At 46.4% G+C, this 143,455-nt stretch overlaps 5 protein-coding genes across 12 annotated transcripts in view; 2 read left to right on the top strand and 3 right to left on the bottom strand.

Moving 5' to 3' along the window:
* rdgA (retinal degeneration A) overlaps nucleotides 1-11,281 on the top strand; it is a 499,400-nt gene extending 488,119 nt beyond the window's left edge. For 7 of the 8 annotated variants that reach the window (XM_077637013.1, XM_077637009.1, XM_077637008.1 and 4 more), the window contains exons 26-30: nucleotides 1,876-1,996; nucleotides 3,809-3,845; nucleotides 6,602-6,701; nucleotides 7,495-7,558; nucleotides 10,455-11,281. In XM_077637013.1, coding sequence (XP_077493139.1) covers nucleotides 1,876-1,996; nucleotides 3,809-3,845; nucleotides 6,602-6,701; nucleotides 7,495-7,558; nucleotides 10,455-10,504 — 372 coding nt within the window. In that variant the 3' untranslated portion in view covers nucleotides 10,505-11,281. Of the gene's footprint in view, nucleotides 1-1,875; nucleotides 1,997-3,808; nucleotides 3,846-6,601; nucleotides 6,702-7,494; nucleotides 7,559-10,454 lie in introns of those variants that run through there. The other variant, XR_013308444.1, reaches the window with a different exon arrangement.
* Nucleotides 11,282-25,926: 14,645 nt separating this feature from the next.
* On the bottom strand, nucleotides 25,927-61,549 carry LOC144103608 (prestin-like). The gene is made up of 18 exons (XM_077636280.1): nucleotides 61,264-61,549; nucleotides 53,660-53,770; nucleotides 52,942-53,054; nucleotides 50,568-50,732; nucleotides 48,464-48,619; nucleotides 45,881-45,960; nucleotides 44,086-44,239; nucleotides 42,254-42,367; nucleotides 40,619-40,696; nucleotides 39,840-39,935; nucleotides 38,131-38,237; nucleotides 34,544-34,613; nucleotides 34,307-34,416; nucleotides 32,552-32,612; nucleotides 32,165-32,365; nucleotides 30,271-30,325; nucleotides 29,199-29,375; nucleotides 25,927-26,087 (listed from the first exon to the last, which is right to left on the bottom strand). The coding sequence occupies exons 1-18, from the start codon at nucleotides 61,547-61,549 to the stop codon at nucleotides 25,927-25,929; spliced, it is 2,295 nt and encodes a 764-aa protein (XP_077492406.1).
* Nucleotides 61,550-62,531: 982 nt separating this feature from the next.
* On the bottom strand, nucleotides 62,532-90,003 carry LOC144103607 (venom metalloproteinase BumaMPs1-like). The gene is made up of 14 exons (XM_077636279.1): nucleotides 89,894-90,003; nucleotides 85,021-85,193; nucleotides 82,858-82,950; nucleotides 81,779-81,917; nucleotides 80,865-81,034; nucleotides 76,859-76,930; nucleotides 76,602-76,738; nucleotides 76,455-76,504; nucleotides 74,928-75,036; nucleotides 70,262-70,423; nucleotides 68,696-68,834; nucleotides 65,945-66,076; nucleotides 63,547-63,787; nucleotides 62,532-62,557 (listed from the first exon to the last, which is right to left on the bottom strand). The coding sequence occupies exons 1-14, from the start codon at nucleotides 89,937-89,939 to the stop codon at nucleotides 62,532-62,534; spliced, it is 1,689 nt and encodes a 562-aa protein (XP_077492405.1). The 5' UTR covers nucleotides 89,940-90,003.
* A 21,782-nt stretch (nucleotides 90,004-111,785) lies between these two features.
* Tmem63 (transmembrane protein 63) lies at nucleotides 111,786-134,380 on the top strand. Its single transcript, XM_077638517.1, has 21 exons — nucleotides 111,786-111,944; nucleotides 114,330-114,412; nucleotides 114,928-115,015; nucleotides 115,450-115,487; nucleotides 116,365-116,504; nucleotides 116,857-116,908; nucleotides 117,270-117,381; nucleotides 118,141-118,214; nucleotides 118,709-118,789; nucleotides 120,951-121,077; nucleotides 122,552-122,685; nucleotides 125,527-125,652; nucleotides 126,406-126,550; nucleotides 127,224-127,330; nucleotides 127,411-127,497; nucleotides 127,591-127,647; nucleotides 128,110-128,272; nucleotides 129,378-129,483; nucleotides 131,177-131,344; nucleotides 132,458-132,570; nucleotides 133,596-134,380. The coding sequence occupies exons 1-21, from the start codon at nucleotides 111,786-111,788 to the stop codon at nucleotides 133,854-133,856; spliced, it is 2,421 nt and encodes an 806-aa protein (XP_077494643.1). The 3' UTR covers nucleotides 133,857-134,380.
* A 2,252-nt stretch (nucleotides 134,381-136,632) lies between these two features.
* LOC144103606 (uncharacterized) lies at nucleotides 136,633-137,097 on the bottom strand. The gene has a single exon (XM_077636278.1). It carries the CDS (start codon nucleotides 137,095-137,097, stop codon nucleotides 136,633-136,635), a length of 465 nt encoding a protein of 154 aa, XP_077492404.1.
* Between the last annotated feature and the right edge of the window lie 6,358 nt (nucleotides 137,098-143,455).

The raw sequence follows: 143,455 nt of genomic DNA, 5'->3' as shown, positions 1-143,455 counted from the left end.
GAGAACAAACGCGGGTTAATGACATCCTAGTCAAAATCAAGAGGATAAAATGGGCTTGGGCAGGGCATGTAATGCGAAGGCAAGATAACCGCTGGTCCTTAAGGGTAACGGAGTGGATTCCAACAGAAGGCAAGCTTACGAGGGGGCGGCAGGAAGTTAGGAGGATGGTTGAGATTAAGAAGTTTGTGGGGATAGGGTGAGCACAGCTGGCAAAGGACAGGGTTAAAACGAGAGACATTGGAGAGGCCTTTGCCCTGCAGTTGGGCATAGTCAGGCTGATGATGATGATGACCTATTTGTCAAATCAGAGTGCTTGTTTTTTTTTTAAAGAAAGGTACATTTTTACAGCACTGATAATTAACTCCTGCATTGTAGTCTCTGTTCAGTTTTTTTTTTATGAATTTTGTGCCAAGTGCTGAGCCTTCCATGTTAAAATTCATTTTTGCCATGTGAGACTCGATAATTTATGGCTGCTCTGCTTTGCTCTTGGCTGCCAAGTATCTTTTTTTTTTTACTTTTCGCTTAACATACAGTAGTGTTGAACTCTGTTAAGGAAGTATGGAATGTATATACTAAATTTAGTGTTTTGTAATGTTTTGTGAATCTTTGCTCATTTTTTTCACTCACATTGGACTACCTCTCTGCTTCCTAGTTCCCATTCTCTAGTGTATATTCAACGGCACACAACTTGAAGTTTGCATCCTGGCTTTTTCGCCTTGCAGGCGGCGTCATGTTGAGCTAGAACAACACACGTCACGCACAGAGCACGCCGCAATGAGTGCGGTAAAGACAATTTGACAATTGGAAGTAACGCCAGTGAAACTCTTTGCCGAAATAAATACTTTTGAGAACATGCCTGGACTGGGTGCAGTTGCGGCTCAGGGCGCCCCATTGCTGCATTTATTTCGGCCGTGGCGTGATTATACGATTGCACCCATAACTCAACGTTTTAAAAAAATGTATTTTTTTTCTGTCTTTTGCACATTGATTTTCTTTACAAGTGCAGTTACTGGGCATAGCAACGGATGACGTATGGGGGCACGTTATTTTTCGCTGTATATAAAACAAACCAACGAAAAGTTCAGAAAAAAATACAGAACTTATATGCCAGAAGACACAATAGACCATCAATCAAATGTAGCGACTTTGAATTAATGGGATTCCAGTGTGTTAGCATTGAAGTTCAGTACTACTTATAGAGTATTAATCCACTCACCACTCACTTTAGTAAACGAAATCAACTTCTTAATGTTTGACTACATCACACAAGCTCGAGGAATCAAAATTATTTAGCTTAAAATTTTGTTTGATAATTAGCATCATGTTTAGGCAACAACATTAGCATCATGTTTAGGCAACAAGAAAAGCTGTAACAGCTGACTACTTTTTTGCCGTGGAAGAATTCTGTGTGGTAGTCCTGAGTGTGGCCGGAGCTTCACTGTAGACTTATGTTGTATCCAACTAGACTTGAACCTTAACAACGTATATGAGGGGTCAGTTCATCAGACGTGCTGTTTGAACGAAAAACGTAGTGTTGAGATAGTGCACAGAAAAGGCGAAGACAGGACATCTCGTTCTTCGGTCAGACAGTAAATCCGACTAGAGTACCACTGATCTTTGCCATTGAACTCTCTAAAGCAATGCTTGTCTTGTCTTCATAGAGGTGTAACTTACGCCTGGCACCTTTTGAGGTGTCTGCTGATTCGGTTCCAACCGTTGTGCTCTCTGAACAGTGTACTTGTCTCACTACCATAAAAGCGTGTTGCCCGACTCTTTTTTTATAGCACTTTTCTGAACTTTGCCGTTACCTCTTTGAGTGTTTGTTAATAGTTTGCATTCTCTTTTCTTCACTTTGCACACTTCCCTGTGCTGCAGCTAAAGCAGCTTTGTGACAATGGTCACAGCCTGCTGTCGGCGGACGACAGCGGGATGACAGCACTGCACCATGCCTCGCGCTATGGACACAAGGACGTTGTTCGCTACATTGTTGCCAGTGGTGAGTACGAGGAATTGCTGCCTATGACATAGGGGTAGGCTGCTGCAGCTGTTTCGTTAGAGGTTAGGCTACAGTGTCATTTACGGTGGCAACTCGCCATTTTCGGTAAAGACATTATGAGTTCTAATCAACTGGTGGGAAACTTTTTAAGTCCAATTTTATTGGCAATGAATTCACTGTTGCTGCCTCACGAATGTCAACAGAGGCAGTAAGAGCCACAGGGTCAGTTTTTACTGAGAACAACCGTTGAGTGAAGTTGTCCTGGTGTCCTTTAAAGGACAATTCTGGGTTGTTTTTTTTACATTCAGGCATTTTACTGGTACTTTATTCTAGGCTCTTCCCTGTCTCCTGATATTTTGTTCCATATTTTGCAATAAGTACTTTTGGTTCATTTGGCGAGTTGGTTCGTTTTGCATTAAAGGAATAAACTTGCGCAAAAGAAAGGGAAGAAGAAAAGAGACGTTGCAACAGGATAGAGTGCGAACTTCCAGCTACTTTTATTTTTGAGACAGCAGCCGCATTTTTACCCGAGCGAAATCACAGTCGTTGATGGTATCCGGAATACATATGCGCGCGCTCAGGCAGCAAAACCACCGCCTGGAAAGATATGAAAGGGCCATTTTTCAACATGTCTAAGAAGAGCAGACCAAAAGTAGAACTACACTCTCAAGCACATAAACACAACTACATACATGCACGACTGCCCTCTCGGAGACATCCAGTCACACCTATGCACACCCTCATGCACACATGCAGAATTAAAGGGACAGTGAGGAGAACTCTATGAATTTTTTTTGTTAGCAAAATCTGATAGTTCGGCATTTCATGGTTTCGTTGCCGCTTGTCCGGGCGCGAAAGATGCATTTATTTCAAAGAAATTTGGATTCGAAGTTGAAAAAGTTTTTCCCGCCCCTCAGATTCAAACTCAGGGAACTCTTATGACGCCACGGCAACTCTTATGACGTCACAGAACGGAGTGACGTGAATCGTGACGTAACGCGGACTCCGTGATTTCTGCCTGCTAGCGGTGCGATGTGCAACCTTCCTTTGCAAGCCTCAGAGATTCGTGACTTCCATGAAGTAAAGAAAATTCCTCCAAGGTGGCGCCTCTTGTCCTAGGAAGTCATCACGCTTGTACTTGCAAGATTGGCCTGTGGCGGCGATACCTGTATTTTGGTTCTTGCTAATTTCTACACTACAAGAGCTTTGTTTTCAGGAAGAGTGGCGTTTTTGTGATCAGGAGCTGCTATTCTATGGATACAAGCCAACTTCAATTTCTCCTCAGTGTCCCTTTAACAATGCGTCTTCATACCAAGTCCGAGTCACATATATAGAAAAATAGGAAAATAGTAGCTGCTTTTGAGTGCAAGAGTAGAACAAAAACACGAATTAAATGTTGTTACCTTACCAAATAAAGCCAAATTAGAAATCATCTACATTATGTACTATCGCGAACAGAAGTTTACGGGATGCGAGTCTGCGGAAAAAATTTTATTTCAGTGCGGTCATGTAATCCAATCACCTGATATGTGTCAAGATATGAGGGGATGTGCATGCTCTATTCGCTGGTGACCATACCACATGACTGGGTAGCAAGGTAGAACTTCAGTAAACTTTTTCCAGAAAACACGCGTCCCGTAATGTTTTTATTGTGATAGTACTTTGTTCTTTATTCATTTGCTTCTTTTAATTCGTTGTTTCCTAGCCTAGTCTTGCAGCAGCCTTTAATGTCAGTAAATTCTAATGGTAGGTTTCGTTCTGGTAAGCTTTGATGAATACTATGTTTGGCTAAAAACAGCATTGTATGCGCAGCACCACCGGCAATCTTGGACATTGCAGACAAGGACAGGTAAGTTTTCCAAGGATAGTACTAATTTTTGTGTGTCAGGTAGTTTTGTATTATAGAAGCGTATATTGTACAGTTGAACTTTGATATGACTGTCATACTTGTGGCTGAAAGCTTCGTTAAATCAGTAATTTTGTTTGGATCATGTTCCCACCCTTTGGCAGTCTGAATGGCCCGAAGTCTCCTAAAACATTCTTAGGGGAACACTATCTGGTCCTTAAGCCTTTACAAAGGAAATACAGTAATCCCTCGTTATAACGAAGTCAGCAGGACAGCGAAAAAATTCGTTATAAGCGGTAATTTTATATAAGCTACCACCCGAGAAAAGCTAAAGCAGTCGAGCTTTAATTGCGCCACAACTGCAAGGATGTCAAAATACAATGTATTCAGTGAAGCAAAACTTTATTCAGGCGCAAAAAAGGCAGTGGGCTATGGCTGCTTCAAGTTCTTACCGGGCGCTTGCAACCCCTGCTCTAATCTGATCAAGCATTCCACGAATCCATGGTCGCCGCCCATGCATCCTCGGGGTATTTCGAAGCGTGAAAGCAGTGGCCACTTTTTGGGGGGGGTGGGGGGGTATGAGGTTGTGTCTGTTATGCTCAAAAACTATTAGCCGCTCATTGTGGGCACGCAGCGCGATCGTGAAAACCGAACGGTTTGGCATAGGGGCTTTGCATGATTACTGTTTAATTTTTTCCCGAGGTGTGCAGCCGTGAAGTTTGCAAAGCGAGAGTTTTTCAGCGCACCGATGTCGACGACACTGTAAATTCTGTGCTTCGGGTGTCGATGTTCATGCAGCTTCGCCTCCGCGCCTTTGACAAATGTCAAGGAACAAAATTCAGTGACCCTACCACGCATTTAGACCGTTTGTCTAGTCATATCGTGCAAATCGGCATGACTGGCTCAAGAAAATCGCTGGGGAAACACCATGGTTGCACTGACCCGCCATGTTGACAGCCTGAGCCGTCGCTGGCGACGCTCGGATTTTTCGAGTTTTCGGCAAGTTTTCGGTTGATTTGCATCGTCAAAAGTGCAACAAAGCTAGGGGCGGTGTTTTATTGCGATGCAGGCCGATTATGGCGACCGGCGAGAAAATTTCTAGGCTGTCTTTCCAAGTCGTCTTCCCAATTCGTTAACGTCACTCCTCGCGTCGAACACTGCATAGGGCATGCTACCAGGCAGCAGCTCAACAAACACCATTGATCATACTTGCAAGCGCAACCTGCGGGTCACCTTCTCGTCTGATGTGAAAACTCTCGGAATTGACGTTGTGCGCGTGCTTTCAAGTGTTTCGTCTGCTTTGGCCGATGTGAAACGGTTAGGCTTAGCGACGATTATGGCAGCCAGGGAGCAGCTCAGTTCCTTGCCCGGTGCATCCGCAGTCGACGTCGTTGCCGAAAGCTCGGCTCGCTCGCTGATTGGTTCAGTGGTTTGCGGCTTGCTGTCGCAATGCTGGAAAATCGAGCAGTGAGCGACTGGCCTGCGACTGTCACTTTTCGACCAATGCAACAGTTTGCGACGGTCGCTTTTCGACCAAAACAGTCGCACAACCTCTGCGACTCGCAAGTTTGAATGAGCCCATATTTGGAGGTACACTTCTTTTGTGCTTTTTGGCACGTTTCAGCACCAGAAGTGCTCTTTAGAGTGGTAAAACTTTGCTCATCGAGCGCCCCCCATGCAACGCTACAGCGCAATTCTGCCCGCAGTCTTTTGGCCACTTTTCGGCATCCAAGAGACCACGATTTTCTGGCATCGCAAATCGTCAGGAAAACTTCATTTTCATTTGGTTTCTATCACGGGGGACACCAGCAATGTGATTGTTACCGAGATTAACGGTCCGGGTGCACTGCACCATGGAATTTGACAGCTTCTGCTCGCTTTTCTGTAAACAGCTGGGGGCACTCGGTACTCGCTTGGTACTCGTTACTAGGCAGGTCATCGGTCGTAGGCTTGGTACTTTTGTGGCCTGTTCTGTGTCTGTATGAGACTAATTCGTCGGCAGTATTAATTTGACACTGCATGCGCAAAAGGGCCACCGCCCCGCCTATGCTCGCCACTTCGCTCTAAGCGGGTCAAGCCCTTCGTGCACTTCAAGTAATGCAGCTTAAAATGCATGCATTTGGGTCGGGACCCGAAGAAATTTCGAATAAAGCGATATTTTGAGTAAAGCGATTTCATTATAATGAGGGATTACTATATTCCCGTTGCAGTAATTTTTTAATCAAGGGCATTGGTAGTCATTTCGTATATCGTGACCCCTATGCCTATTAGTACAAAGTTCATAGTGCCACTATCAGCTAGCACTGTGCGTAATGCTATAGCCCTTTGACTCGGGGCTTTCATTTTATTTATCACTTTTTTTTTATTTGTATTCTAGCAAAAAAAAATGGCAAAGTGGCTGCTGAGTCTTTAGTTTCATAGTGATGGCTTGGAGAGGGGCTTGTGGCATGTTAACTTTTTTTTTTTTAGAAAGTACATTCGGTGTTGAATGTGAGGATTAACTGTTATACAGAGAACATTGAAGTTAGAAACTTCCATTTTATATGTTCCAAATTTTCATCACCTAGCTCATGGTTAGTGATTGTTTCTGTGTGATGTTGCAGTTGGAAAGGAAAGTTTATGCAGTTATTGTCCTTTTGATGGCACCTGTGTGTTTACCATACCCATGGTTCTTTTCATTCCCATCAAAAGTAGGGTTTTGTTTACAGTGTACTAAATTTCCTTCGATTTCTTCTTCTCGCAAAAACAAATCTGACCAGAGGACAGACGGCTCTCCACAAGGCGGCAGCTTACAAGAGGAGAACCATCTGTTGCATGCTTGTGGCTGCAGGAGCATCGCTGTCAAAGGCAGACTGCCAGGTATGTTCTCATAGCCTCATCAGGGGCACAGGAGGGGTGTATACGTAGGGTTGCCATCAGCGGCTATGATAGATCTGCCGTTGCTCTTTACAGTGATAGGTGTCTGGGGCACTTTCTTGGAGGTAAATGATGTAGCTAGTGTAGTATGTCATTGCCGAAAAATTTTCACATTAACCTGCTTGCCAGTGAGTGTTACCCCAGTAACCAGGAACTGGGCACTCTAGAGCATGTGCCATGTGTGGTCACGTCTGTTTGGTCATGGCCAAGGCAGTGAGGATGGGAACCTGTGTAGTCATGTGATCCCATTTGGTTGTGACCCTGTGTAGTCATGTGATCCCATTTGTTCGAGGCCCTGTGTAGTCATTTGATCCCATTTGGTCATGACCCTGTGTAGTTGTGTGATCCCATTTGTTCGAGGCCCTGTGTAGTCGTGCGATCCCGTTTGGTCGGGACCGTGTGTAGTCTTGTTATTCTGTGTGTTTACTCATGTGATATAATGCAGTCGTGTAGTCAGTTACCCTGTGTGTTCATGTGACCCTGTATAGTCACGTGAGCCTTTTTGTTTTGGTAATTTTATGACAACCAATTGGTCTGTCAGGGCATACCAAACAGTGCAGCTTTTACTCTTTTCACCGCAGGGGAGAACAGAAACTGGGGAGTTTTTTTTTTTTTTACTCTCTAATTACTGTTCTCAGTATCTCTGTTGGTAATACAGCACTCTGCTGCTACCATGCTCAAGTTGTGCAGCTCGCAATTTTGACTAAGGGTTATGTTGTCATTGCTTCTTATTCAGGGACAGACAGCGAAGCAGCTGGCTGCCAAAGCAGGAGATGAGGACTTGGCGGCATACCTGGAGAGTAAGTGTCCTGCATACTCTGCTTGCTTCAAATTCATTGCCGACTAGGTGTCAGGCTTTCTTTAGTGTCGTGCTTTTTTACAGTGCTTGGGGCTAGTATCTTTATCAGAATTTAGTGCTTAAACTTAAGGGGGGACACTGGTCGTAGACCTATTTTCCTTATTTTTAGTCCAATCCTAATGAAACTATGTCACATTGCACAGTTTTTTATACTTGTTTCAAATATGAAATTGCTTTTTAATTAATTCATTAGTTCCTAAGATAATCAATTTTAATCAGTCATTTATTACTACCTCGGTACAAAAAAAATGGCTCAATAAAAACAGTTTTAACCCATGGCCACGTAGTATGGTGAGTAAAGAGTGCAATAATCAAAGCAGTTTTTTCATTTTGCCCTCATTAATAATTTTACAGCACTTAGAAAAGCAGCATTCAAAGTGTGAATAGCATACATAGGTAAACTTTGCAAAATTATAAATTCTTGAAGCGTGATTGAATAATTGTGCTTCGATTATTGCATACATTGTGCCTTCAGCTTCCCTTAGCAAACAGTATGACATGTCTATCTGTCCTAGACGTTGAGATATTGACGCACTAAGACAGCCAGGTGTCCAAAATTTTCACGGTGTTAAATCGCCTCCTCCTGAACAAATTGAGCCCACACAGTGATCTAAATTTAATATTCTGGTCAAAATACCGATTTCCTGGAGGAGAAAAATGGTAGAGTTGAAGAATAATAGCTATAGGCTCCAAAAATGTCATTTCTAAAAAATTGATTTTTGGGTCGTTTTTTGGTCCCGAAGACCGGTGTCCCCCCTTATTCCAGTCATTGTCCAGACCTCTTTCTACGCCCCGTCTCTTCATGCGCAGTTTGCTTTCAGGGCAGTGTTAGCTCTGCTCCTGTAGAAAAATAATGCCAAGAATTGCACTAATCCAGTGAAGGAGTAGTGAGAAGCAGTGGAGCAGATTGGGCCATTGTGCACCACTGATTGCCCTTACTCCTTCAGTTAAATTTTATCTGCTTACCGTTTTTATGACTTTGCAAAAATACGGCCAGCCTTGATTTAAGGACTCGGGCAGGAGTGCACTATACAGAAAGATGCAGACAGGACAGAGTGTATAAAAAAAACCATTACAAAGTATTTTCAGCGCAAATGGTGATGCATGCAAACATAAAGAAAAACTCCAATGCTGTGTGCACACTTCCACTGTAATATGGAGTGAGAAAAACTAATATCGAAATTAAAAAAATTACAAATGTGTTGTTCACCCACTAAGGGGGACGCAGCTTTGAGATCCTAAAAAATGATTTTTTGAAAATTGTAACCACTGGTACGCCGCGTTTTTCGTGCTGACGTTTCATTGCTGAAATCGGCCGGGAAGTACTCTAAAAAAATTGTTTTGTGAACCATGGCAGCTCTTTATTGTCGGGAACTGGGAGTTTTCCTCTCTTACGGTTTCTCCCTTAAGCCCGGGATACATGGAGCGTTTTTTCCGACGATGTTCGCGCGGCAGAAAACGTCGCGGCGGCGCGACGCCCGGTCGGAGATACATGGAGCGAAAAAGCGGCAGCCCGCCGCCGCGTATCTCTCAGCGCGAAAGCAATGTGATCAACAAGTGGCAAATACCATTGAGCGGGGAGCTCTTTGAGAGCAGCGACGCTGACTCCTTATTCAGAATAACGAAATTGTTCATTTAGACACCACTGTACTGATTGCAGCACGTGTGCATAGATATCTACAAGGTTTTGCGCGCTCGAATGCATGCGGTCGCGTATCTTTCGATGCCCGCTCAGCCGTGGCTACCATCGGCTGCAGTTTTCTTCGGCACCTTTGCTTCAGGGAGGAAAAGTGGGCATTTCGATCCAAGATTCGGTCCTGTTCTCCAAAAAAAGTGACATTTCATGTCTCGTGAAGCGTTTATTTTCACGATAACAACATTTTCGTGCAATAAACACAGCAGAGCTCGTCGGCCATGGCGGCCATGTTGGCGGCGGCGGCGGCGGAGGCGGCCAAACCGGAAGAGCGGGCTTTCTGAGCTGCTATTGGCTTCCTTCGGCTGCCGCTTCCGGTCTCGCCGGACGCCGCGCGTCAATATCTGGCGGGGCCAGATCGGCGGCGGCGGGCGTTTTTTTCGAGACCGGGCGTCAAATGCGCGCCGTCGGGCGAAAATCGCCCAAAAAACGCTCCATGTATCCCGGGCTTTACAGTTTGCATCAAGTTCTTCACTTTTGGCAGGCTGATGATTTGAACAGACATTAGCCAACCTGCATCGCTCAGCCAACCTTTTAGCTTAAATATTGTATTTTATGAATGTATGCTGGACTGATTATTGGCAGCTTTCACATATCCGATCTCTTTTTTTGGGTAAGTTACAAGCAACCGACCGCAATGGCTCGGAGATCATGTGCGCAACTGCCGAGTCAAAGGCTGCGGGATCAAATCACAGCCACTTGTTTCAGTGAAGTGAAACGCAAAAAATTGCCCGTGTACTTTGTGATGTCACTGCTTCTTTCGAATATACTAATCTGGAGCCCTCCACTGTGGTATCCTGCATAGCACATATCCCATTTCAAGGTGGTGAACTCCACATACAGTGGTAATCTCCATTACTGGGAACGTGTGAGCGCTTTCTTTTTGGCTCTACCATGATGTTATGCGGCAAGGTTCAGGAGACATTTACTAGTGTCGAGAAAATACATCTAGCATATTATGCTGTACTGCAGCGGTGGTGGTGATCACCGCTGTACTATTCCATATCATTCATGTTGCAAGCTTTTCCTTATCCAGGTCAAGCTTGATGGTGGACAGCTTTAAAATGTAGCTTTTTAGCATGGCCTGACAAATGTGTACTGAATCGATTGACCATAGCTTTGCTCTTTTTGTCTGCCATTGCAGGTCAGGAGCACTTTGAGAGGCTCGTGCAGGATCGAGAGACGGCTGTCTGACGACAGCTGAACGCTGGCGCCCTGCTCCGCAACCATAAGGGCTTCAGCTTTCTTCTCCAGTCGTTCCAGTGGAACCAAGCCACAAGACTGCGTTGAAGGCCAAGCCAGAGAAAAGGTCATTGGCCGCGGCATCGTGTTTACGCACAGTGCGGCTACGGCCAAAGCGGCAACGCCGAGATTCATCGTTGGCATTGCCCGCCGCTGTCCCAGCTGCGGAATGAGATGGACGGAGTCGAAACCGAGGCTTGAAATTACCGGTCCGATGGCGCAGAAGGAGCTGAAACGGGAGCAGTGCTTAAACCTTGAAAAACCGAAAAAAAGTATGCTGAGAAGCAAATGTTGCATGACGCGTCGTGCTCGTTTCGCCGGGTGTCATGGATTGCTGTTTGAACTGTACCAACTGGGAAAACGCCAAGTATGACCCAATTTATACTCACTGTGTTGAAAATTCTGGGACTGTTTTCTCAGTTTCACTAGGAATGCTCATTTGGTCGCACTCATGAGGCTTGTCTGGGCGCCGCGCACTTCAGAGGATGGTATTTGATTGTGTTGCCTTCTCCCAAGGACATTGACAGTTTGTTTCGTTCTCATTCTTGCTATGCGTAATTGTTACCTGCGAAAAAAAGGACTGGGCAGAAACTTTTTCTTTTTTTTTTACTGGCAACTAAGCATTGTGATCGCATATTTATTTTTCTTTTCACATTAGCCGCATGCTTAGATTTGATGCCTCTTGATAGTGTGCTTACTCGTACGAGAAAAATGCAGTTTGGTGTCATCTTTGGTGTCATCTTTTTGGTAGCTAAATACGTCAACACTAAATTATTTTTTTTTAATGGGGCTTTTTTTGACATAGTGAAATTATCTGTCTCATAGGACACGTGAATTGCAGCCCACTGATGTGACCAAATCATGCTCTGTCATGCACTGCACATGACATGCTGTGCATGACGTGTCATACATGCTCTGGTGACTGCAACGCTGCACCATTGCCTATGCAGCTCTTTCTGCTGTGTGTAATAGTCTGCAAAAGCCTTCTCACCTTGCACACCGTGCACACCTTTTGGATTCGTACATTGTTATTCCGTTGTTGATCACTCATGCTACTCTGCCTTACACAAGTTTAACAAGACCTTTTACGCTACACCTTTCTACAGTGGCTCCTGCACTTTTAGATTTTTCGATTTCTTCATGGTCTCTCGGACCGCTCGGCGGATTTTAAACTGGGTCTTCACCATTCATCTCAAGTCTACGGGTGTGTGTGGTATGTGCGTTCGTTACTCAGAATGGAACATCCTTCCCAGGAAAACTCGCAAGACGACTGAACCATTTATCTTGGCACTCTAAGTCGAGCAGTTACAGCAAACGCTGTACACATCTTGCATATCTAATTCTTGCACCATCCCGTTTTAACTCGCTGGCTTCGCTCCACCAGCCCGCCCCGATGAAGTGGCCCGGAACGGTACTTCATGCCTAACAGCACCGTCAAAAGACTGAAACCCGTCAAGTGGTCCCTTGTGGAACAAGCCTCTCGGTCGCAAGAAGAGGCAGTAGTTTCTTTGAAACAAGCTAAGCTATACTATACAGCAGTCTCGCACTATTACGTTGTACATTTTTGTATCTAGACCTTCCCTTCCACCACCCCCTGTACCATAGTGGCGCGTTGTAGAGATAGCTTGTTTGGGACCGCCTCTTTAGATTTTAGGAGAATGCATTTCTAACTCCAGATGTGTTCGGTTCTCGAGAGCTGGCGTGCATGCTGTTTTTCTCTTCCTTTTCCCGCACCGCAACGCTGTCAATAACTGAGGCATTTCCGGTTTGTTGCGGGGCCAAAGTTTCATCACGCGTTGTTCGGGCTCTTCCCGTACAGTCTGCTCAGGATCACAGGGCTGCTTCCCATTGCTGGCAACTGTCGAGAGATTAGATTTGGTGATCTGATGAAAATCCAAAGATTTGGTGCGTCCGTTCACTGCTTTTGTCGGAGCAGGGATGTCGAGCACAGACTTTGGGAGCAGCTTTTAAACGGCAGCACAGTCGGTTTTCCCAAGTTCGCAGCTATTCTTAGTGGCTGCTTTTGTTGTTTTGATTGTTTTTTGTTTGTTTGTTAGCTGCACCTGTGTGCTAGTTGTTTTGGGTTGCCTGGTAAGGCTCTGCACTCGGCATCTTATCAACGCTTCGAGTTCTCTCACTCTGTTCTGTGTGCTATTTATGGCTTTCTTTCTCACGCTTGATGACTGTCCCTTTCCTCAGCCCCAGTGACTTTTTATTGTGACGAGGTAATGGGCAGTGGTTGAGTTTTGTAAGCTTGAAAGTTAGTATGGCTTTGGTTTATTTAGCGATTCTGTCATTTTTCTTGTGTGATAAGTCTGTGGTTGAAAGCTGGCTGCCAGAGAAGGCATCGGTTACACATTTCACTGTTCTGTTAAGATCATGTGCCTATTCATGCAGCAAAATTTTTTCTCACATGCATCTTTCAAATTTGGCAGTCTCGTCTTTTGCTCATTAATGCATTGAAAATTAGCGCTAACAGGGCAAGTACCCTTGTGTAGTTTAAATCTTGGCACGGTGACGGTAAAGTGTTAACACACTGCCATGGTGCTAACTATTCATTGCACCACAGTACCGACCATGAGCACCGTGGTAATCGGGTTTAATCACTTCATTGGTGTGGCAGTCTGTACCATGAAGGTAACTGCATATAAACTCCGAACATTGAGCCATGTTACAGCTTGCAGTAACTGATTAGTATCACAGATTTGAACTGTCTTAAATGCTCAATTGCACTGTCTTTATTTCTGTCTCGAACATTTTTAGGCCATTGTGGCCACATTTTACACGTCAAAATAGACTCTTTGTTCACAAAACAATCAGTTGCAGTCAGATCCAATTCACCAAATCGTGCCTGCCATCAAGGGCATTTTATTGGTATAGTAAAACTTCGTTAATTCGACCCCAGCTAATTTGGGGAAATCCAGATAATTGAGATTGCCAACAAGGCCCCTGCCAGCACCTGTGCAGTTTTTTTTTGATAAGTTGTAGGTGCTGAAAATTGTACAAAAAAAAAAAAAACTAACCATCAGCGTCTCCTTCAAATTTCCTATACTAGGTCTGTTTTCGAATGATAAGTTTCAGTCCACAGGCTGTTACGCTATAGCTCCTGCAGGCAGTTCAGGTGGCACAGTTTCCTGAACCAGAAAAGTTGTAATACAGGCCCCATGGGACTACATGATGCTCTGCGAAATTTAACACAAATGTACACGCGCATGCTTCTTGACGAGGCACAAATCACTATGTCCAGTCTGGCCTGCAACGGACCTTTAGATCTTATTGGCAGTGTTGTAAATTTGGTGCGGTCGGGCCATAGTTTCTGTATGGGACGTCAGTTTTATTCGGCTATAAAACCCCTAAATATTTCAAGAATAACCTTTTTAACCTTTTAAATGCGTTAAAGTTAACCGTTTAAGCCTTTTTTTGATCTCTCCTGATTCTTGAACCTGTACTCATAGCTTACCGCCAAAAGCTGCAATGCAGTACTTGTCTTCACTTGTTTCATGGAAGTTTTGAGTGCAAGATATAGGTAGTTTCAGTGATAGACTGTGGGCTCTTGTTGAAAGAACTTGCGCTGAGTTATGTACCATATTCAAGGTGAAAATGAAGTCAGCCATGGCTTCAGGTTGGAGGATAACTCTTGGACACCGCTTGATATCTGACTAGGCCTTGCCTTTGGCACTTGCTTTAGCCTCCTGATAATTTCATTCATGCGGTTGCTTTAATTGAAGTTGTTAGAACAACTTGATTACTGGTTAGCAAAAAAAAAAAGAGATGCCTTCTCTTGTGTCCTTTATATTTCTCAGTTTTTGCACATTGACTTGTCTACATAGGATGCCTCACTCGACAGTGTCAGCGTGGGCTGCTGTATCAGAACTTTACTGTTTTCAGTCAGTGTATAAAAGACAAGCTTCATCTAATCTGTTATCATTATCCTCAAGTCAGTGCCGATCATGCTGCCGTGTGTGGTCTGAGCCATCTAGCACGGGATTGGAGGGATGGTTTACATGGGACCAAAGACATGCAGTCAGGCTGTCAGATCACCTTCTTATGCGCAGTGGCAACTGCTTGTTAGGGTTTGGGTAACGGCAAAGGCAAGAAGGGTCCGTGGAATCTCGCGTAGGCAGTTTCGGGTCTCAGTGTAGGGGTCAACTCTGTCTGGAAGGTCGTGCAGAGCGCCGTACAAAGCTGGGCTTGATATAGGCATTTGTACACATTAGGCACAGGTTCTCCAGAAGGGGTGGCGATGCCCGCAATGGTGCCGTTACATGTGGCACAGTGAGCTTCTGGCAGTTTGGTCGTGTGTGGTTTGCTGCAGGCGTAGGGATTTGTACATGCTCTCTCAGTGAAAATTGCTCGTTCGGTTGGGAGGACACTGACAGATTATTGGAAATGGCATTACCATTCTACTGTACCTCTGTAATGCGAATAGTAACCACACACAATGAACTTGCTGTAATACCCAGTCTAAACATGCACCGTATCTAAAACGCAAAAAGGGCCTAATAATAACGGTTTGCACACTTTCCATTCCATATGAAATTGTTATATGATGTGGAGTTGTCTCGAGGGTGGTAAGAGTCCGGACTTGTATTTTTTTATTTGTGCTGGAACGACAAAAAATTTTAATTTGATCTGAATGTAGTTGGGCCTAACATCTCCAACAAGACGCCAACTGCCAGCGTAAAAATGCTTAACCACCTTTGTATGATTGCAACGAGCGTGGTTTCAGTTTCGTATTTGAATGTAATCTGCAGACCATTTTGAGGCAAAATTTCTGTAAAATAAGGTCCACGTTAGAATGAGGTATATGGTAGGTACCTGTAAAGAAGAAAAGGAAGGTTGTTTGTAGCTGACTGTATCCTGTTTCTGTGCGTGCAGCTAGGGATGCTAAGAGTTGTACAGAATGGTATGCTAAAAGTTTTGCAGATTGGTCGAGAAGGTCAACCTGTGACCGCGGCTACAAGTGTTCCTGGAGTCTTTGTACGATGGGGAAAAGATGGAAGCAGTTTCGAGGAAGTGAAAATTGCTTTCCACCCAAAAAGCATTCCCGTGAGGGTTAACTCACAGCAGCACCAAACGTTCTCCTTATGTACGGTGATGACGTGTCCAATTGTGGACTTCAGCCAAAGAAGCCAATGCAGCTCTCTAGGGCACCGCTAATAACGCTGGCCATCTCTTGAGAAAGCACAGGCACCTATAATGAAGGCACGTATTGCTAGCTTTCACCAGTCGCAAGGATCTACATTGTGAAGTCCGTAGACTGGTGCTATGTTCTTGGGTTGGAATTCAGAGGCCTCTGGTCGAAGCGTGCTTTTGCCAAAAGATTTCAGTCATGATTGAGGACTGCCATATCATGACTCGTGCTAACAAAGCACAGCTTCAGAATGGCTTGGGCACCCTTTAGTGAAGGAGTGTCGGGCTGTGTCTACTTTTCAAAGAAAAGGGGAACTCAACTGCAATAATCTCGCACATCAGCTGAGCGGTAGCCCATGGCGAAGCATGGAAGCACACCAGCTTAGAGTTGCGAGACTTGGTCCACACGAGAATACGCACATAGAATGTTCGGAACACATGTTCTGGAGCCTCCCCATCTCATTCCCCCTGTCCTTTCCCCTTGTAGATCATTTCTCTATCCTGCAAGCGCACGATCTTTCGGTAGGCCAACCAGCGCGTCCACTTTGGATGCAGTTTTTTGGCGGCGTATAAATACATATAAATATATATATACATATAACTACGGATGTAGCATACGAGTTACCCACCTAGGAGGCCTACTCTGAACCAAAGTGTATAAAAGCCACTGGACCACTTGTTCGACTGTAGCGGTGCCCCTAGGGCCGACTGTATACATAAGCTTGTTACTCCGCCTCATCGCTCGTATCTTGTTCTTCGAAGACCACAGGAATGTAGGCTTAGCTGGTGTTTTGTGAAAGCAAGCGTGGACTCCCGGTGTCGAGGGGCACCTGTTGCTTTTCGGAAGCGACGGGGAAGTTTGGGAGCTTGGGTTCTAAGGGCATTCTTGGTTCCTTCGTGCATATAATCTTGAGCTACTGACTGCTTGAAGAAAGGCAGCAATTTCTTCTGTGTTTTTTGCACTCTACGAGTTCTCTAAAGGGTAATGAAAGGGATGTACAAATGCTTTAACGCTTCTGATAAAAGCGTTTGTGGTGGCACTTTGTGGCGATCGTCGCGGCCGAATATTACTGCCGCTTAAAGCTACATGGGAGACGTGGTGGAGGCCATAATTGGGTTGGGCACTGTTCTTGATACACTGAACTGCTTCTAGTGCAGTGCTTGATGCGTGCAGCGTTTTCACTTCTCCCTGATCTTACAAATCACAGGAAAATTTTAATTTACACTCAGGATTTCATCGTATACAAAATAACTTCGGCGATTTTACACGATGCATCATTATTCGGAAGAGCGAATGGTCGCCACTAGGACTACCGTAGCTAGCGCTCATATTTTGTCGTGTTCTTCGGCGTTTTCAGGTTCATTGAGAAAGCTTTACGCTGATGAGAATTTCAAGTTTCTGGCTAGTTGAAAAGTAGGCTTTTTTTCTTCTTGCACTGTTTTATCCCTTTCTCTTAAGTATGCCTTCTTTGGTAATGGAGTTGTTGATCTGGTCATGCAATGGAACTTTGCAGTGTCTGTTTCACTAGGGTGCTGTTGTAAAACAAAAAAAAAAAAATCTGTATCGCCCTGAAGCCCTCGTGTACAACACCGTGCCCAACAGTGTCGCAGGCGAATGTTTTTGTACACGCGCGGTCCGAGTATGCGCGTTCCGTTCTTGGCGAAGTAAAGACGCACCTTTTCCCCCTCTACGTGCGCGTCACTTCAAAGTTTCCGGTCCCGTGCTTTTCTCGTCTGGAATTGCCTGTGATCAATAACGAGAGTTTGGCTGCTGGATGGATAAGAAATGGTACGAGAGCTCTTGCACCCTTATGCATCTGCTGACCTGTGTAGTGCATAGCGAGTTGTAGAATAGGCGGACCCCACCAGTTCGGGATAGGGAAATAGTGGAGCGCCTCTGCAATTGCGCAGAACAATAACATGCACATGCACTGAATAACGCCCCGCTATTCCACTATCCCTCTAACCGATATGCTCTAATCAGAAGGGGGTAAATAAGGAGTAGGCTGTCCTTAGCACTCTCCCTTTTATGTAAAAGGGTGTGTGCTAGAGGAAGGTTTACTCCCTTCTTACTCCTATATAAGCTAATTCCTGTCTATAGTGTGGGGTCCCCCTTTTTTTGAAACTCCCTGAAGTTGCCGCTGCAGTTATAGGTCAGGGAATGTCTTTAAGCATTGAAATGTGAAGCCACTCTGCACACATACCATTAGCCTGCATGCAGTGATTTACAATGTGCGATTTTGCTTGGAAGCTTTTGATTATCCTTGTATTCCTGATATTCTGGTGTGATTAGTAGTCTAATAAGAAATGGTTTTGTCCGAACCTATAACAGCCTAAGTCAAAAGTAAAAGAGTCCAAAGGATTTGCTTCTAAACCGTGTAGTGCCGCTCCTGCAGCATTCGTGGAAGTCCTAAGTTGCTGAGGAGTGAGGTCGAGAGTTCCTCCCGTCTTCAAAAGGTGTGAAAGGGTGGCGATGCATACCGAGCCACACAGCATGCCCGCAGGCGAACTCCTTGGCCTCTATACTTTTGACAAAGGCTGTAAATGTTCTTTTACGGTACTGCCGGAGATAGTCATTCGAGCGCGCAGCTTTGCACTGCGTTCATGGTTTGCTGCATGGCGGCTGTGATGACATCAGTGCAAGCTGTGTTTCGGCACTACAAGTCTTGCCAGTTCTGGCAGCTTTGGGCTGGGTTCAAATACTTCAGGGCAACGATTTGAGCAGGGGCAGCATTGACAAACTCATGCGGCAGCTATGGTTATAACTGCGGAGATGTTTATGCAGGGGCTTCGGATGTGCAGAGCCTTTTGCTTGCTAGCAAAGGCAACCACGAGCTTGCCACAGGCGATTCCAGACCTTTTCTCGAATTGTTCTGCTGCATATGATGCACCGCGGTTTTTCACTGGCCGCCATTTTATCGCTGACCTGGTGATCACCCCGAGACATTGCTGTTCCCCACAGAGCCAACGGAGTTTTGTTTTTTTCTCTCTCTTTCTCTGGAAACATACGTTTGTCGTTGTTGTCAGGAGCGGGACTGCATGTGTGTGTCTGTCTCTTTCTCTCTTTATGCCGGGGCCGTCTTGTCCACCTTCTCTCGTTCTCAGAAAAAAAAAAAAGAAGATACTGTCGAAACTGCCCACAAGATCTATTTTTCCTTACCCGTGCAAAGAGTTTGCCACTAAACCGGCGAGTGCGCTGACGTTGTTGCGAATGGATATGCAACGGCGAGAAAAAGACACAACAAACTGGCGTTTCTCAATGGCCTACAGTAGCTGACTGACGTCATTTGAGCGCGGGTGTGGTCCCCGCGCGTCTAGTTGACCGTTACTCCATACTGTGCACGCTGTTCCTTACTGTGGATGATCGAACGCTTGACTGCGGTGCTATTGGTTGTTCGTAGTGTGTGCCAGACGTGTCCTTCGACGTGGTACTTGCAGCGCTGATGACTGCTGTTTTGCCTTCGTGTTTTTCTTTTCTTTCACGATGTGAAAGCAGTTGACGACGCGGTCTTTGAATGTAGTGACTCCTGGTGAAAATCTGGGTATTGTGTGCACTAATGGCACCGCTGGGCGAAATAACTGCGAGGCTAATTTTTCTTGCCGTTCCTTCGAAATCATTTCTAGTATCCCCCTTACATTTTGTGTAATCAAGTGCACGGTCTTTTCTCATTGCACACACAAGTCCATCGTCAAAGAAACGAGTGACGCTTTCGACGGGATGACTTCCACCGATGATAGCGTCTTTCCTTTCACATTGGGAAATTTTGTGATTCGTTCGATATCCATCTCTGAGCTTATGAGCCTTTAAGTTCTCATCAGGAAAGATTCTTTTTTTTTTTTCAGGCCCCAACTGTGTTTTAACTGCCTCAGTATTGAGAGGCCAGAAAAGCCAGTCGAGAACGAGCTCGCTCGTTTGCCACGCTTTGTTTCTTCTATTGCTGGTTATTAGACTTCTCGGTCATCCTACCTGAGAAATAAAAGATTTATAAAAATGTACGTGTTCTGTGTTTGGAACAAAAAGAGCCGCTGTCGCAATGAACTAGTATAATTCCCTCACCTATGATAGTGTGACTTGAATATGAGAAGGGTTCAGTTTAATTCATATCGCTTTCCATACTAAAGCTTTAATGAACGCCAAAAAAAGTTGGATCAAAGCATATGTCACTTTTACCGTTCGACAGTCTCTAAATCAGTATTTGAATACGTGTCAATGGGTTTGCATTTGGAAATGGTTTACTCCTGTCGGGCCCCAGTGCTTCCGTATATTTTGAGACATATTTATGGCTGATTTTTATCCAGCTCTTTCAAGCAGTAGCAGCTCGCTGCATTAAAGTGGTTATTGGCTGGCTGGCAAATATTTATTCTACGATCCATTATATCTGAAGCGAGTATGTGTGTTCTGTCACACAGTGGCAATTGCCATAACTCGGGCTTTTTCTTTCATCAGCATTGCATGCAAGTTCATTTGCCTGCTGTATTGCCATCTGTGTTTGTCAATATTTACTGGAGAGAAGCCCAAGCCTGTTAATATGGAAAGGAGATGACCTGAAAACGATATTATTCGGTCGTTCAAACTGCTACACGAAAAGTGAAATCTTTTCCGGCAACATTGTCATTGCCATCACCCCGAAGTGTATCTCCTGCCGCTACAGGTTGCTTTCGTATTCATGTCCAGATTTCCTGGACATCGGCTACTAGCACCATCTGTTGGCTACCAGTAACGCTCATGCGCGTAACTCGATAGGGATATTTTAAGCTTCTATTTTTGGGAATGCTATGGAGGGCCGAGATATTCTATGCGAACATGGTGATTATCATGACTAACCCTACCTCCTCGCTACAAAATCTGACATAAAATACTTATGCCTTCACGCCAACTGCTTCCGACAGCCATAGAAAATCGGAGATTTACCGAAGATTCGAAATTCCTGCAGTGATTTTGAGTGTTCGTGCCACACGAAAGTGGTGAATGGCAGCAGTCTGGCAAACTAGGTGTGTGTCTAGATTTCTTGAGCTTCAGTAACACGGTGCAGACGCGCATATTATCCATGGGTTTCACTCCCAAGAAGGATCAAAATTATTGCGGTAGTATCGTAACGAACCTCTGCGTGTCGGGAATGACCTTTAAATATGCACCTGCTATCTTAGTGGCGGTGTTTTCATTGTCGCACGAGAAATAGCCGGGTTATTGCACGCAAGCTGCTGTGCCAGTCACGCATTGCAAGTCCTGCGTCGAACATGCGCTGGGCACACGTTGACTTAGAGCTGAGTTTTTTTAGCGTAACACAAACACAGAACGTGTTGGTATTGTTCCTTTGCTGCTATGGCAGATTTGTTTTTTCGTATGTGCATAAATGCTACCAGTGTTAGTCCTGTGTATGAGGCGACAGCGCCATCAACTCTCGTGCAGAATTTATGTTTGGTTTTATTTTATATCCTTTTTTTGCACAGTTCTTTTTCCCATCTTGACTGTGTTGGCTTTTCTCAGTGTTTTGTTGTGTTATCCTTTTTTTTTTTTGCAAAAGTGTTGAGAAATAAATTTTGAAATACAGAAGGGACCAAAATGTTGTTCGTCTCGTGATTCACTGCTTGCGAAACACGTGCAACTGCTGTCTTGCTCACCTCACCTGGAGACTTTGTGAAAACGCCACCAAAGCACTACGGTTTGCTTCAGAGCCAAGGTAAGCGAAGTTCAGCTGAGGACAGAAGTCTGTTGACCTTGCGCTTCGTAAACAAAGTCAATAGTTCTGTTAGCCATCGGCTGGAGGCCACACTTGCGGAAGTGAAAAAAACAAAAAGGATTTCGACTTTCACCTCCACAAGTGAGGTCTCCAGCCGGCAGCTGATAATAGATCTATTGGCTTCATTTACAGAGCACGTGGTCCAGACACTCTTTTGCCCAACTACACTTGTTCCACAAGCAATGGGATGTCGTTGACTGAGGTGTATGGTGGCTAGGACTCTCTAAAACGGCTGCACTTCAAGCATGTGAGTATCTTCACATCTGAAAGGGCACTAAAGACGACCCCGTCAGGTTTGCTTTATTTTTTTTTAAATCTGATACCTAGGCCTTCCGATTAAGACTCTATAGTAACATGTGTTTGACAGTACAGTGCGCTTTCAGTGCCGAGTTCAGTATTAGTCTGTTCTCTGGTTCAAACTTGTGGCGTTGGTGGTGATGCTGAGTGCGGTGGATGATTTCGTTTTCATCTTCCTAGTCCACTACTGGTAGCCATGCAAATGTTATCCTATTGGAGACGGAGGAAAAATTTAAGATTTTTAGGTGTATGTTTTCTTTGTAATTGTGCGTCGGGTATTAGTATACGTAGATTACTGCACGGTTTTAGCCTACGAGCGCTAAAATACATTACAATCAAATTTCTCATGCCGTTTCGGTTTCAACTGCCGAACGATGGGTGTGACGGCAAAGGCACTGACGCCATAGGGGTGGCCATTTTGTGACGCATGTAGCGCGGCGAAATGCTGAAGGCCACATGCATGGAGGACCATGCTGAAGCCGCTGAAGTAATGCCTATAATCGGCTTATCGCTACCTACTCCGCTTTGCACTGCTGAAGCTGTGTGCTGTACCACAAAATGGAGCCTATGACGTCACATGAATACTTCGGATAAGTCGCACGAGGCATGAAGAAACAGGCGAAGCAGGCATGCTGCTTCGTCGTTGTTATTTACTATAACACTAAAGACAGCCTGCCTCAAGTGCCGGAATGACAACGAATGAAGAAGCGCCGATTATATTGCAATTTTTCCGGTCCTCACGTGACAACTTTGACGTGGCACAGCTGTTGAACCCGAAACAGCATGAGAGAAAAATTCTATTACAAATGTGCGGTCGTAGACGGTTGGCACATGGTGATTCACGTACGTCTTACGAATCATTGCAAAGAAGAAAACATGCCACCAAATTTATGTCTATACTTTTTAAGGTTGGCCTGAATTAAAGATTACGGTGTTCAAATGGCAAATGCGTTGGCAGCACCTATCACCTCAGGGAAGTGGCCTGTCGCTTAACCGCTGCGCCGCAAGGAGTACTATGAGGGTTCCCAGGAATGTAAAGTGGAGAATGACCAATTCAGCACATATAGCGGCATTAACCCATTAACGCTTTCGCGTCTTAGAGTAGAGCTGTGCCCCTTCCAACTTTTGTTTTCTTTTTCAGGGCTTCCGGAAAGTTGACTGGGGCCTAACAAGGCAGGGAAACAGCCTGAAATCGCCCCGAAAGCCAGCGAAAAGAAATTCCGACAGTGTTACTGGGGCGATGGAAGCGCCGTTGGGAAGCTTCGCGCAAATGGAGTACGTGCCTACGGAAGAAAGCACCGAAATCGCAGGCCACCGCGTAGCAACCGCGGCGCTGCTGCGCCATTCAGTTGATTCACTTTAGTGTTCCTATATACGATACAGGATATACGATGTAGGATATATAAGATACAGGAACGCTTATTCATTTTAAGTCGCTTTAATTCGCTTGGCGGCCCCCTAAACCTCTTATAAGCGCGCTGCGATGGGCGAGAGCTCTCAGCTTTTAAGTGCATTTTCAATGTGTCCAATACGCGAATCTCGAAACGAGAATACCCGCCGCGGCGGCTCAGAGGTTAGAGCGCTCGGCTACTGATCCGGAGTTCCCGGGTTCGAACCCGACCGCGGCGGATGCGTTTTTATGGAGGAAAAACGCTAATGCGCCCGTGTGCTGTGCGATGTCAGCGCACGTTAAAGATCCCCAGGTGGTCGAAATTATTCCGGAGCCCTCCACTACGGCACCTCTCTCTTCCTTTCTTCTTTCACTCCCTCCTTTATCCCTTCCCTTACGGCGTGGTTCAGGTGTCCAACGATATATGAGACAGATACTGCGTCAATTCCTTTCCCAAAAAACCAATTATTATTATTATTAATTGTCGCGGCGGAGGCTCAGTGGTTAGGGCGCTCGGCTACTGACCCGGATTCGAACCTGACTGCGGCGGCTGCGTTTCGATGGAGGCGAAACGCAAAAGCGCCGGTGTGCTGTGCGATGTCTGTGCACGTTAGATCCCCAGGTGGTCGCAATTATTCCGGAGCCCTCCACTAAGGCACCTACTTCTCCCTTTCTTCTCTCAGTCTCTCCTTTATCCCTTCTCTTTATTACGGCGCGGTTCAGGTGTCCACTGATATATGTGAGACAGATGCTGCGCCACTATCTTTCCCCAAAAACCATTTTTCTTTTCGCCCACGGATTTAAGACTAAGCAGAGGAGGGGAGAAAATACGTCACCTTCAAAGCGTCATGGCGTGACGTCATGGAGATGCGGCGGCGCTGGCGTCAGCAGTGACTTTTGTTGTTTAGGAAAGGCAGGACCGCGTCGGCATGCGGTGTGCCTCGCTTGAGTGTTTTTGAACATGATTGGCGACATGCCGACAAACTGGCCCATTTTGTTGAATCGCAATGCAAAAGAATGGAAGCAGATCAAGGTTGTCACGTGCAGATTGTGCTCGAGCGATGGGCAGCGGCCGCCGATTGGGACAAGTTCGGCTACATCGAAATCTGATAGTTAATTGTTTCTCTTAATCCGCATGGTTGCTTTTCAGTCACGTGGCTTACAGTGCAAGGACTAACGCCTGGAACTCTTTCACGTTATGTCGGGCTCATTATTAGAAGTTAGACGCGAGATTTCGTGCGCGCGTGATGGTAATTAAGTTGGACACACCTGGAGTACCTTTTCAGATGGCAATCTTCCGAACAGCGTGCCGGGCATCTCTTCACACACAAAAAAGACAAAACAGCTGCTGCCAGCCGCTTTCAGCGCACATTGCGAGCCACTATGCGCGACGTTTGAAGCAGCGCTGGACTCGGGTAGTACAGTACTGTTACGTACGGAGCGTATTTTTTTCTCTGCTTTAACTTTCGTGAGCTTGAACAAGTGTGTCTTTTCAATGCCGGTTTTAGAAAGTGATTAAACGCCGCTAGGAACAGCAAATTCACGCAGTGTTATTTTTCAGATCACCGGAATTCTCCCGTTGCAGGTCGATCAGAACCTCGTGAAAGCAGCAAATACCACACGAAAAGCCACTCTGATCAAGCATAGTAAGGCGCGCATTTGAATGCAAATTTATGAATAAGAAGCATAATGACTTCCCTTTGCATAGCGACCTTGAAATTCTTTGTCTATTGTTCCTTGAAAGGACATAGTTGTGGAAGTAATCCGAACACCTATACCGAATGTCGCTGCCCCAGCCAGGACTAAACATTCCTTTTCTTCGTAAACTCACCTCGTTCAAGCGGTGAATACAGAACCTTACTCGCAAAGCCATCAAAACGTATGAAGATTTTTGGCCTAGAAAATGGGTTCCAGGTATAATTTAGGAAGAACTGAGATAATGAAACGACGCTCGGGCGATGGGTCAGAAAGATTACCCTTTCAAAACATCTCTCTGCAGATAACAACAGCGTACCTATCTTGGGGAGGATTTTTTTACGAATTATAAATGTTATGCCGAAACTATTCGCGGGACTTATTTTTCGCGAGGTCTGTGCGATTCGCGAAAAAAAAACAAAAAATTAAGTCTTCGCAAAACCAGTCGCTTACAGAATCCATGAATCCCGCTGCGCTATACGATTCCTGATTTATCACCAATACATGACTTGTCACTGTCTTTTCTCAACTTATCTGAGGCACCAACACACTGTAACAGCTTCGTTTCAGGTTTTGTCAACACGTGCACCGCCGTTGGTTTGGGTGAGGTTCATGCATCGGCGCACTTGCACAGTTACGTGACATCTTTCCCCGCAGACACATCCACGGAGCGTCTTGCAGTCACAGTGGTAGCTGGTCCCCCACTGGGCACCAAAATGACGTCGTGTGATGTGTAATGCAGACGAGGGTTTTGTACAATGATCAACGTTCCGTCATGGTTCCGTTCTGGCTTACACATGCAGGAAGGAAAGCATTCACAAGAGGCCATTACGTCACATTTTTTGAAGCCGGATGTGACGGCCCTGCCCCACCATATTTGGCCGGCGTCTCAGCGCGCATGCGCCGCAGATGACGCCGCTGGGCCAAGCGTTACTATTGGCTGCGCCGTCGGCCAAAGACTCCCAGAAGCCCTTGTGAAAGCGCGTGACTTCCGGCACACTTTTTGGCGCGCAGTTCGGATAGCGAGGGCCTCTCCTTAGCTTCCCTTACTCCATGGCCGTTCATAACCCATGTTTCGCCATGGTTCACAGTTCTTTTTGCACACGACTTGGCGAGCGTCAGGATGCACGAGTGTCTCTGGCGGAACAACACAGGGAATTGGTGGAGGGTTGTCGCGAGCCAACGCCGTCGATCCCGTAAGTCAGAATGGCGTTGCCATTGTGGTCACCAGAAGAGTCTTTCAAGTGGCCACGCTTGGCACTGTCGCTTTGTGGGAAGCCTGTAAGAGAAAGGCGACAACGTAACCGACCAATTAGGAGGTAATTTTCGAGCCAACGAAAATTATTCATACTTTTGCCTTTTCCTTTGATCAGTGCCGCCCGAGTTTCAATTCGCCATGCCAGTACATCGTTGCCGTGGACTTGCTTTGCAAAGAAAATGTAAGTTATGGTTCAGAATGTCCAGATATTCCGGATGCAAGGAGTTAAAGCTAGCGTTACATAGATTGCGAAATGTTTGGTTTGAAAACATTACCATGTGTTTGGGCAAACGAATTCGCTCACGGTGCTTTTCTTTGTTGGTGCGCCTATGCTTTTACGTCGCAGTATGAAAAATGGGGGGCACTTAACATGGTTCACGCAAAAAGCGTACAGGCGCTAAAAAGACGGAGACAGCCAACGCTTTTTGCGTAAGCCATGTAATGCTACAACCAACTAGCTCAAAACAAACTCTTGGGGTACTTAAGTTCCGCCTTTAAGGATATGACGCGACAGCGGTTCCTCTTGCCCATGCAGACACGGACAGTGTTCCCTCTTTCACAGTCACAATCATTATGTGAAATATCACACGACGTACATATGAAGCCCCGCTTTAACCAAGGCGTACGAATATGTCTTCCAGGCTGTCTGATTCGCAACCCAAGGGTTCGAGGGTCAGCGGTTTCCGATGCTCCGCTATTGTGGCTGGCGCCATCTATGGGAGCCACCTGTAATAGAATAGCACTAATTTTTCCACTACGCCGCAGGCAACGCTGATGGCGCGTTCACACTTGGACATTCGGCGGCGAGAGCAAGCGGAATCCGCGGCCGCCGAAATGCTGCCTCGTTCACACTTCCCGGCATCCGTGTCTCTGATCATTGTCTGTGTGTCGTCTGCTCACGGCGTACACAAATATGGCAAGAGGTAATCGATGTTATCTATGTACCATAACCCTATGCACGCTCACGCACGCTAAATTCAGCTATTTTGCCGGACGTTACGCCATTTCTAACATTCTCGCTTTTAAAACGATAAGAGTAGCCTAGTGGCGCCCTCTGGTGGTTATGAGGGGAATCATTGTCAACAAACCGACGCCCCTCTTAAGCCTAAATGTGGAAGAGTCGTCACCCGAAATAAAAAAAAATAGAGCAAATTTATCGCTCAAACGTTTTCTTGTGGACGAGATAAGACAAAGAGAAAGACCGCTGGCTCTTTTATGGCCAGTGAACGCGCTGAAAAAGGCAGTAACAGCGACGAATTCAGTCCGAAGCGAGGCGTCCTGCATCGAAGGGCGCCGCCTTGTTTGTTGGCGGGTACTCGCCTTCCTATTGGCTGACGAGATTCGGCGGATTTTTTTCCGGCGGCAGAATTCGGTCCCGGACCGATCGGTCTTTCCGCTGGGTATTTCGGTGAAATCTCTGCCGCGGCAGCAGATTCCGCTCGCTCTCGCCGCCGAATGTCCAAGTGTGAACGCGCAATGACACCGGCTTTTCTGCGACTCAGGCCCTTTACGCTTTTGCGTAAGAAACTGGAGGAACTCTATGGCTTTCTTTTTATTCAATCAACCCTCCGTGGCAGAAGCACCACTTTAGAGCAGTAGGCTTAATTTGGCTCAGTCTGGCGTTTTTTGTGAAGCAACTAGATAATGTTTAATCACGCGCGAAAATTTTGAAAATCACAACTAATTTCATCTGTTACAAACTGGGCACGAAAACTCGTTTCCTGTTTAGGCATAACGTTGCTGTGCACTCCAACCTGAACTCAGATCATTTGGGTGAGCAGTGTACGCTCAGAGAATGGCTGGGCAGATATATGACGGGGCGTATGACGTAAGAAATGACATAAGCATTGCTACACACACAACACCTGCCGCAGTTGTCCCGCCTACTGCCAAGCACAACACTTCACATCGTGGCTTGAAAGAAAGCGTTCCAAAGTAGTACGTTTTGCTGTGTCTGTCACAGGCGACTATAGTAAAAATCGTTTATTCGGTATGAAATAAGTCAACGGTCTTCCGTTGGCTGTTGCTACCTTTGCGCTTTGAACCAGCTAGCTCAGAGAATGGTTGTTTACAAAACCCGTTTGGGTAGGCCAGGCCTGGAGCGGCCGAGTGAGACACTGCAGGACACGCAACGGCTAGACGGATGAAACCGATAAGTTGAGTTTAGCTAAGGTTAACGCGAGATGAAGTTACCCAGAGATTACAGACACCTAATTTTAGTTGCGCGTTCTTTTTCTTTGGAGTGATGTGTCAGACATTAGAACCTACGCACCAACACATGGTATTTGCATACGACCGCTAAATAACTTATTAATGAATTTCTTCTCTCATGCTGTTTCGGACGCTGACACCTATAGTTTTAATTCACTACACAACTCAAACCAGCCTGATTCAAGAGCTGAAATAACAGCAAACGACGTATCAGCAGTTATATTTCCGTTTTTTTTTCCTGCCTCACGTGACCTAAAGACCAACTAACGTCACAGCCATCGTTTCGTTGATAAAACCGAACCGGTGTGAAAAAGAAATTCAATTATAAACTATTTACCGGTCTTAGCTGAATATAACGAGGTGATTCATGTACTGTCAAGAGCAAGAGTGGTATACTCCACGCGGCGGGCGCCGGAGCAACGCAGACCTGCATAGCAACACTATGCAACACCATCTACGGGCGGCATCTGGGATCGAGACAGCCAATGGGAGCCCTTTATTATCTGCAGGCATGTCACTTGGCTCGTTTCAATGCAACGTGCTTCAGCTCGCCAAAATGCCGAGCGGTGCCGCAGCAGTAGCGATCCGGTGGCCCTCTTTTGATCTTCTTTCTTCTTTTTTTTCTATGCGCGTACGAGATACGGCCTGAGAGCCGGTGCACACGTGTACATACTATACAGCAACACTAGTTTTGCTCTGCTCCGGTGCCCGCAGTGTGGAGTGTACCACTTTTGCTCTCGACAATACAATTAATGGCTAACGCATCATTTTAACTAAGGAAACGCGCAAGCAAAAATTTGATGTCCATATTATTTTACCGACTACTGAAGCTCGGATGTGGCTTAGACAGGTTGGAACGGGACTTACTGATGCGAAAAAAAAAGAGCTGTTGCGAAAGAGTAAATATTGCGACCCGCACACCAGCCCGTGGACTGGTCGGCGCGCACTTGCCGTTTGCCTTCGGAAGGACATAGGTAAAGCTCGGAACCTTTTTATCGTGCCGTGTGTGCAGCACAGCGTCGTGCACGCTGGGGAAGAACTTGGCCGTGGGCAGAACGTCGAGCACGCCACCCTTTTTGAGCATCCTGAACACAGACACTGCGAGAGAGACGACGCCAGAGCCATGAGGCTTAAGACAGCGGAAACAACAATCTGCTATTGCAATCACAACACTGCGTTTGGAAGAATGGAGAAAAGAGGATTACAGTTTTAACGCGGTTCAAGAGACATTTCGATGCGCATATTCCAGTTCAACAGATCTGTAGAGGTGGTCTTTGCGGGCATCCGTGTCAGGCTTGAAAGCTCTGCGTGGACCTTATAATTTAGAAATAATTTTTAAAATCACTGCTCGCAATAGCTCGCAGCCGATAAGGGCGACACCTCAGCGGGCCGCGTCCCACATGCCAATGACGTCATTGGGCGGACCGGCCAGCTTGAAGGCGCGCCCACATTGCCCACTGACGTGATCCACCACCACCACCACCAAGATTCCATCAGGACCGCACAGAGCTCATTCCCGAGACCACACCCACTCCTACGACCCACGTGGATGTCATTCTCATTGGCTTGCAGGGTCACGTGACAGTTTTTGGCGACACCTCCGCCAATCATGAAGCATTGCAAATGTGCCGCTAGCTGCCTTCGCTGGTTGTTGTTATAAATACATGGCAGGGTTGAGAAGCACGTACGTTTCGAGACCTCATTAGCGAAGAGACACCTGGAGCACGTGGGCAATGGAGTAAGAAACTGCATACTAAAGCCGTGCTTTCGTAGTTTTTTTTATATTCGTTACCCTCCAACACAAAACTTTGTCAGCATTTGTGCCTATGGTCTTGAAATCGCGGAACGCTGGTCTCCCAACAACAGAACTACTTTCCTCCAATCATGCATAATTATGTCTCATTCAAACAGTTTTCGCAGACCGACTTTTGAAGCCGCCTAGAGACACAGTGTTTGTGGAGCTCTAAACAAGACACGTGTGAAGCGTACTTGCCTGAGCATGCTGCGAGGAAAATGGAGATCCCCATATCCCTATATTCCTTGCAAACCTGTATGTGAGGGAAGAAGAAAAAAAAATTAGTGGAGCGGGAAAACGAGAAACTTCACGATGCACCAAAAACACAATTTGAACCCCTGACACGCTACTCTTTATAAACCATCGATGCATGTTGGTGCAGATTATGGCAACAAAAGCGAACAGTCACATACGTTTTAGAAACGAGTGGCATGCTCATAGCAGAAGACCGTCGCGGTGGATCGGTGGCTATGGTCCTCGGTTGCTCATCCGAAACACGTGGGTTCGATCCCAGCCGAGGCCGTCGCATTTCGGTGGAGGCGAAACAAATTATTGGGGCCCGAGCACTTTGCAATGCGAGTACACGTTAAAGAACCCCAGGTGATCGAAATTCAGTTCAGTTATCCGGAACCCTCAGATACGGCGTCCCTCATAACCTGAATCACGTGGGGACGTTAAGCCCCACAAAAGCCATAAAACCAGTCATCGCAAAACTTTTACTTTGGCCTCGCTCCGCGGTGATAACATTAGATCTGGAACGATTGCGTGTTCCTTTAGTGACGTCATGATTTAATGCCTGATGCTTTGCTCATGCGATCGATGGACGTGAAAGGAAAACGGTCTTTCTTGCGCGTGCAGACCACCGGCTGAGAAGACGTCAGGGCCCGCGTTGCCCTTACAAAAACTTCTTTAGACAGACTACAGACTGTCCATAGACTTCTGTATATAAAGTCTATGGACTCTGTATAGACGAAGCCTATAGAACAGTCTATATGCAGTACAAATCCTATATAGACAGTCTATAGACGATCTACAGATTTATGGCCATACACTTTTAGTAGACTTTTGTCTATATACAGTCTATAGACTATGAATAGACAAAAAGAAATATCTATAGGAAGGCAATAGAGTCTATAAGAAGTCTATAGACTTCTGTAGATCGTTTTTGTAAGGGTGCGGCGCCATTTAGTTATGGTGTCGTTCTGCAAGCGACTAAATAAAGTTGTTTCTCTCTTTCTCAAGACAAGTCTTCATCGCTCGAGACAGATCTTCACCGCTCGGTGGTGGAAGGTCGTTCTAATGAAAGAACTAACGCCTTTTACCGCAAATAATGAATAAGTAGGAGAACCTCACAGCTTTCGTGTAAAGGGATATACTGCGGCTTGAGGCTTGTTCAGGTTAGTCCGCTATAATCATTGAGAAACGAATTTGTTCAACAGTAAGTACTGACCATTTTAATTTCTAGGTGTGGGAGCCGCCTCATGGCGCTGGGCTTTTAATTTTTTCAGCGCTGAGATTTTCTTTGCAAAAGTAGCGCATTTATTTACGTTTATTTCGGTAAAATAAGTCCAAAGCACTTCTGAGCTTTTGGACCATAAGCGAGATCGAAAAAACAACAGCACACAGTTTCTTCGTCGGGCTCGTTCAAATATTCAAGCACACCCTCTTAAAACACTTCAACCAACCAGCTAAGACTCAAGACATTCTTAAGGAAGTCTACAGTTTTGCCTGCTTACAGATTGGCCACAAATTTGCGAAGTTTGGCATTTTTGCAAACAATTGAAACAGTGTCTATAGTCGGATACAACTCAAGGTTTTCCCCGTCAAGGGACCACCTTCCAGCCAATGGCGTCGGCCGATTCTCATGACCCTGCTGGCGTGATAATGCAGGTAGTGTCAGATAAAAAGGATCACTCCGCTCCTTCCATGGTCAGGGAGTCTCCTCCCTCATTGTGACGTTAGCAGAGTCATGAGAACCAGCCGACGCCATTGGCTGGAAGGGGGGGGGGTACTTTGACGGGGAAAAGCCGCTCTGTTCTTGAGTTGTGTCCGACTATAGTAGAAAGGTCAACGGTCATCCTTTTGTTCTCACCTCCATCATGGTGTTTATGCTGGTGCCATCCACGAAGCTGACACGAGAGAAGTCGAATATGATGTACGAAGGGCGACCAACTCCGGCGATTGGCTCGCCAGTCATGTACACCGGTTCGGTAGGTCTCGTTTCGAACGCCGGCACGGCAGCGTTGGCCGAGAAACTGCAGGACGGCTCGCGAATCCTGATCACATTTCGAGCCTGTCGGGAAGGATTGAGGAGACCTGAGATATCAAGACAGTCTGGAACAGCTCAAAGCTGTAGGCCTCGGTGCAGGCAGCATGATGTAGCCTGCCATTACAAGCAATGAAATTGCGTACATTTTTGCCTCACACTTGAAAAGCCCCGGATGCATATTTCAGCAGTGTGCAGTGAAGAGTAGCTTACCTTTGCACTGCTGGCAACTGGTGGTTTCCTCGGCGTCTTCCACGTGGGTTTATCCTGTGTGCTGCTCAGCAAAAAGAAGGAAAAAGAAAAGAAAAACACTAAATTTATGGATTATTTCACTTCGAAATAAGGATCTCCCTTCAGTTCATCGGTCATTTTCAGTCTGGTTTTTATTGAGGCCGCCAACCGTTTGGGGGCTCGTACAGTTCTTTCTTACCGACACAAAAAGGATAGTTGTAGGCACATTTTACAACATCAGCTCTCGAAGGCCTCCTGTGCGCAGATCGCTTCGTTCGCACAAAATGAAACCGGCATCATACGACCACCGTGTTGTTGGTATCGGTCATGCCCAATTATGGGTCCCTTGAACTAGTGTCATAGACCACAAACTGCTTGGTCGCATTAATGGGCCGTATGACTCGTTGTCATGTGACCTAGAAAGGAAAATGTCGACAGCTGTGTAGCGTCCCACAGCCTGGGCATCCTCATGAGTCTGAAGCATGTGACCTATGTCACGCGACTGCGCACGTCACGTCTGCGAAAGCGCCCAATCGTGGGACCATGTGTCCGTCACTTATCAGGCCCCGCCTGGCCAACAATGTGTAGGCAACAATGTGTAGGCAACATGTGAGCGACGCAGTTCTCGCTTTCTACGTGCTATGACGCCGACTATCTTTGCCACGTAGAAAGCCCCTCGCACAGCTGTCGTTGCACAAGAGTTAAAAAAGAATAGTTGGAGTAAATCTCAGCACGCTATTCGAGAAGGGCGCACAGGAAGCTACAAAAAGACCTCCGAGCATTGGCTCTTGAACATATGTGACTCTACTGACGTCGACCAGCAGCAAATTTAACTTCTAAGGGCTGCATGGGGGGGTGGACAACAGTTACATTTAGATTTCTTCTCAAGCTTCCGAATGTTCAAGTGCATTTATAGTTTAGATGTTTCAGGACTAAAAACAAGTGTTTAACTGATTTTTTTTTTCAAGTTGTGAGGATAAGCAACTGCATGAATGCCAATCACGTCTTCTGTCCTACATGCATTTCTTTGTGCGCTAGCACGCATAGTGGCCATTCCTCGCATTTAGCCGTTGTGTGTTTGTCTGTATGTTTGTCCGAAGCCCGTTCTATGGCACGCTGCTCACCAGCCGATCGGCTGCTGGGCAGCCTGCCCAGGTTGGCCCACTTGGGTAGGGCAACCTGGGCAGTGCAGCCTACTCATCTGCCCACCGTGTCAGTCGGCAGCTCAATTAATTGTGAGAGGCTGCTCATGAACAGCAAACTGGATGTCAGCCGAACCAAAGCAACCCAAGTCCCACCCATGGCAGCACCTGCCGGTGAAGGGCAGTGGCGCATCATTTGACCGCTGCGCAAGTACTGGTAGGAAGACTCTCATGTGTCTATGAACGGAGAGAATGACTAATTACGCATAAAGAAACATTAACACATTATCGCTATCCGAGCAACTGCCATCGATGAACACCGGATCTGAACACCAGAACCGAAGGGAAAACGGAACCGCTAGCGCACCTAATTAATTCATAGTTCACCTAACTACGCAAATCCACCAACTTTCTTTTTGTCGTTCATTGTTAGCCTAGACGGATTTCACCTGCACAAGAAGCTCGGCCCCTGCCAAAAATACATTGCACTGTTTCAGGATATGTACATTTCTTTAAGCTTAACTGCCATGCTGAATCCCAACTCATGGCCGTTACAAAACGTTAAGCCTCCACACGATAATGAAACATATCTTACTTGACGTTGAAATTCAGCTTCCTCAACACTTCTGAGCGGAAGTAATCGGCATTTGCGAAGTGTATTGGTCCTCCGAAGTGGAAAACTTTCACGCCAGGAACTTCAGCCGCCTGTAAAAAACAAGCAAAAACCGGGCAGGCGACAACGAAAGTTGGTTTTCAAACCGCGCGGCGCGATGAACGAATCTAGTTCCGAGGAAGACGCGGGACAACGCCTTAAATAATGAAGACCACTCACAACGCCGTAGTCTTTCACAGGAACGTAGAAGTCTGTGTTTGGGATGCTGCCCAACAGGCAAGCCTTTGGTCTGAAATAACACACACAAAAAAACAGTGCTCACAATGCGAACCTTAATTCGTCGATGTACATTCGTTATGTTTTATCATGCGTTTACGAGGTTCCTTAGCAGAATGTAAGATCCATATTGAAAGCGTACGCAAGCTATCGGCGCCTACAGAGCGGAAAAAAAGAATAAATTACAGACGCTCAATCCTATTGATACGAAGAGCTTGCGACCGCATTAGTGTTCCCCTGGACGAAGCAGGTGGTGGCGCTGACGGGCTCAGATCGTGCAAGTACATTGACGGTGTGATTCAGTCTGCCAATCACCGTGTGACACGCCGTGCCTCCTCTCCACTTCCCCGATCCAATTGAGCAATCACAGTGGTGTGACACGGCGTCTCTCTCTCCACTGTTCCCCACCATTTCTTTCTCCTTCTTCTCCCTTTAAATGAAGAGTGATTTCCGCTCTCCACTTTGAAATCTGTCAACCGAGGCCTGCATGATCCTCGAACAAGGAGATCGAGGATCATGCAGCTAAACTTACTCAACAAAACTGGGATGACATATGCAACCAAATGGATCGCAATATGGGAGAGTCTAGGACTTGGCACTTGCTCCGTCATCTACTTGACCCTACAGGTAGCAGAACCACCCAGAGGCAGAACCTGCAGAAGCTTGTGCATGAGTATGCAGGCCCACCAGAGGACCTTTTCCTTGAACTTAAAGATAGATATATTGGCAATGCTCCTATCCAAGTCTTCCCAGATTATGCTGGTCCGGAAAACACGCAGCTCGACTCCCCCATTACTGTGGATGAGGTTAGGGCAGAGATTGCCAGGCTAAACTGCAAATCCGCCACTGGCCCAGATGCAGTATCGAACAAGATCCTCCGCAACCTGGATGAAGTGTCGCTACAATTACTAACTGAGTATATGCAGAAATGCTGGTCGGAGGGCTCCATCCCACAAATATGGAAAACGGCAGAGATCATTCTCATCCCAACGCCATGGAAGGCACTCAGCCTTGAGAACCTCAGGCCGATTTCGCTCACGTCTTGTGTAGGTAAGCTCATGGAGCACGTAGTTCATACCCGCCTCAACCGGTTTATGGAGGAGACCGAGCTGTACCCTCCAACCATGATTGGATTTCGACCAAAACTTTCTACGCAGGATGTAATGCTTCAGCTCAAACATCAGATTATTGAGGCAAAAACGCGGGACACCAGAATAATTCTTGGACTTGACCTGGAAAAGGCCTTTGACAATGTCAGACATGATGCGATCTTGGAGAACCTGCATGAACTCGGGGTGGGAGCCCGCACCTTCAACTATATCCGCGACTTTCTCTCAGGTAGAAAGGCGCATTTTCAAGTAGGAGGTCACCACTCGCATGACTTCCCCCTCGGCAACAAGGGCACCCCGCAGGGATCGGTCCTAACACCATTTCTCTTCAACGTTGCAATGTTGAAACTTCCACACCAATTAGCGCAGGTTCCGCAACTCCACCACAGCCTCTATGCTGACGATATCACCTTGTGGACCGCCGAGGGCAATGATGCCGAAATCGAGGAGAGACTACAGCATGCAATAGATATCGTGGGAAACTATGTAGACCCTAGGGGGCTGCGGTGCTCTCCAGCCAAATCTGAATTTCTCATATTCCGCAACATCAGATCCCTTGCGCAAACCCCACCGGCCATCGAACTCAGTATTCGCGGAGTCCCCATTCCTCGAGTGCCCAAAATTAAAATCTTGGGCCTAATTCTACAAGAACACGGCTTCAATGGTGACGTAATTCGGAAGCTTCAGGGAACCTCGCAGCAAATTATGCGACTCATTCGCCGCATTAGTAACCGCCACTCGGGCTTGAAGGAAAGCAATACTCTCCGTTTAGTACAAGCCTTTGTGATAAGCCGCATAGCTTACGTATGCCCTTACCTACATCTCAAGTCAGCTGAAAAAGAAAAAGTGGAGGCCATAATCAGAAAATGCGTCAAACAGGCAGTTGGGCTACCCATGCACACAGCGACTGAGAAAGTGTTAGGTCTCGGTCTTCATAACACCCTAAGCGAGATTATTGAAGCGGTAACCGTCTCGCAGTACGAACGACTATCGGCCACACCAACTGGCAGACACATTCTGTCCACACTAGGCATAACATACGAACGACAAGGCGGACCCACAACTGACCTTCCCAAACATATACGCCAGCTTCTGGTCATTCCTCCACTACCTCGGAACATGCACCCAGATTTCCACGCTGAACGTCGTACAGAGAGAGCCAAATCATTAGGCAAACGCTTTATTAATGATACCTCTGTGGTATATGTAGATGCGGCAGATTCTTCGGCTGACAAGATGGTAGCTGTGGTCACCACGGAACGTGGTACACTCATAACTGAGGGCACTATACGCACTCAGCACACACATGTTGGAGAAGAAACAGCCATCTCTCTAGCCATTGTGGGATCCTCGGCAGAAACCATTGTCAGCGACTCAAAATTGGCTATACGTAACTACACGTTTGGAAGAATCTCCCCACAAGCAGCACGGATTCTGCTAAAGTATCAGCCCACGCGGCGCATTCGCCTAATCTGGACGCCTGCTCATGCTTCCCTTGCTGGTAATAAGGCGGCTCATAACCTAGCTCGAGAACTGTCCCGCCGAGCTGGGTCGTGCAGCCCACCCGCCCTATACTCTGGCAAGGACAGGTTGTTTTCTTACAGAGAAATCCTGCAGCACTACAGGCTTGCAAGACTCAGATTCCCCCCAGCAGATAAAACGCTCTCCAAGCAACAGGCCAAAGCCTGGCGTAAACTTCAAACTAACACCTATCCAAATCCCCAATTGTGTAGCTTCTATTCGGAAGGACACTACTCAAACAAATGCAAAAATTGTGATGCGAAAGCCGATCTAAATCATATGATCTGGAACTGCCCGCAGTCCCTACCCGCGAGTCACTTCATTACCGACTCTGCTCATTGGGAGGCTCTATTGCTCAGCCCCGACCCGGGGATACAGATCAAGCTCCTCCAGCTGGCTGAAGACGCCGCCGCTGCCCAAGGGATAGCGGCCGCCGTTTAAGCGGGGGGCGACTTCGTGTCGCTCCTCTATATCCGCTGGAAATAAAGTTTCGCAACCAACCAACCAACCGAGGCCTCAGACGTACGAACGGACAGATTTTTCCGACAAGTGGGTTCTAATGCTAACGCATTAATTACGTATTCAGAAATGCTGTAAACTGTCCCTGTCGGAATATACGACAAAGCCGGTCCCAAAACAAAACAATTTTTTTCGTCCTGTCGTTAAAACAGGCTTTTATGCCTCTTGTCGCGACAGAACTGGCCCTGTCGTTGCGACAGAAGACTGCTCAATACTACAGAATATCCTGTTGTTACTACAAGAATTTTTGTTGTCAGCAAACGTCACATTCGATAGCATCATACCAGCATGTCATTGCTGTAACGTGGTGCTTCAGTACGAGTGGCATTCAAACGAAAAGGGCTCGATGAGTGATTGCATGCATAGACGGCAGTCTCGCACCTTTTGATCTGGTAGATGAGAGTGAGTAATGAGAAGATGATTCCGATGACGAGCCCGAACTGTACATCCACCAGCACGGTGGCTAGAAATGACACCATCCATATGTTCTGCAAGAAAGCAAAGTGCACTGTCATCCGATGAGTGGCAGATATGAAACTGATGATCTCTTTTTGAGAACATATTCATTTGTCAGTACGCAAAGCTAAATGCGCTCAAAATCTGGGATAACGGCTAACGTTCGGATCTTCAATGCACGCGTGGCCACTGAAACGACGTCGCTACGTATATGCTCAAATCCGTCGAGCACCGCTAAACATGTGGAGTTCGTGGCTTCGGTGCCTTCTGTAAGTTTTGGGGAAAAAGCACTACTTCACGGGGTCAAACCGGCTCAACGGTTTGTGTGATGCTTGACCTTGGGGGCAACCTTGGGCAAACCATCAGTAAACATTTCCGCGACAGGTTTTCGGACCCGCGAGAGCGCGAACAGATCAGCTTCGCCGGCCACTGCACGAGAGCATTAAGCTATTGCCGCAGGCGATCACGCCTCGTGTTGAACTGCAACACACTCTCGCTTTGTGCATTGCACTTTGTCTCCTTCATCAACTAACGCTGCTATAAAACTAATATTCCATCTCTGAGCTATGTAGCGGCAATGACAGGGGATGTGCGCTGTAGGCGTTGCCGTGGACAACGGTGCGGCAGAAACACGGCACTGGTGCGATACGCGTTGGCGTTGATAACACTGCTACAGAAACGCGGCAGTGGAAAATTATTCCGGAGCCCTCCACTACGGCACCTCTCCTTCCTTTCTTCTTTGACTCCCTCCTTTATCCCTTCCCTTACGGCGCGGTTCAGGTGTCCAACATGTGAGACAGATACTGCGCCATTTCCTTTCCCCAAAAACCAATTATTATTATTATTATTAGCATAGGCCGCCGGCCTAGATTAAATTGGCATTGACAATGAAAAAGTTGAAGACGCGCATGACTGGCTCCCTGGGACAGTGGACACATAATAATAATAATAATAATAATAATAATAATAATAATAATAATAATAATAATAATAATTGGTTTTGGGGGAAGGAAATGGCGCAATATCTGTCTCATATATCGTTGGACACCTGAACCGCGCCGCAGGGGAAGGGATAAAGGAGAGAGTGAAAGAAGAAAGGAAAGAGGTGCCGTGGTGGAGGGCTCCGGTATAATTTCGACCACCTGGGGATCTTTAACGTGCACTGACATCGCACAGCACACGGGCGCCTTAGCGTTTTGCCTCCATAAAAACGCAGCCGCCGCGGTCGGGTTCGAACCCGGGAACTCCGGATCAGAAGCCGAGCGCCCTAACCACTGAGCCACCGCGGCGAGTGAGTGGACACCTAAATCGCGCTTTCAGGTTCGTGGCGGTGGTGTCCACCTACAAAAAATTGCTTTCGCACAATATTTCGTGCTTAGCAATGTAAACCGCCAGCCAACTTTTTTTTAGTTATTTCTGCGAAAATAGGGTCAACAACCTAGCACTTCAATTTCAATTTTGCGCTCAGATAAAGCTCTCCTACAGCGTCACTGAAGATTATTCAGTGCCGTATCTGGCATAATAACAGCGCGGATGACATTTCTTTTCAACCTTTGATGTTTTTATCGGTATATGCACGGTGTAATTGACTATAAAACTAGTTAAACACTATTAGAGCCGTAAGGTCAACCTACGCCGTCAATCTTCGAAATATTCCAGAAGCGCTGGAAGTCCTTGACTTGCAGAAACACTTTCTTGAGTGAAACGAATATGATCGTGCAAAGAATGGCCTGTAAAGAAAGAAGAGAAAACAGCATTACTCGTACAAGTATAAGTTGTGAAGCAGTCGTTCTCTTAATTCGCTCTTATAGATTTGCCTGCATTTACAAGTCGCCTAATTAAAACAAAAAATTTGATATATAATTTTTGAAAAGATTGCGAAACAGCAAACATTAGGCCGTCCAAATCATACTCCACAATTCTGGACAAAAACATCTTTGAACAGGAAAGAGTTGATGAACGCAATTTTTTTAAGTATTGTAAGATCTCAACATAACACGCTATATATCCCCAGATCTCCTGTTGACATGCTTGCATTTTTTTTTGTGCTATTCACGCTTTTGCTATAATGAAAAGCGTTCCCCATTGGTTTTCTATGGCAATCATAACTGCTCGATGCGAGCTATAGAAAACTTTAAAAGAAACATTTCGCTACATATCGGAATAATGGAACATTACTTCATATTTCCATCATAGTATATTACATTTTTCCAATATTCAAAATTTTTGTCCAAGAATGTTGGACGTGATTGTTCTGGGTTAATGTTTTACCTAAATACATTTGTTAAGGCTAACGTATCGTTTTAAAGTTTATTTGAATAATGATTTGTAAGTGCTAGGATCCTTTGCTATGATTTTGTGCGAACTATAAACCAGGATTTGCTAAATTTTTGTCAAGCCAAAGGTGTCTTACCACGGGAAGCTTTTCGAAGTAGGAACTGAGGCATGTGATGACGATGAATATTATGACAGAGTTGACGAAGCTGACGACCTGGCAGAAAATATAACTATTAGATAAGATGACACGCCAACATAATATACTTGGTCCATATTTATACTGTTCTCGATTAAGCGTGCTGTCTTAGGCGATTTTAAAGGTAATGAATTAGGTTAAAAAAGCAAGCACAATTATAATGACTTAGCAAAGCTGTTTTTTTATTGATAAAACGAAATCAGATTGATATAGCTCACCGTTTAGTTCCTTTGTCCTACACAGTTCCATTTTTGTTTAGTTTTGGTAAGGAAATCACTGTCCCATTAGAAAAAAATGCACGTTGGTTTGGTTCGGTTGATAGGCGATCTCTTCAGATCATTTTCACTTCGTTCGAAGGTGTGCAGGGACAAACGCTTGTTTTCAGTTCATAGAATTTGAGAAGTAAAGCGTTTACAAAATTAAGTCTGAGAAATCAGCAAGCATCATCATCAGTGAGTCTGGTCGCTGCCATCAGCCATTTTTTGACACTCGTAGAAACAGCGCTGGTTAAAGCGGCGTTGGTGACACCTACGCTCTCTATAGCTGTGGTGCGTGGGTGGAAGTGATGGCAAATAAGAATTTAACTGTGCTCGAGGTAGTTCACTATCTGCATTATTACACCTTGAAAAACAAGCAAAAAATACAATGAAAGCTGTCTTCGAAACTCTGGACGTGAGCTGTCCTTTCTTTACACTTCAAAAAAGAATGACAAAAAAATGTTAGATCCACTTTAGGTCCGGTAATGAACTCACATTCAAAAGCCCGCATCAAAATTTTGTTAGAGCCGCTAAAATTTGAAAAATCGGTACTTCGCTGATTAGCGTTTGGTCCGTTTCCTTCAGCTATGCCTAGTTGTGTTAAAGACGAAATCGAAGACCTTGAACCAACTGGAAGGTCATGGCCAGAAAGTGTAAACAATTTTTTACCCAACAAATGCCTTCCTGTTTTCCACGCAACACTTGCCATGAAATGAAAGACGAGGAATTGTTGGACGCTAGCTTGAGGTGGCACATTCACGGCCCCTTTTTGTTCACACAGCTTGCGCACAATGACGCAAAACAATTGGCCCTAAAAGCGCTGGCTGCTGAGAACATGTTGACCCCGAAATTTGTATGCAGGCTTCGTGTGGTAAGGCGTACACGACGCGCAAAAGGTATGTAGCGATTTCGAGACAGTGGGCAATACGGGGTTAAGGCGTGTGGGCCCTTATTCTTTTTCTATTGTGATAGCATTATCTAGCCCCTTGGGGCCAGAATGCCTCGTTGTTCATAAAATTCGCCTATTGGATGAAGGGAAATGATGTTACCAGACCGGACCATTTCATTGGCTAGAGGAGAGTGACGCCACGAGAAAAGAGCATTCCCACTGGCTGTATGCAAGTGAGAGCATTCGCGGTGAAGGCATCAACAGGTACTAATGCTATCGCATTGCCATTACAACAGAATTAGGTGTCCCAACGAACTTTTTTTTTCTATTCATGCTGCCACTTTTGCATGCAGCGTTCAAAACCTGCTTCAGAACCCTTATAAACCTTAGTGTGCAAAAATGTCTTAAAAGAAATACCGCTGAACTTACCTGCGTCTTGCCTCCGGCGCCTTCTTGTATGGAACTACGCGGCACCGACGCCCCGACTGGGAAACAGGCGAAGAAAGCGCCGAACATGTTGCAGGCGCCCAGTGCGAGAAATTCCTGTGAGGATCGACAGCAGTTCTATATGTGTTTCCCATCCGTGGTATTAGTTGTAATCAAGGCCTTAAAGCACTGCAGGTTAATAATAATAATAATTGGTTTTTGGGGGAAAGGAAATGGCGCAGTATCTGTCTCATATATCGTTGGACACCTGAACCGCGCCGTAAGGGAAGGGATAAAGGAGGGAGTGAAAGAAGAAAGGAAGAAGAGGTGCCGTAGTGGAGGGCTCCGGAATAATTTCGACCACCTGGGGATCTTTAACGTGCACTGACATCGCACAGCACACGGGCGCGCGCCTTAGCGTTTTTCCTCCATAAAAACGCAGCCGCCGCGGTCGGGTTCGAACCCGGGAACTCCGGATCAGTAGTCGAGCGCCCTAACCACTGAGCCCCCACTGCAGGTTCCCGTCTTCGTTTCTGTGCCGGGTTGCTTCGACCAATTTGCGTGTCAGTGTCTGTGTGTACATGTCTGGAGAGAGGCACGAACAACGCATCGCTAGCCTTAAATTCTTGCCACAATGGGGTACAATTCAAGAAAGCAGCGGCAGACGCCCCTCAGAGCCGGCCCTCCAGCCAATACGGTCAATGAATTATCATAACACCGCGGTTAACCCGATTAAGCTGGGGTTTATTCGCATTCATCTGCCACCGCCTATGATGCCACACTAGCAATCCCAAGGGGATAAGAAAACTGCGGGATCTCAAGGGGATAAGGTCCAAGGGGATAAGTAAACAATGCGGGATCTCAAATTGCTGCGGAGAATAACAAGATATTGTCAATGCCTATTCCTGGGCTATCTTTTCATCCAATTAGCATTTTCATATCGTCATCATCATCAGCCTGACTACACCCACTGCAGGGCAAAAGCCTCTCCCCTATCTCTCCAATTAACCCTGTCCGTTGCCAGCTGCGGCCACCATATGCCCGCAAACTCCTAAATCTCATCCGCCCGCCTAACCTTCTGCCGCCCCCTGCTACGCTTGCCTTCTCTTGGAATCCACTCCGTTACCCTTAAGGATCATCTGTGGTTATCTTGTCTTAGCATTACATGCCCTGCCTAAGGCCATTTATTCCTATTGATTTCGACTAGGATATCCTTAACCCGCCTGTGTTCCTTCACCCGTTCTTCCCGCGTATGTGTCGATGTATTGAAGTCATTGCAGGTGTCGTTACGTCTCTGTGCGTCTGTAAAATGTTTGCTGAGATGTATCGCTCCTATTTATGTCTCTCTGTACGGGCATTCCTGTGCCTTCGTCTACGCCTGCGTGTTGGCCTATCGTATCGCACGCTTGTAGTGGCGTGCGCGTCCGCTATCACTCTGAACACGAATACGCCCATACGGGTGTAAAAAGGGTGTAATCTGTCCTCTAGCGCACTCCCTTCTATAAAAGGGAGTGCGATAGGGGACACATTACATCCTTTTGACTCCTTTCGCTTAGAGTATAGGAAAGGTGCCCTAGAGGACAGGTTACACCCCTTACACGGACGCAGAAAGGGTGTGATCTGTCCTCTAGCGAACTCCTTTCCATAAAAAGGAGTGCCCTAGAGGACAGAACACCCTTTTGACTCCTTTCCATTTAGAGTCTATAGGTAAGGTGCAATCTGTAATACGCCTATACGGGTGTAAAAAGGGTGTAACCTGCCCTCTAGCGCAAAAGAGTGCCCTAAAGAACAGATTACACCCTTTTTACTCCTTTCTGGTTAGAGTTTATTGGTACCTGGTTGGGGTCGATGGCGTACTTGTGCTTCCTGGCGAAGATGCGTCCCAGCGAGATGGTGATGGCGTAGCTGACTATGGACACGGCCAGCGCAGGAGCCGCCAAGTGCGAGATCAGCTGCCCCGAGAACACCGGCGCGTGTGGTCGGGGCATCCTGGGCACGCGCGAAATGGGTGTACTTTTTGCAAGGACTCCCTTTGAGCTCGTTAACTCTCTTGAATAGTATATGGACGGTTCACTTGTGCTTACTATAACAGAAATCCCTGAGGGACTATACTGAATGTCCTTGATACTGTACTGTCTATAATTCTCACTATAGCAGACAACACTGACTCATAATTACGGCCATTAAGACTGTAAACCGTCTACGATGCTGACTGCATTATACTATGCTGATTGAATTACTTAGTCGTAGTTAGTCTGTAAGAATTCTATTCTTGCAGTCTATACACATGAGCTAAATGACGCTTGTTTGACTGGAAACTTGTTTAAGACTTTGCAGTAAGCTTTGGGATTTGAATATTTGTGTCCTGCAGGTACAACACGAGCAGTCAGTGCATTTCATGACTAATTTCGTTTAATTTTTGAATTATTTGTGATTTGTACTGTATTTTTTGGCATGAAACAACCAGCTCAAAAATGTCTATGCTTTTCAAGCAAGTGAGGGCACCAATTAAAAGACGGTCACAAAAAGTAAGTTAAATTGTAAATTGTGAGTTTTAACATCATGAAGCGATACACGGCCCATGAGGGAGGCTGTGGTGGAGAGCTACGGATAAATTTCGACTACCTGGAGTTTTTAACGTGCGCTGACATCGCACAGAAGCATTGGCTTGTTTCCTAAACGCAAAAAAAAACGTTCTAGTCGTGAATGTGCGGAGCCTTCTGAATTAAATAATTCTCGATTTTCATTGCCACGTTCATACTATGCAAAACAGACTATTGTGAGCATTTGCAACCTAAACGTAAACCACTCGTTCTTTACAAAGGGTCCGTTTGACGGCTTCTATGTGGTGGACAGTTCACTATAAAGGCAGGCATTTGTGTTCATTATTACAGGCAGAATAAATTGCCGAGAGTGTGTCAAGATCACAGTTATCGGTGGTCCTCTGCAACTCAGGAGAGGTCTGTTTGAGAGAAGAGTGTGTAGTAGTAGTAGTAGTAGTAAGTAGTAGTAGTAGTAGTAGTAGTAGTAGTAGTAGTAGTAGTAGTAGTAGTAGTAGTAGTAGTAGTAGTAGTGGTGGTGGTTTATAAAATAATAATAAAGAGCAAGGATAAGATTTTTGCTAGCCCCAGCATCTGCCGTCGATGCTGAAGCACCTGAGGTGGGGCAGCGGAAATAAAGGACAGCAGGCAGACTGGAGAAATGAAATGAAAGAGGTGAAGGGACAGTAAGAGAGGATAGGGGGAGAGGTAATATACACAAACTATTTACACAGTAAGAAATGTATACAGTTTGCGCTCGTGATTAGCTCCGTTCCTAAGTATAAACATGGAGCGGCAGAATATTGCTGCGCTTGCATTTTGTTTACCGTTAAGATAGCTGACGCGCTTTGGCCGCAATAACCAGTTCAAGAACCACAGGTGCGACGACGTACTGTAAGGTGCTAGTGCACGTGAAACCACGCCAAGAGGTCAAAATTTATCTCAAGCCTTTGCACCTTCCGGATGTTAAACGTAATATACCATACCACAAGAGCATATTTTACGCAGTGAAATGCACTAAGAAGCCACAAATTCACGAACTTCGTCACACCAACGGGCTTTCGTATCTCTGGCACGAAGATTTACTTACTCAGGAGCGATGTGATCAATGACGCTCATGTTGTAGCCTTCCAAGTTTAGATGATGCGACAGCAGGGTCCCGAAAATTACCTGCAATGTTTATGTGCCGTTATATATTTCGCATTCACATGCGGCTGACTAACCAGATTTCGATACCGACCAAACGTGCAACAGTCCTCAGCATTGCTCCATAACCGACTTCATTCAAGCATCTTAATCTTCCCGTCATCATTCAGAACACGCAAAAGAGCACTGGGCTTGCGCAGCACTGTTTTAAAAAGTATAGTGATAATTAGAAAAAAAAAATGTCTAGCTTGGTGAAAGAAAAATTCATTTTTTTTTGTCCTATGACATTCTTAATCTAACTTTAAGCTGGAGCAATTCAAGTAGTAGTTTTCACAAGAATGAAGTCAACGCGGCGGTAGGTTTGAAGTGTTTAGAAAATTGAAATTGGTATTGGGGGGAAAGGAAATGGCGCAGTAATTAGCTCACATATCTCGGCCGACACCTGAACCGCACCGTTAGGCAAGGAATAAAGGAGGGACTAAAGGAAGAAAGAGGTTCCGTAGTGGAGGGCTCCTGAATAATTTCGACCCCCTGGGTTTCATTAACGTGCACTGACATCGCACAGCACACGGGCGCCTTTGCGTTTCGATGGAGGCAAAACGCGGCCGCTGAGGTCGGGTTAATAATAATAATAGTTGTTTTTTGGCGAAAGGAAATGGCGCAGTATGTCTCATATATCGTTGGACACCTGAACCGCGTCGTAAGGGAAGGGATAAAGGAGGGGGTGAAAGAAGAAAGGAAGAAGGAGGTGCCGTAGTGGAGGGCTCCTGAATAATTTCGACCCCCTGGGTTTCATTAACGTGCACTGACATCGCACAGCACACGGGCGCCTTTGCGTTTCGATGGAGGCAAAACGCGGCCGCTGAGGTCGGGTTAATAATAATAATAGTTGTTTTTTGGTGAAAGGAAATGGCGCAGTATGTCTCATATATCGTTGGACACCTGAACCGCGTCGTAAGGGAAGGGATAAAGGAGGGAGTGAAAGAAGAAAGGAAGAAGGAGGTGCCGCAGTGGAGGGCTCCGGAATAATTTCGACCACCTAGGGATCTTTAACGTGCACTGACAGCGCACAGCACACGGGTGCCTTAGCGTTTTGCCTCCATAAAAACTCAGCCGCTGTGGTCGGGTTCGAACCCGGGAACTCCGGATCAGTAGCCGAGCGCCGTAACCACTGAGTCACCGCGGCGGGTCTGCGGTCGGGTTCGAACCCTGGTTTTTGAGGGAAGGAAAGGCGTAGTAACTGTCCCACTCTCAGCGTACACCTCAGCTGCACCATGAGGGAAAATTGAAAATTGGTTTTCGAGGAAAGCAAATTGTCCAGTAACTGTCTCACATATCTCGGTGGACACCCGAACCGCGCCGTAAGGGAAGGGATAAAGGAGGGAGTGGAATAATAATAATAATAATTGGTTTTTGGGGAAAGGAAATGGCGCAGTATCTGTCTCATATATCGTTGGACACCTGAACCGCGCCGTAAGGGAAGGGATAAAGGAGGGAGTGAAAGAAGAAAGGAAGAAAGACGTACCGTAGTGGAGGGCTCCGGAATAATTTCGACCACCTGGGGATCTTTAACGTGCACTGACATCGCACAGCACACGAACGCCTTAGCGTTTTTCCTCCATAAAAACGCAGCCGCCGCAGTCGGGTTCGAACCCGGGAACTCCGGATCAGTAGCCGAGCGCGCTAACCACTGAGCCACCGCGGCGGGTATGTGGAAGAAAGGAAGAAAGATGTTCCGTAGTGGAGGACTCCGGAATAATTTCGACCACCTGGGATCTTTAACGACCCACCGCGGTGGCTCAGTGGTTAACGCGCTCGGCTACTGATCCGGAGTTCCCGGTCTCGAACCCGAACGCGGCGGCTGCGTTTTTAAGGAGGCAAAACGCTAAGGCGCCCTTGTGCTATGCGATGCCAGTGCACGTTAAAGATCCCCAGGTGGTCGAAATTATTCCGGAATGCACCACTACGGGCACCACTTTCTTCCTTTCTTCTTTCACTCCCTCCTTTATCCCTTCCCTTACGGCGTGGTTCAGGTGTTCAACGATATATGAGGCATACTGTGCCATTTTCCTTCCCCAAAAAACAATTATTATTATTATTATTATTATTATTATTATTATTATTATTATTATTATTATTATTATTATTATTATTATTATTATTATTATTATTATTATTATTATTATTATTATCTTTAACGTGCACTGAACACAGCACACGGGCGCCTTCGCGTCTCGCCTCCATCGATACTCGTCTAAACCCGCCCTTGAACCGTGTGTTGACGAAAAAGATGAAGGGCGTGTAAGACGGGAGGGGGTAAGGGGAGCGTCAACTACAGGTTGAGGCTCTGCACAAGTTCTACAAGGTCGAAACTGCGCATTAGGTTGCGCTGAGAACCGTGGTGTCACATGTCATCATACTTCTGCACAATGCAGACGCACAAGCCGCGGGAAGTTGAGGATCACGTGATGCAAACCGATTGCCCAGAGTGAGTTAAGAATATATATCATCCGTATTGAATACTTACCACGACCATTTCGATGGGGAAGGGAATTCCGACCTTCTTGAGTATCAATGGATCAACGAATATCTTGATTAAAAGCATGATGACGAAACTAGTTACGGACAGCGCGAGAGTGGGGAGGTGAGTCTCGGCTATCCGGTGGAAGAACTCGATGTAGCCCTGGAAAGAAAGAAATGTGAGTAGTCGGCAGTGGACAGGCATGGAAAGTCGTTTGGTTGTCTCCACATTTCGTTACTCGCAGTGAAGTGATGCACCCAGAGACACAAGCCCTCACTTAACGGCTTTCTTCACCGTACTCTTGTCTTGCTTTGCATTTTGCACGCCTCTTCCAGACAGAGACCTGCAAACTCTGCCGCCTCTGGATATGTATTTCTTATTTTTAGTTCACTCTGTTACGCGAGCAATCTGTCGGTTATCTGCTAGCCACATTAGACGCTCCGGCTGGGCTCACTTTAAGGCGAAAGCCTGTAATGGCTCATACTCGCGGTGTCCGTCCGTCCGTGACACTCTCCAACTTGCCAAGAAAAATCTTTGTGTACGATGGGATTCGAACCAGCATCCTTCTGTTCTGCATCTGAGCGTGCTAACGACTGCGCTACTTCCTGCCGACACGTATGTAGTTCTCCTTGTCTAGGACGCTGGAGAGAGTTTGCAGAAAGGCATCGAATCAGATGGATGCCTCCCAAATACCCTTCAGTGTCTCCAGCATTTAAGATTCACAAACAGTTGTGTACGTAACAAACATCTTAACCACTCATCAGTGACACAAGCAGCAACACTGCGCTAAAGGCTTTCGCCTCACCGCACCTTAGGTCAACGAAGTGCCCCCTGAATTTTTCTTCTTGATTTTGGTTATTTTTTTTCAACGCTGCTTGATATCTTTTTGTAACCAAGGGTAACCCCCTTATTTCCCCTTGTGTGGCCCGCTGTGCTGCCCTGAATTTCTGTTCAACTCTTTCCTACTGGCGATAAACCATCGGACACATCATGGTAGACCGCGCCTCTTCTGTACAGTCCGAAGTAGAGCCACTAGAGGTTATCCATAGACTCTAAAGTGAAGGTAAGGTTTCCTATAGGAGGTGACTGATGTGGTTTCAACTCAATTAGAAAAGTAACCCTATGGGAGAAGCTGTGTTCGTGTCCTCAGCCTCTGCTAGCTGCATGTTGTCCAATTTTAGAGCGAGAGCTTTACTCCCCGTGGTACATCTTCCGATTTCGATGTGGATTACACACAATGACCTTCAATGCCTCACAAGGTCAAACCGAACTTAACTGTGTGGTGGTATGACCCAAGCTATGGTAATATGACCACGTGATCATATGACTATGACCGTTCGGTACCTGACCATTGACCTTGACATTTGATTTGAGACAGTGGAGACCATGCTTAACAGAGCTTTCGCTCGTATAACTGGATTCAAGCCACGTTGAACCTCAGCAATTTTTTTTTCAGTTGATCTGTTAACGAATTAATTACCACAAAACATTCTGTGCATATGATTATGTAAAATGAAAAATTTTTCCTGCTATGCTTCCTTAGTAAGGGAAATCTTGAAATCAGGTTTTGGACACTGCAGCGAGCTATAGAAAGAGAATGGAATGAAGTAGCTTTAAGAGACCGAGAGAAAAATAAAGCGTGCGTTATAGAACAAATTCAATTCAGTGATATGTAAGCGAAAATCAGAGGGAGTTAATAGACATGCTGAGGACGAGTAATGCGGAGAGCCGATAAGGAATAGTCTGTGACGGCACGGGAAGAAAATAGACTGCAAGAGAATCCAGCCTAGCTGTTACCCTACCAGGGGGCGGAAACGAGTCAGGTAGGAACATCATAATATTTAGTGAGCTGGCGCAGGCCAGTGTTAACTGGATGTCATTGTGGGTGGTACAGCGCGAAAAGCAGACGAAACAACAAAGAAATAAACACCACAGACGAGCGCTGTACCCCCCGCAATGAACTTTTACCAACTCGCCCAGCTATCCATCCTTCTTCAGTTCATTTGGAGGTCCATGGGAAAGGCCTTTGTCTGGCTGCTAATGGTGATGATAATGGCAGCGGTTTCTTTGTTTTCGAACACTGCTGACAACATCACATTGTGACGAGCACCTTGATGAGGTGGAAGGGCCCCGAGTAGACCGTGACGTCGATGCCGAACAGGCCCGGAAGCTGGCTGGAGCCGATGTGCACCGACACGCCCGCCGTGAATCCGCTCACCAGCTGCTCGGAAAGGAAGACGCTCAGGCTGCCCAGCCGCAGAAGGCCGAAGAGTAGCTGCGCATGGACAAGGGCATGGACAACTTCGTGACGCCACAACCTCACGATTTTATGCAAGGCTTGACAGTTCCTCGGGAAAAGACCTGCAGCACAGCTGACAGTCAAGGTCACTCCGGACGGGATTTGATTACGCGAACTAGAGCTGCCGTTGTGACGAGTTAAAGGAATGAGAATCCCTGCTGTTCCACTGCAGTCAGAAAGCAGGGCAGAGACGAACTTCTCCTCGATACAAATTTGTAGACGGCGTGGAAGTAAAGCCTCAATCCGCTCCCCGAGGTTTCCACAAGAGGACCTGTCTTTTAGTCTCGAAAGTGAACAAAGCCTCTTGTCTTCACGCACAAAGCTCACGTGAAAGCAAGTCTTATAGTCCGTTCACCGACGCTTCTACAAGAGGTCCTATCTTCTTTTTAAAAAAGAGGACAAAGCCTCTTGTCTACGGACGAAGCCCAGATGAAGACAAATATTATTGTGAGCACGTTTATCAGCAGCATGAGACTTTCATCCCTCCCATTGCTAAGGTTGGGTGTCCTGCTGCTCATTCCACATGTCATTTTGTAAATCCCCTCTTAATCGTATATTCCCCAATAAGAGAGTAATTCTTTCTGGCCATCTGAGATCTCCCGGCAAGAGTGTTTTAAATAACTTCATTTTGTATTACACGGAGGAAAACCACGGATTTTCGACCTTGTTAAATAGAGGGTGATGGGGGAGCTTGCCATCTATTCCATTGTCCGTTGCCATTTTTCTGTTTACGGTTTGCTGTGCTAAACGTCTTATGGGAGGGTGGCTGAAGCTGCCAACCAAACCATAGCCCGGGGAATATCAGTGGACAATAACAAATTTCTGGGGTCAGAGTAGCATTAAACTCGAAAGGTAATTTTGGAATAGGAGGTTTGTGGTTCATTTCGCCGCCATGTGGAGTACTGCGTTCCTATCTGCCTTAACTTTTATACTTTTCACTCTAATCACAGCCTTATTCTGCATTACTTACATTATTTCTCTAGCACAACCTTCGCTTAAGTTAGCGCGTGAAGCACATTGCTTTCTTGAACACGGCGCCAAAAAATAAGTACTCGAAAATATCATACTTTCCTTGGTGTGAGCTACTCTTGCACTTTACAGTTAATAGATCACATTAAATTCAACGAAATAAATGATATTTTGTGCGCCAAACCGACTATGATGCCCGGCGTGGTGTGGGGCTGCGGATTATTTTTGTTTTCAGAGAAACAATGCGTGAGTTAAGACTACAGAGACAACAGCACACGAGACCATCGTTCCGTCTTGTCCGTGTTCATTTGGCGCCGCATTATTTTCTGCCGCAGTGTGATTAACCAACTCACTTCACAAAGCGCCACCATGGGCTCCAAATTAATTCCAATCACCGATGTTCATGGACATATCAGCACGCGGGTGCTTTTATTCTGTTCAATCGTAATGCTTACTCTCCGTTGTGATTTAGTGGCTATGACGTTACTCGATGTCACTGCATGACATCTCGGACGTGACGGTTTTGTTTATATCAAAACGAAATGCAGAAGACGCATTTTTGCTTTGATATGTTAATGCTCTTAAAAGATCTGGTTGAAATTAATCTTAAAGCCTCCACTGCGGCGTCTTTTTTTCTGTCTAGTTCGCTGACTTCATGATCATTTCCCTAATGGCGTGGTAGTGGTGTCCACAGCACCTAGAGAGCGAAACAGGTACTGCGCATATTCTTTCATCATAAAATCCTCGCACTTATTTCCGTCGAAATGCTGTCGCTGCGCCCAAAACTAAACACGCCAGGGTGCTATAGCGTAACGTCATGCACTACGACCTCCCACGGGCTGCTTCTACGACGCAGCTTCTGCAGCGGTTGACTCTTCCCTTACAAATATGGCCTATAGACTTTTCATAGGCTTCTTATAAACTCTATTGCCTTCCTCCAGATATTTTTTATCTAGTCATAGTTTACACACTATCTATAGACAAAAGTTTGCAAAAGGTGCATTGCTATAAGTACATAGATTGTCCATAGGTTGTTCATAAACTTTATTGAAAAGTCTATCGACAGTCCATGGACAGTCTAAACAAATTTTTGCCAGGACTTCCGGAAGCTTAACCGGCAGCGCATCGGGCTATGCTAAAGCTCTCCATCAATTAAGAGACGCTGCATTTCTCAACTGTTACGCGGTCATGGTTGCATATGATATATATACCGCACCTGGTAAAGGCCCACCAGAAAAGACAGCGTCGTGGCCACCTCAGCGGCTGTGTACTCGTGCTTGTTCTCTTCGACAAGGTTGCCGGTCATGATGGAGACAACAGCGAATGCTCCTGGATTTGGGGTAAATAGAAACATAGTGAGGAGAAGACCCTGGAATCTGTCCAATTTATTCCCCGTGCTTTCGACGCCCGAAAGTCCAGTTTTTTTTTGTTTTTTTTCCGACAGATTTTCAACAAAACTAACCAATCTGTATTTGATGCCATAGTTTTCGACTCTTCTCGTCACTCGTTACGTCACAGAATCGAACACCAGGTCATCTGGAAAACAAAGAGGGCGGCGGCCTCCTTTGCGTTGATTGTTTTTTAGTACTTCAATCTGTTGTTATACACCAATCTAACAAAACTGCTCCTACCCGAAAGTATCTCTGTTATAAAGCTCTGAACGCTGTTATTCCCTAACAATTTTCGAGGCAGGCGCAATGAAGCTGCTACTCTGAAAAACGTCATCACTTGCAGTGCACTGAATCGCACAATGAGCACTTTCCGGTACTTTACATCTACACTGATATGTCCGTGAAAATCACTCATTCGTCGGTGAAATCTGCCCCTACCGCAATCTTTCAAGGTCATCTATCAATCTAGATTCACCTTGTCTTCTAATCTATGATTGTTTTAAGCATTCAGCTATGAGACAAATGTATAACTGGAACTCTCACCTATGGATGCATGTCTTGATGTGCCGAACACAGCGTACATGAGCATGGGAAAAAGTGATGTGTAGAGGCCATAGATAGGTGATACCCCTGCCAGCAGGGAGTAACCGAAACCTGCAAAATAATGAATAATGTGAGGGTAGCCCGAAGCAAACAGCTCCCACCGGAACCATGAGCACATGCCTGGTTTGCCGGTTCTAAAGTTCCAAATTTAAAGCTATCAGGCGTAAACGACGTCTTCACGCGTTCAAGGAGCAGAGCGTGTCAGCCTAAAGATTTCCAGCCAAAAGATACCGGCTTAATGATAAAGTTGCGCGTTCCTTGTTGACAAACGGAGCGCAAAGGGCTAACTTTGTTATGGCTGCTCTATCACAGTGTCATGACGTCATAGAATAGTCTAAGCATGGCAGGACAGGGTGTCAGCGCTTGCACTAACCAGGGCCGCTACGTAGACGTACTGACATAGACGTATACCGATCCATTTTGTAACCTGTAAGATGTGACATGTTGTTACATGTTGCTGATAGGTTATTACATTAAAGGTAAATTTACCTTTAATGCCACATGTTGGTGCGTTAAAAATAAACATATATGTTATGTTGCCCGCGCCCCAAGGCATTAGCGGGTTACCCAATTAAAAAGAAAGGAAAGGGGAATGCATCAGAGATTCTACAGTGCAGAAAAATGATCAGAAAAACCCGCCGCGGTGGCTCAGTGGTTAGGGCGCTCGGCTACTGATCCGGAGTTCCCGGGTTCGAGCCCGACCGCGGCGGCTGCGTTTTTATAGAGGCAAAACGCTAAGGCGCCCGTGTGCTGCGCGATGTGAGTGCACGTTAAAGATCTTCAGGTTGTCGAAATTATTCCGGAGCCCTCCACTACGGCACCTCTTTCTTTTTTCACTCCTTCCTTTATCCCTTCCTTTGCGGCGTGGTTCAGATGTCCGCCGATATATGAGACAGATACTGCGCCATTTCCTTTCCCCAAAAAACAATTATTATTATTATTATTATTATTATTATTATTATTATTATTATTATTATTATTATTATTATTATTATTATTATTATTATTATTATTATTATTATTATTATTATTATTATAGGTCAAGGAAATGAACGATAAACCAGATGGTCTAACGAAGAAAGCTTGGAACTTGACAGGTGACACGGTTCTTCTCGGGACAGCCACCTTCCGGTCCCTGCCTCCTCTCCTCTAGTAAAAGAGAGGGGGATTTTCCTTTCTTCATTTTGCCCCCTGTGCCAACGGTGCCAAGTCGCAGCTGGCTCTTACGTATTTCCGTGTACCTTGCCACCTGCCATGGTGCCACTTGCCACTTCGCAGATAGCAAAGTGTGACACCGGTGGTAAGCGCGTGTACAATGGGCTCTAATTACATTGCATAAAACCTTTAGAGCGAGAAACTCTACTCCTCCCATGCTGAGCCTGAAGGTCAACTGGCTCTTAGATTTGACCTCTAACAGGAGACACGCCGCATGTACAAAATCGCGCTTGGCAGGTGCCTCAATCTGCGTCTTCACCTTGGTCGCCACAGCTGCGCGCTCGGAACTCACATCCACCGCTGCACTGGCTGCTGCTGGGCCGCTCCTCCTCGCCATTTGTGGCACGTGATGTGTCATGTGATACTCTTGCACTTACTTGGCAGTCAAGTCACGTGCGCCGCTCTGGACGCTCGCTCTTGCACTTGCGGCACGTGATGCATCATGAGATTTGCTCTTGCTGAAACACTTTACTGTCGCTGAAGTCTTGAAAGAACACAGATGAACCAAAGCTAAACCGTGTATAACCATGCCTAACAGACCTTTCGATCTGTACATCCTGGCTAGCTCAGTTGACCCATAGCAACTTTTTGTTTACTCTAGGTCTGGAGCCTTTACGGCGGCGCTGCTGTCACGTGCTATAACATCGGACATTAAACTGAGAGAACCGTTAGAGTGGGCTATACGCTGAAATTGGGTTATAACGAGGAAAATCTGGATCCGACATGCGTACAGGTCCACAGACATGAGAATGAAAGCGTTGTTAGTGATGTGCGTTGATTAGGAAGGAAGTCCAGTCTGCTACTTAGAAAGCCATTACAGGAGCCTCAACAGGTATTTTCAATGTCGTCAGCACGTGCCGCCATATATAATATAACTGGTTTTTAGGGAAAGGAAATGGCGCAGTATCTGTCTCATATATCGTTGGACACCTGAACCACGCTGTAAGGGAAGGGATAAAGGAGGGAGTGAAAGAAGAAAGGGAGAGGTGCCGTAGTGGAGGGCTCCGGAATAATTTCGACCACCTGGGGATCTTTAACGTCCACTGACATCGCACAGCACACGGGCGCCTTAGCGTTTTTCCTCCATAAAAACGCAGCCGCCGCGGTCGGGTTCGAACTCGGGAACTCCGGATCAGTAGTCGAGCGCCCTAACCACTGAGCCACCGCGGCGGGTTTGCCGCCACTGCCAAGAGCCAAATATAAGCTCGTTGCCTATTTATTCCATGCTAATCGCGATCGCACTGTCACCAGTGTTTTAAAAGGGGCTAGTTGGTCGTTCAGAACAGACAAAACGGACGATGCAACGCGAGACGCCCAGCGCATATTATCAACTGAGTTTATTTTCGAAGGTGATGATATGTATACACTCCTAATCATGGGGATAAAAGAAAACAGACAAAAAGCAAAAGCCAGCAAAAAAAAAAAACCAGCTAGCATGATTTTTATACGGCTTCAGGCAAAAACGTCGGGGGGATACGTAAGCGACCCGTCTGTGGCTTTGTCCAAAAAAGAAAAACTGCTTTTTTCGCCGCGGTGGCTCAGTGGTGAGGGCGCTCGGCTACTGATCCGGAGTTCCCGGGTTCGAACCCGACCGCGGCGGCTGCGTTTTTATGGAGGAAAAACGCTAAGGCGCCTGTGTGCTGTGCGATGTCAGTGCACGTTAAAGATTCCCGGGTGGTCGAAATTATTCCGGAGCCCTCCACTACGGCATCTCTTTCTTCCTTTCTTCTTTCACTGTCTCCTTTATCCTTTCCCTTACAGCGCGGTTCAGGTGTCCAACGATATATGGGACAGATACTGCGCCATTTTCCTTTCCCCAAAAACCAATTATTATTATTATTATTATTATTATTATTATTATTATTATTATTATTATTATTATTATTATTATTATTATTATTATTATTTGGCAGCTTGAGATCGTTAAGCATGACTTGTGCGAAAAGGTCGAGCCACTTCCGGGCGGTATCATGCTGCTGGGCTTTACTGCTGTTTTTTTTTGTATTTTCTTTTCCTCCATGATTAGATGGGATTATAAACATGAGCCCCCTTCTAAAATAAACTCAGTTGATGGTATGCGCCCGGTGTCTCGCGTTGTATCGTTCGTTTTGTCCGTTCTGAAGGTAAGCGCTCCCGTATAATAATGACCACACTGTAATTGTATGTGTTCGGATTATGTTTCGAATTAAACATACATTCGGAACGAATTATAGGAAGTTCCAATGTTGTGTAGCTCCAAGTGGTATGCAGGCACAAAACAATGAACGGAATAAGTAGCTAGAGAGGCGCGGAAGTGGTCCTTGCGACCTTGTTCCAGCGCACACAAAGATTGACGAACGCGGGGAATAGAAGCATTTCGGGGGGGGGAATGTGCCTCCATTCCTGGAAGGGAGCCCCATCCGCGCCACGTGCCAGCGGAGAGTGGCGTCGTTTTGTTGACGTTGCATACGCAACTACGGATATTTCCTGTCACGTTCATTGTGCCGATTCACCCGTCCTTTGTGTTGTGGCACGCCCCAACTGCCTGCCCTGTTGGCTTCGAGTTTGTGGTGTGTGTATGCGTGCAACAAATCGAAGGACTCTGAGTGGGAGAGAGGGAAAGCGCCTCGTAGCGAACCGTGATAAAGAACACATGATTTTCATGATGTTCACGTGACGCGGCCGGGCACTAATGAGCGCGTGCTTTTCTTTACCAACTGGAGAAGGGGCGCTTTGACGCCTTGTGCGCATTGGACATGCACTAGTGATTAATCGAGTGACCGACCGCGACACTGTTCCTCTTTTTAAGCTGTTCTTTAGACAGAGTCGACTGACTGACTGACTGACTGACTGACTGACTGACTGACTGACTGACTGACTGACTGACTGACTGACTGACTGACTGACTGACTGACTGACTGACTGACTGACTGACTGACTGACTGACTGGCTGGCTGGCTGGCTGGCTGGCTGGCTGGCTGGCTGGCTGGCTGACTGGCTGGCTGACTGACTGACTGACTGACTGACTGACTGACTGACTGACTGACTGACTGACTGACTGACTGACTGACTGACTGACTGACTGACTGACTGACCTATCGATCGACGTGCGCCGAAGCATCGTGAGGGTGGGGATAAATTCAGAAAAAAATGTGCAGGCTGGGTTCTCACTCTATGCAATGAACTAAGGGTCTTTTTCGCCACTCTAAGCCATGCCGACGGTGTACATTTCCTAGCTTACGCCGTATTTGCAGAGAATGCGCGACTCAAATCGCTATTGTTCTGAAGCCGCTTCAAACGGGACTCGGTTGTGGGCCAGTACTCCCCTCGATGTGCTTGAAAAAGCATGTGCGGTGCGCTCCTGACAAATGCATTATCTGCGTGTGCTTACGTAAGCGATTTCTATGAAGAAAAACAAATGAGGCCGGCTACATTCGCTGTTTTCGCTATCTTGAAGTTGCACCAAGAGTATATAGTTCTGTTCTTCTCAAGAGCTCGCAGCAGTTAGCTGCTTGCCCGGGTAGGAGAGCTCTAGTCGTGTCTACAACGTTTCCCTGCTGAACATCCTGTGCCCCTATGCCTGTGCCCTGTGCCTGTGCATGTGTCCCCTTGTGTGAGTGTATTTCGCTTAATCTTTATTCCCGCCTAGCAGCCTGCCAGGTAGGCTATTAGACTACCATCGACAGTTTTAATTGCAGAGCGACTCTTTGTCATTTTTGCATTTCAAAGATTCGAATCGGTCAGAGGAAAATTTCTCATACTTGGATACATCAGAGCGGCGGAGATGCTATGACAACCCGCCGCGTTGGGTGTGTGGTTAGCGATTCCGGTATAAGAGCCCGAAGACGGGGAAGTTCAACACGGTTCAGAAATTGTATGAATTCTTTATTCAAAGTTCTTATGATTCCTCTCAAAGTGTTTCAACGCTTGAAGGAAGCCGCCGTGGTGGCTCAGTGGTTATGGTGTTCGGCTGCTGACCTGAAAGACGCGGGTTCGATCCCGGCCGCGACGGCTGCGTTTCGATGGAGGCGAAATACGAAACGTCTGCGTGCGCTTTGCGATGGCAGTGCATATTAAAGAACCCCAGGTGGTCAAAATTATTTCCGCAGCTCACCACTATGGCGTCATTTTCTCTGTGAAGGAACGACAAGCTGGACGAGTTGATACCGTGCGTCTCCCTCCATCATTCTTCCTCTCTCTCCTGTCAGCACGTGGCAGTGATTGTGACTCAGCTCTGGTGTGACGTCATCACTTTCACACGTGACTTTCATTTTATGCACACAGTCTTGTCACGTGACCCGTAAATTATTTCGCTTAATTACGCTAATTGTGATGGAGAGTTGGTAGGGCAGCCGCAGCTCTTCCGCTCTAATTTATTTTACTTCCTCTTCCATCGTTTACATGTCAGCGTGGTTTAGGTACCCATAGAAAGTGACATTTACTGTTTCTTTCCTTTCCTACAAGTAACTTTTATGTAAGCGATGAAAGGAGCACTGAATAGTGTAGAATCTAACCGAGTGGTACGGAATTTTTTTCAAAAATACAATATGCAGTCGAACCTCGCTATAACGAAATGTTATATAACGAATTAGCGGATATAACGAAGGAATGACGACTCCCCTTGGTACCTCGGTCAACACGGGCTATAACGAAGCTACGGCTACAACGAAGCAATCGCCGGGCCCCTTCAACTTCGTTATAACGAGGTTAAACTCTATATCAGGTTTCCCGTCGCAAATAGCCGCCATGACATTAGCGTTAATTGCGCCAAGACGCGATTAAAGTTTACCCAAGTTAAGTACAGTGTAAGCCACTGCCCTGCTTGCATCCGTCCCCTCGGCTTTCGTCCCCTCGATGTCGGCCGTCAGACGCAACGTAAACAGTCGTTCATGCGCCACGAGCGGTGGGAGGTATTGGGAAGCCAGTCAATCGAATCCGTACGTATTGGGCAGTTTCGACAGGAGCGTCCAAGGTCGGCCACCGCAGCGAAGTTGCAACGCCGCTAATGCGCGGGCCGAGGACGAAATCGACGGAGACAAAGGAACAGGCTCGGCCTGGTCATGCGTACGCCCGGAAAGCTCCGAACACGTGGTGTCGAAAGCTCACGCGACACTGCGGCAGAAATCCCTCCGTTTCCGCACATCTTGGCGCCCAGTAGCTGACGCACCTTTGGGTGTGTACAATGACTCCGAAAAGGTTTCAGGGAGTATTGAATTCCAAGCGAATAAAGAAATATATTGTAATGTATGAATACTACGCACTTCATTTCCTGTCACCCGACTGGTCTTTTAAATCTGTCGCTACTCGCACAAACGATCATTTAACATCATAACTCTAGATTTCCTGCGTTTCGAAATTCGTGTAAGGTTTCTAAAACGAATTCTAGTGCATGACGAAGCATTTTTCCGCCATCACGATTAAGACGCACTTAAACAGTAATGTGGACAATATCTCTGATCTAAAATTCACGCCGGAAAGTGCCCTCTGCACGCATGCAGGCTATGTGGCTTGAGTTACTCGTATCTTGTACTGTAATAGCCATAGCTGCCGCTGTATGCTACAACTGTGGCGGTGCCACAAAGGGCAGCCGTAATGAATAGAAAAGAAGTAATCTCTATCGTCATATCGCCTAAAAATTACTCATAGTACACGTCAAATAATGGTACCTTCGATGCTGCTGGAGACTACCTGCACTTTTCCTTGCAGGGACGGCAGCAGAATAGCTCAAAGTGCGGCTAACCATGCATCTATGACGATCGCTTAAAAGCTCTCCTGAAAATTGTCCTGACAGAATTCAAGTTGCAAACCCTTTAGTGGTTGAAAACCTTGGGCGACTTTGAGAGAAGTTATAACAATTTTGAAGAAAAAAATCAAAAATAGCTTCAAGTAGGTGACTGGATGCTGCGAATAAATGTTAGTGACAAGACACTGAAGGGCGGCAGCGACAGCTTCTTGCGAAAATTTGCTGGTATTGAAGTTGAACTGATTTTTACTCCAAGTGACTAAACAGTATTGATAAAAGTTTCTCCGTCAGTGAAGGCCAGCTTAACAAATTCCACGTGCCAAACTAGTAAATATCGGACGTCGAGAGCATCACGTAAGAAGCGTTGTTTACAGGCTGTACATAAAATGAATGTCCACTGATCGAAGAGTAGATAACACCCGCATTGAGGAGACATTGTCTCCTTGGGGACATGCTCTGGCGTCACGTTTTCTGACCAGGACAAGAGAAGCGCTCGACAGAGCCCGCTGCTTTGAAGGATGACAGTACACCTCAAGCCATCCTGCATGCCACGCGTCCGCACATTAACTCAGGGAACATAGCGGTGCAGCGGATGAGTAAGACTCACTCTGGGGCACGTGGAACACCGCCAACGTGATGCCCGTGAGCAGGTCCGGAAGGAGGTCGTGCCTCGGGTCGTAGTGACGCAACCAGGACACTATGGGGAAGCAACCCAGGAACCGGGGCTTGGCGCCTCGCCGCTTCCATTTGCGCCCAAGGGCGTGGCGAATCCTGGCCACCAGCGGTCCTTTGGTCGTGGGTCTCTGCTGGGCGAACTCGGTGTCGAAGTAGTCCTGGGTGAACCCATGCCTCGCCCGGACCGCCGGGTAGCCCGCCGGGCTACGAGCGGTCATGGCGAGGGGACGACCCTGACGAAGACGCGGGCTCTTCCGAGACGTCCTCCTCCTTGGGTGGCGCTAGGGTTCCCGGTGCAGCGACGCGTGCGGGGACGCGTGGCGCACGTCATCGTCGCTTCGGTCGCTGCCGCGCTTGAGAGAGAAAGGCGTGGTGGCGGCAGACCATTTAATAGTCTTCTGGCGACGTTCCGAACGGGGAGGGGGGGGGGGGGGGGGGGGGCATTTGTTGCGGCATTCACAGTCGCCCTCTCTTTGTTTCTCGTCTCTCTTTTAGCCAATGGTGCGCTGTCGTCGACTTTTGAACGACGTGGCCATTCTCTCTGCCAAACCCATTCTGTCTCGGTCTAGGTTACTGATGAACAGCTTTGAGGTAAACCTGGTAATGCACTTTGTTTAAAGCTAATTGGTTCAAAGTCGAAAAAGTGTCTGGCGCTTCGAATACACAAACAAAGAAAGCGTAAAGAAGACAGAAAGGCAGGAGGTGTGCAAAGGTATATATTGTTCGGATTCAGGTAGCGTGACTGGGCCGGAGAAGAGACGAGGACAATCGGAGGAAGAAAACTTGGAAAACTTTATACAAGGACTAATTACATTATGTACAAGCACGGGCAACTGAGAGTGTTTCTCAGTAAAGAGAGCCCCCTTCTTGAGAGTTATCAGACTCCCGACTCCTAAGAAGTTTTCTTCCTCCGATCGTCCTCGTCTCTTCTCCGGCCCAGACACGCTACCTGAATCCCAACAACTAGTGGCAGCGGTGGGATGCTGCTACCTGAATCCCAACAATATACACCGAAGGACCGGGGCCAGTTCTGTGTTCCTGTGTGCCTGCTGTGCATATGTGCCTGTTGCGCGGTACTCTGTTCGGCTATAACTTGCTTTGAACCGTTCTCGGCCAGGTACTGTGCGAAGAAAAAACCCCCAAACTGCCCCGCCCATTCAGAGTGCTTATAGTGAGAGAGGCAGCAGCACTGCACACTCTTCAAGAGGGCCCCGTTCCAAGCTCTCCTGCACCACACGTCTGAGGTCAGCCCTTTTGGAGATTATGTGCGATCTTTGGGCAACCATATGGACCATGTGGTACAGGACCACATAGATTCATCATTATCAGAAAGGGAGTAAACGAGAGCTTTCGGTTACGACGTACGACGGCGCCGCCATTTGTCATTGAAACAAAGATGTGTGTATGTATAGACTCGAATTTATCCGACGTGGAGTGTGCTCCGTCGGTTAAGCCTAACACCCCTGCCCGCTAAATCAAAGTTGCAATGGTAGACACATCATCACTGGTAATTCTTTGGAAAAGAAAGCCAAAATCTAGCCAAGCATTGCTTTGCATGTAAATGCATTCCGTTCTTTGTCGACACAGCAGTGGTGTTTCTGCATAATGACCGACGCACAAGGGAGATAGCTGCGGCATTGCACATTATCAGGGAGAAGAATGGATGTGTTAGTGCACCTTCTGTAACACTATCAGCCAGTGAAATGAGCCTACTGCATAATGGATAACGGCTCTGCATACACGTATGTGCTTTTGAAGTGGCTTTAACTGTGGTAAGCACGTCGCGGTTTCACGCATGTCTTTGACACAGCGCATGTGCGCAGGTATGGTCAGTGTATAAACTGACACGTGTCTTCCAATAAAAGACAGTTGTAAGTTCAGTTCAATCTGTTTGTCCTTTCTTGTTCTTGTCTTCGTCCTGTAGTGCTGTTACATAATACTGAAGAAATACCAACAAGCCCAAACAGCCGTTCTTCAGTGGTAAATGATAAGAGTAACAAATAGATGTCTGCAAGCGTATTATGTCCTGTCTTTGTTGCTGTGATTTTGGTTTTATGAAGTGTTCTTCTTGCCGGAACCTAACGATGGTCTGCAGTATGTATATAAATGCACAAATAAAAACAATGCTACATCGTCCGCAGGTAATATCCTAGGCACTTCAGCCAGTTTTTCGTTTCATTTATTATTTTTTATGTTTGTTTATTTTTTCTACCACTTGCGTAGCGCGGGTTCCTACCCGCCGGCCACCACGGACGCGGTCCGTACGTAGACGTGGCCGGTGCTGTCCACGTGTAATTCGTTCCGTTATTGCAGTAGCAGTCACAGCGGGAACCAGTGACACGCGTAGTTGTGGTCGGCGCATCGGTTGGGGCTTCAGTCGTGCGGACTCTTGGAGCCCGGGTTGTTGCCTCCGTCTCCGCGCGTGGCTTGTTCACACAAACGCCTTGGATGCAAACCTGCAATGAGAAGGAAACGTTCGAGCATTATTCGCTGAGTCAATCGAAAGCGCAGCCTACTCCGGTCGCGTACAAATTACTATAGTCGGATACAACGGATACAACAGTCCTCCTAGACTCCACAGCAAACTTTGGTCCACGGCTACCGATGCAATACCAACTAACCCGACTGCTTGATGTCGGTCGAGGGAAGTGCGATAGTGATGTACCGTGACCCCGACGAGAGTGCTGCTTCCGCATAAAGTCCACATAAATTTATTTATTTATTTCGGAATACTGTCAATCCCTTCTTGGGATTTTTACAGATGAGGGCAAAACATACAAATATAGGTTCAGTGCTTATATTTTTAGAGCCAAAAATAGAGGCAAAACATGCAATACACATGACAATAATAAATAAAGCAATCGAGCGAGTCATAAAACTGATGATAGCACTTGAATACAATAAATACACTGACAGGAACACTGTATTACAAGGTTATGAACAAGGTTATGGTGAGAGGAATGTAAGCACAGAGCTCTCAGCGAGGGTAAAAAATTTGTCTATGGTGCGCTGTGCTGCGACTGATGGATGCAAGCGATTCCAATCTCGGACAGCTTGTGGAAAGAAAGAATATCGGAAAGTATTACTGTGGCAGAAATATTCTTCAAGGGTGAGTGCATGCTTGTGACGTGTTCCTCTAGTTGTGCTTATACGAACAAAGTCTGTGGGAGACATCTTTAATGCATTATTAAGCAGTAAATACAAAAACTTTAGACGGTGTAATTTGGCACGGCTGGACAGCGTGTGAAGCCCAGCCTTGCGTAAAAGATCTGTGGCTGAATGCATGCGTCCCCTGCATCACACTGTCCCAGGCAGCGCACTATCGAAAACACCCACTCCTCATCTAACGGAACCCTTATGATAAAAGCCCGTCTATACTCTATATCTTACAATTGTTTGTAGTAAAATGGAACCAACGAGCCCGAGGCTACGGCTTCCACAGCGGTACCGTCTTTACCAAAAGTAGCCGAGCAGCCACGACGGAAGCGGGCTGTCAGCCGAGCGCCGGGGATTCCGGGCGCCGGCTCGGCTGCTCAGTTACTTTTGGCAAAGACTGTACAATTGGACCGCGAACGCGTGAGAATGGCACACTTGTGGTAGCCTTCGCCTCATGCTGTTGGCCTGGGTAACATTCGTAATGACCAGTAGGCTAGAGCGTAAGTATTCGGCTGCGACTGGCTACAGCACCAGTATCGACGCCGCTTGCCCCATCAAAAAGGCAATATGCAAAATTTCGCAAGTGTGCTTTCCGACGTATCAATGTTGCCACAACAAAGATGGCCGATCATGCGTTTCCAGCTGAAACAAAGCGGGAAGGACAGGTTTCTTGTTTGAATATTTCAAAATACGTTCCATGCATTCCATGCACAGACTTAACACCTGTACTGCAGGCATCGCTGTTCTTTTATAAAGAGCTCCGCCAACTTTGTTATGTGGGAAAGCGCACTTGCGGAATTTTGAGTATCCCAAAACGATGCATCCCTTCCGACCATTCGATGCGATAGCATTCATTGCTTCAGTCAATCACAATAACTTTATTCTAGAGTCGGACTTAGATAGTCGCCTGTTGGGTAAGGCTCGCCAAGTGTGGTCAAAGTCTCCGGATTGTGGGTATTGTGGGCAGGGGATATGAAAAATCAGGTAAGTTTAAGTGGTGTTGCATGTGAAAAATACTATATACTTAATTTTTGCGATATGGTGAAGACACTTGAGACAAATTTTGTCACCGCAGAAGCCGAATGAGTAAAAGCTGTGTGTAGTGCACTCTACAGTGGTTTATATTTTGCTAAGGATTGTTGTGTGGTGAGACGTGGCTGTGGTGTAGAGAGCAAGGAGTTCATTTGGTGGCCAGCAGAACGCGGTTCAACTATCCGGCGTATACTCCTATATAGCACTACAAACAAATAACTTTGGGAATATTAAATTGTTTAAAGAGCTACGAAGTTCAATCTGTTTATGGTAGGTTATACGATCGCACCGGCAACCTGTTAGGCGGCCAAAGGCAACAGCCAAGTTTAAACTGACCAAACACAAGTGAGGAATACCAGCACACCCATTCAAGGCAATACAACATAGACAACAAATAAAGAGAAATGATTTGGTTTTTTTTTTACCTTAGTGCCTCCACAGCTCATGTAGTCAAGTGCGTCCACTTCTTGGTAGTAACGCCACATTAGGCGGCCATTAACATAGCTGGTGTCCCTCTTGTAATACATGCACCGGACCTTGCAAGTCCGTTCACTGACCTGCGGCGAAGTAGAATACAAGAGCCCAAATCGTAAGGCGCATAAAAACACAAAAGTTTTTGTAAGCAGATTACGCTACAGACGTCTTGCACTGACACCGTGGTGGTCGCCATGTTAATCAACCAGGAGTATACACTATAGCCAGGTGCACGGCAAGAAAAGTCTCATTTGTCTAATCCTTTCATCATCGCTACTCGGACCCACTTGCAGCTTAGAAGCTGTATATCCTGCACAGTCATGGCGTTCATGACGCCATGTGCAAGCCGTATATAAGGTGTATTCACGTGACGTCACCAGCCTTGCTTGAGCGCTGTATCGGGTGTTTCAGCGAACTGTAAAAAAAATTGAAAAATAGGCTTTTTGGGGTTAAAATATGGCTTTTGAAGCATAGTATTACCGATGTTGGTGGGCACCAGAAAGCCGGTGAATCGTCTTAACTAGTAAGCTTGTTGACTAATTTTTAATAATTAAATTTTTAGCTAGTAATGTTAGGCGCCTAGTTGCCGTTAGAGATTTGTAGCCGATCGTTAGTAATAGCCAGGGACTACGGAACAGGGGGGGGGCAAAAGAGGCGGTCGCTCCCCTCCCCCCAAGTCGCCGATTGCTTGCACTTGGGTCAGATTTCTGACAATTGAAATACTTCAGCTCTAGGATTCTTTTAATGCAAATCACAACGGGGCTGAGCTCTTTCGCTTCGTAGCCAGTTGTAAAGCATTTCGTATAATAGTAACCTAAACTAGTCATGACCCAACAGAAGTCGACTGTCTGACTCGTGTACATGATCATGAATAGCAGAATTCAAACAAAATATGCACAAACTTTTTTAATGCAATTGATCACTTCTCATGCTTAAAGCGTCCCATTTCACTTCGTTTTATATTGCCGTGAATATTTGCACCGTTTGTTCGTTCGCGCTCAAAACCACCGGCACGCGGCTTTACCATTTTGTTTTGTAATGCGAGATGCGACCAGACATCTTCATTGATCTTGACCGCGTGCAAATGCTTCCACATTTTTCTAGATTGTCGCAGTTGCTATTGGTTCTTTCTCTCGAAGATTCCTTGCCAGCTTTAAATTGAGCGCGGCCAAGAACTGCAGGCATTCAGTTCGATGACCGCCGAGCACGTTTGTGGCTATCGCCGCCACCGAGTCATTCAGTTCCTAGTGGGCGCGAGTCAGCCCCTTAAACAGTTTCTTTTGGAAGCCTTTTCGTTGTCTTCCTGACTGCTGGAGTGTCGTCACCACAACGTGACATTTTGCATCAACCTTTGAACATTGAAAAATAAAAAATAATAAAAATATAAAATTTATTATGTGAATGAGCATTAAAAAATAATAACAAAATAAGCCCGAAATCTCTCCCCCCCACTAGAAAAAAAAAGTTCCGGAGTCCCTGATGATAGATAGTCATATCAGTTTTTAGAATTTCGAAAACGCGATTACCCTCGCTGCTGTGGCCCCACAAAATCTGGCTGCATCGTGCGAAAATATATGCGCTTTCGAAAGCATGCAGGCAAAGCAACTCCTCCAGCGCACGTAACTAGTCGAAAAAGCCAAATTTTTTCGAGCCACAGCACCGAGGGTAATCGTGTTGTCGAAATTCTAAAAACTGATATGACTATTACTAACGACCGGCTACAAATCTCTAAATGCAATTAGGCGCCTAACTCTACTAGTTAAAAGCTAATTATTAAAAATTAGTTAACCAGCTTATTGCTTAAGACGATTCACCGGTTTTCTGGTGTCCGCAAGCACTGGTAATACTATGCCGTAAAAGCAATATTTTTATCCCAAAAAGCATACTTTTTGAAAATTTTTGAAAGTGTTCGTTGAAACACCAGGTATAATATGGTGCAGAGGGCAACGCGGTTGGCGGCGACATCCCAGCAATCATCGGAGAATTTATCGTGCCATTTCACTATTTCAAGCGAACTTTGGGTGACCTCCAAAAAGCTCGTCGCTTTAAAGATGGTACTCCGTTGCTTGATGGCGGCTAGTGGTGATACAGAGCATTATCTTCTGTGCTGTCCTGTGTACAACGCGGAAAGGTATATGTTGCTCGCTTCCCTCAAGAAGACAGGAGTCCCTCACAGTTCCCTTCAGCACATTGTCTGCGCCCGCGTGGAAAACAGTCGTGCAGAAAAGAGGCTTCAAGCCTTCTCTTAAAGTTCCTCCAGGACTCGGATTTGGACTCCAGATGGTGACAGCAGGAATTGACTGTTGACTGTTGCAGGTGATTGTATTTAGGCCTATCTAGATCATTCAGATGTCAGGTATGTGCCGGATTTGTGAACCATATTTAGAATTTAAGTATCGCTACGGTGGGGCAATTTCTGGCAGAATCCTCAAGGCTAACCACACCTGCAGCACGCAACAACCTCAACCTATCGATGCCAACGATAGCACAGCACTCAAACTTTCCGGAATTGACACGCGCGGGCATGGCATTCCTTTCACACTAATTATGGACCTAACCGTAGCCGGTTCTTGGGTAAAACCTCACCCGACGGCGCTAGCTCCATAGAATGGCGAATGTTATGACGTATGGGAATAGCATCCTTATGTCAATGAAAAAAGCAACAGGGGACAATGAGGGTATCGAAATAAAAATTCTCTTACCGTGACGTTGTCGATGACAGCTTGGTTGTCTTTGATGGCGTCCTTGCAGAAGTCTGCAGTAGCCACCACTGAGCCCGGGTAGTGACCCTGGACGATATACCCTTTCCCCTTAATCGTCCAGCAGTCCTGGCCAGCACGCCTGGAAGAAGGCAGGTCGGAGAAGAGAACTGTTATAAATCGGGACGCCTTTTAAAGGCTTGCGTTTAGAGTTAGCATTAGAACCCTCCTCAGCGGAAAAAAGTGTCCGGTGTCAGCGTCCGGCATGGGAAGCCTCGGGGAGAGAATGAAAACAAAGGGAAAAGAAGGAGAGAGGCAGAGGGCAGTTGAAAGTGAATAGAGGGCGTTTCGGTGCGAGGCCAGGGGTGGCGAGAGGGAAGCCGCAGCCGTCAAGCAGAGTCAAGGGTTGGGGGTGGAGGTACGGCATGGCACACTGTGTTTGGTGGACTGGGTTCGCCACTGTTAGGAAGAAGCGCTAATGAACTAATTAAGTAATATTGTTTGGGACATCCTGTTCTGCCTCCGCACATCTCGGCCACACTTTTTAGTTAGGTAATTTATGTTACCGAGGTAAGCTGGGAAGAAAGGAAAGATGAAGAACGAAGAACAGTTAGGATACCCTCGACATAATCATAATACAGGGGCTTATATGAACAATCGGTGATAAAGTAAAGTGTGTCCGCAAATTCTGCAATTGGAAACAGCAAGTTTTCAGGTTCTGTTTTTTTTTTTATAGTATTGCGCGGGGCCTTAAAAACTACAGAAATAAGGAATGTATGCCCCAAATGTGCTTTAAATAATATACTGCTGCACTGTTTTCGCCTCTACCTTAGACCACTGCCTAGAAACTGGAGTTACTTTACTATTGTCAAGCCGAAAAAAACTTGACCGTAAATTGGCTAAAATGTACACTTAGTTGATGTCAGGGCTAAGCGGAATTTATCGACTAATATGAGTAGATTTAATACCGTTTCTGCAAGCTATCTTTCTAAGAAGTAGAAGTTTCAGTTTTAGGTAATAGATAACTGTTGAAAGCTATCATCAGTAGGGTCTTGAAGTGGGCTAGTTGGTGAATTTCGCATGGATTCCTGTTAGCAAAGCAAATGAAAATAGGGGCAAAGAAGACATTCTCCCAAGGACAACATCAACAACACACGAACTACATACACTGAGGAGAAACACAACAGCGACCGTATTTGTCGTTTGTGCATCTTAGTCCGCATCTTTATTTGCGCAGCAAACCTGAACTCATGCAAGGTTATTAGGCTTCGCGAATTTTTTGGTAGCGATAGCTGCATATGAAAGCATTTCGAGCCTTCAGCGTGGCGGTGGCGGCGCGTCACCCTGTGGCTGCGCCGCAACGCTATCACGTGGTTGGCCACGTGGTGCGGAGCAGTTGCCGGCGCTGTGGCTGATCACGTGGTTTGACACGTGGTTGGTCACGTGACCAAGTTCCCCTCGGCCAGCTGCAGCTATCGCGTCACTCCAGGTTTAACCAGAGCTAAACCACCGCCAATTTTTTTTTTATTCCACATTCATAGTGGTGCAATGCGCAGTTTCTGGCCTCACCTGACAACGTACTGTATCTGGTTCAGGCTGCACCAGGAAAATCGGTGGTGACTGGGGCCCTTGTTTATGTAGCTCATGATGTGTCCATCGTTCCAAGAGCACTGACTGGCACCCGGATGTCCGTAAGTCGTAGAGGCTTCACCGTCATGATTCGCACCTAGACTTTCATGGGAGACATAGGAAAACAGCCGATCAGAATCAGGGTTACAAAATTTCATTTCACAATAAGTTTTTCAGATAAGTATTTATTAGTTTTAACCTTTAACCTTACACGCTAGCCTCCAGATCCTGGTCCATAGCCCTTATCTCTTAGCCTTAGTCCTTAGTCTTAATCATGCGGATTCCTAGCTAGCGATACACCTCCTCACTCAATTTTTTATAGACAGGTCATCGGTTTTCTGCCGACTATTTATGGACTGCCAAAAAAATTCTTGTGACAATATTATACAAAACCACCAAATTAAAAAAAATTAATCTCTAGCGAAAATGCTGCAAGCGACAGTATTTGGTGTGTCGTATTTTTTCACTAGAAAGTACCGTATTGGTGAGGACACCAGCTTCGATATGTTCGTTTCAGACCATACATTATTTCTTATTTTAGCCCTAATGAAAAAAAAGGCAAGACATGATATGAGGTAACTGCGGGTTAAAATTAAATACTTGGGTCAGCATAATTTCTCGCTTCGGAAAAACCGTTATGGATCCCATCAAGCGCCGATGAACACTAGAAGCAAGGAAGACTCATCTGCTGCAAAGAAACGTAATGTAATGTATTTTACGAAAAATCACTGTTTTTCCACTGCTATAATCTGTCCGGAAGCCGCCGCAGTGGCTCAGTGGTTATGGCACTCGACTACTGATCCGAAAGACGCGTGTTAGATCCCGGCCTCTGCGGTCGAATTTCGATGGAGGTGAAATTCTAGAGGCCCGTGTACTGTGCGATGTCAGTGCACGTTAAAGATCCCCAGGTGGTCGAAATTTCCGGAGCCCTTCACTACGGCGTCCCTCATAGCCCGAGTCGCTTTGGGACGTTAAACCCACTAAATCAAATCAAATCAATCTGTCCCGAATGCGCAACTGTTATTAGGCAGCCTATTTACCCTCGAGGGTAAGGAGGGGGGGGGGGGGGGCGCTTGATACAAATCAGGCATTCGCAATACACATCATATTGACGGAACCAAGACTCCAGGTCGAATAAATCAGGCTTTCGAAATGGACGAGTCCGAGTTAACAAGACTGCGTCTGAATATATTTTAAGACATAAAGCATCTACGAGACTGTTCTGGAACGCCGTATTCTTTCTTTTGTGTGTGTGTGGGGGGGGGGGGGGGTGGTAGCGGGGTTGCGATGGAAACTCAATAAAGGGTGCCGTAAGAAGTCATTGCTCGGCAGCGTTAAGGACTAACAAAATGGGTCTAACTTCAAGCAGACATGAGTGAAACAAACAACTGGAAACGCTGAGCATGGAAGGAGGCCTGCTGTGTCGATAAAAAGATGGGAGATAATGCTCGCACACTATTACGCCAACTCAACTACAGCTGAACCTCGTTATTACGAAGTCGAGGGGCCCGGCGATTACTTCCTTATAGCCGTAGCTTCGTTATAGCCCGTGTTGACCGAGCCTCGAAGGGGAGTCGTCATTCTTTCGTTATATCCATTATTTCGTTATAAATTGTTTCGTTATAACGAGGTTCAACTGTATATTCCTTGCCACATATCGAAAAAGCTTGTCAGACGCATCTGGTGCTTGAAAACTTGCTCAGCATTGTGCATTGTACTGTACAGTGTTAAATGTTTTGTTGTGATGGCTCAAGGCGGCTTTGTCGTTTGAACAGTACCAATAGTATCCTTAAAGGTGCAGCCTCTTTACAGAGCTAGTAATAGTTTGCATTAACGAACTATTACCCACGAGACCGATCGATAGCCTGTCTGAAATATTATTCAGCGTGACATCCGTCCTCGTTTTCCTGGCTATATCATCGTATGCAATGGTTGTGTGATAACGAACGCCATTCGAGATTTTCAGCTACTGAAAATGTCTTAGTTTTCTACCTAAATCTTTGGGGATCAGAATTGTATTTGTCGGAGGAAAGAATACTAACTGCGCTACCTAAGGTTTGCTTCAATGAGCACTTGACTTCCCACAAGTGAAACACATCCTTACTGACTCGAAGGGGGCCTGTCGGAACTATTAGCTGGGTTGGATACCTCCTCTCGTAACGCGCATCCTACAAAATTGCTGTTGGTCCAGCGACCCTCCAAATTATAACCTCATCTGGGCTCCCGGCTACCAGGGACTCCAGGGAAATGAGTTAGCCGATCATGCGGACCGCGCGCTCTCTCCCCTGGCACTCAAACTTGCTCAGGAAGCCTACTCCGAGCCTACCCAATCTCTAATTACATTCAAAGACATCCCTACATATTATAAGGACAGTCATCGTCGCTTTCCGGAACCCTGTAAGGGTATCTAGACAGCAGACTAACGGCTTCTTAAAATTTTTACAAATACAATGCTGTTCCCGGCAGTATTGAAACATTTCAATTCAGAATTTGATGGGGGCTGCAGGCTGTGCGGAGCGACGTTCTCGGAATGTTTTCCATATGGTCTGGGCCTGCCCTTCCAATCACCACTCTTCCCAATTCGTCATCTCTCAACTCTTCTAGGGAGGCCTGGGAGGCGGCGCTGCTCAGCTGCCATGACCTGCAGTCCCAACGGACCCTGGTCGCCAGATCGCGAGCGGCGCTAGACGCCATTGGGACTCAGGAATAGGAACTCCACCTAGATTTGTGAATACCTGGGCCATAGGGCCTGGGCCCAAACACCTCCTTGTAAATAATAAATGTTTGCCACAACCATCGAACACGGGTGAAAAATGTGATCAGTTTCAGTTGCTCGAGTACTCGAGTACGTGCCATGGGCGGAGATGGCACTGACCGCTTTAACAGCGACCCGCACGACGACAAATGCTCGTATATAAATCTTTACAGTAATTCTCTTAGCAATTTAAGCTTTCCTCACGATTGGCTTATAGAAAGCCTGTTTCAGTTGAACGTAAAAGTTTCCAGAAGTGGTTTCCACTGATAGCCTTCAGCAATCAGCACGTGCACAGTGTGAGGCTGGCGTTCTGCTCGCCTCAGAAATGCCGCCCTTATGTCACATGCCGCAGGAATACGTCTCAGAAATATCCAGAGTGAGAAACACAGCTGTCCGACGGGGCAAAGCAGTGCAACACAAGACTTAACCTGCTCGGAGCCAGTTGCGCACTAATATACACGTCTAGCGGTCTCAAGACACTAGATACCAGCACGGCCTTTCTGCACCTTTCTTTTTTTTTTAGAGCGATAGCTCTACTCCTCCCGTACAAGGCTGAAGGTCACGTGGCTCTGAAATTTGACCTTCGAACAAGGAGGAGTGGAGGCGTGGCTCTAACGTCATGCCACGTGACTCGCCACGCATCGCCACAGCTGCGCGCTTTGTGCCAACGGCACTCGCTCGCCTGAAAATATCGCATCACGTGACTCGCCGCGCCCCGAGCGCTCTCGTGACTGTGGGAAATCGCGTGACGCACCGTTTGCTACATCTAAGCGCGTGACGTTTGCTTACCTTCGTTCGCTTACCTCAACGGCGGTTTCGCTCGTCTTACTAGGTTCGGCCGGGTAGAACCACAGCTAAATGCTTATTGTCCTACTTTAACAGATATAGTGTGAATCTGGCTTCCTCTGAGGTCAGTGGGGCGTAATGTCAGAACCAAAAACTCCAACGCCGACTACCTGCACGCAGTGTACAGCTACGGGTGTTATCCAAATGAACCGAGGAGCGGACGTTCTCAAGAATGCGATCACGTGATGTGATGCCAAAACGGGCGATATTCTATGGCGAGGCTATAGTCTCGCCAGTAGCCAGTAACGCGATCAACCTCAATTCACGTGGCCTTGGCTGGCTTGGATAGTGCGGGCATATGGTGGGAGTGATCCTGTGGGGTGGGGAGCAATACAACTATCTCATACTCCCAGGGTACAGCAAAATCTTTTCTTTCTTTCCTTCTTTCTATCTCTTTCTTTTTTCTTTCTTTCTCTCTTTTTTCTCTCTCTCTCTTTCTTTTTTCTTTCTACTTTTCCTTTCTTTCTTTCGCTCTTTCTTCCTACTTTTTCTTTCTTCCTTGGCAATCTTTAAGCACATGCAAGTATTATTAAATCCGCAAGGAAGTGCCTCGCTTTTTTAATACTTTCATGAGGCGCGGAAAAAAGTGGCGAAAGAACTTGTGCTCACTGCTGCCTACTATTGCACGACTATCTACTCACCGAGACCCACTCGGACTTTCTTGGATTATATCGGGCTTACTTAGACTATGAACTTCATGAGAGTTAAAGCCCAAATCGGGCCGGATATTTTCTAATGACTTGATAGCTCACTGGGTTTTTCATATGCGTGCGCTGGATGGCAATCAGTGGTTTAAGTTGTTGCGAACGTGAAGCCATTTCAGGGAAAAGAAGATGCTGTGAGGAAAGGAAAGGCGCGGTGACTGTCTCACTTTAGATGGAGGCCTCAACTACAGCCGTGCGGGGATGTATGAAGGTAATAGAAAAGGTAGAGAGGAAAAAGAACTGCGGGTACGTACCACGCGCGTTGTATGTACGAACCCGCCTTGAGAAGTTATTTACTTACACGTGAGCGAGCTCATGGGTGAGAGTGTGAGTTCCCGTGTACAGTCCTGGTCTATCCTCTCCGAGGGCCACTTTGGAGTAAGTGCAAATGCTGGCGACGTAGCCGATTCCTATAAAACGGGACACGGTTTGTTTACGTGCGCAGGAATTGTGCTTCAATACAAGCTTATTACTTCTGTACTCATAGATATATTAAGGTTCATTAGGCTTGCAAAGTTCTTGCTAAAGCGAGAAACCGCTCTGATTTTTGGTTCTGATATGATTCTTGAAATACTTTGAAAAGAGCAAAAAAGGGACGTCGACTACTGAAGTACTGCTGGTCTTAGTAAACATCTTAGGTGATGTCTGGGGGCTCTGCTTTCGTCCCCGCCTGGCCTTCCTCGAGTATTTTATGTGAGAGCTGTCCACGCGCTGACAACAACCGCTTTAAAGCCGGTATATCTTCAGACGTGTCAATCTTTAATCTACCACCCTCAGTTGCCCGCTGCAAAATGTGCAGTACCTGTCTGTTCCTTAATATATTTTATCACATCTTTGCAAAGTGAACTCATCTCCTGCATCACATTTTCCCTGGACTATATTCAAAATTGTGCCTGCATGTTTGGCATACCGTCCCTGCAGAGCTAGCGGTTTTTTCCAGTCGTTTTTTACCACGTACAGAATCAAAGTGGAATCACCCTTCCTGCACCGGCAGTAACTATTAATGGCTATCAACGTTTCAAGAACGCCTTAGTATTGTGGGTAATCTTATTTGTAACTATTCTGAAAACGATAGCTCCCTTTTTTATTTACATTGATCGGAATATATCTGCAACCGATCCCCTCCCTAGTGCCTTTGACCCTGAGAGTGTATGAAATAAACACATAAACTGCATAAAACGGGCACTGTTTTATGTGCATCTGCTCGTGGCGGTCGGAACCAGATATAAACATCATAGCCGACGGCTTCTCCCGCTTCCACCTTATTATATTGGAATGCGCTACAGTTATACACAATGCATAGCAATAAAATTCCAGCAATTCTGGACGATGCATTTTTCAACGGGAAATAGTTCGTGAACTCTATTTTCTCCTATAACTGAATGTTTCACTTTAAAAATCAATATATCCGCAGATCTCCCGTCGGCAGGCTTGCATTTTTTTTTTTGCTATTAACGTTCTTGCTATACTCAGAAACGTTCCCCATCAGTTGTCATTGGCAGTCTTAACTGTTAAATGTGATCGATGGATAAATGTCAAAACAAATATTTCACTACGCATTGAAATAATGGACTGTTACTTTCAATATTTCTATAACAGTACCTTACAATATTCCAATAGTCTAAATTTTTATCCAATAATGCTAGACATCGAAAAGTAGTGAGAGCTCAAAACTTGCGAATAAGTATTTTTTTTTAAGATATACTGCTCCCTCATACAATTTAACCATTTTATTGCTCCCTCTGTAACCGCACAATCTTATATTGAGCTTGGCTTCCACGCAAACGCGATTCTGACGCTTGTGCTGATATATCTTGTTACCACTCACCTAAGCCATTGACAGAGGCCTTTCCGTTGATCACCGTGTACACGTCTCGGCTTTAAAAGATAAAAAGACAAAAGCGCTAATAATCAGATCGAAAAAAAAGTTGCGATACCAACAATGCCCATGTGATATGTAGGAAAGGCAGTATACCCTGTCATTAAGTACACAACATCTGGTTGTCCATATTTGGTTTCCCTCTCGTGGACGTAGCCTTTTAAATTACTCAGTGTTCCTTCGTCAAAAATGTATTTGTCATTTTGGTTAGCCAGAACGGCGTATGATTCGTTCTGAAAGAAAAAATAAAAACAACGGAGGCACTTAATACAGTAAAAGATTAGACAGTAAAAGGCTACATTAAAAGGTGAGGCTACAAAGATGAGGCGATACAGTAAAATATGAGACTATACCGTGCTTTTGTCCATGCCAGTAACCATAAAACTAATCCTGGGATTTTTCGCCGGCCCGTATCTCAAGTTAACCTGTAAAATAGAAATGAAACGGTTGTGGGATAGTGGTAGGGGTAAGAAGAGATTATTTCTCCTCATACCCGCCAATTCTGGACAAACGCATTTTTGAACGGGAAAGTGTTTATGAACGCAATTTTTTTCATACATTGTAAGATTGCATTATAAAAATCAGTATATGTAAAGATACTCCTTCGGCAGTCTTGCTGTTTTTTTGCTATCAACGCTTTGGCCATCGTCAGAAACATTACCCGTTGGTGTTCTGTGGCAGTTATTAGTACTCGATGCGAACGATGGAAGAACTTTAAAAGAAGGATGTTGCTCTGCATACGAAGAATTTACCATTACGTTAAATACTTCCATAACAGTACCTTACAACATTTTAATATTCAATGTTTTTGTCCAAAACTTATGGACTTGCACCCATCCCTTTAAGCCGCGCTCCGGCATTCCCATCCTAGCATCTTCCTTAACAAGAAAGTTTTTGTGATCATGTCCAACATCTTATTTTGAATATTAGAAAACTGTAATCTACTGGTGCAGAAATACAGAAACTATTGGTGCCTTCTTCCGATATACACGTATATCAAAAATGTTTCTTTTATAGTGTTAATAGCTGGAGTCTCAAGTTCTCTCATGACAACAACCTCCACGACTACCTGCGACTGTTAACTTCGTTTCCCTATAAGCTGTACTACATACCAAGTGGCGTATCTTTAAATCAAAAGAAGAATCCTCTTTGAAAGACTACCAGTAGATCACTTTCTTCAAAATAGAGTTACACTTGAGCAATATGAACGAGAATGTGGACAGAAATTAAGCGCTTTAAGATGCTTGTAAACAGAAACAATTATATCAGAGTACAGAAAAAGGCCTAGATAATCTTAAGCAGCAAGTACAAACACGGTTTGCAAAGCAAGCGCCCAGTTATGTTTAATTGTCTTCGTTTTGCGTTGTATGTAACCACACCTGCAGTGTCTAAAAACTGAGACAACAGTATCTCAGAATAATAACACTAAAAATAATAAAAAAATTAGTAGTGGTTACACTCCTGGTAACGCTGATGACGCGCGCCAACCGGTTCCCTTGTGCTTCTGCAATTATTGCGCTTTTTTCTCGGTGCCGCTGCCACACATGACCGGGTGACTATTGTGATAATCATTTGGAGCGTTTACATCAAGTGCTATAAAGTCGAGAGTAGTCTTGTCACGAACTTGAGCATCTTGTCTTATATATATAATTGGTTTTTGGAGAAAGGAAATGGCGCAGTATCTGTCTCATATATCGTTGGACACCTGAACCACGCCGTAAGGGAAGAGAGAAAGGAGGAAGTGAAAGAAGAAAGGAAGAAAGAGGTGCCGTAGTGGAGGGCTTCGGAATAATTTCGACTACCTGGGGACCTTTAACGTGCACTGACATCGCGCAGCACACGGGCGCCTAAGCGTTTTTCCTCCATAAAAACGCAGCCGCCGCGGTCGTTTTTATGGAGGAAAAACGCTAAGGCACCCGTGTGGTGTGCGATGTCAGTGCACGTTAAAGATCCCCAGGTCTGCACAGCGCTTTCGGGCAGCGTCCCGAGAGCGTTCGTCCTCTATTCAATGCGCCTGACTTTTGTGGCTTGGACCCGCCGCGGCGGCTCAGTGGTTAGGGCGCTCGGCTACTGATCCGGAGTTCCCGGGTCCGAACCCGACCGCAGCGGCTGCGTTTTTGTGGAGGCAAAACGCTAAGGCGCCCGTGTGCTGTACGACGTCAGTGCACGTTAAAGATCCCCAGGTGGTGGAAATTATTTCGGAACCCTCCACTACGGCACCTTTCTTCCATTCTTCTTTCACTCCCTCCTTTATCCCTTCCCTTACGGCGCGGCTCAGGTGTCCGCCGATATATGAGAGAGATTCTGCGCCATTTCCTTTCCCCGAAAACTAATTACTATTAATTATTATTATGTTTGTGGCTTGGGGTCTCTCGCATACATGCAGCGTTCCGTGAACGATTGCTCCGCCTCGGCTATATTCATGCCCCTTTAGCAACGCAGCTGATGGGCACGTCGTCGCTGGCCGTTTATGATCGCTGATTCGGCTGCTACTGCGCACGCGCACGACGGTGAGCCGTGCAGTCATTTCAGGATGTAATCTTTAGCTGTGCTCCAAGGCCTTTGGCGCCATCTTGCAGCTACCGAGAAGTTATCGTTAGGCGCTCGGAACACGCGGCTGTGCGCTTGGGATCGTCACGTGATCACGGCTACTTTTTGGCGACGAACACTACTGGGCGTTTGTCATGAACATTTGTCTTAACAGGCAATGTTACTTACAAGAGCAGAAAGTTGGGCAAGTTGGTTCAGACTCATGGCTGGTAATGCGCGAAAGGAAAACACGAGTTAGAAAGAACAACACGGACATGACGAAGGAAAGGGCGTAGATAAAGGAGAATACAATATGCAGAGGCAGTTTACAACAAAAAAAAGATACTATGGCAAGACTGGCGACTATATATGCCTCTACTGAACGGCCGAGAATGAAATAAGAGACGTTTCGTGGCGATTGAAAAACAATGCCCTACTCTTTTAAGCTAGGTTGGCATGCAGTCAGACTAGAAGTTTCCCAGGATGGTGTTTGATGCGTGGCATGTATATTCGTTAGTAAAACTGATAGTATAATAAAACGACTGAGCATATTTTATTATGATGCTGCAGTGTCAGACCGAGTGTATACATGCTGTCTACAGCTAACGTATCCGCGAGGTCTTGGAATTTCGAGATTGCAGAAAATAGCATCTTCTCAAGGTAATAGTTTGAGAGACGGCTAGAGAGTTGGTGTTTACCAGGTAGAAAAAACACGCAGTTAATGGTAGTCAGAGCCAATTTACCATTACTGTAAAGTTTAGCGAAAAAAAATATCCGACACCGAGTTACACGGAACCACAAAGGGCGAGGACGAGGATATTCGAAATGGCATCAGCAGGCAAGCTAGGTGGTCAAAGAGCAAGTTTGGGCTAGTTGGTAAGGCTTGGTTCTGGGGTAATAATAATAATAATAATAATAATAATAATAATAATAATAATAATAATTGGTTTTGGGGAAAGGAAATAGCGCAGTATCTGTCTCATATATCGTTGGACACCTGAACCGCGCCGTAAGGAAAGGGATAAAGGAGGGAGAGAAAGAAAAAGGAAAAAAAGAGATGCCGTAGTGGAGGGCTCCGGAATAATTTCGACCACCTGGGGATCTTTAACGTGCACTGACATCGCACAGCACACGGGCGCCTTAGCGTTTTGCCTCCATGAATACGCAGCCGCCGCGGTCGGGTTCTAACCCGGGAACTCTGGATCAGTAGCCGAGCACGCTAACCACTGAACCACCGCGGCGGCTCAGTAGCCGAGCACCCTAGCCACTGAGCCACCACGGCGCCTCACCCCTAAAGTGGTTCTGGAGGGAGGCTTATCATTTGAGAGATGCTGGGTTCAATCCCCAAAGCCTCCAGTTACCCACAATTTTTTTTTTTGATGTGTTCAAGATTTTCCCCGGTTTGGTGCTCGGTTCTTCCGAGGTGAAAGGCTTGAGAAAAGTGTCTTGAACCAAAGAGTCTCCATTATCCGTCCAGGGGTGTGATGTTGGTCAAAGGCCCTTTTCCAAGGACTCCACCCCTAAAGGTCCGAGCACCAATCCGAGCAAAATCTCGTGCCTGTTAGAAGATCGGTAGGTACGCGGCGACTCTGGGAATCGAACCCTGCACCTCCCAAAAGCGCGGCGGATGCTCTACCGCAAGTGGACTTGCTTTTGCCGCACTGAGCCCTCCTTCAGGAGCTTGGTGGCATCTCCTGTCGCCCAGTCTTTCAAAGGGTGTTCTCAGGTCATCCATTCGTCATAATGAAAAACGAAGCTTCGTGCGAAGGTCGTATTGTTGCCTTTAAACGTTGGCTCTGAATGCGAAATAATGTATCGCACAATACTCACCGAGTTGACCATGACACACAGATAGATCAACAACTTTTCGTTTGTAGAAAAGTGACTGTGGTGACGAGTGTCCAAGACGAAGAATAATTCAACTGTCACGTTTTCGGGAACTCTCGGAGGCTGTGGCTGATAACCTCGATTCCATCTCTCACTGATAACAGCTTTTTCGCCTGAAATGATGAAATCGTCTTTTATGCACGGCGGCCGTCATTAAAGCCAGCAAGTGAGAGAGATTAGCGCACGAAAACAAAAAAAAAGCAAGTAGCGGCTGTTAGAGGCAACAGGTAAGAAGTTTAAAAGGATATAGTTATTACTAGCTGAGGTAACCACTATATGAGGGTCATTACAGGGATGGAATACAAATTATTTTGAAGGGAACACTAATATACATTAAATGTTCACGAGTTAGGTATTAATGTTTTGTTTTTATTGTTCTGTAGGCAACTAACTTCATGAGACCCTGTGATTTTTACTTCTCACGCTCGTTTTTTCATTTCTGTCTTGTGTTTAATATTTCACTTGTGATCCCACTTATTTCGCCTCTTCTAAATATTTTTGCAAAATGTGCTGCTTTCGACCGGCTTCAAAAAAAGGGGGCAAATGTCTGTAATAATTAGCCAACAACAGAATGAGAAGTATCAGTATACTTATATCTACCTTCTCAGAATTTCACATTTTCCTATTATAACATCATGTTTGTACAAGCGAGTAAGCCCGAAAGCCGTCTGCCAAGAAGTTGGGAATCTTTGCCTGTTTTGAATTGTTAATTACTATATCGGCATGCTTTTTCTATTATGCTTTCAGCTCCCTTTAGAGAAATCTACAGCAATGAAGGCTACGACGCTTTGGAGTCATTATTGAAAGATTCACCGATTACTGTGAGCTCTCTGAAGATACCGCATAAGTTCACTTACGTTCCTCGCTGTGAGCGAGCGCTTTATCCAGCATCTCATCTTGCTCAATCTCGTAGATTGCGTGGGGAACAACACCGTCTTCTGACCTTCCTGCTATTGGCAATGGCTCGATTCTGTGCTGTGGACCGACCAGCCCATTCTGGATGTATAAAAAGCATATAGCGCGTTACAAAAAAAAAACTGGCGTTAGCACTATTTTTCGTTCAATATTAAATGGTAGTAATTACCAAAAACTTCTCGCATTCTGACAATGGCAGCAAAACTGACTCTTTTAAGTGCGAGTCGTTAATCGCTGTTTACGTGAATGCTTCAAGATAAAGTAAGTTTGGTAAAATACGGAAGTAATTACTCACTGGAATCCCCCAAGCGCAGCCATACGGCTACAAATAAAAGCTACACAGCTTTCTCCCAAACTTCGCAGTCAAAGAAAAATTCGTCCCTGTCCGGGGTTCGAACCCGGGACCATCGCTTCACCGGAGCAGTCGCTCTACCAGCTGAGCTAACCGGGACGGCAAGCTTATGGTAGGGGTGAGAGCAAATTGATCAGTAATTAGGAGTGGGAGCAGAGTTGGTCAAATGTTTAAAGGAATTGACTAAGATGGAATAGATTTTTAATAAGGGAGTAATTACTCATTGGCACTATGAAGAAAACATGGTGCTGAAGTTAAACAGAAAAAGCCATTGCGCCCTGAAAAACGGTGTTCTGCATTTAGTACCTCGTACCTCAGCTCTGTTTCGAAGAAATAATAAACCCCTAAAAAGTTTTTGTTGGCGGCTATAAGTCTGTGCTAAGCAAGAGAACCAAGCAATTTATCTAGAACAACTGTCCCAGTAACCAACGTTGAATGTCGATCTAGGTGAACGGTGACAGCGTTAGAAGGCTGCGACCCAGGTGGTCTTCTGGGTATGGTTCACTCGGCTAGCCAGCCAAACAGCAACTTTATTATGAGTATTAACCAAACGCAATCAACACTGGCACAAGCTTTCTAACAGACAAGAGTCGTTAAGTTAGGGGCAAAAATAACCCAATAAAGTTGCAGCAAGCAATGCATAACAAGGTTTTTCGACGTAATACTTACGATGTGCAGGCCATTCTCATTTCTTGTTACGGCAACTGAGGCGATCTTTTCTTCGTCTTCGTAGAGGTCTCTGTCGATGTCTTTACCGTTGTACTATGAGGCACCATGAGGGAGGAAAATGTACAGATTATAGGTAGATGTGATGTAGACGACCAAACTTCAGTCTAATTTTCTGTTACCTAAGACTACAGGCAATCGTGTGAATTATAACCGTAAAAGGTGGATTAAGAACTGGAATTTAGATTAAACAGACAATACTGAAGCAGTCGTTGGCGCGACTGTACGCTACAAATAAATAGAATTTCTTACTTGCCGCAACCTTCCTTGCGCCACTGAGCACAGTGAAAAGTTTCAATTGAAATGTTGCTACACGTTTAAAACGTTTATAAAGGAGAATTATCTTTTTCAGCATTGCAATAGAAAATAATCGCGTGAAGAGTTAAAATAAAATCAGTCTCTAAAGATGCAGTTACATGTTATGCTGGCGAATAGGACTTTGTATACCAAGCCACAAGGACGTTCGAAGCTAACTTCTTAGGCAACCACGTCCTCTCCCTGGTTACCAGGGTAGAATAACTGCCGTAAAGTCAACAACAAATAACCACAGGCATTCCCTAGAAAAAATAATGGCGATGGTGAAGCTCAAATGTACACCTATTCCACGGCTACGCTGACAGCAAGCAATAATTATTACAACAGGACACAGCTTGTCCTGTGTCCTGTGTCAACTCAACTCAACTGAACTCAACATTGCCCCGCATCGCACGAGCTATTTCTTCGAGACACAGGCAAATAATTCTAAATGAAGTGGCTTTCTTTGGTATACATCCTGGTCGACTTCTTTGAGGGCGCACCGCCGCGGTGGCTGAGTGGTTATGGTGCTCGGCTGCTGACCCGAAAGGCACGGGTTTGATCCCGGCCGCGGCGGTTGTATACTGTGCCCGTGTACTGTGCGATGTCAGTGCACGTTAAAGAACACCAGGTGCACGGTCGAAATTTCCGCAGCCCTTCACTACGGCGTCCTTCATAGCCTGAGTTGCTTTGGAGCTTTAAACCCCCATAAACCAAACCAAACCTTCCTTGAGGGCGCACACACCTGTTCAGCGTGATTTCAATTTCATATTATGAACATCACGAACCTCATGTGACTTTGCTCTCATCACAAAAAATTCCAAGAAGAACATCCCGCACAGTGTCTGCTGCTCATATTTACATCCACGGAAAGAGCTCATCCGTACTCGCTAATAAAAAAATTTTAGTCCGTGAAACTCAGTGCTTTTTATCATTGCTGCCATTCGCCTCCCGCTATTACTTCAGTAACCAACGCTTTCTGCAGCGGTAGCGATAGCATGCGGTAGTCGAAAGTTTGATCTGTGAACACTAACTAGAGAGCGCCAGACACAGCACTCAAAAAGCATATGATTTATCGGCGTTATGCGCCCGTTTGTGCGCCTATTCGTGTTATTCTTGCTTATTGTATTGTGTCGCTGTGTTTCGAAGTCAGTTATCACAATGCTCCCGAACTATAACGCTGCTTCAATCAATTCAAAAAGTGCTGAGCAACACAGGCGTTGTGCGAGTTCTTTTTCGCCTAGGTTTGGTCTTAGTGCAGCTTCAGTACTTATTTTACGTATTTCGCTTAAATTAACTGTCCTGTTCAGTTTGCGACAAGAGTCACCCACTGAGGTCAGACTGCAAGGAGATTTCCGGTCGCCAATCTTTCAAGTGATGTTTTGTTTGTTTTTTTCGAGCACGTTCAAAAATTATGCGAGGAAGGTAGCTCAGAGCACAATACACATGCTGGGAAGTTGGCTTTCTTGGAAACCATCAAATGTGCCATTTTGTTAAGAATACGAATTTATTGGGTACATATTTAATAAGTACATAAATTCGGTATTGTTAAAGAAAATTGCCGCTATAGAGAGCGACCAGATAAGGCAACACATTCTGGTATCTCTTTCTCGGTAATTCACTGATAAAACGCGATAGCATTTTGATGTGAGGAGTCAAAAGGAATTCCCCCTCCCCGAATTTTCGAGCGGTGTAGGTATCAGAAATAGATGAAGAAAGCGTGCGAGGCACCAAGCTCACATATACTACACAGCACTTCATCAGTAAATCACTGAGCAATTTGTATAAGATTTCTTTTTTTTTTTTACTTACGAATAGCGTGACGGGTCGGCCATTTTCCTCCGTTAACACACGCAATGCGGGCGCCGCCACCGACGCTTTCCTGAGGTTGAGCGTCAGGTCATCGTGAAGGTGCATGACCATCCTCCCATCTGAGGATCTCTCTTCGAGCAGTCTGGGATAGACGAGCTTGGGCTTCGGCGACCCTGTACGAAAAAATCAGCCCCGACTAAGTGTCAGGGCTGGAACATAGTTCGGCCGTTCCCGGACTGTCCGTTTACAGAAAGCGAACTTGTTTGTGGACGGCGGAATATGTTTGGCCTGGGCAACTTGAGAGTTGGCAGCGTTACACATTTGGTTTGATATTTTAGCTTTATACATACTGCTCATCTAACTAAGGTCAGACACACAGGCTTAGTTTAGAAGCTTTGGTTTAGTAGTAGAAAAGATTCTTGTAAAGGGGGGGGGGGGGCGCTGTTCTGGGCAAGTTCTGGCCGTTCTGGACAAGGCGGCTCTTGGGCTCTCGCACAGTACGTCCACGGAAATGTTGCTGGCCCTTGGGGTACACAAAACACTCTCGGAGCTGTATTTCCCAGCTCGGACGACTCACTCGTACGAGCGCGGGAAGGGCCATTCTATACATACTGAAGATGTGCGAACAGCTCCCGGAGAGGGACTCGAAAACGCAGTTACCCACGCACATCAGTAAAGCTCTATTGACTAAACTCCTACCCAAGAACATGCACCCCGCTCACCACGAAGGCCGACGCACAGCGAGGGCTCGCGCCCTGCACACAAAATACGGCCGAAACGACAATGTGGCGTGCGTGAACGCAGCGGAATACCGGCAAACCCAGAGAAAAGCGTTTGCACTTGTCGCGGTGAACGGGAACGGCGCCCCGTTGGTGGTCGCGTCGATAGAAACCACCACCTCCGAGACGGCGGAGGAAGCGGCAATAGTCCTAGCTATACCGAAAACGCGTGCTGATATTATATTCAGCGACTCCAAAACAGCCATTCGCAATTTCGCGAGGGGCCGTATCACATCTACCTCACTCCGCATCCTTCAAAACACTCCCTTCCGATTAGAGAAGTTCAATTGACCTGAGTCCCGGCCCACTCGTCTAATCCAGGGAACGAGGCGGCTCATGCGCAAAGCCGAGGTTTTGTCGATCGGGCAGTGAGGGCGCCCTCCGACCCGAATTTCACCACGAGGGATGGGTTGATCTCATTTCATGACATCACCCATCACTTTAGGCTGGAGAGGCGCGCATGCATATGCCCCTCCCCACAAATCATTAACAAAAACGCAGCAAGTTACCTGGTGCCGACTGAAAACACGCTCCCTTCTGAATCCGGCAGTGCTTGCCCTCATGTACCCTGGCCGGTACGACCCAAACTGTCATAAATGTGGTGAAAGGGCCACATACGACCCTATTCTCTGGAACTGCGCAAATGATCCGCCTCCGGCGGAGTTGATACAGCTCCCTTCTCCCGAGCGGTGGCAGGCCGTGCTGGTCAGCTCGGGCCCTAAGATTCAAGTACGGGCAATCGAGCGGGCCAATGAGGTCGCCGCCAGCCATGGGCTAGCGGCCATCTGGTATGTGCCTCCTGCAGCCTGCTCTCGACGCAATAAAGGTTTTACAATCCAATCCAATGGCCGTATGAAGACTGCAGCCCTGCCGGGGCCCTGGTATTGGGTAAAAGATTAGACGGTAAATATTTGATTGATTGATTGATTGATTGATTGATTGATTGATTGATTGATTGATTGATTGATTGATTGATTGATTGATTGATTGATTGGTTGGTTGGTTGGTTGATTGCACAAACGACAAAAGTACAAGGAACGAATGGAAGCAGTGACTGAATGAAACCAGTTTCAAAATATGACAAATAAAAAATTCAGGAGGAGGCATGAACGGGTGTCTGGACCCATTTGTTCCATAGCATGACAACAGCTGTAATAATTGGGCATTTTAGTTCAAAGCAGCTTTTTTTTCTTAAGGGCATATAGCCTGAGTCGCTTTGGGACGTTAAGCTCCCATCAATCAACCAATCTCAAGTGCCTACACGTCTCTACACATCAATCTAATATTCTTGAGGAATTTCTTCGCAGTGATTTCTTGCGTTTTTCAATCAAGCAATAGTGAGCTCCTAAGAACTAATCCCCTCTCATCGTCCGCTTCTTTTTTGTTGGTCAAATATAAAGATTTAAAGGTACAAGGTTTGCTACAATAGTTTCCCGCAATTTTAGTTACATTAATTTGATTTAAGTTTCATTCGTTTCTTCGCTTTGTAGATTTTGAACTTTAAACTGTTCTGCAAGAAAAGCGAAATCTGCTGACGTTCATGACACTACAAGTGGCTTCTCATAAACTAAAATGTTAATGCTCCCGCTTCGAGGCGAGATAGATCGACTGCTTAAGCGTTAATGTCATGACGTACACCGGGCAGTCTGTACTTTCTCTGAAGATAGGTCGTGCACTACAAGAACGCATCAAACGAGATTATTCTCAAACAAGATAAATGCCGAAACCTCTTGAATAGTTTCGCTCTTTTACGCCGCTCTCTTAAGGTCAACACGCGCATTTGTTTCGCTTGAAAACAGTCCAGCGGAACACTGAGACTTCGCAATGACTTTTTCGCCATAACTTACGGAGCAGGTCGTAAAGCTCTACAACATTTCGGCCTAATTTTGCGGCTTCTTCTTTTCATCTTTACTCACTCTTAATCGTGAAAGGCTGTTTTTTTTTTTCGGAAAATGTGAAGCCTACATCTTCGGACAAGCAAGCATATGAGAACGTCTGCCTGCATTCCGAGGCTTCAGTTGTGACCACGGAGTAAGGTAGACAGGAGATCCGACTCCGTTGATGAGAGGTGGTCAATTCTGCTACATCAGAGAAAGCTTGGTGGGACATACAATAGATGGCGCTCTGATTTGGCTCTTACTAGGCTGCCTGGATTCCCGCTTATTTTGGCGCTGGCAGAACGCTACCGCCGCGCCACCTGTTCAGGGTCCGTGATGCTGGACGCTTTCTCCTCCAAGGTAGAGTGGATTTGTAATAATGGAGCAATTAGTCATTAGCATTCACCCAAGCGCAGCCGCCCGACTACAAAGGAAAGCTATAGAGCGTTTATAGAAACTTCGTAGTTATAAAAAAACTTGTCCTAGTCTGTGGGGATTCCCCTAAACATTGGAGTGACACCGTTTCTACTTTCCGTTGTTCATCAATTCTCTCTCACCTTACCCTTTTATAGCTATTCAGTTAACCTTTGCTGGCAAAGCGGCCGCCTCGGGCAGACCAAGGTCCCGGGTTCGAGCCCCAGACCGGGATAAATTTTTCTTCAACTATGAACTTTCTGTGAAAGCTGCTTAGCATCATTAAAAGAGAGAGAAAAAAGAGATAAGGTGAAACATAGCAAGATATGTCGGGGCAAAAATCGTAACGGGCAGTAAATTGGTTCCCTGGGCGACTAAGCGAGAGATCATTGACCCTCTACTCATAATTCGTAGCGGCATCGAACCATCCGTTAAATAAAGAGCGTTGGGTCGAACTGAGCCCTAACTCCTGATAAGGCCGCCTGGGGGCTCCAGTGCTCTTGCGCTTGCTGCAGCTGGAAACGCGTGTTTGAACCGTGGTTGGTGGCCGCAGCTGTCACATGACCGGGTTAATTGGAGAGATACGGGAAAGACCTTTGTCCCGCAGTGGGCTTCGTCAGGCTGATGATGATGATGATGATGATGCAAAAGGACACTTTGTAACGAATGTTCTGAATTTCTCGGCTGGCATCCGCTTGTCAAGCCCGCATACCGCCAACCGTTACTTATAGCCGCAGCAACTGAACGCCGAATATTCGCGCCTTGCGCTAATCCTTGGTCACTATATTCCCTGTACCTGCCTTCAGGTTACGCAGGACATTTCGCCGAAGATTACTTGCGTCGCGCGAGGGGCTTAAATTTCGCCAAGAATAAATTATAGTAGATAAAAGCCAACGTTTCGACAAGTGAGCAATCTTGGCCCTTCGACAAGAGGAAGTATCTCGAGTCCAGGCCCAGACGAAGGCAAGAAATATTGTCCAAAGATTGGTCAACGGACAAAGGCTTCCCTTTTACCTTTTGTTCAAGTCTCTGCCGTCATATTCAAGCCTACTGTTACAGCGAAAACAAAACCCAAGAAAAGGTATGGTTTTATCGTAGTTAAACTTAGTACACGTGCGAAAGCATGTGCTTAGCCTGGTTAGCTCATGGTTTTGCTTTGCTGGATCGTTGGCATATCTGACGACGATATTAGACTCAGGTTAAGCTCTGATTGAGGTTCGGCTGATCTGATCTTTTCGCGCCGCAGATGGAAGCTGACGAAGAGGATGATGTGCAATGGACAGCGCGAGAGTGTGTTATAGTTAAACACACAAAGTGATAGGCTGCGGCGATAGGAAGTACTCTCGTGCAGTGGCCAGCGAAGCTGATCTGTGCGCGCCACCACCAGTTTGAATCCGAGTCGCGGCAAATATTTATTTTATTTCTGCATGGGCTACTTATGTTAGGTTTGGCCAAGTTCACTCTCAAGGTAATCCTCCCATTGGCTCAGGTGACGCGACGCTCCTCAGAACTAACCCGAGCTTACCCGAGTTGCCACGAGGCTTCACACAGGATTCTTAGTCGGGACCACGTTAAGTAGTGCTTTCGCACTAAAACGAACAAACAACACAAGCGATCTGCCTAGACGCACGCATTTTATAATTCACTGATTCCTGATGCATGCATCAGCACGAATAGATTCAATGTCATACAATGACACCAATGTTGGCGTGAGTCAACATCTGTAACAAGACTCACATGAGATGAAAAGCAGTTTTCAAAGATGAGAGCCCTATCCTCTCATGACGCCTGTCATCGTCTTACCTCTCACATGCGCTACCAAGAGAACAAGCAAGCCGACGAATTTCATTGTGGAGGAGTCCACTGGCCACTGCAGAGCTTGTGAGATATACGCTTTTGTAGATGAGCTCAGGACAAGGTCACGAGACTACCGACTTCGCGGTCAGCGCCGGACATGATAAGGTCAACGTTTTTTTTCTTTTTTATACTTTCCGGCCGGACCTGCCATTTTAAGTCCAGACTGTACTTAGCTCAGTTCTGTCTCCGTGTGCGAATTAAGTATTTGAGCTGGTCGGTTACCTTCAACGGACCGATAGCATTTTCCTCATAATACAACGCACAGGCTGAGAAGATCCGGAGACGTTTTGAAATAGACGTCCGAGGATAGCTGTGAAATAAGAGACAGTAAAGATCGCCGGTCCTACGTTGTTTCACTCTGAAGGTTTTTTTGTTTTTGTTTTTTGAGGGGCAATTTTTCACAATAACTTCTTCTTTTGACTTCCATTTCCGAGAATTCGTCGGTTTCACAAACAGTAAAATGTGAGGCATGAAGTTTTTCCACCATTTACGAATCATAAAGTAAAAGCCTCGTTCGTTGGGCGCGTCATGCGCTGAACCTAATTGGAGGTCAATCCGCAGGTGCGGTCTTGGTCAAAGGTCTTCAGGCCGAAGGCTTTTAGTTCGACCTGTATTATGGGGTCATGATGGCACAGTCACAGACCACACGTACCCAGCAATTTTTTTTTTTTTCATATAATGCCGGATTTCGCGATAGCAGTCAATAGACCCGCAGATCACCCGACTGCAGTATTGCATTTTTTGTCTAATTACGTGTTTTTTTGTCATCAAAAGCGTTCCTCATTGGTTTTCTATGGCGATCTTAACTGTTCGATGCGGTCGATGTTTGTTACATACGAAAATAACGAACCATTACCTTCAATATTTCCGCAGCGGTGTGTTACAATTTTTGTAGTTTTCAAAATTTTGTAGCGAAAACTACATTGGCCACGAAATCGCAATTTAGTGGTGTTCGCAGTCCCACCGTAGTCGCACCACACCACGTGACTGGTTAACCAAGGCTAACCAAGCTATGCCTTATCTTTCGCTACGTATATACTGGCATAGCCGAGCTAAGCCACTGCCAATATTTTTTTTTGTCCGAGAAGGCTATACATGGCCTTGAAATTTCTTCCCGCGCTAGAAAAAGATTCCTGCTTGACGTGTTCATGGAATGTTCCGCTAGAGGAGGATTTACAGGAACATGCATTCCACTACAAGTGAACGCTGTGGCCTAAAGACTTTTGTAGGGGGGAGGGGGAATACGTCACTCCTTTTAGTAGGGGTTCCTACTGTAACATTTTTCGTTGTGTGTATGCTTGTTGAATAGTTCTCGCGATAACCTTTAGGAGATAGCGCTGTCGTAAATTATAACGTAAACTGCAACAAAAATTCCGTTCCCATGATCACCATTTTATTTTGCCTAAATATTGCCGATGCTGCTCCTATTAGACAATGGCAACTAAATAGCCCAATAACCGACAACTGCGCAACGCGACGCAGCCGCGGAACACCTTAGATATACTGAGAATACAATTCACGGCGTACGAGTAGGGGGTAAGCTCTCCAAGCCTCGCCCGGTCGACATGGGCGTGCCGCAGGGCTCTGTCCTATCATCATTTCTGTTTAATGTGGCCATGTCGGTGGTGCCGGCCTCCCTCCCCACGAGCGGGCGACACCATGTGTACATGTCCATATATGCAGACGACATAGCTCTGTGGTGCCGGGGACCACCGGGCGAGGCGTTCCGCGTGCGGGGGTGCCTTCAGGGAGCCCTAGCCGCAATCGATGCCGGCTTGCGCGGCCTTGGTCTGTCGCTGAGCGCGGACAAATCGGTGGCCATGGCCTGCGTTTCGCGCTCGCGCGCGCACCTTGCGCCACTGTCACTGGACGGGACTCCGATTCTTTGGCGTAAATCGGTGCGGTACCTTGGCTTGGACATCGACTGGCGCCTTTCCTTCCGCCCCGCGGCGACCAAGGCCTGTCTGCAGATGAAGAGGATCACCGCCGCCGTGCACAAGCTCACCGCTCGAGGCCAGGACATCTCCCAGCAAGCCGCGCTGCGTCTATACAATGCCGCAGCTTTGGGGGCGGTGCTCTATGCGCTGCCGCTCGTCACGGTGCGCAAGCCGTGCTGGAAGAAGCTCGAGCTTCAGCACCGCAAGTCCCTGCGCGTGTGCCTAGGCCTGCCCAAAAACTCGCAATGCGCCGCAACGTTGGCCGAGGCAGGAGCGTGACCCCTTGAGCTCCAAGCAGCGCGCAGGGCACTGAATCACATCGACCGGCTTCACCGCGCACCGGACGGCGGCTCGCTGCTGCAGCGTATGCGCTCGCACCCGCGCTCACGAATGGGCGCGGCGCTGCTCGAGCATGAGCAATTGACCCAAGGCCCACCCCCCTACGGCTCCTGCGCGCCCTGGCCTGCTGCCTCGGAGGTACAGCGAGAGATCGTCGGCATTGCGGCAAAGCGGAGCACACCCCTCTGTGCTGTGCAGCAGCTGGCCAGAGCCGTCATACACGAGGAGCTCCAGGACCATCTCTTCGTGTACACCGACGGCTCAGTGGCCCGCGACAGCTGCTCCCTTGCTGCGGCGGCCACCATCGCCGCCCTGCGACTGCACAGCCAGCAACACGCAGCCTTCCTGGGCTCCTCCACCACGGCGGAGTTGATGGGGATCCGGCTCGGGCTGGACCTGCTGCTCACCCTCGGCCCTCCGCCGCCCAGGAGTGCTCTGCTGTGCGCTCCCGCGCCGCCCTCAGCCGCCTGCAATCTAACGGCCGCGGTACCCCACTAGTGCGGGAAATTCGCTCGCGCAGAGAGGTTGTGCAGTGCGTGCCCAGTGGGTGCCCGGTCACTGCGGCATCGCCGGCAACGAAGAAGCTGACGACCTCGCGACCGCTGCACACCAACTACCTGCCAACGATCTGCCCCTTGCGCTGGAGGACGTGCGTGCGGCCATCCACGACCATCTCCGAAAGCAGCACCCCGACCCACGCATCGCGGGAGGTGAGCGCATCGACAGTGTCACCGGCTGTCGCGCACTTACACGGTCACAACGTGCAATGATCCTCCGCGCGCGCATTGGCTGCGTGTGGCCCGGGGAACGACGGGTGCGTCACGGAATCGCGACGAGTGATGTGTGTGACGGTTGCGGTGCAGCGGAAATACTAGAACACCTGCTCCTTCGCTGTTCCGCGTTCGCCGATGCTCGTCGCGATATGCTCGCGGCCTATAGGGCGCAGGGCATACTACCAGACTCCATCAAGACGCTATTGTGGCCGCAGGGCAGTGCGCGCACTCGTGAGCGAACTTTGGTGAGCCTCTGTGCATTCCTCGAACACACGGGCTTGACGTCCCGTCTGTTCTCCGTCAGGTATAGTTACACGCAGTGACCGAACGCTCCGCGAGTTCTACCTTGAACGATTAATAACTGGACGCCCCACTCCAGTTGTAACCAACACAGTGCTGTGCGCGTGTGTGATTTAATTCCTCTAAAATGAACTAATCACGCGCACAACCTGGACACATTTCTTATTGTGTAAATAGTTTGTACATATTACTTCTCCCCCTGTCCTCTCTTCTTGTGCCCTCACCTCTTTCATTTCATTTCTCCACTCTGCCTGCTGTCCTTTATTTCCGCTGCCCCAGCTTAGGTGCTTCAGTATCGATGGCAGATGCCGGGGCTAGCAAAAATCTTTTCCTTCCTTTTTACTATTATTTTTAATAAAACCACTACCACCACCACGGTGCCATGGGCGAGTGATATTAACAGGGAATGTTAAAAACCAGCCCTAAGCAGCAAAGCGAACACGAGCAGGCAATGAGAAAAAAAAAACGAGACAAAGAAACACAGCCTAGCTTGAGCGCGGTCGTAGTCGCAGTAATAAAAAGGGAATAGAAATAAAAATCGTTGGTACTTATCAGCAAGCAATGGTGTTAACAACAATGGAGCATTTAAGAAACACCCAGGACGAATTGCAGGTGGCCTCTATTGGTAGAATTACGTATTCTAACATACAGTAAAGACACTACTTTCATTCAAAGCGGAGGGTATATACCGTGTAAAAGGCAAAAAGAAAATGCACTTCGAAAACGAAACCACATGTGTTTTCTTTTTACTTTTTATTTTCTTTTATTTATTTTCTTCGCTTTTATTTTTTTTTGTCTTACTTTCTTGTTTATAGGGGTTTAAAGGGTCCCTGAAAAAGGTGTTTTAGGTTGGCTATAAAGTGCTCGCATTATGTAGAGTACAGGCGAACGAGCTTTCATGCCGCGTACATGACCTCGAAAGCGAGCCAATAATTTACAAATACAATTTTTAAAACTGCCGCTTCCACGCCTAGCGGCTACTTGCGGTGCTGGGCTTTCGCCCGAGTGAGTGAGCGAGTAAGAACTTTATTTTCCACCGATGTAGGAGACCCCCTACTCCCCATCCACGGCACGCAGGCCTGGAGAACGGGGGCCGGGGTCTCCGCGACTAAAGACAGGCGAAGCGACAGTGTTTCTTCGCGGCTTCAGCCGCCAGGCGGATGGCTTGCTGCTGGTGGGCGAGGGACTCGCTTCGCAGCATCAGTTCCCAGGCTTCTCTACTTCTTATGTTCTCCTTGGCGCCCGGGGAACCAGGGCATTGCCAGATTATGTGGTCTAAAGTACCCCTCTCTCCACATGTCGCGCATTTATCGTTGGCTCGTTCCTCCACTTGCGTGTGGTAGAGCCAGACGGGGTTCGGGAAGTTCCCAGCTTGCAGGCGCCGCCATGCGACTGCCTCCCTGTTTTTTAGCGCTCGGTCCGGTGGTGGCAGGGACCGTCTACAAAGTCTATAGTGCTTCGCCCGAATCCGCGCTCGTTAGGTCAGCACACTCCCTCGTTACGTCATGTAGCACTCGTTATGTCAGCTGCGGACTGCTAGCATTCGCGGAGGGGGCGAGTACGAGAGGCCGGCGGAGGAGCGCCGACTTTTCAGCGTGCAAAAAGTGACGAGGGGAGAGGGAAAGGCGCGAAGACGCGGAAATTCAAATTTTGACTACAGATAACTCAGCTTCTACGAACGAAGCGCATCTAAAAAATTATTGCCAAAGGATATTTGTGAAGCGGCGTCCTTTAGCATTCTAGGCACATCACATCTTTGTCGAGACCCCTTTCACAGCCCCTTTAAAGTCCCAAAGCGACTCAGGCTAAGAGAGACGCCGTAGTGAAGGGATCCGGAAGTATCGACCACCAGGGGTTATTTAACGTGCACTGACATCGCACAGTACAGGGGCCTCTAGAATTTCGCCTGCACCGAAATTCAACGGCCGCGGCCGGTTTCGAACCCGCGTCTTTCGGGTCGGCAGCCGAACGCCATAACCACTGAGCCACGGCAGCTGCGACGGCGGCTAATGACACACTTACTCATTAGCATACAGTCGTAAGGCAACGCATACACACGCATGTTCACCTTTGTTTGCCAGGAAGCAACGCGAAGACTTGCAATATTTGGGGGTTCTCTTGCATCAGTATCTCTGTCCTCACTACAATTCTCAAATCTCGTCCGTCAGGCGACAAACCCAAACTTGAATGGGCAGGGAGCTGTCTGTGCTTGCACGAGCACAAGTAAGCAATATCTTGGTTTCGAGTCGCCGTGGTAGCTCAATAGTTATGGCGCTCGGCTGCTGACCCGAAAGACGCGGCCGGGTTCGATCCCGGCCGCGGCGGTCGAATTTCGATGAAGGCGAAACTCTAGAAGCCCGTGTACTGTGCGATGTTATAGTACACGTTGGCGAACCCCAGGTGGTCGAAATTTCCGGAGCCCTGCACTACGGCGTACCTCACAGCGTGAGTCACTTTAGGACGGTAACCCCCCAAACCTATCTGGTTTCGAAGCTCATCTACTTAATGCAAGTGTTGCATTATGCAGGAAAAAAAAAAGTAGGGGCGATGCGTAAAATTTTTGCGACTATTGTGTGGCGCTCTCAGTGGTAGCCTATGCGTCGCGACAGTTCGTTTCACCCTCTAGAATCTGGTGGAGCCGGTCTTCAGTACTTGTTTCTCCTTCAGCTTGTTTCAAGATTTTTTTTTAAATGGCAAACCGTCCCTCCCCTGTAGCTGCGCTTAACCGATGATTAAGTGCCTATTTGACCACTCTGTTTGCGCCCACTGGTCACGTACGTGAGGGGCCTTTGAAGGGTTTTGATAAGAACATTGTCAGCACATTCTTTTTCCTCACTATTCGTGTTTCCTTCGATTACCTTAGATTCTTCCTAGAAAACATATTACAAATATTCTGATCGAGGTGTTTTCTGTACTAATGTATTGGTAGCCATACCTTGCCTCTTTAGACAACAATGTATTAAAGTGAGTGCCACGGATGTGCGGTCAATCAACTGCAAAGACCTTCTTTTTAGACTTCACACGTCGGCCTTACCTGTCAAAACGCGTTTTCGTTCCAGACGGTAGTATTGTGCCACGGACAATGAACTGCCGTCTGCGTCAGGAGCGAGAGACTATCATTGATTTCTGTTTTTTCACCGTCTTTTTTTTCCTTCGGGAGGGGAGGGGGAAATATCAAAATGGACATTGAGATCACTCAAGAGAGTTCGTAAAATTCCCCTCTCGTCATGTACAAAAACATTTTTCTTTGAGCTGCACACTGAGACATTACCGGTTATAACATGGATAGAGAAAGAGTATTTTCGTGCCTGCGATTAACTGTCGGATTTGTGATGGTCCTGAAACGATTGAGCATTATTTCATCGATTGTAAAGATGCAATAATATTCTGGGACAGCATGCAACGGACATTAAAAAAAGACTTAATTTGACGCCGCATTCTGTACGATATCTCACTGCATTGCCATTTGTTGGTGAACCCTTTGATATGTTTTAATTGGTTTACACTGCCTCTGGAAAACACGCATGATGGACCGACATTGTGAATCTGTTGTTTCTGCTAAAGACTATATCAGTAGAATGGTTTTACACCTAAAAAATTGTATTTACAGACCAAGTTTCAACCGTAGTGGCACTCACTCTTAGTGCTGTCATGTTAATTGCTATTTTTCGACTTCTTTGTTGCTTAAATGTGTCATATTTATGATGCTATGTGCTCTGCATTGACCATTTTTTCAAGCTTCGTTGCTTGCGTGTGTTTATTTGCTATTGTTTTCTTACCATTTGTAGATAGATCTATAAACGATGCATAAAACATAGCATCATTGTAATGAATCCTATGTTAAAAAAACGAAGTATTGTGGCCTGCGGATTGTGTGCTCTCATTGAAGTCTGAAAGCCCTGGGTTCAATTCCCCGCACCTTCTGAAGAAATTTTGATTTTTCTTTTCCGGGTCACGTGAATTATGGTAGGCCGCTTTTTCTTGAAATCGGATTTCATTGCCGATGATGAACCCTACAATGCTTTCGCATTAAAATTAACACAGGTGTCACCATACCAACCGATCTCGGAAGCAACGTGCGTACGTAAAGGCATTTCCTGGACGCAGATCTCAGGCGCGAGGCAACTCCCTCATTCAGTTCAAAACGGCAATCACGTGGTCCTTTTCGCTGTAGAAGTCACAATCTTGAGTCGAGGGACGGAAATTTTTTAAATACATTTTTCTTGGCAATAAATGCCCCCTTGCCGCCCGGAAAACGTCTGCATACTCAAAAAGACTTTACTCTGAACAAAAGTTTGATACAGTTGTCCTGAGCAAGGCCTGAGGGGCATGAAATAGATGATCGTAAGAGTTGTCAATGGTGTGCCTTGAGACATGTTTAGAGAGTAATATTTGCGTGATTTTCAAGATCACATGGTGGCCGTGCGATTAGAAGCTCATCAAGACTGCAAACATTGTTATCATACCGGATGAATCTCTTACTATTCCGGCCCTAAAATTAAGGTGTTGCGGGTATTTAGTTAGCAGATGGTAAGCATCTCCACCGTCGTGGCTGCATGCCACGATTGTGGGCTCTTTGCGAGTTCATATCTATGTTCAAAGCTGTTTGGGCATGCGGTATGCTGATATAGCTATTATTAACGGCCGCCTACAAATCTTTAATTGAAATCAAGTGCCTATCGGCTTAAGTTAAAAAATTAACTATTAGAATTTAGTTAATCATTTTGCTAGTTAACATGGTTCATCTCTTTTTTGATGTCCGTCAACACTGGTATTACTATGCCGCAGAATGCTTCTCTTTACCTCAAATAAAAAAAAACAATCTTTAAAAATTAGTGTTCAGCGTCCCTGAAGCAGAAAAGATAAAGGAAATGAGGGGCTCGTTTGACAAACATACGAAGGAAGCCAATAATAATAATAATAATAATAATAATAATAATAATAATAATAATAATAATAATAATAATAATAATAATAATAATAATAATAATTGGTTTCGGGGGAAAGTAAATGGCGCAGTATCTATCTAATATATCGTTGGACACCTGAACCGCGCCGTTAGGGAAGGAATAAAGGAGGGAGTGAACGAAGAAAGGAAGAAAGAGGTGCCGTAGTGGAGAGTTCCGGAATAATTTCAAACACCTGGGGATCTTTAACGTGCGCTGACATCGCACAGCACACGGGCGCCTTAGCGTTTTTGCTCCATAAAAACGCAGCCAAAGGAAGCCAACAGTCATCGAAACCAAGGTCCATAGGAAATTTTTTGTGTTACGAGGACTTCCGGTATCTATGAATGTAAAAAATACAATAAACAATTCCGCATATACGGGGCACTCACCCATTATCAAGTGATGTCTTCAGTTGACAACCAGGTACGTCTAAATAATGACCTAGCGAAGGTGGTTGCATGGTGCAACAAATGGCAGATGCGCATTAATTTTGAAAAAACCGTTTTTATGAAAATTACACACAAGAAGATACTTCTTAATTTTTTGTGCGGTACTAACAGCATATCATTATTAGAGGTGACCGAAGGAAGGAAGGAAGGAAGGAAGGAAGGAAGGAAGGAAGGAAGGAAGGAAGGAAGGAAGGAAGGAAGGAAGGAAGGAAGGAAGGAAGGAAGGAAGGAAGGAAGGAAGGAAGGAAGGAAGGAAGGAAGGAAGGAAGGAAGGAAGGAAGGAAGGAAGGAAGGAAGGAAGGAAGGAAGGAAGGAAGGAAGGAAGGAAGGAAGGAAGGAAGGAAGGAAGGAAGGAAGGAAGGAAGGAAGGAAGGAAGGAAGGAAAATAACTTTAATGGAATAGAAGATGTCTGCCTGGTTGTCGTCCTGGCATGCTACTCCAGAAGATGGTGAAAGAAGAGAAGGGTAGAGAAGAGGATGGTGAAAAGAACAGGAAAAGAGAAAAAGAAAGGGTGAATGGAGAGTATAAATATTTAGGCCAATGGATTACTAAGAACCTTTGGTGGTCAAAACACATGGACGCTGTCGTAGCAAATTCAATGCGGAAACTCTTTTTCTTGAGGCGCTCACTAAAGTCATCCCCACCTAGTGTTCGACTATTGGCATACAATTCTCTCATCCGTCCGCTACTAGAATATGCTGCAATCATCTCGTACCCTTTCACGTTAACAAACCATCAGAAATTAGAGCGAATACAGCATAAAGTAGTAAGATTTATTTTTAACTCATATGGCCGTGCATCTGTAAATGAGCTCGTGAGACGAAGTAGGCTACCCCCAGTCGTTGAGAGCAATCGTTTTTGTCTATTAAAGTTTTTCTTCCAGCTTATAAAAAGTCATTCTAAAATTAATAGTACTTCTAATTAGTTTGCTTACTCCTAAGGTTATAACACGAGACAAAGGCGTACACTAACCACAACCCCTTTGAACGCGCGAAATAAGTGCTTTAAATATTTTTTTTCCGAGGGCAATTACTGAATGGAACAAACTTAATAGCGAGACTGTTAATCATAATTCTTTACTGATGTTTGAAAAGTGCCTGCAAATTTGAGTCTGTTTATAAGCTTTATATCGTTTGTTTTTTTCTCACCCTTCTATGATCTGAGGAGATCGCAGTATCTATAAATAAATAAATGAATAAATAAATAAATAAAAATCACTATTCGAGAGATAGAGAGGGAGAAAACATTTATTGAAATCTCAGTGAGATTAGCGGTGGGCCGTCGTCTTCATCGTTGACGTCTGGCCTCTTCGCAAGGTCGGGCCCCAATTCCAGGGCTCCGCTGAGTCTTGCTGCTTCGCATGCGTGCTGCACAAGGGCCCTTTGGGATGTGAGCTCGCTGCTGGTGAGCAGACTCTCCCATTGCTCCGCACTCGGGGTATTGAGTATGTGGAATGCATAATTGCGTTAGCACTCCCATGTAAAGTGGTATAGCGTGGGGGTTGCCCCGCACCACGGGCATGTGTCCCTGAATTGTGTAGGGTACATTTTGTGTAGAATGTATAGGTTGAAGAATGTTCCTGTTTGCAGTCTCCGCCAGTTCACTGCTTCTTGTTGTGTTAATGAGTTTGTGTATCCGAACAACTTCCATCCGGTAAAAATGTATCCGAACACCGGAACCGATGTGAAAACCGAAATGCTAACGCACCTAATTTGCATTTGGCCTAACTGCGCAAATCGACTATAATTTCTGCTTTAGCTCATTTCAACACGCGAACATTTAAAGGACGCCACCTTTCATATCTAGGAACGAAAATGCTGGCGTTGATATGTGCTCGCATGCTAAGCTAGCCGCCGCGTCATCCTCGAATGCTTTTAAATGACGTCAGCTTTGCAGGGCATGCCATTCGGACTCTGTCGCCATGCTGGCGTTAACATTCGTTACGCCGACCTGCATGAAGAGAGAGGCGTTATTTGATGTGTAGAGGTTTCGGCCGGCGTGCTTTAAGTAACCTTTATAAGGAATCGAGAAGATGTTTTATTTGAGAAAGTTTGAAAAGTTTGAGGGAGAAAAACTAGAAAACCAGGAAAAAGCCAAGTCCTGCAATTTCGGACAAAAATTTTGAAACTTGCAAAACTGTAAGACACTTTTACGTTAATATTGAACGTAATGGTCTATTTTTCTGATACGCAGCAAAATCTTTCTTTTAAAGTGTTTTCATCGGTAGCATCGAAAAGTTAAGACTCCCATAAATAAACAATGGGGAACGCGTTTGACGAGAGCAAGAACGTTAATAGAAAAAAGAAATTAAGACTGCCATCGGGTCATCTGCAGATATGTTGATTGTTAGAGTGCAATCTTACATAATATGAAAGAAAACTGGGGTCATAAATGGTTTCCCGAACAAAAAAATGCTCTCGTCCAGAATTGCTGGGCATGATTAGAGCCCCCGCCGCGGTGGCTCAGTGGTTAGGGCGCTCGACTACTGATCCGGAGTTCCCGGGTTCGAACCCGACCGCGGCGGCTGCGTTTTTATGGAGGAAAAACGCTAAGGCGCCCGTGTGCTGTGCGATGTCAGTGCACGTTAAAGATCCCCAGGTGGTCGAAATTATTCCGGAGGCCTCCACTACGGCACCTTCTTCTTCCTTTCTTCTTTCACTCCCTCCTTTATCCCTTCCCTTACGGCGCGGTTCAGGTGTCCACCGATATGTGAGACAGATACTGCGCCATTTCCTTTCCCCAAAAACCAATTATTATTATTGATTAGCAGCAGCTTTATCCTATTTTTTTCCCAAATGTCAACTTCATTGCCCCCATCCGACCTCCCAACCGACATCACACCCTCTTCCTCCACCGTAACTTCCTCCTCGGGGCGAAGGACCTATTTAACCCCGGCCAGTGACGAACGCTTTGGCAACACGAAGACCAGTCCTTTTGTCGAAACCCTAAATACCCTCTTCTCTCTCCCCTTTTTAATCCCCCCATTCCCTTCCCCAGTGCAGGGTAGCCAACCGGAAGCCTTTCTGGTCAACATTCCTGTCTTTTCCCTCTCTCCTTATCTCTCTAGTTTGTTTTTATTGTCAAGAAATCCATCTCCCTCTCCTCCGTTTACCATGGACAGCTCAGATAGGACGCATTTGAAGAATAAATCCCTGCTGACTTAACCACGGGGCACGCAGGACAACTGGAAAAGTATAAAAGTAACTCAATGTCACCTGGTAGTCACACTCGAAGTGCGTAGAACAAATGATGTATAAAGCGAAGGCCGACGACCTGCCCGTTGCCAGTGTGTAAGATAGGTGACGAAGTGACAGAACACCCTGACGTCTAGGAGTCTGTGTCGACCAGATGAGAGGGCAAGTAAATGGAGGTTGGATCTTCACAGCTGGACGTCGAACGTCTGCACTTTAAGATGTCTAACCTCAAAAACCGCTAACTATTGAAGACTTATAACGAACGTATGATATTCCTTACGGCAGCTCCATTTATTTTTCTTCATTTTTTTTCTTTCACTGCTCTGTTTTTTGCCGCCCGTGGATACCGGGATGAAAACAGAATTTAGATGGTTCTGATAAATTGACGAGCGTTATTGAAGTCGTTACATAAAAATTGAGGGGAGCAGTCAAGCCACCAGGGCGAAAGCCTTTGAGTCGTCCTGTTGAGCTCTCCGGCTCAAAACGATCGCCTCACGCTTCTCGAGTTAGTTTCAGTTTCAAGTTAAGACATACTACACCTTCGTTATATACGATGTGTTCGCTATATCCCCTATATCCTCGTTCCGTCAGGCAAAGTGGTCGAGTGGTTAAGGAGATGGACTGCAAATCCATTGGGCTCTGGCCGCATGGGTTCGGATCCCATCCCCGTCGGGATTTCTTTTTCTTTCATTTTATCCCTATTGAAAAATGTGTACAGGTTTGAATAGGTCGACAAATAGGATTATGACACATTTCGCTTAACATTATAGGATGAAGCTTCCAAAGCGATTCAGCCTTTGAGAGACTACTTAGTGGAGGGCACCGTATAACTTCGGTTACCCGTGGTTAATTACCGTGCACTTACATCACACAGTGTATGCAAGGCGTGGGTTCGAACCCGCCCGCTACGGTAGCAGTTCGATGGAGGAAAAATGTGAAAGGTCCGTGCACTGTGCGTTGTTAGTGCTCGTTAAGAATCCCAGGTGGTCGAAATTATCCGGAGTCCTCCACTACGGCGTCCCTCATAGACTGAGCCGCTTTGGGACGTCCATCCTATAAAGCCAAACCAAATGTGCCGTAATCCTATTTGCTGACCCATTCAAACCTATATACATTTTTCAGTAGAGATTTGATTGACAGGTGGAGCGGAAACTTCTTGTACACGTTTCCTGCGTACAGGTCTTGCGCACACTGTTGAGGCAAGAAAGGCTTTGGCCTTAAAAAATTGGCCCCAGTAGCGACGCTCCCTGCTCTTGTCTTCAGCGCTGCTATTGTAACGTCTTCAAGTAAGGTCACAAATTTCTTTCATCGAATTAGGAACAGCATCTCGCATTACAGTTGCACGATTTGAAAAAATGTTGCCGCATATTCGTCATTTTCAATTTGTCAGGTACACATAAGAAATGTGCTGCGTTTTTATTTTTGTTTATTTGTTGTCCTGTCTGTACTTCGTGTGCAGTAATGGGCATGGGACACGACGTGCGAGGCAGAACGCCCGTCCCTGAAGCGTTTATGAAACCGCCAGTGAAGATCTGTGTGTGCACGCCTTAATTGTGCCTTAAACACCGTTCCACATATGGGCAGTTCATAGCGTTCGGATATCAAACCCTCGCATTTGCACTCTCCCCTTTTTTATCTCTTATGTAACTTGTTCTGCCTTTTACGTGGTGTTATATGTCCACTCCTTCACACTTGCCAGTTATTGTAGAATTCTCACCTCGTATACTCCTTCCATCAGGGTTTCCATATTGAAACTAAAATAAAAAAATGGTTTGGTTTATGGGGGTTTAACGTCCCAAAGCGACTCAGGCTATGAGGGACGCCGTTGTGAAGGGCACCGGAAATTTCGACCACCCGGGGTTAATTAGCGTGCACTCACTTCGCACAGTACACGGGCCTCTAGCATTTCGCCTCCATCGAAATTAGACCGCCACGGCTGGGGCCGAACCCCCGTCTTTCGGGTCAGCAGCCGAGCGCCATAACCATAATAACGCATGTACTGCTCATGTATTAACGCGATAGCATTAAAGGCTCCGTTTTCCAGAAAACCCGGTATCGGAGTTGTCGACGTTGTGAGGGGAAATTCACGGGCATGGCACTGGCAGGTGGTCCCAAGAGAGCAACCCAGGAGGCAGGTGGGCCTCCTAGGTGACGTGACCTTGCGGCGTCGGCAGAACCTGCCCACCGGATGGCGAGCAAACTGCACACAGTGGCAGGTTGCAGTTAAATTAATGATATGTCACTCGGGGAGGGCAACCTGAGCCGCACAAGGCCCACCGGCGGCAGCACCTGCATATGTACAAACGTTAGCGCAAAATAAGAGACAATCACAGGAAAGGTGGACAAGACAACGCGCTATTGACAACTGATTTTTATTGAACCACGTAATATATAGGTTCACCGTCACACTACCTATCAGCTGCAGCAAACGTCAGAAAGATGAATATGGTCATAAAAGCGATAAAAGAAAAACACTAAAAACATGACTTAGTTAAAAACGATTAGATCGCAGAAAGAACAATAACAGGCATGGCACATGGTGTAAAGGGCCAAAGAAACCTGACTGATTGGGATCTCGAGGGATGGCGACCAACCAAAAAGCATTAAAACCGTAAAAATCCAGAAAAAAGCACGTGAGACAAGAAAACCATCTAAAAGGCTTTGTGCACTCAACCTTTCAGATTACACTGGGAAAAAACCACAGCACCTTCACACGTGTTCGTATCAGGAAAACTTTCCTAAAAACGCTTCTTCGCTTTTATAAAAGATAGAAGCATCGCTAACGGCACTCCGGCCCGTTTTCCTAATTAAAAAGGCTTCTTTTAATTCGCGGGACACTCGATCCCGGCCTCTACCTAAAACTACAGTTCTTTCAAGAATGGGCCCGCAGGTGCTTTGTTCACAGTCCTTACAGTGAAGAGGCAGATTAGAACCTGTTCCCGTCCCCATCGAACGCTCATGCACCCTCAACCTTTCATTTAGGCAACGCCCCGTCTGTCCAATACACACTTTCCCACACGCAGGACAGTGGCGCATCTCTCAACCGCTCCACCACTGCGCCGGTAGTGGTATGAGGACTCCCACGGGTGTATGAATGTAGAGAATGACCTGCATATATGGGAATTAATCCATTAGGCTACCAAACCATGCCCTTTGGGCGGGGCTGAAGTGTCCCCTCCGATTTTTTTCACACTCGGCAGTTGCAGCTCGCTTCTGCTTTTCGAAGCGAGGGAATGTCTCGGCCTGCTTTCTTCTACTGCATCACCTGCAATTAAGGTTTAAAAAATCGTGGCTTTGTCAGGCTTGTGGCTAATTAACAAGTAGTTGATGTTACTTTACCATAATAATCCCCACTAGGTGACCGTTACCCCTCAGATTGTGAGAAAAATCTTTCCTAACTGCCTATCGACCATGAACTAAAATGTAAAATTGGTTTTTGGGGAAATTAAATGGCACAGTATTTGCACCGCGCCGTAAGGGAAGTGATAAAGGAGGGAGTGAAAGTAGAATGGAAGAAAGAGGTGCCGTAGTGGAGTGCTGTGGAAATAATTTCGACCACCTGGGGATCGTTAACATGCACTGACATCGTACAGCACACGGGCGCGTTTTGCGTTTCGCCTCCATCGAAACGCGGCAGTCAGAAACTGGAATGTTTGGAACCCAATTCTCAACAGAAATGGACTCCGCATATTCGGCTTCTTTGCAGAGCGCAGTGCTCTAAAATGTTACCGATGCGCTATAGCATTTCTCTTTGTATTTATAGCTTACATGTTTTGGTAAAGTTGAAGTCTAGATTGCTACAGGGGATCGGAACGGTTACAATATGCTCCTTCAACTGCGCGTTTTCTGAGACTTTAGCTTTTCTCTAAATTTGCGGTTGAGGTGTCCACGGAGATGTCGAGATTTGTGGTTCAGGTGTCCAACGATATATGAGGCAGATACTGCGCCATTTGCTTTCCCCAAAAACCAATTATTATTATTATTATTATTATGAATTACTGCACTCTTTCCTTTCCTCAAAAAACAATTTTCGTTTTTAAATCGTGAAGCAACGGTTCTTCGTGTCGTGGCATGTCGTAACCAGAAATTGCCGAGGTGGTGTAGCAGTCCAACACAGCAACAGCAACAAACGCAATGCTTTCGCATTTCTCCACTGAAGCAGACTTCAGTGCCCTCGTAATTTCTCGTTAACTATCGGCTCACTTTCTGAAGAACTAAATTCAGTCGAATTTACTCTGCATGATGCACGCAGTTTAAAGAAAGCGTGCGGCTGACGATGACGCGTTCTTCTGCGCAATGCGTGGGTTGGTGTTAACAGGTGGTCGAAGATCACCGCGCGCATGCAGTTAAAAGTCGAGAATTTTCACATCTGCCCGCATATAACCGAACCCTAATGTATGTCAGCAGCTCCATTTCCCAACGAGGTAAAAACCCTGACACTAGTGCCACGATAAAAGTTCAACTTAATGTTTGCGTTTTAAATACATCGAAGTAGAGTTGAACCACTTCTCTGGCGTGGCCTTCCAATAAGCTACTGCCTTTTTAATCCCAGATAGTGTGTTCTCTGGGACCCTTTTTTTTTTACGAAGCGTGATTCATACTTCCGTGGCCTGCTGCGTGCGAGTGCGCTTTAATGAATGTCGGTGATGTCTAGGGGTAAAGCAATGTGATAACGCCACGAAGTTCTGAGCGCACCTGTTTGCTTTTTTTTTCTTGGTCGTTTAACAAACACGCGTGCAGGGTGCGTCAAAAGTCCTTAAGCCGCAGGGTCTCCTTGTGAATCGTGTGTAAGAGCATTTGCGACACGTTCAAAACTCGGGAGTTTCAGTGGGGCAGTGTGGGCGTCATCCTCGCCTTGAGAACCTTGGTAGCTTCGTAAGCGTCTTAAGAAAAGAAGACCTTGCGGCCTGAAAACTTCTGGCGAACCTTGTACGTGCTTAGCTGAGCATCGCCGCAGAAGTTATATAAAAGTTTGGCATTTGTAAATAAGCGTCATTTTTACCAGCGCTGTTCTGATTTCTGATTCGAGTTATTAAATACATCCGAGTAGAAGGCCTACATCGACCCCTTCACCCCCCCCCCTCACTTTTGAACTTTTACCCTTTAAAATCGTCGACTTATAAGCGGTACATACGGCACACATTATCCTTTTTCCATGTAACAGCACGCACTCTAAACAGAGACGGGGTAAGCAAGCGCTAATGAGCGCTCTAGCAGCGTTAAAATGCTGTCTGTTGTTGAACTCTAAGCGCTACGAGTCGCGGGATAGTAGATGACTGCGACCATAGCATAGAAATGGTAACAACAGGAAGGTTAGTGAACAAGCAAAATTACCTACAGGAAAACGTCAGGTCCTTACAATAGCACTCAGAAGAAAAAGAAATGCCAAAAGCTCATCTCAAGATTTGTTGAAATACATGTATCAGCATAAGCAGCAGCCCTGCAAACTTTGTTTAGGGCATCATCAAAAAAAAAAAGTCACACGGACATTCAGGTCGCAACGCATGCCCTTTTTAAAAACATTTAATATACTCGAAGGTCGAACCCAAGAGGCGCCGCGGTTCCCAAGCAAAAATGTTACAAAAATGCTAGTAGACATTTTCACTTGCATGGACATGTTAGAAGAAATTGGCGTCTGACCGCAGCAACAAGTTCTCTTTTCCAGAGTTGAAATGATTAATAATTGGTTTGGGGGAAAGGAAAGGGCGCAGTAGCTGTCTCATATATCGGTGGACACCTTAACCGCGCCGCAAGAAAAGGGATAAAGGAGGGTGTGAAAGAAGAAAGGAAGAAAGAGGGGAAGTAGTCGAGGGCTTTGGAATAATTTCGACTACTTGAGGATCTTTAACATGCACTGACATCGCACAGCGCACGGGCGCCTTTTGCGTTTCGCCTCCATCGAAACGCGGTCGCCACGGTCGGGTTCGAACCCGGGTACTCCGGATCAGTGGCCGAACGCTCTCACCACTGAGCCACCGCCACTGATCCACCGCGGCGGGTTTTCCAGAGTTGACCAAACGCGTACAAGGACGTAATACGCAACCCGAAACAGCTGCAACACGCAACACCCAATATTCTATTCACCGGACAACACGTCTGTATCATTGCAGGAAATGTTAGCCGAGTCCAGGGAGTGGACCCCCGTAGGCAACGAAGAAAAAGAATATGGGGCAGAAATGCTGCTATTTATTAAATAGGTTAAGAGCTACGTACAACCTACGGCAAAATTTCTCGATTGTGCACGGAGATCATGAAAGGACCGCAGGAAGAAATTTTTTTTATAATGGTGATGATGAGATTAAAGCAATCATGGAGCACGAAGATTAACAAGGCGTTAAGAATGAAGTGTCATTTCTAGAGTGCTTATTTCTTTCAGCAGCACTCTTAAAAAAAAAGGGGGGGGGGGGGGTAGTAAGTAGTAAGTGCAACAGTTGCTGACTTTGACTTCGTTTTACTACTTTTTTGCGACTAATTCTTTTGCCACTACGTTTTACTACTTTTATAATGCATAAATATTACTGTGTCCATGATACAGAAGGCAAAGGAGAACGTGCACTAGGCGATGCTTCAATGTCTAAAATATGCTGTACAAGTATTCCGTTGATTTGAAGTGTACATATCCTTTATCTATTTGTTTGTTTATTTTTTATTTATTTATTGTCAGGGGCCCGCTATCAGCCATAGGCCTTTTACAGAGGTGCACTCAGATCAGTGAAAGAGAAAATAACAATGAAAATAGCCAGATTCAAGCATCAGCAGTGTAATGAAAACTAATGCGGATGATATCTCTCTCAGTGTTAGGGAATGCATTGGAGAAAGCTATTTTCCTAACCCTCGCAAACGCGTCGTGAGCGCTGTCTTGAACGTTTAGGCTACAACTGCGACCGAAAAGATGTTTGTACGCAATTAATTTTATAAATAGCTTGTTGACATTATGCTGCCCTTTATACTGCCTTATTATCCGAGATCAGAGAAGAGAGACTTGTATGCCACTTGTCATGGTCTGGTCTCCTTGCAGAATCTCGATGCTTAGATGCTATTTCTTTATGGTGTGTTAGGCAGAAAGCAGTTTTAATGATCGCACGCTTACTACATCACAGAATATTCATTACGCTACACTTCGTGAGCATTTCGGGCTGTTTATTTCTCTCTAGTTCAGTTTAGTGCACAGTTTAGGATTTGCGAGGCCAGGCGCTCTACCGGTAATGATTTGGGAAAACTCCTTCCGGTGTTCGCGTGATTATCAACTATGTATAGCACTACCAGAGGACAGCAGTGCCACCGGTGAAAACCACACTGTCCGCATGACCACCACCATGGTCGAGTTTGCTATTCGTTTTTCTGAGAGCACGTCAAACATTCGTGGGGATTAATTTTTTTAAGTGAAAAACTCGAAGGTACTGGTACAGAAATACTAAAGGCAATGGTCACTCTTCCTATATGTAGCAAGATCTTTGTTTTATGGTGTTTCCGTCGCTTGCATCGAGCAGTTTACGCTGCCGTAGAAAACAAAAGAGGAACGCTTTGGACGATAGCAAAAACGCTAATAGCAAAGAATGCAAGGCTTCCGACAGGGGATAAGCAGTTATATTTATTTATTTATTTATTTATTTATTTATTTATTTATTTATTTATTTATTTATTTATTTATTTATTTATTTATTTATTATACCCACAGGGCCACTACGGCATTATAGAGGGGAGTCGTTACAAAAAAAGTGAAATAAATTTAACAAACTGGAGTTAATGAAACAGACAAGGTCAAACATGACTTCTACATATACATTGTTAGCTAAGGCGTTGAGGAGAAAATAAAGATAACCCAATATAAAATGTATCCTAGTTATATAATGTTATCCATGACGTTCTTGAATAACTGATGATCGGTGATGGTGACCGTCGAAAAAGAAATGTGATTCCACTCACTCGATGTACGTGGTACGAATGACTGAAAAAAAGTTTTTGTTCTGCAGAAAGGAATGCCAACCTCATGAATGTGGTCAAATCTCGGCGATACATACTCAGGAGGTGAGTATAGTGAAAGCTCACAATATATGGAAAAAAAATGTGCTCAAGCTTTCCCCAGTTCAAAAATGCTTTTGTAATGAATTTTTGGGTATGGATTGGGACGGCAGCCGCTTTCTAAGCCTACTCAGCAGCCATGTCCTCAATTCAGTGGTTCACTGACAGCGCGTTTTGTATTTGACAATTTATCTGCCCTCCTACATAGGTCCTTTAATATACTTTAACACATCAGCGCACAATAGGGAAATCAAGGAGCGCTCCACTATACCACGAAGCTCATTGCCCATGTGTCGTTTCGGACGTTAAACCTCAGCATTGATTTTACACTTCAGCAGAAAAAAAAAAAGATGCCGCCACCGTCTGCGTCAGCTGTTTGGTTTACTAGAATTGATACGAATAAGATTAAAGTGAGGTCCACCAATGTAAATTCGAATTTGACATCTTGGATATATAAGTGACGTCACCAATCAATCATCAGTTGGGTTGCTACATCGATTTACTATGGGGGCCGCCATCTTGAATTCCTCAGACTTGAAAAATATCATGCCGAAGGGAGGTGGTAGCAGACCCCAAGAAATCGAGAAACGTAATGAGTAAGAGCTAACGCTCTTAAATAGAGAAAACAATGACCTGCTCATGCCCATTTATACATTTTAATAGTGCGTGTTTTGGTTCAGTGAGATTAGTTGCAATTAACTAAGCGATTGACTTTTATTTTATTAGTTTACTGATTGCCGTGTTAATTCAATTGTTAATTAGCCAATTACTCAAGTGATTGACTGGTTGATTGATTGCTTGGTTGATTGCTTGATTTGTTGATTTGTTGATTGATTGATTGATTGATTGATTGATTGATTGATTGATTGATTGATTCTGTTGTTCTGAGTAAAAATTGCCCGCCTGTTTGTTATTTCACATGTGCCACTCTTCATGTTTTGTTCGTTATTGTGCTGGTGCCAGAGCGTATTCATTGAGTAACACTGCTACACCCAGCATTATTTTTCGTTAGTGTTTATTGTTGTTTTGCATTGTCACACTTTTTACTGTATTGCCCCTCCTGCTAGGGCCAGTTTATTGGCCTGCAGTATCAATATCAATAAATAAATAAATAAATAAATAAATAAATAAATAAATAAATAAATAAATTTACTGAAATAACCCAATTGAAAAATGTGTACAGGTTTGAATAGGAGACAAACAGGATTATGGCACATTTCGTTTAACATTATAGGATGAAGCTTCCAAAGCGATTCAGCCTTTGAGTGACTCCTTAGTGGAGGGCTCCGTATAACTTCCATTACCCGTGGTTAATTACCGTGCACTTACATCACACAGTGCATGCAAGTCGTGGGTTCGAGCCCGCCCACTATGGTAGCACTTCGATGGAGGAAAAATGTGAAAATTCCGTGTACTGCGCATTGTTAGTGCCCGTTAAGAACCCCAGGTGGTCGAAATTATCCGGAGCACTCCACTACAGCGTCCCTCATAGACTGAGCCGCTTTGGGACGACCATCCTATAAAGCCAAACCAAATGTGCCGTAATCCTGTTTGCTGACCCGTTCAAACCTGTATACATTTTTCAGTAGGGAAGTCTTTGTTGTCGCTGGGATCCAACGACGACAAGTGCCTGGCATGGCTGGTAGTTTGAGCTACCCCGCCAGCTAGGCGCAGGCAGGCACGTGTCACAGCCCGTTGAGGAAGAAGAAATCGCGTTCCGCACGGGTGGGTCGCCGGCTTGCGCTGCTGGTGCATTTCGAGCGAGCCTCTTCCGGGCTTCGCTTCTATGCCTGATTTTGCTCCCGTTCTTGCAGCTTGGGCGCGATACCCTTTCCCGCAGCGTCGCGAGACGTGGTCTCCAGGACGGCGACAAGATGACCCACAAGCCGTGGCAGAGTGACGAGTTCGTCCTCTTCGAGGAGCGGCAGGCGATCAAGTGCAAGTTCTTCAAGAAGGGCAACTTCACGGTCACGCTGGCCCCCGGCTACCAGGGCATTCCCGAGAACCTCGTCATCAACCTCGTCATGTGGGTGGTGCGTAGGGAAAGGATTTCGCATCATATGCCTTTTCTTTGTCCTCGTGAATCTGAACTTACCGCTTCGCAACACGGTACCATGACACAATAGCGCAGAGACATAAAGCAGCATAGCGACAATGAAGATTTTAAAAGTAGGCCCCGTAACAGCTATTCGTCTTATACACGCTCCGCAACGCTGCTTTGTTCAGCGCTCCGCTGTTGTCACCGTGCGGTACTGTTACTGTGCTGTCCTTTGGCAGTGCTGTTCTGTCAGTTCTGTTTTTACCGTGTGTTGTTTTGTCCTAGTGATGTTTTTCGTGGGCTATTTTGACGCGTGCTGTCTCATCGTGTTTCCTCGCAACAGTAGCAGATTTCCCTGGGATACTAAACGACGAGAAGTCTACGCCGTAATATGTCGTAGGCATAAACACCCCCGTTTGCCTTCTACCTTATAACAATGCTCTTCATGTAGGCCTGGGCCATATAGTTTCCATGTGAGCTGGCGAGTATGTCATCTCACTAGTGTCACTATTATTGTTGGGCTTCCGCTACACCCGCTGCAGTGATTCAGTGCTGCTGCCATTCGGCTGCCGATCATGGCCAAAGTTGCCGTATCGAATCCCAGCAGAGGCAGCCGCACTTCGATGGAAGCTAAATGGTAAAATTCCAGCGTGTCAGCGTGCAATCTCAGCGCACATTAAAGAACCACAGGTGGTCGAAATTTATCCGCGGCCCTCCGCCGTGACGCTTAATTATTCCTACCTTCCTTAGAACATTCGATGCATCCTTCCTTCCTTCGCACGGATTCTGCTCGTACGCCGGCGTTGATGTATAAGACTGGCCTAGCGTTGTCACCATTGTGTTCAACGTGTGGTGTGTGTGGTGATATAGAACATTACCTCTTGTGCTGTACTTTGTACAACGCGGAACGGGCTGTGTTATTCGGACCCCTCAAGAAGGCAGGAGTTCCTCACAGTTCTCTTCAGGACATTGTTTTCCCGCGCGGGAGCCAGTCGAGTAGAAGGGATGCTTCTCGCCTTCTTCTACTTTACCTGCAGGACACGGATTTGGCCTCCACATGGTGACCTCAGGAGTGTCTATTTGGGTTTTTGCGGACAGTGTTTCTGTGATTTCTATTTAAGTGTCGCTACGGTGGAGCAATTGCCGGCAGCAACTGCAAAGCTAATCCCACCGGTAGTTTACAACCACTCAACTCAACTCTTCGTTCACGGCGTGGTTGAATTGTCCGCCGAGAACGAACGACGTGGTTGAATTGTCCGCCGAGAACGTGGTATTCACTGCTCATTTCCTTCCTGCTCAAATGCTCTATGAACATGTTGCTGAGGCGTGCTCTAAGAGAGCCTCACGTGGGAGTGTAATAGAGCTGTCGCTATCTCCTTCACTTTACCGCCTTTGGGGATTGATGCCGCTCTGGCAGCTCTTTCATTAGAATCCGCCCGAACGGAAATCTCTACTGAGCTAAGGGCTATCTGGAGCGCTTGGTACTAATACTGGCATACTGGCATCAAAAAGGGACCGTTTAAATGCTGATCAAATAATTCCTAATAGCTGTGAGAAATGTATAATTAGCTAGTACTTCACGTTATTGTTTGTTAAATCGATTTCAGCAGCCAGTGCTAGTTTCCGAGTTCCGTATTTTATCTTTTTTTTTCTGTGGGCACGAATGCATCTTTACTCAGCGGGCGCTGATAGCACTGAATTCTTGGCGCTGCGTGAAAACCCAGGTTACATATTTGCTAGTGGCAACAAGTCGCTGCCGCTGTCGAAGTGTATGCATTTTTAATAGTGGCTAACTTCTATCCACTGACGATTTCAAGTAGAGTGGTGAGCTGGGCGAGTCGGTACATGATTGCAGAAAGAAAACCAGCGCGAAAGACGAAGACACAGAACAGGAACACAGGACGAGGCTGGACTATCGACTGCATTTATTTCAGAAACGGTCACATTCATACCCTTCAGTACCAAACCACGCATGCGCACACATGACAGATTTACAAGAAAAGGTAGATTGCAGCATCACTGACAAACATCAGGACCACAATCATTGTACGACACGTTACGTTAAGGAGTTCAAAAATCTAATTTATTTATCTAATAGACTAATCGTCGTGTCACTTACACATCGATCTGTTTGTGTAACGATATGGTATGCCTCACGACTTCAAGGTGGCGTAAAATGCTGAAAGGCCCAACCTCTCCAGGGTTTAGCGGTATTTTTCGCAAAAAAAAGTCACCTACATCAATTTACGGGTTTATTCTTTACTGAAGAAACATTGAAACGTACAGATCGTTTCAAAAACACTCTGAAACTTTAGGAATACATGGAATCTAAGAATCTCCTAAGAGGGATCTTTTTTAAGAGGGATTTCTTTATTTTCAGGGCCTGATTACCCTATACAGCGTACTCAATCGAACTGCGAAGAATTACAGCAAGCTGGCCCTACTACACAAGGACGAGCAAAAGTGAGCAACTATGGGCCGTTTCTACCTTAATTTGAATAAGCTGTTGGTTTCCCCTAAGGAACGTTGATAGCAACTGCACCCATTTGTATGCGTAAAAATTTATTGTATGACATTTTTTTGTTGTGTTAATAATAGTCAGACAGCAAAATACGCATATTTTGCTGAGAAATCGCATTTAAAAATGGAAAGATAAGGTTGCAAAGGACTCCGTGATCATAACATTTAATTAAATGGCAGTGTTGCTTAGCCTCAGGGATTCGCGTATTTGTCTTGTCACACCGCAGTTTGCTTGTGAAAACGACCGGAGGCGGCACCACTTACATTTCTTATTTTCTTTATTTCCGTTTCCAAATGGAAGTAGCTTCTCGTTCATCAGAACGCGGCTGTCTATTGGTGCAGGCCAAGTTCAGTTTGTCTTCAGAGTTTTTTAAATCTGTTTCAAATCCCTACTGAAAACAAAATGTGATATTAATTAAATACTTGTTTGTTTTCTTTTTTGCTTCCTTTCGTTTCAGGTGGTCTCAACTTATATATGGGAACAGGACCGATCCACAGGACGACGAGAGTCTTGAGTCCCTAGAGACGGTCATTCGAAATGAAACCGTAAGCGGCGATTTTCTCATATCAAATTTCGCCAGCCCGAGCGGAGAAGTCCTAGCGTCACAGCCCAAAAGCAAATTGAATGGAAACGCTAAATGAAGTGCACTATCATCATATGCTATTTGTTATGCGTAACCTAGCAACATCTAAACGGTTCACTAGAGTAACTAGGCCTTCACATGCGAAACAATATCCAGCGAACTATCAGTGCATTGCCTAGTTTTACGATACTATTGGTACAGGGGATGTTCCATTACCAGCTGTTTTAAGCAGTAAAACAAGGATTGAATAGCCGTTTAGACAAGGTACTGAAATTTCGACCGCAGGTTTGCGTTCAACTTTAGGACAGACCCAAACACTGCGGACGATCATTTTCTTTTTTCGAATACTGTCCTTAGGATTCTGTCATCATGACAAACTCCTCTGTTCTTTTGCAGGGCTTGCTCAGCTGGGTGTGGTCGATTTTCTTGATCAAGTAAGTTCGTCGTCACCTGATCGAGTTTAATAAAGATGTTGTGTTTAGGAGCGCGATGTCAGTTGCAAGTCTGTCGGGGCCGTTGATAGCCTGCATATCCAAAACGGCAACTTGCGGCGTCGAAGAACTATGAAGACACCGGGTGAAACAGCTAAAGCTGGGGAACACTTCGTCTGTTAGAAGTAAAGCCGGTTCGCTACTGGTCGGTGAATTAAGCTGGTCCATCACAAAACTTTAGAAGCGAGCAATGCACTCAATCTGAGCACATAATATACACGCAAGGTGAAAATATCGTTAATAAATTTAAAATACAGGGTTTTTTTATCACCATAAAGCAGATTCTTATGGCAGCCTTTCTATGAAATCAGTTCGCATTTTGAATTTGACGCCTCTGTGCCCCAATGTCCCGCACGTGGACATTTCTGGGACATGTAGTGCTGAATATAGATTACCGTTAGGGCAGTAGAGTGTATTCCAAGAGAAAAGCTTCGCAAGAGACGGTAGAGAGTCAGGTTAGTTGAGATTAGGAAATTTATGGAGACAGGATAGCCGAAGCTGGCGAAAGACAGGACTAACTGGACATCCAGTGGAAGGATCCTTCGGACAGTGGATGTAACTGGTCATATCCAAGACGTGCGCTGCTTATGTTGACAAGAAGAGAGTTAAAGACAACACGAACGGTTAAGCGTAATCCATCAACTGAGGCTTTGTTCCATTCCACTGGAAAAAAGGAAACAAGAGCATGTAACAAAAAAACTTGTAAACGTGTGACTGGTTGGCGAAGACGCTGCTATATGCTGCTACTGATGCTGATTATGATGATGGTGATGATGTCAGTGATGATGCACTCGACTGGGAAAGGGCTTTTCCCTTTCAGGGACCGGCACATCCTGAAGAAGAACGGCCCGGATGCGGTGCAGTACCTGACTTTCCAGCGGCACATTATCGTGCTCGTGCTCATCGTGTGCCTCTGCTGCGTCGGCCTCATCCTGCCCATACACGTCTTCGGGGACATAGGTATATATATGCTGAGCTACCGGTACAGCTCTCACTACGTCACTTCCGCCGAGAGGGAGGGCGGAAACAGGATATTTTTTCTTGTCATGGGAGAGTTAAGCAGTTTATCACAGGTTGATTCTATAGAACTGCTTTAATACACAACAGAACAACAATAACATCAACTTAAAGTTTGGCGACTTGGTTGGACATCCGCATTTTCCGCATCAGCATGATCACTAACATATTTTTGTCTTTTACGGGATCTAGCTAATCCTCCCTCTCAAAATGTGAAATGTAAAATTTCAAAACTATTTCATACGCGCGTATTAGTGTGAGCGCGAAGTCTAACGGAAAAATTTTTCATACGCAGAGGGAGACGCGAGGAAGTTTGTCCACACGACTCTCAACAACATGGATCCCAAGTAAGTTCAAGATTTTATGCCACGATTGGTATTAATTACCTTAAAGCTATTATTACATACTTCGGTGGCTATAACCGAGTAAGAGTTATATTCGATGGTTAAATTCAAACGGAGGTTATCGCTACGTTCTGCTTCGTGGTGTTGTGTTGCATAACGACGCGCTGTCAGGTGATCTGTGTGGCTTGTGCTTGTACTCGTGAGCTTGTTTATATTCTTTCACCAATAAACTATTAGTTAACAGTTAATGCTTGTAGTGCGTATTGTTCTCCATGTTTCCTTTCATTCAGTGGCAGAATGTCAGTCTATATGTGTGCATCGCTAAACAATTGTGAGCTGAGATCTAAATTTTCCACCCTGACAGCGCATCCAGCCTGTGGGTCCACGTAATCCTGAGCTTCCTGTTCCTGCCGCTAGGAGTGCTCTTCATGCGCCACTTCTCGGCCAAGCTCCACATCCGGCCAGAGGAGAGCAGGGTAAGGGTCGCAGTAATATCTCTCACTTCGTTTTGCTTTTGCCAGCAAAGCAAAGTTCTTGAAGTGAAACGTCAACTTTATGAAGTAAGAAACCAGCTGCTTTGAGACTGGAAACGTCGTTCCCGACGTCAGCACGACAGTGATCCCCACGCGCAGCTGCAATGCTGAAAGTGTCTCCAAAATGCTGTCGTTTTACAGCGACAGCTGTTAATTCCACATTCCCAGTTTATACGGCGTCGGTGTCGTTGGCGTAGCACACCGGGTGCAACGCGTATTTTTGTTGATCAGAGTGGGGCTGTAACAACCATGACGTGTATTAGAATGCGTCATGTTGATTAACTACAATACCAATCGCCAACTGGTACGAACATTATGACGTCATGAATCTCTCTCTAGACCTAATGCGAGTGTACCTGCTTTAACGTAACAGAGGTCATGTACCCGTATCCAGTTTTACTACGCATTCCGAAACACATCGGCATTTTGCACCGGCACAGATGTCGCAGGAATTCACGTTACCACAATGGTAAACACAAGGTCAACTTTATTTCTACTACGATAGCTGTGTGACAGACTTTCTCCAGAGCAAGCGGTGCGAGGGCAATAGTATGCACTAAATGAGCTCTTTTTTTTTTTCATCGGAGCGGAATAATTTAGCATGGCGTTAATGCGGTAAGGTTCCAAGCGTCAGCTTTTTTTTTCGGTCAAAGATATTGGCGAAACAATAAGGAAACTAATCACGTATTTTCTTTTTCTCAGGTTGGCAGGACTCTCATGATCGTGGGAGTTCCCCGCAAAAACTGCAACGCCGACATCTTCCGGCAACATTTCAGGTAGCGCTATTCAATACGGACGTCACCACGCCTGATTCTAGAAGCAACATCAAATTTAGTGGCAGTTGATTTTGTGTTTGAATGACTCGCTCACTGACTGTCGACCTCAAGCAGAAGCGCGTTATTCCGTGCTGATGTTATGTACACCACCCCATAGGCTTAGCCGATTTTGTTTTCATGTTAATGTGAAGTAAGTTATTGCTGTGCCAGGTAGGGAGCCATGAATGATATTGCATGTTTTGTTTGGGGGTACTCGGTAACCTAGCCATATCCTGCTCATTCTCGTCGACGCTACCACAACATGTATAACGTCAACTTAAAATTATCATGGCACCATGGGGAGACATAGCGCATACAATACATGATCCCGAATTGGTTTTTACGCTTCCAATCTTAACTAGAGACAGGAAGGTGGTGTAAGCTGACCAGTTCACTTCCTCCGGCTTCATTTGGTTAATTGCTAGGAAATATTGCATGTGTTTGCACGTTTGCAGGGAAGCCTACCCAGAGTGCATCATACAGGACATAAAGTTCGCCTACGACATCCGGGAACTGGTGGTCCTCGACAGCAACAGGTGCTTGTGAAAACTGCCTTCGTGCCTATACGTTATCGCACCTTTACTTCATCTCGTTCCAGCATACGATGAATAGGAGATGAATACAAGTGCTCTAAGGAAAACCCCCGTTCAGTATCCCGATATAAAAGAAAAATAAGATGATGAATATGTATTGCTTCTTTTGCTCCTATGAGTAATGGGAGAGTTCTAGTTTTGTTGCGAAATTTGCGCAACCATAGCATAGCATATTTTTGCTAATTTTGGTCGATGTGCTCCCGAATATACAAAATCGCAGTAAAGGGCTGCTTATGTACGTTGTGAACAGGAACGCGCACGGTAAGCAGGGGCAGATTATAGAAATTTCTAGCATCGCGTAGACACTACAGCGTAGATGTACGAGCATGCCGGTTTAAGGTCGATTCACACGACGGATCGTCAGTCCGCGGCCCGTCCGCGGCCCACGCATCACGTGTTCATTCGTCACTACAAACTGGTCTGCGGTCCGATGCTGCGATATCTTGTTCGGACGCCACTTGTGCATGCGCAGTGGCCCCGTCCTTGCCACTGAGCGTGCGCAAGAGGCGTCCGATAAAAAGTATACGTCTACTCTAGTATGTCTCCGCTATGCTAAAAGCCTCTGTTATAGCCTCTTATGCCTGGCGGGATTCGACACCGCTTGCTTCTGGGGATGCGTGCTTGTTCAAATGAAGTGGTTCTTAACTGAGCTAAAATATAAAGCAGGGTGAGTGGGCTTAACTTCATAGTTTAGATAGAGCGAGAAAAAAATGTAAATGCAAGCCCATTGTCTCGCTGGAGGAAGCGTACCTCACATTAGCGGCTGCTCGTTTCAGAATGTAGTTTTTCCTTCTGCTTTTTTTTTGTTTAGTATAGTAAACTGTTGTGAGTGCGCATCGGCCCGCGTGGAAGTGTTTTCCGTGCATCCTAAGTATACATGACTACTTAACCTAGTCATCCCTGCGCTGATTGATTCGACTACCACGTCTTTAAAGCGACGGACCACATACCAGTCTCTACATTGTTGCATGTCTTCATTCTTACCATAGACACTAATTTTACTTGAACGTTTTTTTATTCTTTCAAATGATGCGTTAGCCAATAGAATACATAGATCACCACGTGGTATTCGCCTGCGACCACTAAATAATTGATAACTAAATTTCTTTTTGATGCTTTTTTTGTTTCGGTTTCATGAACCGAACAATGACCGTGGCATGTCGTTGGGGTTTAATCCACGTGAGCAACAAAAAGCTAAGATATAATCGCTGATACGCAGTTTTGATTCACTACAACACTTGAGCCAGCCTGCTTGAAGAGCTGAATTGACAATAGACAACGTATCAGCAGTTATACATCGCCATTTTTCTTCATGCCACCTCACGTGACCTAAACACCAACTACTCGTCACGAGCATCATTCGGTTGATGAAAACGACACGGAACAACACCAAGAAGTAGTTCAATTATAAATTTAGTGGTCATAGACGAATGCCAATGGGGTGATTCATGTATACTAACATCTACTGCATCATTTGAAAGAATACACGGAAGCAAAAATTTGATGTCTACCCTTTCAAACTTTTTAGACACGTTCTCTATAGACTGTGCATAGACTTCTGTCGATAAAGCTTATAAACAAATCCTAGAGATCAGCCTATAGGCAAAACAAATACTATAGGCAGTCTATAGACGATGTATAGATTTGTGACCATACACTATTAGTACTTTTGAGCCGCCGCGGTGGCTGAGTGGTTACGGCGCTCGGCTGCCGGCCCGAAAGACGCGGGTTCGATCCCGGCCGCGGCGGTCGAATTTCGATGGAGGCGGAATTCTAGAGGCCCGTGTACTGTGCGATGTCAGTGCACGTTAAAGAACCCCAGGTGGTCGAAATTTCCGGAGCCCTTCACTACGGCGTCTCTCATAGCCTGAGTCGCTTTGGGACGTTAAACCCCCATAAACCAAACCAAACTATTAGTACTTTTGTGTATAGACTGTCTATAGACTGTGAATAAACAAAAATAAATATTTATAGGAAGCCAATATAGTCTATAAGAAGTCTACAGGCTTTCTACACACCATTTTTATAAGGGTATACTCCTTCAACCTTTTATAAATTGGACACGCGTGCCTGCTTGAAAAGATGGCGCCCCATCTCTCGGCAGGGAAGTGTCGACGCAGGCCCGCATGTGGTGCGAAAACTACATCAACTCCACGGGAAAGAGGCCCAAGATGCGCCCCTATCAGTTCAGCCGCCTGTGGATCTTCGGAGACGCCTGCGGATGCAAGATGGTGGGTGACGCCTCTCATGTATTAGCGCGGCGTGGCCGTATTCCAAAAGCGAAGCGTCCACACGCTGTGTACGTGTTGTATTGAAGAGTCACGACATTTCGTGCTTGAAAAAAAAAACTGAGAGGTGATCAATGGGATCGATACGGAGAAAATACGAGAACCTTCTCCTCTAATAAGGTGGATTGTTGAGCTATTTGGTGCATGGTCACTTAAAACCGGCAGCAGAGAAGAACCAGACACGAGGAAGTCTCGTCCACATCTGTGCGTTTCTTCCTTGTGTCTCGTTCTTCTCTGCTTTTGGTTTGAAGCGATTCTCCTCAACCTTTGTGCAATAGTTCTGCAGCCTCGAGCACGAGCTGTATCTCTACAACCACTACCGCTACCTGTAACTTCACTAATTAAGCCTCTATTATTGCTAGAACCCAATCGCTATCACCTGTCACTGCAGTGTCCTTGCCAAGTTTCTGTCGCCAGTGTTTCGCTAGAATCGGTGCTTCATTACAGCCGGTATTTCGTTCAAGGCGGTGCTGAAGCAAATAACAGGAGGAGAGCGGGAACTTTCCCAATACGCCACTCGCAACCTCCCACGGTTGGCACCCCGACGCCGACTCCAAGCAGTCGTGGCCCACCTAATGCTCTTGCATTAAAAGGCGAGCTGCAGGCAGGGGATGGGGACTACTTGGGAGAAGCCGGGATATCATCCAATACGATTGTTAGTAATGCCGGCAAGTTATTTCAATATTTATTATTCTTGGGATGAAATGGATACGAATAAAGTCTGAGTTTGCTTGTGTGAGGTCGTGGTAAAGGCGGGAAGAAGTATATAGGGTATTCCAGCTAAGATTTTACACAATTTTTAAAACTAGGCTTTTTGAGATAGAACAGCGCTTTTTTCCGCATAGCATTGTCAGTAGTGCAGCACGTCATAATACGGCTAAGATGTGCTAACTAGCAAGCTGGTTGACTAATACTAAATACCTAACTTTCACCAATTACTTTTAGGCTCCTTAATTATTGATAGGTGTGTAGACCACCGTCGGCGCTGTGACCCAACAAATTTTGGCTATTTCCAAGAGTTATGTTCACTGGAGAGGTTGCTTTGCCTGCAAGCTTCTCGAAAGCCCATGTATTCTGACGCGATGTAGCCAAAATGTATTCGGCCACATTGTCGAGAGTAATCGCTATTTCAAAATTCTTAAAAACTGATATCGATCATTCTTAAGTTGGGCCACACGCGTCAGTATTTTAAGAGCCTAAAAGTAACAGTTAAAAGGTAAACTATTCAATATTAGTTCACCAGCCTGCTAGTTAGCACGTCTTAGCTGTGTTCTGATGGAATACACCACTGAGAATTATGTGCGGAAATAAGCGGTCTTCAGACTCAAAATGTTTATTTTTAAAAATTGTGTAAAGTCTTAGCTGAAACAGCCTTTGTAGTGGTGGTTTATTTATCCCCGAGTCTTCGCTCCCCCAGGTGGACGCCCTGGAGTACTACTCACGCGAGGAGAGCGAGTACCTGCGTGAAGTCGAGAAGGAGCGGGCGCACGCGCTCGAGAAGCCCGTCGGCTTCGTCTTCATCACCTTCGAGACCGAAGACATGGCCATGACGTAAGAGGGCGCACTGGGTCCGCGGGCACAGGCTGGCAGGGAGGTTTTGGTACCACGAACCATCCTTGCAAAGTGCTTCGCAGACGCTAAACACAGGGGAGACAGGATGCGGACAGGATAATGCGAAGAGAGCCAGAACACAAACACATGCGCCACAGAGTCGTGTTTTTGTGTCCGTGTCCCGTGTTCATTCTCTTTAGAGTTGTCCAAAGTGTTTAGACCACGAAAAATTATGAGGTGCACTTAAGTCTCCTTACGTGCGGAAATGCGAAAGCTGTGTGCGGTCCGCCACCTGCACCATCTGCTGGGCTAGCGCCGCACATTGCGAGGGGGTTTTCAGCGGGTGCGGCGTAATGGCGCTACGACCGCACACCAAGCACGGAGGAAATTTACCGGAAACGGAGGAAATTTGTTATTCGCTTGAATGAGACATCTGTAATTAACATGCTCATAATTACTCACGTAGGCATCAATGCATATATGGAAGATACGTTTTTAAGAACTCTGCATTTGTTAGAAGTGCCTTTATTTCCGCTTTAAACGTCGAAGTGTCATGGAGGAGTGACCCAGGATGCGCGTGACAAGGCGGAAAGATGGAAAGGAACAAGCTTATCAATTTTTTCCAGAGCCATCATGAGCAATCTTTTCATTATCAGCAGGGTGTGGTATGTGATGCAGGTGTTGCATTGTGGAAGAATGAACGTACAGAAGCTACATCGAATTTTTGCTGTTTTTGTGTGGGCTGCGCAATGGGAAAGGTGCAGTCGGACGAATTTATTTAGAAAATTTAAGGATAGTGCAGTGGGCCAGGGACACCTTTTCTTGCGGCAGATTGTTGATAGATTTATGTTTCTGCGTGATGTCCGTGATCCGTTTTTGCGCTCCGCGTGCCAAGTAAGTCTCGGGTGTGCGCTGCCTGACTTTGTTGTTTCAATCGAAACCATGTCGGGCGGAATTTTTGGGTACTTCAGAGAAGTTGTCGCAAGTGTGCGGTTTCTCTCAACGAGGTTCTCCAACGAATATTTATCTACAGTGAACAAGAAGACGCTGTATAAGGATTTATGTGAAGTTTTTCTGCTGGAACCGATGTACAGGGCCTTGTACAGTGGAGGCCCTGGAAGGAATGTGTTGAAGAGGGTAAAGAGAATGCACGTCGAGCCAGGGGTTAAAACTTTCTTTTTCAAGCTGCACACTGGAACGTTATCAGTCAAAATGTTTTTACAGGATAAGGGATTATTTGTTCCGTGGGGTCCTAACTGCCTTATCTATATATAATTGGTTTTTGGGGAAAGGAAATGGCGCAGTATCTGTCTCATATATCTTTGGACACCTGAACCGCGCCGTAAGGGAAGGGATAAAGGAGGGAGTGAAAGAAAGGAAGAATAGGTGCCGTAGTGGAGGGCTCCGGAATAATTTCGACCACCTGGGGATCTTTTACGTGCACTGACATCGCACAGTACACGGGCGCCTTAGCGTTTTTCCTCCATATAAACGCAGCCGCCGCGGTCGGGTGCGAACCCGGGAACTCCGGATCAGTAGTCGAGCGCCCTAACCACTGAGCCACCGCGGCGGGGGTGCCTTATCTGCAAGCAACCAGAAAAGATATATCACGTTTTTCTGCATTGTTGGGAAGGGGTTTACTTTTGGGACGTACTCCAAAGGACGATAAAGAAAAAATTTCCACTTCACCCCCATGGAATACGGTATCTGTCGATTGATAACGAAGATAGAGTACCATTTTATTTAATAATGCTAATGGGCCTCCACAGTATTTGGCGCTCGCGAATGGCAGGATATCACTGTGATCCCGACGCACGGCCAGCACGAATTTATTTTCGTGAAACTGTGCATCGGTTTGTTGAGAGGTTCAGAGATGATGGCGATGTTTCCGAGTGGTTGTCAAGGGTGGAGCCTTTGATGTCCCTAAAAGAATTTTAATGTGACAAAGCCAGCCCTTGGCAGGCTGACTGCATCAATAGCATGTGTTCATTGTGTCCTGCAATTTTGTTTTAGTCGTTCTTGTGCAATGCCAAAGCCAGGCAATAAAGAAAAAAAGGTGTCATGGCGGAGTGGCGGTGTCGCCGACTCGCACGCCCGCAGCCGAGGTTCGATTCTCACCTGAAGCCTAATTTTCTTCTCTTAGCCCAATTTTATTTTCTTATTTTAATTACTGTACAAGAGCGGTCACTTGGGCACATCCTTTCTCTACAACTTCCTCCCAAGCCACTCACGAGCCAAAAAAGGCTTTTGCCTCGATGTCACACCAAATTGCCTGCTAGCAAAAGTCGTTGCTAGTCAACAATGAAGCATGTCACGAAGGCCGTGTGTGTTAATAACAGTGCATACAAACGACAGTATGCAGCCCATACTCAAGGCATATGTCTTATAATTCAATATTTCTGGGGAAAACAATCTAGCTAATTTTTTTGTGCTTATGCATACATCCGAATTTCCCCGAGAGGACCAACGATCAGTTCTAACGACACCGATAAGCTTATCTGATAGCAGAGGTCAAAGAAATCACGTAAAGAACATCCTTCGGTCAACTCATGTTTCTCCTTTGCGGCGATACATAGGTGGATACTTTATCCGGAATAAATGTAGTTGGCATCGTGACATACTTTTAGCGACAATTCCTGCGGTTACCTGTTTGTTAGTGGGGATGTTATTCAGATCGGCTGTTGAGTCTGCGCACTTGAGATAGCGGCTGCATTGTCATGCGACACAAGTAGGTGTAACCACTGTATCAACGTCAGTTGCCACTTTCTTGAACGGTGGAGAGGTGGGCAGCTGTTGGGCCGAAAAGGATAGGAAATATTCCTCTTTTCCACCACTTCCTAGGGTCTTCAAAGACTACCGAACGCAGTGCCAGTGTTACGCCACCACGCCTGCCTCCAGCGTGAGCAAAGAACTCAAGTCCCACTCCTGGAAGGTCGTCTTTGCGCCGCCTCCCAGCGACATCTTTTGGTAAGGGCGGCGATTAGCGAGAGTATTAGACATACTCACAGGCAAGGGCAGCTCTTACTGCATTTAGCCGCCGGTCTTAGTCATGAGTTCACAGAAGGATTCATATCGCTAACGCAGGGTTCCCTTCTTCCGTTTACTTTTTATTTTTGTCCAGCCCAACTTTCAAAACCAACGTTTTCAAGGCGCACGATTCAGCACAGCTCATGCGTCATCACATGTCTTCTTTTTGCATCGATACCTTGTTTCCGCAGTTGCAAGCGGCGTTTGAATGAAATCAAATAAAGTTCTGCTTATTAGTTTAATGGTTCTGCAGGCTTATATGAAGCGAGCTATGGAAATAAAAATGATAGATGTGACGTTGAGAGATCAGAAGCAGGAGAAGTGGGTGAGGGAACAAACGCGTGTTAATGACATCCTAGTAGAAATCAAGAGGAAGAAATGGGCTTTGGCAGGGCATGTAATACGAAGGTTAACTGAGTGGATTCCAAGAGAAAGCATGCGTTGCAGAGGGCGGCAGTTGGTTAGGTGGGCGGATGACATTAAGAAGTTTGAGGGCATATGGTGGCCGCAGCTTGCAAAGGACAGGGCTAATTGGAGAGACATTGGAAAGGTTTTGCCCTGCAGTGGGCGTAGTCAGTCTGATGATGATGACCATGATGATGATGCGGGCTTCTTCAGCAGTGGTACCATATACGTCTAGCGTGACATCACAGCAAAATGGCTTTGACTATAGTTACGATTCCTGACTTGCAGGGAGAACCTGTCCATTGGCAAGTGGGCCTGGTACATCCGCTCCTTCTTCATCAACTTCGTGCTCTTCCTCATCCTCTTCTTCCTGACGACTCCCTTCATCATCGTCTCCAACCTGGAGCACATATTCCCCTCGGCTGAACATCTCGTAAGTCTCCTTCTTCGCTTCAGCTTTGTCAACCACAAAACACGAAAGTGCTCAAGTTGCTTCGACAGTGCCTTGCTAGACGAAAAACCTTTCTTTGTTCTCTGTAGTGATTTGACGCTCTCACAGCGGAACACGGAATACAAAAACGAAAAATTCAAAATGCCAAATAGAGACACGAAAGCATACTTGCCAGAACTACAGCTACGGATAAATTACGAGCACCTGGCGTTTTTTCACGCTATGAAAATGTCAGCGCACGGTCAAAAGTTCTAGCAGTGTGTCGCGGTTAGAAACCAAGCACGCTAACTTGTGGACATTAGTAGATTGCCATAACCAGTGACAAATACTGTGGGCACTAAATACGCAGCGCAGCTGAATCGTTTCCTCCTTTCGACTCTCTCCTTATACTAGAGCAGGCCTGCTTGGTACATTGACACGCATTGCATAAATAGGGGGTGAAATTATGCCAATGCCCTAAGCAATTCAGAATTAATGCCGAATGTTTATTTAATCTATCGTGTAACCTATAATGAAACAGACGTACTTCTAGTGTCCTTTTCACAAATGTGATCCCGTCAGCTGTGATACTCAAAACAAGGAGTTACCGAATCGAGCAGTGCATGTAGTTGCATGGTTTTATTGATGCACCACTAACAACTTCTGTACTTTTCAGAACCCTTTCCTGTCAAAGTTCTTGCCGACCATGATGCTGTGGCTTGTAGCTGCGGCCATGCCTGCAATGGTCACAATGTCCGACGTTTTCATAGCCCACTGGACCAGGTAATACTCAAGCACTTGACTCTTTAAAAACAAGTTTTTTGTCTTTGTATAGCCTACAGAGCATCGGATGGCTTTTGCAGGTCATCAAGGAACCACTGGGTCATGAGGAAAATCTTTATATTCCTTCTGTTTATGGTTCTCATACTGCCATCCCTTGGTCTTCCGAGGTAGGCTGTGAAACTGCAAGCCTGGGCAGAGTCCAGTCTAGTACGTTCTGCGGGAGCTGATCTTTAAACAACTTTGTTTTTTTTTCTAATTAGCGCCGAAGTGCTGGTTTCCTGGGTTCTCAAGCCAACCAACGAGACCCACTTGTGGAAGTAAGTGCGCAGTAGCGGCTTAATCTTCAACTCCTATTGCTACGCTTATTTCGGTTCCGCTGAGCACTGTGAATAACTTTCAAACTGAGCCAGCACTAATCTTAACGCTAGCCGCAGCTCTCACATGCATGGTCGCCATAACTGGTGAAAAAAATTTAACTTAAGGCTATTTCAACCTGCTTCATAGTTTGAACATTTTAGCTGTTACCTACAACTGCCGCCGAGAAATTGTAGTTACTTTCACAAGTGCTGAACACGTGGAAGTCCACTTAATTTTGCTCGCAGCGACGCTATCACTGTTGTACGCATTTAATTTTAGTTCACCGGTTTCTTCGTCTTGCACATCTGCGTGTTTCATGCCTCTATTAGCAGCACCACCACTAGGCCATCCTGCGCCCTCATAGTCACGTCGTGCGCCTGCAAATTATAGCCAGGCGTTTTCTTACGTGCGGTCTCCGACAGGTGTCTCTACCTACCGGACAGCGGCGCCTTCTTCATAAACTACGTCGTGACGTCGTCCTTCGTGGGCACCACCATGGAGCTCATCCGCTTCCCGCAGCTCTGCCTCTTCATCCTGTACACGTTCATGTCACGCTCCAAGGCCGAGACCTTCGCAGTGCAGCGCGTGAGCAGGAGAGATGATGCCACTCAACTTAAAACGCGACCAACTCCTTATGAGTCGTATAAAGATGTTGGGAGTCAAGTCGGAGTAGGACCGAGGGAGCAGGACACGGGGTCAGGAACTCGAACAGATTTTACGCACAAAACTTGGATGACGGAGAATTTCAGCTGTCGTCAAAGTGTATCACTTTTCTGCACTCTTAGAAAAAGGGTGGAATACAAACATCTGGCTAGTAACTGGTTGTCACATATGTTACTACCCTGTCAGTGAATGCAGTAAGTAACGGGAAGGCTAGTAATGGCTGCTACCTAGTCGCTAACTGCAGTTAGTAATGGGAAGCATATTTGCGGCACTTGGTCTAAACCGCAGTCGTATATTGCGCTTACACAGTACTTTCGGCGAGCTTTCTGCAGTGATCAGTTTAAGATCTCCATCACATGATAAAACCACAAGCGACCCATAGATAAAGAATGATATACGTTTGTTCCGCCAATCTTATCTTAAAGAAGCTATTTTTTAATATTTAGCAGGAATATCTGCGAAATTTTCTGTGCAGAATACCGGGCCATTTAAAGCTATATAGCAGAGGCGTGTTTCTCTTTAGCTCTGTGTCAGAGTTTTCTGATGCTCCTTTACTTTTTTGCATGTTTATGCGCGCTTGTTACGGTAAGGTTGTGGATGTGCGTGTTTACTATAGCCACGGAAACAGCATTTCGTGCTATTAAAGAGCCAATAACGGAGGGAAATGTCACCGGGGATGATAAAGGGAGGCCATCTGCGAACGAGTTCACCCAGTCTTCTCAGGTCACCCGACCAACTTTAGTTCTGTTGGTGTGAGCTGCATTGTTCAGAGCCCCTCGCATTTGGTCCTGTCGTGACCTCGCAACTGCCGCTGGCTGCCAGTGAAGCGACATTATTTTTCCCAGACGGCACATGTAGGTACGATGAATATCCCCCGGACGTCTTTTTCTGAAGGTTCGAATGTCCGATGGAGATCTGCGTACGTCCGTCATACATACTACGGACATTCTGTGGACTCAAGTTTATAGTTCCGTAGCGCTTAAGCCGTGCATAACTTTATCACTCATAAACTACCACGCCCATGCAGGCATCGCTGTTCGAGTTCCACTTCGGCGTCCACTACGCCTGGTACCTCCTGATATTCGCAATTACCATGATCTACAGCCTCTCGTGTCCCCTCATCGTGCCCTTCGGTAAGAGCTGCAGAGCTAGCACTCTATGTGCGTGCATTTACCCACAGATTTATGGCAGCGCATTTAAGCCTAATTGCCCTTCACTTGTGGAACCATCAATGGTTTTTTAATGTGGAGTAAAACCAGTGTACGAACGTTTTAGTGCGAAAGCAGTGTACTTAACACTATTCCAACCAAAAATCTTGAATGAAACCTCGGAGTAAATCGAGTAAGCTCGGCTTAGTTCGGAGTAGCATCGCACAAGCTGCAGCCAATGGGAGGAAGCTCTGGTAAGTTCGGAGGAGCGTCGCGCCAGCTGTAGCCTATGAGAGGGTGCCCTTGAGGGAGACCTTGCCACCTTCAAGGTCCCTTTCTTTCGCACATTTTGAAGAAAGGGGTGTCAAGCGCGTCTACTCGGTTAATTGGGTTAAAACCCTACCACATTTTTGCATTACGTCTCCATCGCAGTGCGGCCCTTTAACCGGGAATCGAACGATTATCCATTGAGCCATCGAGGTGGACTTTGAGTACCTTTTATATACTTTTGCAAACTGGAATGAAAACTTCGTGTGTTCTTTTCATATTGTTCGCGTCCTAAACATCTCAGACGTTTGTTCTTTACAGCCTGTGTACGATGCTTATACACTTTCGACATCCATGTTCAAGTCTGCTGGGCGAAGTTTACAAAGGATTCCGTGCCTCGTTTTCACTGCGCGAAAGATAAAGTTTGCGGAACTGATACGAGTTTAGACTCTATACTTAGTCTCACAATTTGGAGTGGAAGATATGAGCGGAAGGTACGAGCGCGTTGCGAAGGCTTTTAAACCTGTATAGTATAGTATAGTATAGTATAGTATAGTATAGTATAGTATAGTATAGTATCGTATCGTATCGTATAGTATAGTATAGTATAGTATAGTATAGTATAGTATAGTATAGTATAGTATAGTATAGTATAGTATAGTATCGTATCGTATAGTATAGTATAGTATAGTATAGTATAGTATAGTACAGTACAGTACAGTATAGTATAGTACAGTACAGTATAGTATAGTATAGCATGGTATAGTATAGTATACTGCAGTAGAGTATAGTACTGCATATTATAGCGTGGTACAGTATAGTATAGTATAGTATAGTATAGTATAGTATAGTATAGTATAGTATAGTATAGTATAGTATAGTATAGTATAGTATAGTATAGTATAGTATAGTATAGCATAGAACAGTCGTCCACACACCTGCCTAGAGGGCTCGAACTCCGTGCCGTCTGCTCTCCGCAGCGCGCAGAGCGACGTCCAGCGGCAGCGCCTGCTTCGAGATAGCTCATGTCTGTTGCTCAGACTACAGTACACTGTACTCAGACGACACTCAAAGATGCATAATCTCGAACAAGGCGCTGCCGCCAGACGTCGCTCTGCTCGCCACGGAGCGCAGACGGCCCGGAGTTCGAGCCGTCTAGGCAGGTGTGTGGACGACTGTACAGTAATAGTGTAGCATAGTGTAGCATGGTACAGCCTAGTATAGTGTTGCGAGTACAGTATAGCATAGTAGAGTAGAGTGTAGTATAGTACAGCATATAGTATAGTACTATAGTATATACTGAGGGTTATATGAAGAGCCAAAACTACGCCACGTAATTTACCGATTAGAGAGTATTTGAGCCCCAACAGCCGTCCACGGTAGTTACACTTCAGTGGGGCCTTTTCCACAGGCCTGGTCTACCTCTGCTTCAAACACAGCGTGGACCGCTACAACATCTACTTTGTCTACACCCCGTCCAAGACGAACAAGTATATCCACGCGACGGCCATCGACTTCGTCATTGGCTCCCTGATCCTGCTCCAGTTTACTCTCGCAATCTTCTTTTACCTCAGAACGGGTGAGCGTCTGAATCGGGCACTGCGGTTACCCGCCCTCAGAAGTTGCTGGTAGAAGTTGCTGTTAATAATAATAATTGGTTTTGGGGGAAAGGAAATGGCGCAGTATCTGTCTCATATATCGTTGGACACCTGAACCGCACCGTAAGGGAAGGGATAAAGGAGGGAGTGAAATAGAGGAAGAGAGAGGTGCCGTAGTGGAGGGCTCCGGAATAATTTCGACCACCTGGGGATCTTTAACGTGCACTGACATCGCACAGCACACGGGCGCCTTAGCGTTTTTCCTCCATAAAAACGCAGCCGCCGCGATCGGGTTCGAACCCGGGAACTCCGGATCAGTAGTCGAGCGCCCTAACCACTGAGCCACCGCGGCGGATTAAGTTGCTGTTGCTGCTTACAGATTGGGTATGCATAAATATTTGCTGCTTACAGATTGGGTTTGCATAAGTTTTTGCGTTGAAACGCCCTGAAAAGTCATTTAAGGATGATGCAGCGTCTTCATTTCATAAGCTTTCATTCTTTTCGCGGCACTCCTAGTCAGCTGAGAGGCACTGAAGCTGGCCCGGACCGGTGTATCGATGCAGGCAACATTGAACACAACGTGTAGGAGGGAGAAGTTGTAGCAACGCCGCACAGTCTGCGTAAAGATTCGCGAAAATCTTGCTTTACCGGCTTCTGTATCCACCGAAGCACTCTACGACATAACAGTCCCCTCGCATCACTCAATGGCACTTCAAAAACATGCGTAAAACCAACGTAGTGCGAAAAAAAATAACACTGAAAAGGAATCACAAGAATCCTTATTTCTGCTCTTTTAGTCATTTAAACAGGAACTTGGTGGTTGATTAAGGTATTGTTTCAACATTACGTGGATTATAGACGTACTTGCTGTTGGGCTAGTTCGTTCTTCCTAAGGTTGAATGGCGCAAAGGAACAAACACAGGAAGACACAGAAACAGAAAGATAGCCTACTTAATAGGCGCTTTTTCTGTCTCTGTGTATTCCTGTGTTCGTTCCCTTGCACCATTCAACTTTAGGATCATACACATCAAACTAATGGATCAGCTGGCTGATAAAATTAACCCTGCGTTCAATCTTCTTTTTTCGTTTTGCAGGCAACAGCAATGTGACTGTAGCGACCTGTATAATAGCCCTAATGTCCTTCCTTATGTTCCTCGGCCAAGCCATGATGAAATGCTTTCGAGACTTTGGGCCGATAAAATACGCGGTAAGTAGGTTTCCACTAAAGCGAGCGGAATTATGATCTTCTACGTCTACAGCCGTTATGTATGCAGGCTAATGATCTGCGGTCTCCTCAAAACATTTTCCTTTATTTTCTAAACGAATTCAATGCGTTATGTGTATCATAACATGCCCTAGATCCGTCTCTGGTTCGATTGCTCCCGTAAATCCATGCCTTTTAATGCGATACAGTTAGAAGCCCCATGGCGCCAAAAGTCGTTATGCGTAAAATTCGCCAGTTAGCTAGAGAGAAGTGGCGTCACCAGATACGAGCATTCACATTGGCTGGAGGAAAGTGATGTCACGAGACCAGAACATTTTAATTGGCTATTGGCTATAGAGAGGTGACGTCACTAAACAGGAAATGACGCCCTTTCGGTAAAGGCGTCAACAGCTGCTAATGCTGCAGTATAGTGTTAACACACAATGGATTTACGTGCCCCTGTGAATGTTTTGGTCCAGCTGTAATTTACCACTACATTAGGAACTTCAGGTTTCCAAGCTACAGGAGCAAACGCAGATTCAGCTTGGTAACACACTGCCGGGAATCTTTGCAGTGTTTGTTCATTCTTCAAAGCTGCCAGCACGCCCCTTTATCGCTTTGTTTGCGATGCAAGATAGGCCAGATTTATCTCGATTGATCGCATCCAGGCCTAGCTGATTCTACGTTCTTCCAGAATGTTCTAGTAACTTTTCACACTTTATCTCGAAAGTTCGCTATCAGCTTTAAATAGAGCACGGCTGACAGCAGCGAGCATTCTGTTCGACGACCGCCGAGCAAGCTTGTTGCTACGCCGCCGCCGAGTGATTCAGTCCATTGTGGGAGCAAGTCAGCCCAAATAAAGAGTTCTGTTTAGACGTAATTTTCGCAACATTTCTGCTCTCCTGACTGCAGTCACCACTTCGTGACAATACTAACTTGAACTTCGTGTATAGCACAGTATTGGGCGAGTTAAAAATTCGTATTGCAGAGAAAAAAAAATTTTCCGACGTCATTTTTTTACCACGCAGGCCGCCAAGCGCAAGACCTATGGCACCTGGCCCAGCCCGCGCAAGTTGTCGACAGTCACTGTGGCGCCCAAGCCGGCGATCAAGAAAAAGCCCCAGCGGCACACATACGTCGGACCTTCGGCTGCCGAAGGCGGGGCTGTTGCGTGTGGTTCGGCCGTGCCAGAGACCACCGTGGCCATTGTCGACACTAGGGCGGAGCCTGTCGACGTCAACGCACCCTCACCCAGCGGTTCAGCGAACGTAGAACCAACGAACCACTGAGCGACCGAGCGTGTATGCCCTCGTGGGCCGGACAACAATTTCGAAATTGTAGCTACGAAACCCTCTTAACTGTCAACCTTATGTTATAGACGATTATCGTGTGTTCTATACGTCCTATGTATGTCGGCCGTGCATACCTTTTGTGATTACTTTCAATGACCCTGCTGGAACGTTGGACACAACGTCGCCACTAAATATGTTGAGACAGTCAAGACGCCTGTCTTTTCAGTGAACCGTTATTGCGTATACGTCTTTTATGCCCTATGTATGTATAGTTAACGCTTTTTGACCGTTCACAGTGTGTTTCCTAGCTACCATAGAAGCCATGTTCGCAGAATATGTCGACAATCCGCAAGGGCCAGTGTGTCCTTTCATCAATCCTTTAATCGCCCAGTTTCTATACCGCAACCAACAAGAAAGGCTCCTGGTTGTGAGATGTCCGCACTCTTCGCATGTTGTTTGCTGTGGACACGCGCGCACCCACCTGGACATGAAGTGTGTGGTCTGCGGCCAAGACCTGCTTAGATGTGTGTGTGTCAGAAATGTGCGTGTGTACTTCGCTTGCAATGCTTTTTTTTGCAAAATAAGCCAGCTATACTAATGACTATCGTTTAAACTTTGTGAGCCGCCTGCGACGGTGCCTAGTGCGAAAGTTGGCATTGCTTTTTATTCTTAGCGAAATGAGTTGAATAGCGAATTTAGCAATCTCTACGACGTCAGCAAATGCAGTGTGTTGTCGAGACCGATTTATTTAGACTGCCGCCTCATTAAAACACCGCTTTACTTAGAGCCCGCTGAAAACAGTTTCATCTGGAATAATGTGCGCACTCTGTGAAGTGTTTTAATACGTGTACATGATCATCAATGTTCTGTCTGTTAAATTACTTATGATGCAATCATTGCCTTCTTTAAGGGTCATACCTTGCGCGAGTACATTGCACCAGGATGACCTGGTGAGTTAAGTGCAGACAATCTGAAAAGTATAAAATATACTACCGCCAGTCATCTCAGGAGTGCATCCTTTTAATCAGCACGACGCGGGCTCAGGAATAGTCTTCCTTTAATAGATCTAAAATCTCGAAATTAGCAAAGGTTCAAGGCTGACATCCATCGTAATTTTCTCAAGGGCCCAGCACCTCAACTTCGGGTGACTCCTGGCAAGCTCGTTTTACGGTATATTAAACTATGCATTTTGCTCATTACTTAACGTGGAAGATAACATGCATGCAGGAATAATCGTAATTTGCACGCACTAATACTGAGCGTAAAAATTTTAAGTACTGTAAGGAAGTCAAATTGCTGCCTTGCACGTCCAATCGGCATAGTTCTTATTTAGTGTGCCGTTTTTTTTTACATTGTTTTCTAAGAAGCGAATGTTGGCAGAGTCTGCGCACCTCGATTTTGCCATTGAGTGCGCTGCTTAACCAGACGCTGGAAATGCAATTCGCTGTGCCATGTTATTTCACGTTAAAGATCCCCAGGTGGTCGAAATTTCCGGAGCCCTCCACTACGGCACCTCTTTCTTCATTTCTTCTTTCACTCCCTCTTTTATCCCAATTCCCTTACGGTGCGGTTCAGGTGTTCGCCGATATGTGAGACATACTGCGCCATTTCCTTTCCCCCAAAACTAGGCAAGGGGTCGCTAGCCACCACCACAATTCAAACGGGAGGTCAGTGAAATGCATCCATTGTGGTGCGGTGCTTTTGTGAGAACGGAATCTGGCCATGCATGTCACCACTAGAACAATCGTGCATGAATGTGAAGCAGGCGGCCAGGCGAGTTGGGCGAAGTTTATTCTGCTTGTTTTGACGGTGCTGCCCTATAGATCCAAATCGCATTTAGCAGACAAAGCTAGCGAATTGAAAGGCTCGTTATGACTTAGACAAGGAGGAAGCCATCAGACTCTGAAGCCAAGGAAACACGGGGAATATTATTTTTATTTCTTTCTTTCTTTCTTGTTTATTGATACTGTCAGCCCTGCTGAAGGGCCACTACAGCAGTAGAAACCACAAAAAAGGGAAAAAACATGCAATTCCAACAATTCTGGTTGACAGCGCTTAAAAAACACGGACAGAAGACAGAAAACATGGAAGACGACGTCACAGGCGCTGAACTTCAACTTTATTCAAGAACCATCGAAACACTGCATATGCCCAAAACACACGAGTGCATAAAATTTTCGCCGCTTGTTGGCGCCTGTGTTTTGGGCATATGCAGTGTTTCGATGGTTCTTGAATAAAGTTGAAGTTCAGCGCCTGTGACGTCGTCTTCCATGTTTTCTGTCTTCTGTCCGTGTTTTTAAGCGCTGCTAGCCAGAATGGATCAGCACCAACTAGCCCGAAAACTTGTCCTATTCAATTCCAATAAATCGAATAAGGATAACGCATCCAAACTGATTAATAGACAATAAGCACCGTAATCGATTTTTAACTGAAATACAAATAATTAGAAAGCAGAATAAAAATAACCATACGCCGTCAGTGGAATGAACCCACTATCTCCGTAGAGAGAGAGAACTTTATTTCAATTCTATATTGTTACCTCGCCCGAAGTCTAGGCAGTCATAAGGACGACCGGAGCACAGGGCGCAGATCACAGCGAACACCGAGCGGATAGCGCGCACACATCGGACACTTCCTCCACGTTCTTTAAGGAGATTATCCGTTGCACGGCCCCCCGGTCGAAAAGGCACCGTCTCGGTGTACATAGGTGCAGTGAAGGGGACTGCAAGACGTAAAGTTTGAGTCGAGAAACGTGCACAACATCAGTCTGATGCTAAGAGGACGTGACACCGGGGAAGGCCGGAGCAATTTTGTAGGTGACTGCGGTGACATGGCGCAGGACCCGGTACGGGCCGGTATAGCGGGGCAGAAGTTTTTCTGAGAGCCCCACGCGGCGAGATGATGACCAAAGCAGGACGAGGGAGCCAGGGGAGAAGGAGATCATAGGATGACGGCGGTTGTAGAATTCCTGTTGAGAGGTCTCGGAAGCGAGTAGCCGGGAGCGTGCGAGTTGGCGCGCGTGGTCAGCGTGAGCAATGGCGTCGTGGGCGTATGCAGATGGCGGAGCAGTAGCAGTGGGAAGCAGCGTGTCCAGAGGCAGCAGGAGCTCGCGGCCGTACAAAAGATAAAAAGGGGAGTAACCGGCAGTGCCATGGCGGGAGGAGTTGTAGGCGAAGGTCACATAGGGGAGAGCGATATCCCAGTCGCGATGGTCCGGAGAAGCGTACACAGCCAGCATATCGGCGAGAGTGCGGTTGAGGCGTTCTGTGAGGCCGTTTGTCTGCGGGTGGTAGGCGGTGGTGAGCTTATGTCTTGTAGAGCATGACCGAAGAATGTCAGCGACCACTATGGACAGAAAGCATCGACCTCGGTCGGTAAGAAGTTGACGGGGAACACCAAGATGTAAGATGAGGTCGTTCAAAAGAAAAATCGGCAACATCAGTAGCAGTACTGGTGGGGAGTGTCCACGTGATCGCGTAACGAGTAGTGTAGTCTGTTGCAACAGCTACCCATTTGTTTCTCGAGGTCGGTTCCGGAAACGGTCCAAAAAGGTCCAAGCCGACGCGTTGTAATGGGTCGGGTGGGACGTCAATGGGCTGAAGCAGACCGGTTGACAGAGTGGTGGGGAGTTTCCGGCGCTGGCAGTCGTCGCAGGCAGCAACATAGCGGCGTACACATCGGTAGAGACGGGGCCAAAAGAATCGACGAAGCACGCGGTCATGAGTATAGGAGACACCCAAGTGACCAGCAGTGGGGAGATCATGCAGCTCTTGGAGGACAGCAGTGCGGAGGTGCTTGGGCGCAACGAGGAGGAGGTCTGGGTCAGCTTGGCTAAGGCTCCTGCGGAATAAAACTCCATTACGGAGCACAAAGTGGCGCATCGGAGGGTCGAATGGGGCGGTGTTGAGGCGGTCGATAATTGAGCGCAGCTCGGCATCGTGACGCTGGTCTTCGGTGATGTCAGCGAGGGCAGAGAGCACAGAGCGTCCTCGCTTTCAGGCCCAGGATTGTCACACGGGGTAACGGGAAAGGCAGACGGCATCGGCGTGCAAGCGACCAGACTTGTAGAGTACAAAGTATGGTACTGCTGCAAGCTCAATGCCCAACGACCAAGCCGTCCTGTAGGGTCTTTCAAGGAAGAGAGCCAGCACAACGCGTGGTGATCAGTGACAACTGTAAAGGGGCGGCCGTATAAATATGGCCGGAATTTCCCAACAGTCCAGACAAGAACTAAGCACTCAAGTTCGGTAATTGAGTAATTCCGCTCCGGCGCAGAGAGGAGGCGGCTGGCGTAGGCGATGACACGGTGATGTCCGGATTGCCTCTGGGAGAGGATAGCGCCGATGCCGTAGGCACTGGCGTCAGCGCGGACTTCAGCGGGAGCGGTCACGTCGAAGTAGGCCAGAACTGGCGTGGCAACAAGCTTCAATATCAGATTGAAAAACGCTTGTGCTTGGTCGGGTCCCAAGATGAAGGTGGCGTCTTTATTTCAGGAGGTTGGTGAGGGGGCGGGCGATATCGGCGAAGCCTTCAACGAATCGACGAAAGTAGGAGCACAGCCCTAAGAAGCTTCGGACGTCGTTAAAAGAACGTGGCTGGGGAAAGTATTTGACGGCGCGGAGCTTAACAGGGTCAGGGTGCACCCCCGTGTTGTCGACGACATGACCCAAGATGATGAGCTGACGGCACGCGAAACGGCACTTAGACGAGTTGAGCTGCACGCCGGCATGACAAAAGATGGAAAGGATCCGGCAAAGGCCAGCGATGTGAGAGGAAAACGTGGGCGAAAAAACAATGACGTCATCGAGATAGCACAGCCAGGTGGACCACTTAAAGCCTTGCAAAAGGGCATCCATCATGCGTTCGAATATGGCTGGCGCGTTGCATGATCCGAAAGGCATAACTATAAATTAAGAAAAACCATCAGGGGTCACAGAGGCGGTCTTCGTCCTGGTCATCTACAGCCATTTTCCAGTAGCCGGAGCGAAGATCTAGGGATGAGAAGAATTTGGCACCATGGGAGGCAGTCAAGTGCGTCATGGGGGGTACACGTCCTTTTAAGTCATTTTATTCAAGTGGCGATAATCAATGCAAAAACGCCAGGAGCCGTCCTTTTTCTTGGCAAGTACGATGGGTGAGACCCAGGTACTGTGTGAGGGTTCAACAATGTTTTTCGCGTAACTTCCGCATTGATAACCTGGAGCTCGGCGTGAGAGACCCGATAGGAGCGGCGGCGGATGGGAAGGGCATCGCCGGTTTCAATGCGGTGCCCGACGGCGAGAGTTTGGCCCAGCACGTTGTTGTTCACATAAAAAATATCCGGAGGAGATTCGAGAAGGGCACGAAGCAGGGCAGTTTGGTCAGGATGGAGGTCGGTGGCCATCATAGCCGTGAAGGCGCCTGTCGACAGTGGAGACTGCCGGCGCGGGGCGGCGGTGTCTTGAACAGGGGTGGCGGCTAAATTAGCGGCGTGGCAAGGAGCGAGAGAAGAAAACGCAGCCACGCCGATGCCGGACGGCAGCACTTGAGAAGAGACGGCGAAGTTGAGGAAAGAAAGAGATAGGGTGTTGGCTTGGACGGTGGCGATGGTATGAGGTAGGGCAACGTTACGGGTCAGCAGGAGGTCAAGATTGGGCGTAACGAGATAGTCGCCATTGGGAATTGGGCGAGATGCAGTCAGTGGAACGAAAGGGGCGGTTCGGGATGACAGGTGAGCATATTCGGTACTGAACAGTCGCAATGATACATCGACTGGTTCTGAATTATAATATAATTGGTTTTTGGAGAAAGGAAATGGCGCAGTATCTGTCTCATATATCGTTGGACACCTGAACCGCGCCGTAAGGGAAGGGAGAAGGGAGGGAGTGAAAGAAGAAAGGAAGAATGAGGTGCCGTAGTGGAGGGCTGGTTCTGAATCCAGCAGTGGAAATTAGAGGTGTAGGACACCCTCCAAGCAGTCAATGAGGGCGGATTGTTCAGTCAAAAAATCCAAGCCAAGAATAAGGTCATGGGCACAGGTGGTCAGTACGGTGAACTGAACCGGTATACTCTGGCCGACAATAGTAACGCGTGCGGTACATATACAGTCGACAGCAGGCGTGCCACCATCCGTGACACGCACACGGGACATTGCAGGCGTGAGAGGCGACGGCGGAGGGCAGCACTCATCACTGATGCATGAGCGCCGGTACATCAGGGCGCGCACAGGAACACGGTCGATAGTGACGTCCACGAGATTCGGTCGAGTGGTCGAGGGAGGACTTGTGGTCCTGGTCGTTGATGCAGCGTCACCTCCGGGAGCTGCATCATTCAGTTTTTCAAATTGGAGCGGCTCCTGGAAGGCGACTGTGGGGAACGAAAGCGGCGGCCCTGCGGCGACGGAGTGCGGGAGAATCGGCGTGGAGGGGGAATGGCTGCTTCAGACGGTTCGGACGGGGCTCGGGGCGAGAAGTTGCGGGACGAGGCCGGACTCTAGAAGTGGGGGAAGACATTGCGGGGCGATGAAGACCAAGGACTCCGGCAATGTCGGTCGATGTGGCCAATGCGAGAGCACCGGAAGCAGATTGGGCGGTCGTCTGCCGTGCGCCACTCATTGGGACTGCAGTAACACGGCGGAGAATAATAGGTGCGACGAAAAACAGGGTTAGGTGGCTAGGGGGTGTCCGGACTTCTGAGGGTGCAGACTGCCGGAGGGATGTTCGGGTTAGCGAGTTCCTGCCGCACGACGGCCTGAATCAGCGACACGGCGGGTAGAGAGTTATCAGGCACACGGAGTTATCAGGCGCGGGCGGACGAGGCATCACAGGAGCAAGGGCTTCCAGGTCGCGGCGAACAATCCGGGTGACAGTGTCGGCGACGGGGAAACCATCGGAGGACGTGCGGGACGGTAATCACTGTTCCTCGCAGGAAGAGGTGGCGGCCGTATAAGGGAGCCGAGAGAACTGCTGTGGAATTCGGTGGCTTTTAACCTGCTTGAAGCGACGGCATTCTTTTATGACTGTGTCCACGGTAGTACAGTCTTTGGGAACAATTAAGTTAAAAGCATCATCCTCAATCCCTTTCAGAACATGGACCACCTTGTCGGACTCGGTCATGGCGGTGTCAACTTTGTGGCAAAGCGCCAAGCCATATAAGGAATGTATGCGACATAGCTTTCTGTTGACGACTAGGCACGTTACGCGAGCTAATTTCACGCAGAGAGCTTCCGGTCATCGGGTCTGTCAAACAAAGTACGGAGCTTTTCTTTAAAAGTGTCCCAGCTCTCATCAGTTCGTCTTCGTGAGTTTTGTACGAGACCCGGGCCGTGTCACTTAGAAGACAGCATTCGCCAGCATCACGGTGGGATCCCACCGGTTATAGGTGCTCACTCGTTCATGCAGGTTGAGCCAGTCGTCGACATCGGTATCGTCGTTTCCAGAAAAGGTACCGGAGCCACGGGGAGGAGCCATGACCACGAAGGGAGCAGTAGGAGTGGTTCGTGAGTCTCCGGGTGGAGCCATGATGGTAGCAGGCCCGGCCTGACGACCACTTCAGAGCTGCGTGGCGTCGAGATCGTCTACCCGGCATTTCCACCAAAGATGTTACGTGGCCCGAAGTATAGGTAGACACAAGGACGACTTTACGGAGATTATCCGTTGCAATATTAAGCGTCGAGGGTGTTCATCGCCAAAGCCAACTGGTCCGTCAGTTGGTCAGAGGCTGTAGGCAAGCCTGTCACATTGGGGGAGAAGACAATGGAAAATGAATAGACTGAAATGGCAAATCGGGATAATTACTGCTCTTCCGGACGGAAGTTCTAGACAGAGGCTGTCCGCAAAAGTGCCTGCACCAACTTTCAATCATAAAAAAAGAAAATTAGGGTGTAGGTGGGATTCGAACAAAGGCCACTGGCGTGCGAGACAGGGACGCTGACACACCGCCACGACACTTTCTTTCCTTCCACATGGCATTTACTACACGAGGTTATGTATGTGCGTAAAGGGGATGTGTTCAGATTATTGGATTGACAAAAAAGTAGCTGAATAAAGGCGCGTCTAGCGAATGCACAGTTCTTAAAAATGTACCTTCGAGATATGTACTGAGCCCTACATGAGTAATTATGAGTATGTTAATTAAATATGTTAAAATCAACCGAGTAGAAAATTTCCTCCCTTTGCAGTAGATTTCCTCCGTGCTGGACGTGCAGTCGTAGCGCCATTATGCGGCACCCACTGAAAAAAACCCTCGCAATGTACGGCGCTGGTCCAGCAGATGGCGCAGGTGGAATACCGCGCACAGGTTTCGCATTCATGCGCGTAAGGAGATTTAAGTGCACCTCACAATTTCTTAGATGTATGTCGCAAACAGTGGTCTACCAACTACGCTATATATGGCGGCGTCTGTCCAGTATTTTGCCGTAGTCCTTCAGTACTTTCAATAGAACTATTGAAGAACTCTGCTTCTTGGCCAAGGTCAATAGAGATGTAAATTTTGACGTTTCGGGAGCACTACGGTTCCCTTGTTCTTCATAGTGCAAGGGAGCTGTAGTGCTCCCGAAACACGAAAATTTCCATCATAGTGAACAATGGAACCGTAGAGCTCCCGAAACGTAAAAATCTCCATCTTTATTGGCCTTGAACAAAGGAGCCGTAGTGCTCCCTAAACGTCAAAATTTCCATCTTTATTGACCTTGGCCAGTGACCAGTACTCATCACCATGATTCCTGGCCAGACGGTATACCGTCAAACCCTAGACTATAACTCTGCTTCTACTTTTGGGGGTATTTATGTTACGTGTAGCCTAACATTAGGAGTATTCACCAGCGCCACCCTCGTCCATAGCGGCAGACGTAGTATATCCTGTGTTACCGCGAGTTTCACGTGGAACGTGATCGAATGGTGAGGGCGAAAGCTGTGCAGGGACCCTCTGAGGCTACATTTAGCCTAGCTTTGGCGCGCGGTGAGACTCGATAAGATCAACCACCACGGGACAGCACATAAAGACCCCCACGTGGCCGTGACTGAAAGCTCTCTTGATTTCTGTTTTTTTTTTCTTCTTTTCCGCCATCCCCGCGGTCGAGAAATCCACCGAGCGCTTTCGGAAGCCGTCCCTGCGGACACGCGATCGAGCGATCCTTCGGCTCGTGTCACGCCACGGCAAGTTAGAATGAACGATAGCTCACTACCTTTCGCAATAGTGAAACATTTATTAGTTTATAACTTTCGTTCTTTCACATCGATAGCTGCATAGCGGGAGGTGTTCTGTAGTTGATGACGTCGTGGTTTTCAGTGTCGATAAGTGAAAGCTGTAAAAAAAAGTCGCCAGGCCACGCGACCACCTTGTGATGTATAGTCACGTGTAAGCGACATGCTCTAGGTGACGTCACAACATTGTGCGACTACCAAGGGACCAATGTCAAAGGCCGCGCTCAAGCCAGGCGCTTAATAAATAAATGGTTTATCTGAGTGCATGTATCCGTTGCGTTGCGCCTTCCGTGCACGGCTAAGGTGATAGAACTGCATTGCGTGAATTCCCACAGTGAGTCAAAAAGAAGGCCTGTTATTATTTTTAGGTTACTCTGTTCTCGGTTTCATTGAGGTTGTTCTCAACACCACTGT

The sequence above is a fragment of the Amblyomma americanum genome, chromosome 9, assembly GCF_052857255.1.
Source record: "Amblyomma americanum isolate KBUSLIRL-KWMA chromosome 9, ASM5285725v1, whole genome shotgun sequence".
NCBI classification, from domain to species: domain Eukaryota; kingdom Metazoa; phylum Arthropoda; class Arachnida; order Ixodida; family Ixodidae; genus Amblyomma; species Amblyomma americanum.
This window is presented reverse-complemented; position numbering and strand designations above follow the sequence as displayed.

What these genes read in the sequence shown, in the direction of transcription:
- LOC144103607 (XM_077636279.1), bottom strand. Translation starts at nt 89,939, where the DNA reads ATGAAATTCGTCGGCTTGCTTGTTCTCTTGGTAGCGCATGTGAGAG. An exon ending in GGCCTCTGTCAATGGCTTAG is followed by an intron (nt 75,037 to 76,454) that starts GTGAGTGGTAAC and finishes CCCGTTTTATAG; the next exon opens with GAATCGGCTACGTCGCCAGC. An exon ending in ACCCATGAGCTCGCTCACGT is followed by an intron (nt 70,424 to 74,927) that starts GTAAGTAAATAA and finishes CTCCCATGAAAG; the next exon opens with TCTAGGTGCGAATCATGACG.
- Tmem63 (XM_077638517.1), top strand. Translation starts at nt 111,786, where the DNA reads ATGACCCACAAGCCGTGGCAGAGTGACGAGTTCGTCCTCTTCGAGGAG. An exon ending in CGGTCATTCGAAATGAAACC is followed by an intron (nt 115,016 to 115,449) that starts GTAAGCGGCGAT and finishes GTTCTTTTGCAG; the next exon opens with GGCTTGCTCAGCTGGGTGTG. An exon ending in ACACGTCTTCGGGGACATAG is followed by an intron (nt 116,505 to 116,856) that starts GTATATATATGC and finishes TTTCATACGCAG; the next exon opens with AGGGAGACGCGAGGAAGTTT.
- LOC144103608 (XM_077636280.1), bottom strand. Translation starts at nt 61,549, where the DNA reads ATGACCGCTCGTAGCCCGGCGGGCTACCCGGCGGTCCGGGCGAGGCAT. An exon ending in ACGCCATCGACCCCAACCAG is followed by an intron (nt 42,368 to 44,085) that starts GTACCAATAAAC and finishes CGATCCTCACAG; the next exon opens with GAATTTCTCGCACTGGGCGC. An exon ending in CTCATCTACCAGATCAAAAG is followed by an intron (nt 34,614 to 38,130) that starts GTGCGAGACTGC and finishes GTGTTATTTCAG; the next exon opens with ACCAAAGGCTTGCCTGTTGG.
- LOC144103606 (XM_077636278.1), bottom strand. Translation starts at nt 137,097, where the DNA reads ATGCTGGCTGTGTACGCTTCTCCGGACCATCGCGACTGGGATATCGCT.